The sequence below is a fragment of the Oncorhynchus mykiss genome, chromosome 14 (assembly GCF_013265735.2).
Source record: "Oncorhynchus mykiss isolate Arlee chromosome 14, USDA_OmykA_1.1, whole genome shotgun sequence".
NCBI lineage: Eukaryota > Metazoa > Chordata > Actinopteri > Salmoniformes > Salmonidae > Oncorhynchus > Oncorhynchus mykiss.
Window position 1 is genome coordinate 42015216 of NC_048578.1, and position 144179 is coordinate 42159394.

At 44.1% G+C, this 144179-nt stretch overlaps 3 protein-coding genes and 1 long non-coding RNA gene across 5 annotated transcripts; 1 reads left to right on the forward strand and 3 right to left on the reverse strand.

The window, feature by feature from the left end:
* Positions 1–25694: 25694 nt before the first annotated feature.
* Positions 25695–76627, reverse strand: LOC110533243 (ATP-binding cassette sub-family B member 7, mitochondrial). The gene is made up of 16 exons (XM_036943579.1): positions 76263–76627; positions 69535–69612; positions 69332–69406; positions 65679–65798; positions 55996–56128; positions 49338–49606; positions 44774–44862; positions 44503–44590; positions 41767–41941; positions 38586–38743; positions 38137–38300; positions 37156–37285; positions 36493–36664; positions 33365–33468; positions 30955–31062; positions 25695–28305 (listed from the first exon to the last, which is right to left on the reverse strand). Exons 1-16 carry the CDS (start codon positions 76455–76457, stop codon positions 28087–28089), a joined length of 2277 nt encoding a protein of 758 aa, XP_036799474.1. The 5' UTR covers positions 76458–76627; the 3' UTR covers positions 25695–28086.
* A 44-nt stretch (positions 76628–76671) lies between these two features.
* On the forward strand, positions 76672–90484 carry LOC110533244 (uracil phosphoribosyltransferase homolog). The gene is made up of 7 exons (XM_036943580.1): positions 76672–77075; positions 80263–80305; positions 80410–80479; positions 84942–85004; positions 85119–85280; positions 87423–87521; positions 90239–90484. Exons 1-7 carry the CDS (start codon positions 76804–76806, stop codon positions 90343–90345), a joined length of 816 nt encoding a protein of 271 aa, XP_036799475.1. The 5' UTR covers positions 76672–76803; the 3' UTR covers positions 90346–90484.
* On the reverse strand, positions 76922–77584 carry LOC118938742. The gene is made up of 2 exons (XR_005036007.1): positions 77551–77584; positions 76922–77178 (listed from the first exon to the last, which is right to left on the reverse strand). It is a non-coding gene; the product is annotated as an uncharacterized LOC118938742 (long non-coding RNA).
* Positions 90485–97025: 6541 nt separating the features above from the next.
* On the reverse strand, positions 97026–119121 carry zdhhc15b (zinc finger DHHC-type palmitoyltransferase 15b). 2 transcript variants are annotated; one of them, XM_036943581.1, is made up of 11 exons: positions 118922–119116; positions 118395–118421; positions 118178–118272; positions 112194–112314; positions 111617–111686; positions 111185–111217; positions 110110–110230; positions 109450–109582; positions 108875–109001; positions 99309–99421; positions 97026–97757 (listed from the first exon to the last, which is right to left on the reverse strand). In XM_036943581.1, the coding sequence occupies exons 1-11, from the start codon at positions 119037–119039 to the stop codon at positions 97708–97710; spliced, it is 1008 nt and encodes a 335-aa protein (XP_036799476.1). In that variant the 5' UTR covers positions 119040–119116; the 3' UTR covers positions 97026–97707. The 2 variants fall into 2 exon arrangements, with proteins under 2 accessions (XP_036799476.1, XP_036799477.1); XM_036943582.1 differs by lacking the exon at positions 99309–99421 and having other exon boundaries at positions 118922–119121.
* Between the last annotated feature and the right edge of the window lie 25058 nt (positions 119122–144179).

A 144179-nucleotide genomic window follows, 5' to 3' on the forward strand; every position in this document is an offset into this window, starting at 1 on the left:
ACCAGCTAGATCTACTGTCTCAATTATATAATGACAGACCAACTAGATCTACTGTGTCTATTATATTATGACAGAAAGCTAGATCTACCTTCTCTATTGTATTATGACAGACTAGCTAGATCTAATGACTCAATTATATTATGACAGACCAGCTACATCTACAGTATCTAATATATTATGATAGACATGCAATATCTACTGTCTCAATTATATTATGGCACACCAGCTAGATCTACTGTCTCTATTATATTATGACAGACCAGCTATATCTACTCTCTCAATTATATTACGACAGACCAGCTAGATCTACTGTCTCAATTATATTATGACAGACCAGCTAGATCTACTGTCTCTATTATATTATGACAGACCAGCTAGATCTACTGTCTCAATTATATTACGGCAGACCAGCTAGATCTACTGTCTCTATTATATTATGACAGACCAGCTAGATCTACTGTCTCTATTATATTATGACAGACCAGCTAGATCTACTGTCTCTATTATATTATGATAGACATGCAATATCTACTGTCTCAATTATATTATGGCACACCAGCTAGATCTACTGTTTCTATTATATTATGGCAAACCAGCTAGATCTACTGTCTCAATTATATTATTGCAGACCAGCTAGATCTACTGTCTCAATTATATTATGGCAGACCAGCTAGATCTACTGTCTCTATTATATTATGACAGACCAGCTAGATCTACTGTCTCTATTATATTATGACAGACCAGCTAGATCTACTGTCTCAATCATATTATGGCACACCAGCTAGATCTACTGTCTCTATTATATTATGACAGACCAGCTAGATCTACTGTCTCAATCATATTGTGGCACACCAGCTAGATCTACTGTCTCAATCATCTTATGGCACACCAGCTAGATCTACTGTCTCTGGTATATTATGACATACCAGCTAGATCTACTGTCTCTATTAAATTCTGACAGACCAGCTAGATCTACTGTCTCTATTATATTATGACAGACCAGCTAGATCTACTGTCTCTATTATATTATGACAGACCAGCTAGATCTACTGTCTCAATTATATTATGGCAAACCAGCTAGATCTACTGTCTCTATTATATTATGACAGACCAGCTAGATCTACTGACTCTTTTATATTATGACAGACCAGCTAGATCTACTCTCTCAATTATACTATGACAGACCAGCTAGATCTATTGTCTCTATTATATTATGACAGACCAGCTAGATCTACTGTCTCAATTATATTATGACAGACCAGCTACATTTAATGTCTCTACTATATTATGACAGACCAGCTACATCTACAGTCTCTAATATATTATGATAGACCTGCTAGGTCTACTTTCTAATTAATGTTATGACAGACCAGCTAGATCTACCTTCTCTATTGTATTATGACAGACTAGCTAGATCTAATGTCTCTACTATATTATGACAGACCAGCTACATCTACAGTCTCTAATATATTATGATAAACTTGCTAGATCTACATTCTAATTAATGTTATGACAGACCAGCTAGATCTACCTTCTCTATTGTATTATGACAGACTAGCTAGATCTACTGTCTCAATCATATTATGACAGAACAGCTACATCTACAGTCTCTAATATATTATGATAGACATGCAAGATCTACTGTCTCAATTATATTATGGCACACCAGCTAGATCTACTGTTTCTATTATATTATGACAGACCAGCTAGATCTACTGCCTCTATTAGATTATGACAGACCAGCTAGATCTACTGTCTCAATCATATTATGACAGAACAGCTACATCTACAGTCTCTAATATATTATGATAGACATGCAAGATCTAATGTCTCAATTATATTATGGCACACCAGCAAGATCTACTGTCTCTATTATATTATGACAGACCAGCAAGATCTACTGCCTCTTTTATATTATGACAGAGCAGCTAGATCTACTCTCTCAATCATATTATGGCACACCAGCTAGATCTACTGTCTCTATTATATTATGACAGACCAGCTAGATCTACTGTCTCTATTATATTATGACAGACCAGCTAGATCTACTGTCTCAATCATATTATGGCACACCAGCTAGATCTACTGTTTATATTATATTATGACAGACCAGCTAGATCTACTGTCTCTATTAAATTCTGACAGAACAGCTAGATCTACTGTCTCTATTATATTATGACAGACCATCTAGATCTACTGTCTCAATCATATTATGACACACCAGCTAGATCTACTGTCTCAATTATATTATGACAGACCAGCTACATCTACAGTCTCTAATATATTATGATAGACATGCAATATATACTATCTCAATTATATTATGGCACACCAGCTAGATCTACTGTTTCTATTATATTATGACAGAACAGCTAGATCTACTGTCTCAATTATATTATGGCACACCAGCTAGATCTACTGTCTCTATTATATTATGACAGACCAGCTAGATCTACTGTCTTAATCATATTATGGCACACCAGCTAGATCTACTGTCTCTATTATATTATGACAGAGCAGCTAGATCTACTGTCTCAATCATATTATGGCACACCAGCTAGATCTACTGTCTCTATTATATTATGACAGACCAGCTAGATCAACTGTCTCTATTAAATTCTGACAGACCAGCTAGATCTACTGTCTCTATTATATTATGGCACACCAGCTAGATCTACTGACTCTTTTCTATTATGACAGACCAGCTAGATCTACTGACTCTTTTCTATTATGACAGACCAGCTAGATCTACTCTATCAATTATATTATGACAGACCAGCTAGATCTACTGTCTCTATTATATTATGACAGACCAGCTAGATCTACTGTCTCAATTATATTATGACAGACCAGCTACATTTACTGTCTCTACTATATTATGACAGGCCAGCTACATCTACAGTCTCTAATATATTATGATAGACCTGCTAGGTCTACTTTCTCATTAATATTATGACGGACCAGCTAGATCTACTGCCTATTTTATATTATGACAGACCACCTAGAGCTACTGTCTCAATTATATTATGACAGACCAGCTAGATCTACTTTCTAAATTATATTATGACAGACCAGCTAGATCTTCTGCCTATTTTATATTATGACAGACCAACTAGATCTACTGTGTCTATTATATTACGACAGACAGCTAGATCTACCTTCTCTATTGTATTATGACAGTCTAGCTAGATTTAATGTCTCAATTATATTATGACAGAGCAGCTAGATCTTCTGCCTATGTTGTAATATGACAGACCAGCTAGATCTACTGTCTCAATTATATTATGACAGACCAGCTACATCTACAGTCTCTAATATATTATGATAGACATGCAAGATCTAATGTCTCAATTATATTATGGCACACCAGCAAGATCTACTGTCTCTATTATATTATGACAGACGAGCTAGATCTACTCTCTCAATTATATCATGGCAGACCAGCTAGAACTACTGTCTCTATTATGTTATGACAGACCAGCTAGATCTACTGTCTCAATTAAATTCTTCCAGACCAGCTAGATCTACTGTCTCTATTATATCATGGCAGACCAGCTAGAACTACTGTCTCTATTATATTATGACAGACCAGCAAGATCTACTGCCTCTATTATATTATGACAGACGAGCTAGATCTACTCTCTCAATCATATTATGGCACACCAGCTAGATCTACTGTCTCTATTATATTATGACAGACCAGCTAGATCTACTGTCTCTATTATATTATGACAGACCAGCTAGATCTACTGTCTCAATCATATTATGGCACACCAGCTAGATCTACTGTTTATATTATATTATGACAGACCAGCTAGATCTACTGTCTCTATTAAATTCTGACAGAACAGCTAGATCTACTGTCTCTATTATATTATGACAGACCATCTAGATCTACTGTCTCAATCATATTATGACACACCAGCTAGATCTACTGTCTCAATTATATTATGACAGACCAGCTACATCTACAGTCTCTAATATATTATGATAGACATGCAATATATACTATCTCAATTATATTATGGCACACCAGCTAGATCTACTGTTTCTATTATATTATGACAGAACAGCTAGATCTACTGTCTCAATTATATTATGGCACACCAGCTAGATCTACTGTCTCTATTATATTATGACAGACCAGCTAGATCTACTGTCTTAATCATATTATGGCACACCAGCTAGATCTACTGTCTCTATTATATTATGACAGAGCAGCTAGATCTACTGTCTCAATCATATTATGGCACACCAGCTAGATCTACTGTCTCTATTATATTATGACAGACCAGCTAGATCAACTGTCTCTATTAAATTCTGACAGACCAGCTAGATCTACTGTCTCTATTATATTATGGCACACCAGCTAGATCTACTGACTCTTTTCTATTATGACAGACCAGCTAGATCTACTGACTCTTTTCTATTATGACAGACCAGCTAGATCTACTCTATCAATTATATTATGACAGACCAGCTAGATCTACTGTCTCTATTATATTATGACAGACCAGCTAGATCTACTGTCTCAATTATATTATGACAGACCAGCTACATTTACTGTCTCTACTATATTATGACAGGCCAGCTACATCTACAGTCTCTAATATATTATGATAGACCTGCTAGGTCTACTTTCTCATTAATATTATGACGGACCAGCTAGATCTACTGCCTATTTTATATTATGACAGACCACCTAGAGCTACTGTCTCAATTATATTATGACAGACCAGCTAGATCTACTTTCTAAATTATATTATGACAGACCAGCTAGATCTTCTGCCTATTTTATATTATGACAGACCAACTAGATCTACTGTGTCTATTATATTACGACAGACAGCTAGATCTACCTTCTCTATTGTATTATGACAGTCTAGCTAGATTTAATGTCTCAATTATATTATGACAGAGCAGCTAGATCTTCTGCCTATGTTGTAATATGACAGACCAGCTAGATCTACTGTCTCAATTATATTATGACAGACCAGCTACATCTACAGTCTCTAATATATTATGATAGACATGCAAGATCTAATGTCTCAATTATATTATGGCACACCAGCAAGATCTACTGTCTCTATTATATTATGACAGACGAGCTAGATCTACTCTCTCAATTATATCATGGCAGACCAGCTAGAACTACTGTCTCTATTATGTTATGACAGACCAGCTAGATCTACTGTCTCAATTAAATTCTTCCAGACCAGCTAGATCTACTGTCTCTATTATATCATGGCAGACCAGCTAGAACTACTGTCTCTATTATATTATGACAGACCAGCAAGATCTACTGCCTCTTTTATATTATGACAGACGAGCTAGATCTACTCTCTCAATTATATCATGGCAGACCAGCTAGAACTACTGTCTCTATTATGTTATGACAGACCAGCTAGATCTACTGTCTCAATTAAATTCTTCCAGACCAGCTAGATCTACTGTCTCTATTATATTATGACAGAACAGCTAGAACTACTGTCTCTATTACATTTTGACAGACCAGCTAGATCTACTGTCTCTATTATATTATGACAGACCAGCTAGATCTACTGTCTCAATTATATTATGACAGACCAGCTACATCTACAGTCTCTAATATATTATGATAGACCAGCAAGATCTACTGCCTCTTTTATATAATGACAGACGAGCTAGATCTACTCTCTCAATTATATCATAACAGACCAGCTAGATCTACTGTCTCTATTATATTATCACAGAACAGCTAGAACTACTGTCTCTATTACATTTTGACAGACCAGCTAGATCTACTGTCTCAATTATATTATGACAGACCAGCTAGATCTACTGTCTCTATTATATTATGACAGACAGCAAGATCTACTGTCTCTATTATATTATGATAGACATGCAAGATCTAATGTCTCAATTATATTATGGCACACCAGCAAGATCTACTGTCTCTATTATATTATGACAGACCAGCTAGATCTACTGTCTCTATTATATTATGACAGACCAGCTAGATCTACTGTCTCTATTATATTATGACAGACCAGCAAGATCTACTGCCTCTTTTATATTATGACAGAGCAGCTAGATCTACTCTCTCAATCATATTATGGCACACCAGCTAGATCTACTGTCTCTATTATATTATGACAGACCAGCTAGATCTACTGTCTCTATTATATTATGACAGACCAGCTAGATCTACTGTCTCAATCATATTATGGCACACCAGCTAGATCTACTGTTTATATTATATTATGACAGACCAGCTAGATCTACTGTCTCTATTAAATTCTGACAGAACAGCTAGATCTACTGTCTCTATTATATTATGACAGACCATCTAGATCTACTGTCTTAATCATTTTATGACACACCAGCTAGATCTACTGTCTCAATTATATTATGACAGACCAGCTACATCTACAGTCTCTAATATATTATGATAGACATGCAATATATACTATCTCAATTATATTATGGCACACCAGCTAGATCTACTGTTTCTATTATATTATGACAGAACAGCTAGATCTACTGTCTCAATTATATTATGGCACACCAGCTAGATCTACTGTCTCTATTATATTATGACAGACCAGCTAGATCTACTGTCTTAATCATATAATGGCACACCAGCTAGATCTACTGTCTCTATTATATTATGACAGAGCAGCTAGATCTACTGTCTCAATCATATTATGGCACACCAGCTAGATCTACTGTCTCTATTATATTATGACAGACCAGCTAGATCAACTGTCTCTATTAAATTCTGACAGACCAGCTAGATCTACTGTCTCTATTATATTATGGCACACCAGCTAGATCTACTGACTCTTTTCTATTATGACAGACCAGCTAGATCTACTGACTCTTTTCTATTATGACAGACCAGCTAGATCTACTCTATCAATTATATTATGACAGACCAGCTAGATCTACTGTCTCTATTATATTATGACAGACCAGCTAGATCTACTGTCTCAATTATATTATGACAGACCAGCTACATTTACTGTCTCTACTATATTATGACAGGCCAGCTACATCTACAGTCTCTAATATATTATGATAGACCTGCTAGGTCTACTTTCTCATTAATATTATGACGGACCAGCTAGATCTACTGCCTATTTTATATTATGACAGACCACCTAGATCTACTGTCTCAATTATATTATGACAGACCAGCTAGATCTACTTTCTAAATTATATTATGACAGACCAGCTAGATCTTCTGCCTATTTTATATTATGACAGAACAACTAGATCTTCTGCCTATTTTATATTATGACAGACCAACTAGATCTACTGTGTCTATTATATTACGACAGACAGCTAGATCTACCTTCTCTATTGTATTATGACAGTCTAGCTAGATTTAATGTCTCAAGTATATTATGACAGAGCAGCTAGATCTTCTGCCTATGTTGTAATATGAATGACCAGCTAGATCTATTGTCTCAATTATATTATGACAGACCAGCTACATCTACAGTCTCTAATATATTATGATAGACATGCAAGATCTAATGTCTCAATTATATTATGGCACACCAGCTAGATCTACTGTCTCTATTATATTATGACAGACCAGCAAGATCTACTGTCTCTATTATATTATGACAGACTAGCAAGATCTACTGCCTCTATTAGATTATGACAGACCAGCTAGATCTACTGTCTCAATTATATTATGACAGACCAGCTAGAACTACTGTCTCTATTACATTTTGACAGACCAGCTAGATCTACTGTCTCAATTATATTATGACAGACCAGCTACATCTACAGTGTCTAATATTTTATGATAGACATGCAAGATCTACTGTCTCAATTATATTATGGCACACCAGCTAGATCTACTGTTTCTATTAGATTATGACAGACCAGCTAGATCTACTGCCTCTATTAGATTATGAGAGACCAGCTACATCTACAGTGTCTAATATATTATGATAGACATGCAAGATCTACTGCCTCTTTTATATTATGACAGACCAGCTAGATCTACTGTCTCAATCATATTATGGCACACCAGCTAGATCTACTGTTTATATTATATTATGACAGACCAGCTAGATCTACTGTCTCTATTAAATTCTGACAGAACAGCTAGATCTACTGTCTCTATTATATTATGACAGACCATCTAGATCTACTGTCTCAATCATATTATGACACACCAGCTAGATCTACTGTCTCAATTATATTATGACAGACCAGCTACATCTACAGTCTCTAATATATTATGATAGACATGCAATATATACTATCTCAATTATATTATGGCACACCAGCTAGATCTACTGTTTCTATTATATTATGACAGAACAGCTAGATCTACTGTCTCAATTATATTATGGCACACTAGCTAGATCTACTGTCTCTATTATATTATGACAGACCAGCTAGATCTACTGTCTTAATCATATTATGGCACACCAGCTAGATCTACTGTCTCTATTATATTATGACAGAGCAGCTAGATCTACTGTCTCAATCATATTATGGCACACCAGCTAGATCTACTGTCTCTATTATATTATGACAGACCAGCTAGATCAACTGTCTCTATTAAATTCTGACAGACCAGCTAGATCTACTCTCTCAATTATATCATGGCAGACCAGCTAGAACTACTGTCTCTATTGTGTTATGACAGACCAGCTAGATCTACTGTCTCAATTAAATTCTTCCAGACCAGCTAGATCTACTGTCTCTATTATATTATGACAGAACAGCTAGAACTACTGTCTCTATTACATTTTGACAGACCAGCTAGATCTACTGTCTCTATTATATTATGACAGACCAGCTAGATCTACTGTCTCAATTATGTTATGACAGACCAGCTACATCTACAGTGTCTAATATATTATGATAGACATGCAAGATCTACTGTCTCAATTATATTATGGCACACCAGCAAGATCTACTGTCTCTATTATATTATGACAGACCAGCAAGATCTACTGCCTCTTTTATATAATGACAGACGAGCTAGATCTACTCTCTCAATTATATCATAACAGACCAGCTAGATCTACTGTCTCTATTATATTATCACAGAACAGCTAGAACTACTGTCTCTATTACATTTTGACAGACCAGCTAGATCTACTGTCTCTATTATATTATGACAGAACAGCTAGAACTACTGTCTCTATTAAATTTTGACAGACCAGCTAGATCTACTGTCTCTATTATATTATGACAGAACAGCTCAAACTATTGTCTCTATTAAACTATGACAGACCAGCTAGATCTACTGTCTCTATTATATTTTCACAGACCAGCTACATCTACTTTCTCTGCTAATTTATGACAGACCAGCTAGATCTACTGCCTATTTTATATTATGACAGACCAGCTAGATCTACTGTCTCAATTATATTATGGCACACCAGCTAGATCTACTGTCTCTACTATATTATGACAGACCAGCTAGATCTACTGTCTCTATTAAATTCTGACAGACCAGCTAGATATACTGTCTCTAGTCTATTATATTATGACAGACCAGCTAGATCTACTGTCACAATTATATTATGACAAACCAGCACGATCTACTGCCTCTATTATATTATGACAGAACAGCTAGATCTACTGTCTCAATTATATTATGACAGACCAGCTACATTTACTGTCTCTACTATATTATGACAGGCCAGCTACATCTACAGTCTCTATTATATTATGATAGACCTGCTAGGTCTACTTTCTCATTAATATTATGACGGACCAGTTAGATCTACTGCCTCTTTTATATTATGACAGACCACCTAGATCTACTGTCTCAATTATATTATGACAGACCAGCTAGATCTACTTTCTAAATTATATTATGACAGACCAGCTAGATCTTCTGCCTATTTTATATTATGACAGACCAACTAGATCTACTGTGTCTATTATATTACGACAGACAGCTAGATCTACCTTCTCTATTGTATTATGACAGTCTAGCTAGATTTAATGTCTCAATTATATTATGACAGAGCAGCTAGATCTTCTGCCTATGTTGTAATATGACAGACCAGCTAGATCTACTGTCTCAATTATATTATGACAGACCAGCTACATCTACAGTCTCTAATATATTATGATAGACATGCAAGATCTAATGTCTCAATTATATTATGGCACACCAGCAGGATCTACTGTCTCTATTATATTATGACAGACCAGCAAGATCTACTGCCTCTTTTATATTATGACAGACGAGCTAGATCTACTCTCTCAATTATATCATGGCAGACCAGCTAGAACTACTGTCTCTATTATGTTATGACAGACCAGCTAGATCTACTGTCTCAATTAAATTCTTCCAGACCAGCTAGATCTACTGTCTCTATTATATTATGACAGAACAGCTAGAACTACTGTCTCTATTACATTTTGACAGACCAGCTAGATCTACTGTCTCTATTATATTATGACAGACCAGCTAGATCTACTGTCTCAATTATATTATGACAGACCAGCTACATTTACTGTCTCTACTATATTATGACAGGCCAGCTACATCTACAGTCTCTAATATATTATGATAGACCTGCTAGGTCTACTTTCTCATTAATATTATGACGGACCAGCTAGATCTACTGCCTCTTTTATATTATGACAGACCACCTAGATCTACTGTCTCAATTATATTATGACAGACCAGCTAGATCTACTTTCTAAATTATATTATGACAGACCAGCTAGATCTTCTGCCTATTTTATATTATGACAGACCAACTAGATCTACTGTGTCTATTATATTATGACAGACAGCTAGATCTACCTTCTCTATTGTATTATGACAGTCTAGCTAGATTTAATGTCTCAATTATATTATGACAGAGCAGCTAGATCTTCTGCCTATGTTATAATATGACAGACCAGCTAGATCTACTGTCTCAATTATATTATGACAGACCAGCTACATCTACAGTCTCTAATATATTATGATAGACATGCAAGATCTAATGTCTCAATTATATTATGGCACACCAGCAAGATCTACTGTCTCTATTATATTATGACAGACCAGCAAGATCTACTGCCTCTTTTATATAATGACAGACGAGCTAGATCTACTCTCTCAATTATATCATAACAGACCAGCTAGATCTACTGTCTCTATTAAATTCTTCCAGACCAGCTAGATCTACTGTCTCTATTATATTATCACAGAACAGCTAGAACTACTGTCTCTATTACATTTTGACAGACCAGCTAGATCTACTGTCTCTATTATATTATGACAGAACAGCTCAAACTATTGTCTCTATTAAACTATGACAGACCAGCTAGATCTACTGTCTCTATTATATTTTCACAGACCAGCTACATCTACTTTCTCTGCTAATTTATGACAGACCAGCTAGATCTACTGCCTATTTTATATTATGACAGACCAGCTAGATCTACTCTCTCAATTATATTATGGCACACCAGCTAGATCTACTGTCTCTATTATATGATGACAGACCAGCTAGATCTACTGTCTCTATTAAATTCTGACAGACCAGCTAGATATACTGTCTCTAGTCTATTATATTATGACAGACCAGCTAGATCTACTTTCTAAATTATATTATGACAGACCAGCTAGATCTTCTGCCTATTTTATATTATGACAGACCAACTAGATCTACTGTGTCTATTATATTATGACAGACAGCTAGATCTACCTTCTCTATTGTATTATGACAGTCTAGCTAGATTTAATGTCTCAATTATATTATGACAGAGCAGCTAGATCTTCTGCCTATGTTATAATATGACAGACCAGCTAGATCTACTGTCTCAATTATATTATGACAGACCAGCTACATCTACAGTGTCTAATATATTATGATAGACATGCAAGATCTACTGTCTCTATTATATTATGACAGACCAGCAAGATCTACTGCCTCTTTTATATAATGACAGACGAGCTAGATCTACTCTCTCAATTATATCATAACAGACCAGCTAGATCTACTGTCTCTATTAAATTCTTCCAGACCAGCTAGATCTACTGTCTCTATTATATTATCACAGAACAGCTAGAACTACTGTCTCTATTACATTTTGACAGACCAGCTAGATCTACTGTCTCTATTATATTATGACAGAACAGCTAGAACTACTGTCTCTATTAAATTTTGACAGACCAGCTAGATCTACTGTCTCTATTATATTATGACAGAACAGCTCAAACTATTGTCTCTATTAAACTATGACAGACCAGCTAGATCTACTGTCTCTATTATATTTTCACAGACCAGCTACATCTACTTTCTCTGCTAATTTATGACAGACCAGCTAGATCTACTGCCTATTTTATATTATGACAGACCAGCTAGATCTACTGTCTCAATTATATTATGGCACACCAGCTAGATCTACTGTCTCTATTATATGATGACAGACCAGCTAGATCTACTGTCTCTATTAAATTCTGACAGACCAGCTAGATATACTGTCTCTAGTCTATTATATTATGACAGACCAGCTAGATCTACTGTCACAATTATATTATGACAAACCAGCACGATCTACTGCCTCTATTATATTATGACAGAACAGCTAGATCTACTGTCTCAATTATATTATGACAGACCAGCTACATTTACTGTCTCTACTATATTATGAAAGGCCAGCTACATCTACAGTCTCTAATATATTATGATAGACCTGCTAGGTCTACTTTCTCATTAATATTATGACGGACCAGCTAGATCTACTGCCTCTTTTATATTATGACAGACCACCTAGATCTACTGTCTCAATTATATTATGACAGACCAGCTAGATCTACTTTCTAAATTATATTATGACAGACCAGCTAGATCTTCTGCCTATTTTATATTATGACAGACCAACTAGATCTACTGTGTCTATTATATTACGACAGACAGCTAGATCTACCTTCTCTATTGTATTATGACAGTCTAGCTAGATTTAATGTCTCAATTATATTATGACAGAGCAGCTAGATCTTCTGCCTATGTTGTAATATGACAGACCAGCTAGATCTACTGTCTCAATTATATTATGACAGACCAGCTACATCTACAGTCTCTAATATATTATGATAGACATGCAAGATCTAATGTCTCAATTATATTATGGCACACCAGCAGGATCTACTGTCTCTATTATATTATGACAGACCAGCAAGATCTACTGCCTCTTTTATATTATGACAGACGAGCTAGATCTACTCTCTCAATTATATCATGGCAGACCAGCTAGAACTACTGTCTCTATTATGTTATGACAGACCAGCTAGATCTACTGTCTCAATTAAATTCTTCCAGACCAGCTAGATCTACTGTCTCTATTATATTATGACAGAACAGCTAGAACTACTGTCTCTATTACATTTTGACAGACCAGCTAGATCTACTGTCTCTATTATATTATGACAGAACAGCTCAAACTATTGTCTCTATTAAACTATGACAGACCAGCTAGATCTACTGTCTCTATTATATGATGACAGACCAGCTAGATCTACTGTCTCTATTAAATTCTGACAGACCAGCTAGATATACTGTCTCTAGTCTATTATATTATGACAGACCAGCTAGATCTACTGTCACAATTTTATTATGACAAACCAGCACGATCTACTGCCTCTATTATATTATGACAGAACAGCTAGATCTACTGTCTCAATTATATTATGACAGACCAGCTACATTTACTGTCTCTACTATATTATGGCAGGCCAGCTACATCTACAGTCTCTAATATATTATGATAGACCTGCTAGGTCTACTTTCTCATTAATATTATGACGGACCAGCTAGATCTACTGCCTCTTTTATATTATGACAGACCACCTAGATCTACTGTCTCAATTATATTATGACAGACCAGCTAGATCTACTTTCTAAATTATATTATGACAGACCAGCTAGATCTTCTGCCTATTTTATATTATGACAGACCAACTAGATCTACTGTGTCTATTATATTACGACAGACAGCTAGATCTACCTTCTCTATTGTATTATGACAGTCTAGCTAGATTTAATGTCTCAATTATATTATGACAGAGCAGCTAGATCTTCTGCCTATGTTGTAATATGACAGACCAGCTAGATCTACTGTCTCAATTATATTATGACAGACCAGCTACATCTACAGTCTCTAATATATTATGATAGACATGCAAGATCTAATGTCTCAATTATATTATGGCACACCAGCAGGATCTACTGTCTCTATTATATTATGACAGACCAGCAAGATCTACTGCCTCTTTTATATTATGACAGACGAGCTAGATCTACTCTCTCAATTATATCATGGCAGACCAGCTAGAACTACTGTCTCTATTATGTTATGACAGACCAGCTAGATCTACTGTCTCAATTAAATTCTTCCAGACCAGCTAGATCTACTGTCTCTATTATATTATGACAGAACAGCTAGAACTACTGTCTCTATTACATTTTGACAGACCAGCTAGATCTACTGTCTCTATTATATTATGACAGACCAGCTAGATCTACTGTCTCAATTATATTATGACAGACCAGCTACATTTACTGTCTCTACTATATTATGACAGGCCAGCTACATCTACAGTCTCTAATATATTATGATAGACCTGCTAGGTCTACTTTCTCATTAATATTATGACGGACCAGCTAGATCTACTGCCTCTTTTATATTATGACAGACCACCTAGATCTACTGTCTCAATTATATTATGACAGACCAGCTAGATCTACTTTCTAAATTATATTATGACAGACCAGCTAGATCTTCTGCCTATTTTATATTATGACAGACCAACTAGATCTACTGTGTCTATTATATTATGACAGACAGCTAGATCTACCTTCTCTATTGTATTATGACAGACCAGCTAGATCTACTGTCTCTATTATATTATGACAGACCAGCAAGATCTACTGCCTCTTTTATATAATGACAGACGAGCTAGATCTACTCTCTCAATTATATCATAACAGACCAGCTAGATCTACTGTCTCTATTAAATTCTTCCAGACCAGCTAGATCTACTGTCTCTATTATATTATCACAGAACAGCTAGAACTACTGTCTCTATTACATTTTGACAGAACAGCTAGATCTACTGTCTCTATTATATTATGACAGAACAGCTAGAACTACTGTCTCTATTAAATTTTGACAGACCAGCTAGATCTACTGTCTCTATTATATTATGAAAGAACAGCTCAAACTATTGTCTCTATTAAACTATGACAGACCAGCTAGATCTACTGTCTCTATTATATTTTCACAGACCAGCTACATCTACTTTCTCTGCTAATTTATGACAGACCAGCTAGATCTACTGCCTCTTTTATATTATGACAGACCAGCTAGATCTACTGTCTCTATTAAATTCTGACAGACCAGCTAGATATACTGTCTCTATTAAATTCTTCCAGACCAGCTAGATCTACTGTCTCTATTAAATTCTTCCAGACCAGCTAGATCTACTGTCTCTATTATATTATGACAGACCAGCTAGATCTACTGTCTCTATTCAATTCTGACAGACCAGCTAGATATACTGTCTCTAGTCTATTATATTATGACAGACCAGCTAGATCTACTGTCACAATTATATTATGACAAACCAGCACGATCTACTGTCTCTATTATATTATGACAGAACAACTAGATCTGTTGCCTCAATTATATTATGAAAGACCAGCTAGATCTACTGTCTCTATTGTATTACGACAGACCAACTAGATCTACTGTCTATTATATTATGACAGACCAGCTAGATCTACTGTCTCTATTGTATTACGACAGACCAACTAGATCTACTGTCTATTATATTATGACAGACCAGCTAGATCTACTGTCTCTATTGTATTATGACAGACCAGCTACATCTACAGTCTCTAATACATTATGATAGACATGCAAGATCTACTGTCTAAATTATATTATGGCAGACCAGCTAGATCTATTGTCTCAATTATATTATGAAAGACCAGATAGAGCTACAGTCTCAATTACATTATGGCAGACCAGCTCGATCTACTCTCTCAATTATATTACGAAAGACCAGCTAGATCTACTGTATCAGTTATATTATGACAGACCAGCTAGAACTACTGTCTCTATTATATTGTGACAGACCAGCTAGATCTACTGCCCCTATTATATGACAGACCACCTAGATCTATTGTCTCAATTATATTATGAAAGACCAGCTAGATCTACTGTCTCTATTCAATTATGACAGACCATCTAGATCTAACGTCTCTATTACATTTTGACAGACCAGCTAGATCTACTACCTCTTTTATATTTTGACAGACCAGCTAGATCTACTGTCTCAATTATTTCATCGCAGACCAGCAAGATCTACTCTCTCAATTATATTACGAAAGACCAGATAGATCAACTGTCTCAATGATATGACAGACCAGCTAGATCTACTGTCTCTATTGTATTATGGCACACCAGCTAGATCTACTGCCCCTATTATATTATGACAGACCACCTAGATCTATTGTCTCAATTATATTATGACAGACCAGCTACATCTACAGTGTCTAATATATTATGATAGACATGCAAGATCTAATGTCTCAATTATATTATGGCACACCAGCAAGATCTACTGTCTCTATTATATTATGACAGACCAGCAAGATCTACTGTCTCTATTATATTATGACAGACCAGCAAGATCTACTGCCTCTTTTATATAATGACAGACGAGCTAGATCTACTCTCTCAATTATATCATAACAGACCAGCTAGATCTACTGTCTCTATTAAATTCTTCCAGACCAGCTAGATCTACTGTCTCTATTATATTATGACAGACCAGCTAGATCTACTGTCTCTATTAAATTCTGACAGACCAGCTAGATATACTGTCACAATTATATTATGACAAACCAGCACGATCTACTGTCTCTATTATATTATGACAGAACAACTAGATCTGTTGCCTCAATTATATTATGAAAGACCAGCTAGATCTACTGTCTCTATTGTATTACGACAGACCAACTAGATCTACTGTCTATTATATTATGACAGACCAGCTAGATCTACTGTCTCTATTGTATTACGACAGACCAACTAGATCTACTGTCTATTATATTATGACAGACCAGCTAGATCTACTGTCTCTATTGTATTATGACAGACCAGCTACATCTACAGTCTCTAATACATTATGATAGACATGCAAGATCTACTGTCTAAATTATATTATGGCAGACCAGCTAGATCTATTGTCTCAATTATATTATGAAAGACCAGATAGAGCTACAGTCTCAATTACATTATGGCAGACCAGCTCGATCTACTCTCTCAATTATATTACGAAAGACCAGCTAGATCTACTGTATCAGTTATATTATGACAGACCAGCTAGAACTACTGTCTCTACTATATTATGACAGACCAGCTACATCTACAGTCTCTATTGTATTATGACAGATCAGCTAGATCTGCTGTCTCAATTATGTTATGACAGACCATCTATATCTATCTAGACCAGATAGATCAACTGTCTCAATGATATGACAGACCAGCTAGATCTACTGTCTCTATTGTATTATGGCACACCAGCTAGATCTACTGCCCCTATTATATTATGACAGAACACCTAGATCTATTGTCTCAATTATATTATGAAAGACCAGCTAGATCTACTGTCTCTATTCAATTATGACAGACCATCTAGATCTAACGTCTCTATTAAATTATGACAGACCAGCTAGATCTACTGTCTCTATTATTTTATGACAGACCTACTAGATCTACTGTCTCTATTACATTTTGACAGACCAGCTAGATCTACTACCTCTTTTATATTTTGACAGACCAGCTAGATCTACTGTCTCAATTATTTCATCGCAGACCAGCTAGATCTACTCTCTCAATTATATTACGAAAGACCAGCTAGATTTACTGTCTCTACTATATTATGACAGACCAGCTACATCTACAGTCTCAATTATATTATCGCAGACGAGCTAGATCTACTGCCTCGTATATTATGACAAACCATTTTAGAACTACTGTCTCAATTATATTATGACAGACCAGCTAGATCTACTGTCTCAATTAAATTCTTCCAGACCAGCTAGATCTACTGTCTCTATTATATTATGACAGAACAGCTAGAACTACTGTCTCTATTACATTTTGACAGACCAGCTAGATCTACTGTCTCTATTATATATGACAGACCAGCTAGATCTACTGTCTCAATTATATTATGACAGACTAGCTACATTTACTGTCTCTACTATATTATGACAGGCCAGCTACATCTACAGTCTCTAATATATTATGATAGACCTGCTAGGTCTACTTTCTCATTAATATTATGACGGACCAGCTAGATCTACTGCCTCTTTTATATTATGACAGACCACCTAGATCTACTGTCTCAATTATATTATGACAGACCAGCTAGATCTACTTTCTAAATTATATTATGACAGACCAGCTAGATCTTCTGCCTATTTTATATTATGACAGACCAACTAGATCTACTGTGTCTATTATATTATGACAGACAGCTAGATCTACCTTCTCTATTGTATTATGACAGTCTAGCTAGATTTAATGTCTCAATTATATTATGACAGAGCAGCTAGATCTTCTGCCTATGTTATAATATGACAGACCAGCTAGATCTACTGTCTCAATTATATTATGACAGACCAGCTACATCTACAGTGTCTAATATATTATGATAGACATGCAAGATCTAATGTCTCAATTATATTATGGCACACCAGCAAGATCTACTGTCTCTATTATATTATGACAGACTAGCAAGATCTACTGCCTCTTTTATATAATGACAGACGAGCTAGATCTACTCTCTCAATTATATCATAACAGACCAGCTAGATCTACTGTCTCTATTATATTATCACAGAACAGCTAGAACTACTGTCTCTATTATATTATCACAGAACAGCTAGAACTACTGTCTCTATTACATTTTGACAGACCAGCTAGATCTACTGTCTCTATTAAATTCTTCCAGACCAGCTAGATCTACTGTCTCTATTATATTATCACAGAACAGCTAGAACTACTGTCTCTATTACATTTTGACAGACCAGCTAGATCTACTGTCTCTATTATATTATGACAGAACAGCTCAAACTATTGTCTCTATTAAACTATGACAGACCAGCTAGATCTACTGTCTCTATTATATTTTCACAGACCAGCTACATCTACTTTCTCTGCTAATTTATGACAGACCAGCTAGATCTACTGCCTATTTTATATTATGACAGACCAGCTGGATCTACTGTCTCAATTATATTATGGCACACCAGCTAGATCTACTGTCTCTATTATATTATGACAGACCAGCTAGATCTACTGTCTCTATTAAATTCTGACAGACCAGCTAGATATACTGTCTCTAGTCTATTATATTATGACAGACCAGCTAGATCTACTGCCTCTTTTATATTATGACAGACCACCTAGATCTACTGTCTCAATTATATTATGACAGACCAGCTAGATCTACTTTCTAAATTATATTATGCCAGACCAGCTAGATCTTCTGCCTATTTTATATTATGACAGACCAACTAGATCTACTGTGTCTATTATATTATGACAGAAAGCTAGATCTACCTTCTCTATTGTATTATGACAGTCTAGCTAGATTTAATGTCTCAATTATATTATGACAGACCAGCTACATCTACAGTGTCTAATATATTATGATAGACATGCAAGATCTAATGTCTCAATTATATTATGGCACACCAGCTAGATCTACTGTCTCTATTATATTATGACAGACCAGCAAGATCTACTGCCTCTATTATATAATGACAGACGAGCTAGATCTACTCTCTCAATTATATCATAACAGACCAGCTAGATCTACTGCCTCTTTTATATAATGACAGACGAGCTAGATCTACTCTCTCAATTATATCATAACAGACCAGCTAGATCTACTGTCTCTATTAAATTCTTCCAGACCAGCTAGATCTACTGTCTCTATTATATTATCACAGAACAGCTAGAACTACTGTCTCTATTACATTTTGACAGAACAGCTAGATCTACTGTCTCTATTATATTATGACAGAACAGCTAGAACTACTGTCTCTATTAAATTTTGACAGACCAGCTAGATCTACTGTCTCTATTATATTATGACAGAACAGCTCAAACTATTGTCTCTATTAAACTATGACAGACCAGCTGGATCTACTGTCTCTATTATATTTTCACAGACCAGCTACATCTACTTTCTCTGCTAATTTATGACAGACCAGCTAGATCTACTGCCTATTTTATATTATGACAGACCAGCTAGATCTACTGTCTCAATTATATTATGGCACACCAGCTAGATCTACTGTCTCTATTATATTATGACAGACCAGCTAGATCTACTGTCTCTATTAAATTCTGACAGACCAGCTAGATATACTGTCTCTAGTCTATTATAATATGACAGACCAGCTAGATCTACTGTCACAATTATATTATGACAAACCAGCACGATCTACTGCCTCTATTATATTATGACAGAACAGCTAGATCTACTGTCTCAATTATATTATGACAGACCAGCTACATTTACTGTCTCTACTATATTATGACAGGCCAGCTACATCTACAGTCTCTAATATATTATGATAGACCTGCTAGGTCTACTTTCTCATTAATATTATGACGGACCAGCTAGATCTACTGCCTCTTTTATATTATGACAGACCACCTAGATCTACTGTCTCTATTATATTATGACAGACCAGCAAGATCTACTGCCTCTATTATATAATGACAGACGAGCTAGATCTACTCTCTCAATTATATCATAACAGACCAGCTAGATCTACTGCCTCTTTTATATAATGACAGACGAGCTAGATCTACTCTCTCAATTATATCATAACAGACCAGCTAGATCTACTGTCTCTATTAAATTCTTCCAGACCAGCTAGATCTACTGTCTCTATTATATTATCACAGAACAGCTAGAACTACTGTCTCTATTACATTTTGACAGAACAGCTAGATCTACTGTCTCTAATATATTATGACAGAACAGCTAGAACTACTGTCTCTATTAAATTTTGACAGACCAGCTAGATCTACTGTCTCTATTATATTATGACAGAACAGCTCAAACTATTGTCTCTATTAAACTATGACAGACCAGCTAGATCTACTGTCTCTATTATATTTTCACAGACCAGCTACATCTACTTTCTCTGCTAATTTATGACAGACCAGCTAGATCTACTGCCTATTTTATATTATGACAGACCAGCTAGATCTACTGTCTCAATTATATTATGGCACACCAGCTAGATCTACTGTCTCTATTATATTATGACAGACCAGCTAGATCTACTGTCTCTATTAAATTCTGACAGACCAGCTAGATATACTGTCTCTAATCTATTATAATATGACAGACCAGCTAGATCTACTGTCACAATTATATTATGACAAACCAGCACGATCTACTGCCTCTATTATATTATGACAGAACAGCTAGATCTACTGTCTCAATTATATTATGACAGACCAGCTACATTTACTGTCTCTACTATATTATGACAGGCCAGCTACATCTACAGTCTCTAATATATTATGATAGACCTGCTAGGTCTACTTTCTCATTAATATTATGACGGACCAGCTAGATCTACTGCCTCTTTTATATTATGACAGACCACCTAGATCTACTGTCTCAATTATATTATGACAGACCAGCTAGATCTACTTTCTAAATTATATTATGACAGACCAGCTAGATCTTCTGCCTATTTTATATTATGACAGACCAACTAGATCTACTGTGTCTATTATATTATGACAGACAGCTAGATCTACCTTCTCTATTGTATTATGACAGTCTAGCTAGATTTAATGTCTCAATTATATTATGACAGAGCAGCTAGATCTTCTGCCTATGTTATAATATGACAGACCAGCTAGATCTACTGTCTCAATTATATTATGACAGACCAGCTACATCTACAGTGTCTAATATATTATGATAGACCAGCTAGATCTACTGTCTCTAATAAATTCTGACAGACCAGCTAGATCTACTGTCTCTATTATATTATGACAGACCAGCTAGATCTACTGTCTCTATTATATTATGACAGACCAGCTAGATCTACTGTCTCTATTAAATTCTTCCAGACCAGCTAGATCTACTGTCTCTATTATATTATGACAGACCAGCTAGATCTACTGTCTCTATTAAATTCTGACAGACCAGCTAGATATACTGTCTCTAGTCTATTATATTATGACAGACCAGCTAGATCTACTGTCACAATTATATTATGACAAACCAGCACGATCTACTGTCTCTATTATATTATGACAGAACAACTAGATCTGTTGCCTCAATTATATTATGAAAGACCAGCTAGATCTACTGTCTCTATTGTATTACGACAGACCAACTAGATCTACTGTCTATTATATTATGACAGACCAGCTAGATCTACTGTCTCTATTGTATTACGACAGACCAACTAGATCTACTGTCTATTATATTATGACAGACCAGCTAGATCTACTGTCTCTATTGTATTATGACAGACCAGCTACATCTACAGTCTCTAATACATTATGATAGACATGCAAGATCTACTGTCTAAATTATATTATGGCAGACCAGCTAGATCTATTGTCTCAATTATATTATGAAAGACCAGATAGAGCTACAGTCTCAATTACATTATGGCAGACCAGCTCGATCTACTCTCTCAATTATATTACGAAAGACCAGCTAGATCTACTGTATCAGTTATATTATGACAGACCAGCTAGAACTACTGTCTCTATTATATTGTGACAGACCAGCTAGATCTACTGCCCCTATTATATGACAGACCACCTAGATCTATTGTCTCAATTATATTATGAAAGACCAGCTAGATCTACTGTCTCTATTCAATTATGACAGACCATCTAGATCTAACGTCTCTATTACATTTTGACAGACCAGCTAGATCTACTACCTCTTTTATATTTTTACAGACCAGCTAGATCTACTGTCTCAATTATTTCATCGCAGACCAGCAAGATCTACTCTCTCAATTATATTACGAAAGACCAGATAGATCAACTGTCTCAATGATATGACAGACCAGCTAGATCTACTGTCTCTATTGTATTATGGCACACCAGCTAGATCTACTGCCCCTATTATATTATGACAGACCACCTAGATCTATTGTTTCAATTATATTATGACAGACCAGCAAGATCTACAGTGTCTAATATATTATGATAGACATGCAAGATCTAATGTCTCAATTACATTATGGCACACCAGCTAGATCTACTCTCTCAATTATATCATGGCAGACCAGCTAGATCTACTGTCTCTATTAAATTCTTCCAGACCAGCTAGATCTACTGTCTCTATTATATTATGACAGACCAGCTAGATCTACTGTCTCTATTAAATTCTGACAGACCAGCTAGATATACTGTCTCTAGTCTATTATATTATGACAGACCAGCTAGATCTACTGTCACAATTATATTATGACAAACCAGCACGATCTACTGTCTCTATTATATTATGACAGAACAACTAGATCTGTTGCCTCAATTATATTATGAAAGACCAGCTAGATCTACTGTCTCTATTGTATTACGACAGACCAACTAGATCTACTGTCTATTATATTATGACAGACCAGCTAGATCTACTGTCTCTATTGTATTACGACAGACCAACTAGATCTATTGTCTCAATTATATTATGAAAGACCAGATAGAGCTACAGTCTCAATTACATTATGGCAGACCAGCTCGATCTACTCTCTCAATTATATTACGAAAGACCAGCTAGATCTACTGTATCAGTTATATTGTGACAGACCAGCTAGAACTACTGTCTCTACTATATTATGACAGACCAGCTACATCTACAGTCTCTATTGTATTATGACAGATCAGCTAGATCTGCTGTCTCAATTATGTTATGACAGACCATCTATATCTATCTAGACCAGATAGATCAACTGTCTCAATGATATGACAGACCAGCTAGATCTACTGTCTCTATTGTATTATGGCACACCAGCTAGATCTACTGCCCCTATTATATTATGACAGACCACCTAGATCTATTGTCTCAATTATATTATGAAAGACCAGCTAGATCTACTGTCTCTATTCAATTATGACAGACCATCTAGATCTAACGTCTCTATTAAATTATGACAGACCAGCTAGATCTACTGTCTCTATTATTTTATGACAGACCTACTAGATCTACTGTCTCTATTACATTTTGACAGACCAGCTAGATCTACTGTCTCAATTATTTCATCGCAGACCAGCTAGATCTACTCTCTCAATTATATTACGAAAGACCAGCTAGATTTACTGTCTCTACTATATTATGACAGACCAGCTACATCTACAGTCTCAATTATATTATCGCAGACGAGCTAGATCTACTGCCTCGTATATTATGACAAACCATTTTAGAACTACTGTCTCAATTATATTATGACAGACCAGCTAGATCTACTGTCTCTTTTATATTTTTACAGACCAGCTAGATTTACTGTCTCAATTATATTATGGCAGACCAACTAGATCTACTCTCTCAATTATATAACGAAAGACCAGCTAGATTTACTGTCTCAATTATAGTATGAAAGACCAGCTAGATCTACTGTCTCTATTATATTATGACAGATCAGCTATATCTGCTGTCTCAATTATGTTATGACAGACCATCTATATCTATCTAGACCAGATAGATCAACTGTCTCAATGATATGACAGACCAGCTAGATCTACTGTCTCTATTGTATTATGACAGACCAGCTAGACATACTGTCTCTATTGTATTATGACAGACCAGCTAGACCTACTGTCTCTATTATATTATGACAGACCAGCTAGATCTACTGTCTATTAACTATAAAAACTGACGAGATGAACTATAAATTGAGAAGAATATTGGGAGACAACTATAAAACGTGGAGACTATGGAGACGAACATTTAACAAACAGAGCTATTACTGACTATCATATAGTAGACTATCAAATCAGGCGCATTGGAAGGGTTGAGCATCACCAAGTAAACTTGACTGGCAGAGAGGAGGAACCATGCAGGATGGCTGGTGTTATCAATAGAAAGACCCCTCAAACTTAAACTCTTGACCTCCAAACCAGTTCCATTGCTTTTTAAAAATTGTACCCTTCTAATCAGGGACTGAGTTAGACCCGGGACACCAGGTGGGCGATTCCCCTCTGATCAGGGACTGAGTTAGACCTGGGACACCAGGTAGGTGATTCCCCTCTGATCAGGGACTGAGTTAGACCTGGGACACCAGGTAGGTGATTCCCCTCTGATCAGGGCCTGATTTAGACCTAGGACACCAGGTGGGTGCAAATAATGATCAGGTAGAAAACCAGCAGCAGGCTCCGGACCACGTTGTCAGAGTTGAATATCCCTGCTCTATACGGTGATTAGCTAGATCCCCCAATTATCACTCAGCAGGGGACAGGGAGGGTTAGGTTTTATGTGAGTTACAAACCTCAGCCTGACCTTTCACCTCACAGTTAAGAGTTCATTCAGGGACAGAATGTTGGGGGCATGATGTCACCTGATCAAACAGATTAAAATAACAGCCGTTTCTTTCAAGGGAAATCCTACATGGACCCAAAATGTCTTGAATGATCGGTCACACACACACACAACATTAAGAAAGACATCCCCTTTATTGACTGACAGATCATAGGAACAATATACTATAGGCACAAGAACGTCACTGCTCTTTATTCAGGTTATCCAATGTCTTTCTCCAGTGCTTTTATAGAATGATACACATTACTGCTGTACAACAAGCCCAACTGGTTTTCTGTTCTAACAAACTGTACATGACGACATCATGCAACATGGGCACTGATCTGACCAACAAGCTCCCCTCAAATAACAAGGCAATAAAATACCTAACCCATGTGAATATCAGACCATTGTCAGACAATCTTTAATCTAGAACATAGTTGTTAGACAATCCAAAAGATACCATAAGTGCGCATTTAAGTAAAAGGTAGAAATTAATTGGTGAATAGAATGTCCTCAGTTTCTTCAGACTAGCTTTATTCAAAACTCAAAAGGCTGTGATCAATGTAGTGTAGTCAATACAACGGGTGGGTCTAATCCTAAATTAAAACCAGATTCCAGCTGGTGTCTATTCCAGAAGTTACCACCAGCTAAATCTATGACGTTAAAATGCTTATTTACTCTGTTCCATCTGACTGTGCAATCCACTGTCTCATCAGCCCAGCCAGGCAATTTATATACTTGATCTCCACTATAAAAATCATCTAGACATTCTAATTTCTTTTAGACTAAAATGTAGTTTTCAACAGTGGACATTTGTATAAAACTTTGTCTGTCCGACATTTTCAAGTGATTGTGTAAGCTGTGTTGTTGAGAGACCACATTTTCTATGCCAGGTGAAATCCCACCTCATTAGCTCATTGTTACAGCCTAAACAAATGCAGCTACAATTGTTATTCTGTCTGCTCTGTTTGACGTGACAGTAAGTTAGCCATAGTTGGCTAGCTAGCAAGAAATAAGAACCAATAGAACGAACGACCAGTCCGCTTGGGGTAGCAACCCGAGATGTGTGTCGGGACTTTATCTTACGGAAGTTTGAAATAGTATGAATGAATTCATCGAAATAACGTTTTTAATGAAAATATGTCAATCACTATTTCAATAGGTTGGTAACCCGTTGTATAAAAGTGATAATGCCCCGGAAGCCGGTGTTAAAAGAGATTGTATTGTCTATTGGCCTAACAACACGCGTACCAATATACCCTCCATTAAAAACAGATAGGACTCTTCAGTCAAAAACAAACTATAGCCAGCCAGTCTTCAACATACTTGATGCTCCTGACAAGTCACGTTCTCTGATAAAGATCTCTACTCAATAAAACAGGACTATTAATGATCAAGTCTAATATTCATTATTTGTAATAAATTATCTTTAGCTAGGCGTGTGTGTTTTCTGTTCTTGAACCACCCACCAAGTAAAGATAATTTTGAGAAAAGGTCATTTTTTATAGCGATAGATATACCTGGACAATGTGTGTCTAGTTTGAGTCAGAAGCCTTTTAACCCTGATATAGAGATATATACAAATCCTTAATATAAAACAACCACCTAGACTTCCCAACCATATGGAAGAACTAGTTAAAAATGTATTCAAATCAACGTCAAGGCCTCCATCTTCCTACAGGAGAACGCGGTCAGAAATACCTAATCCAAATACCTCCGGTTTCATCCCAAAAGGCACCCTTTTCCCTATATAGTGCACTACTTCAGACCAGGGCCTATAGGGCGTAGGGTGGCATTTGGTACAAATCTTCAGAATGAAACAGACTCCTCATGTTGATCAGTAATGTTCTTGCATGTCATCATCCTATACAGCACGATGTCATCATCCTATACAGCACGATGTCATCATCCTATACAGCACGATGTCATCATCCTATACAGCACGATGTCATCATCCTATACAGCACGATGTCATCATCCTATACAGCACGGTGTCATCATCCTATACAGCACAGTGTCATCATCCTATACAGCACGATGTCATCATCCTATACAGCACGATGTCATCATCCTATACAGCACGATGTCATCATCCTATACAGCACGATGTCATCATCCTATACAGCACGATGTCATCATCCTATACAGCACGATGTCATCATCCTATACAGCACGATGTCATCATCCTATACAGCACGGTGTCATCATCCTATACAGCACAGTGTCATCATCCTATACAGCACGATGTCATCATCCTATACAAGGTCTCTTATGCTTGGTTTGAGGAGAGGATTGGCAGACGAACGTTGCCTCTCTGCAGACATAAGCCAACGGCAGACAGCCTTGCTCCTCAAGTCTCCTCTTCGGGCACCAATCACCTTCCCGGGAGGAGCAGGGGGAGGGGCTTGGCGTGGCAGGGGTGAGATGGAGAGCGGTGTAACGTAAAGTACTGAGCGCAGGTTGTCACTGGACGGAGGAGGAAGGGAGGACAGGTATTGAGGGAGGTGGCACCTCCTGGTCTCTCCTCAACAGGAGCAGTTCCCACAGCCCTTGACACTGTTCATGATCTCCTCCTGTAGTTTCTTCCTCTCCTCCTCCTTCTGGCTGAGTCTCTCTGGCTGCAGTTCCACCGGGCTGTTCTTAATGTTCAGTATCTTACTGTTCTGAGTGTTCCACAGGTCAGCATACAGAGAGCCTGGAGTAGCCAGGAGAGAGTGGTGGTCCCCTCGCTCTGCTATCTTACCCTGGAGGAGGAGGGGAGACAGAGAGGATTAAACTATTATAAAATCTAGTCAGACTAAAGTCCCATGTAAAAAGGACTTTGACACAGAATTAAGTATTGAATGGGAGACATACAGAATGAATGTTAATATCAAGTCTAGAGTGAAGAACAGAGTCAACTCTCCCTCTCCTCGTAACTGTTTCTACAGACACTGTTTCTAACTCAGTGACTTAATGAGCCGAGACCACGGCGATGCGGCAAAACAGACCTCCTCCTCGCGACAACGACCTTCTGATCTCTCCATCTGACTGCCTCTGCTCCCGTAGGAACACAGGAAACATCAACAACAACTTTCAGAGCGCTACGACTCACCACACGACAAGCAAACCAAGCCTCAGTCCTCTCCAGACTCTCCAGTCCCCAGCCTCTCCCCTTTCCAGTCCCCAGCCTCTCCCCTTTCCAGTCCCCAGCCTCTCCCCTTTCCAGTCCCCAGCCTCTCCCCTTTCCAGTCCCCAGCCTCTCCCCTTTCCAGTCCCCAGCCTCTCCCCTTTCCAGTCCCCAGCCTCTCCCCTTTCCAGTCCCCAGCCTCTCCCCTTTCCAGTCCCCAGCCTCTCCCCTTTCCAGTCCCCAGCCTCTCCCCTTTCCAGTCCCCAGCCTCTCCCCTTTCCAGTCCCCAGCCTCTCCCCTTTCCAGTCCCCAGCCTCTCCCCTTTCCAGTCCCCAGCCTCTCCCCTTTCCAGTCCCCAGCCTCTCCTATAAGTAATATTGAGGCAGCTTATTGTAATGCTTGGCCTATCCTATAAGTACGCACTAAATCATTGCCCACGTTACACATGAAATATATTGAGGCAAAAATGACAGAAACTAGTCTACAATTAGCAAAATAGCGTGCGTGTGTCGCAGGTTGTTCTGGTGCGTGTGCCGCAGGTTGTTCTGGTGTGTGTGTCGCAGGTTGTTCTGGTGTGTGTGTCGCAGGTTGTTCTGGTGTGTGTGTCGCAGGTTGTTCTGGTGCGTGTGTCGCAGGTTGTTCTGGTGCGTGTGTCGCAGGTTGTTCTGGTGTGTGTGTCGCAGGTTGTTCTGGTGCGTGTGCCGCAGGTTGTTCTGGTGCGTGTGTCGCAGGTTGTTCTGGTGCGTGTGTCGCAGGTTGTTCTGGTGTGTGTGTTGCAGGTTGTTCTGGTGCGTGTGCCGCAGGTTGTTCTGGTGCGTGTGCCGCAGGTTGTTCTGGTGCGTGTGTCGCAGGTTGTTCTGGTGCGTGTGTCGCAGGTTGTTCTGGTGCGTGTGTGTGTCGCAGGTTGTTCTGGTGCGTGTGTGTGTCGCAGGTCGTTCTGGTGCGTGTGTCGCAGGTCGTTCTGGTGCGTGTGTCGCAGGTCGTTCTGGTGCGTGTGCCGCAGGTTGTTCTGGTGCGTGTGCCGCAGGTTGTTCTGGTGCGTGTGTCGCAGGTTGTTCTGGTGCGTGTGTGTGTCGCAGGTCGTTCTGGTGCGTGTGTCGCAGGTCGTTCTGGTGCGTGTGCCGCAGGTTGTTCTGGTGCGTGTGCCGCAGGTTGTTCTGGTGCGTGTGTCGCAGGTTGTTCTGGTGCGTGTGCCGCAGGTTGTTCTGGTGCGTGTGCCGCAGGTTGTTCTGGTGCGTGTGCCGCAGGTTGTTCTGGTGCGTGCGTGTGTCGCAGGTTGTTCTGGTGCGTGTGTCGCAGGGTGCGTGTGTCACAGGTTGTTCTGGTGCGTGTGTCGCAGGTTGTTCTGGTGCGTGTGTCGCAGGTTGTTCTGGTGCGTGTGTCGCAGGTTGTTCTGGTGCGTGTGTGTGTCGCAGGTTGTTCTGGTGCGTGTGTCGCAGGGTGCGTGTGTCGCAGGTTGTTCTGGTGCGTGTGTCGCAGGGTGCGTGTGTCGCAGGTTGTTCTGGTGCGTGTGTCGCAGGTTGTTCTGGTGCGTGCGTGTGTCGCAGGTTGTTCTGGTGCGTGTGTCGCAGGGTGCGTGTGTCGCAGGTTGTTCTGGTGCGTGTGTCGCAGGTTGTTCTGGTGCGTGTGTCGCAGGTTGTTCTGGTGCGTGTGTCGCAGGTTGTTCTGGTGTGTGTGTCGCAGGTTGTTCTGGTGCGTGTGTCGCAGGTTGTTCTGGTGCGTGTGTGTGTTGCAGGTTGTTCTGGTGCGTGTGTGTGTTGCAGGTTGTTCTGGTACGTGTGTCGCAGGTTGTTCTGGTGCGTGTGTCGCAGGTTGTTCTGGTGCGTGTGTCGCAGGTTGTTCTGGTGCGTGTGTGTGTTGCAGGTTGATGGAAATGTAGCTAGCTCACTAACCAAATGCACCAAGATAGGGAAATGCTGGCAGACGCCCAGATTTGGGACCTGAATGATATTTGAGGTAGAAGAAATCGTGGTTTACTAGCCAAAATCCTTAAACATGTCCTCCAGTGATTTCTTCACTTTTCCTGTCGATAAATTATATCCCAAGTACGGAATTACAGGAAAGTACTACTTCATAAAGTTCAGTTTATCTAAAAAAAAAATTTTAAAAAAAAATTGTTTTGTTTTATCCCTTCAAGGTGTGTACTTTACTGTATTTATACTTGGGATATCGCTTTTCAACAGGAAAAGTAATTTAGTATTTTTTTTAAAAGTAGAAGATCGCTGGAGAACGTCTTTAAGCTCCCTTTCTGGACGTATCACTATGAGAAAGAAGGTCTTCTTACCTTGTTGAGTACGATGATCTCGTCTGCGTCTACGATGGTGGACAGTCTGTGAGCGATGAACACCGACGTCCGGTTCTGGACCAGACCCTTCATGGAATTAAGAATGTTCTAGAAGAAGTACACAGAATCACCATGAAGTGTTAGAAATAGTTATAAAACAGCTTACAACATAGGGACATTAAGTGTTTGATCAGAAATAGTTCTAGAAGGTTCCAGAACAGAGGAACAAATATTATAAATGGTTGTAGAAGGTTCCAGAACAGAGGAACATCAAATATTAGAAATGGTTCTAGAAGGCTCCAGAACAGAGGAACATCAAATATTAGAAATGGTTCTAGAAGGTTCCAGAACAGAGGAACATCAAATATTACAAATGGTTCTAGAAGGTTCCAGAACAGAGGAACATCAAATATTACAAATGGTTCTAGAAGGTTCCAGAACAGAGGAACATAAAATATTACAAATGGTTCTAGAAGGTTCCAGAACAGAGGAACATCAAATATTACAAATGGTTCTAGAAGGTTCCAGAACAGAGGAACATCAAATATTACAAATGGTTCTAGAAGGTTCCAGAACAGAGGAACATCAAATATTACAAATGGTTCTAGAAGGTTCCAGAACAGAGGAACATGAAACGAAAGTCATTCAAGGGTTTTTCTTTATTTGTATCATGTTCTATATTGTAGAATAATAGTGAAGACAAACTATGGAATTACACATGGAATCATGTAGTAAAAAAATACAAATAAATACAAATAAAGTGTTAAAAAATAATCTAAATATTTTGTAGTATTTGAGATTCTTCAAAAGTTGCCACCCTTTGCCTTGACAGCTTTGCACACTCTTGGCATTATCTCAACCAGCTTCATGAGGTAGTCACCTGGAATCCATCAAGACCTATGATGCAACTGGCTCTCATGAGGACCGCCACAGGAAAGGAAGACCCAGAGTTACCTCTGCTGCAGAGGATACGTTCATTAGAGTTAACTGGCTCTCATGAGGACCGCCACAGGAAAGGAAGACCCAGAGTTACCTCTGTTGCAGAGGATACGTTCATTAGTTATCAGTCTCAGAAATTGCAGCCCAAATAAATGCTTCAGAGTTCAACAGACACGTCTCAACATCAACTGTTCAGAGGAGACTGTGTGAACCAGGCCTTCATGGTCAAATTGCTACAAAGAAACCACTACTACTACTACTACCACTACTAAAGGACACCAATAAGAAGAAGACACTACTTGGGCCAAGATAAACAAGCAATGGACAGACCGATGGACATTCTGTCCTTTGATTTTTGGTTCCAACCGCTGTGTCTTTGTGAGACGCATAGTAGGTGAACGGATGACCTCAGCATGTGTGGTTCCCACCGTGAAGCATGGAGGAGGAGGTGGTGTGTGGTTCCCACCGTGAAGCATGGAGGTGGTGGTGTGGGTGTGCTTTGCTGGTGACATGGGGGGGCATAATGAGACAGGGGGAGGGGGCATAATGAGACAGGGGGAGGGGGCATAATGAGACAGGGGGAGGGGGCATAATGAGACAGGGGGAGGGGGCATAATGAAGCTTGGGAGGGGCTGAGTGCAGGGAAAACAATCGCACGTGACAGTATTGAAAAGGGACTGATAAGGGGAGAAACCGTTGAAGGCTCATATCACTTAGTTCCCTGCTTAGCAAGAATGATGCAATGTTTAGAGATAAGGAGGAGACTCCACCCACAGTGGGGTATGAATACCACCATGGGGGAAGCCATGTCTTTGTTCTGAATTACAGCCGTAATGACCCTTTGGGAAGAATTAAACTTGGTTAAGCTTCTCTTGTGTCAGTGAGTTCTTTACTCTGAAAAATTAGAACCTAACAGTATAGAATACAGTAATATATATATACATACTTGAGTTGGAACGCAGAGTGAAGGAAAAGCAGCCAACAAGTTCTCAGCATATGTGGGATATCCTACAAGACTTTTGGAAAAGCATTCCAGGTGAAGCTGGTTGAGTGAAAGCTTTGCACACTGTTGGCAGTCATCAAGGTGAAGGGAGGCTTTTTGAAGAATCTCAAATATAAAATCTATTTTGATTTGTTTAACACTTTTTTTGGTTACTACATGATTCCATATGTGTTATTTCATAGTTTTGATGTCTTCACTTCCCCCCCCACACACACGTTTCCATGGCAATTCCATTGTTTTGGTCGAGTTCCATTGACCTCTTTACTGCATCTATTATAACTAGTTCTAGAATGTTGTAGAGAAACAGGAAGTAAAGAAAAGTACAGGTAATTCAGTATGAAACTATAACAGGACATGTGGCCTGTTCTCTCCAACTTCAGGGCACAGTGAACTCTATCCCCTAACATCTACACAGCTGATTGGTGAACAGAGTTGAGCTGATTCTGTGTGTGTGTGTGTGGGGGTTACCTCCTCAGTGATAGAGTCCAGTGAGGAGGTAGCTTCATCATACAGCAGGATAGGAGGGTTCTTCAGTATGGCCCTGGCTATGGCCACACGCTGCTTCTCCCCACCTGAAACACACACAGCAAGTCAATAATGCTGTCTTGACACACACGGCAACAGACAGGACAGAAAGCAAACACACACCTAGAACCAGGTGAGACTGGTAGATATAGAAAGCCCCAGTAGTAACTACCACAGTCAGACTGGTAGATATAGAAAGCCCCAGTAGTAACAACACCAGTCAGACTAGTAGATATAGAAAGCCCCAGTAGTAACTACCACAGTCAGACTGGTAGATATAGAAAGACCCAGTAGTAACTACACCAGTCAGACTGGTAGATATAGAAAGCCCCAGTAGTAACTACCACAGTCAGACTGGTAGATATAGAAAGCCCCAGTGGTAACAGTAAGAGAAGAGCACAGTAGAACAGCCTGGCTGTTAGGAGCCACAGAGCCTTGGACTCTGATGAACTCATGTTAACACTAGCTTCAGTCACATCCTCATCAACACTAGATACCAGACTGGAGGCCTCTCCTGGTCCCTCTACACTAGACAACTAGCTTCACAACACCAGATACCAGACTGGAGGCCTCTCCTGGTCCCTCTACACTAGACAACTAGCTTCACAACACTAGATACCAGACTGGAGGCCTCTCCTGGTCCCTCTACACTAGACAACTAGCTTCACAACACTAGATACCAGACTGGAGGCCTCTCCTGGTCCCTCTATACTAGACAACTAGCTTCACAACACCAGATACCAGACTGGAGTCCTCTCCTGGTCCCTCTATACTAGACAACTAGCTTCACAACACTAGATACCAGACTGGAGGCCTCTCCTGGTCCCTATATACTAGACAACTAGCTTCACAACACCAGATACCAGACTGGAGTCCTCTCCTGGTCCCTCTATACTAGACAACTAGCTTCACAACACTAGATACCAGACTGGAGGCCTCTCCTGGTCCCTCTATACTAGACAACTAGCTTCACAACACCAGATACCAGACTGGAGTCCTCTCCTGGTCCCTCTATACTAGACAACTAGCTTCACAACACTAGATACCAGACTGGAGGCCTCTCCTGGTCCCTCTACACTAGACAACTAGCTTCACAACACTAGTAGATACCAGACTGGAGGCCTCTCCTGGTCCCTCTATACTAGACAACTAGCTTCACAACACCAGATACCAGACTGGAGTCCTCTCCTGGTCCCTCTCTACTAGACAACTAGCTTCACAACACTAGATACCAGACTGGAGGCCTCTCCTGGTCCCTATATACTAGACAACTAGCTTCACAACACTAGTAGATACCAGACTGGAGGCCTCTCCTGGTCCCTCTATACTAGACAACTAGCTTCACAACACCAGATACCAGACTGGAGTCCTCTCCTGGTCCCTATCTACTAGACAACTAGCTTCACAACACTAGTAGATACCAGACTGGAGGCCTCTCCTGGTCCCTCTATACTAGACAACTAGCTTCACAACACCAGATACCAGACTGGAGGCCTCTCCTGGTCCCTCTACACTAGACAACTAGCTTCACAACACTAGATACCAGACTGGAGGCCTCTCCTGGTCCCTCTACACTAGACAACTAGCTTCACAACACTAGATACCAGACTGGAGGCCTCTCCTGGTCCCTCTATACTAGACAACTAGCTTCACAACACCAGATACCAGACTGGAGTCCTCTCCTGGTCCCTCTATACTAGACAACTAGCTTCACAACACTAGATACCAGACTGGAGGCCTCTCCTGGTCCCTATATACTAGACAACTAGCTTCACAACACTAGTAGATACCAGACTGGAGGCCTCTCCTGGTCCCTCTATACTAGACAACTAGCTTCACAACACCAGATACCAGACTGGAGTCCTCTCCTGGTCCCTCTATACTAGACAACTAGCTTCACAACACTAGATACCAGACTGGAGGCCTCTCCTGGTCCCTCTATACTAGACAACTAGCTTCACAACACCAGATACCAGACTGGAGTCCTCTCCTGGTCCCTCTATACTAGACAACTAGCTTCACAACACTAGATACCAGACTGGAGGCCTCTCCTGGTCCCTATATACTAGACAACTAGCTTCACAACACTAGTAGATACCAGACTGGAGGCCTCTCCTGGTCCCTCTATACTAGACAACTAGCTTCACAACACCAGATACCAGACTGGAGTCCTCTCCTGGTCCCTCTCTACTAGACAACTAGCTTCACAACACTAGATACCAGACTGGAGGCCTCTCCTGGTCCCTATATACTAGACAACTAGCTTCACAACACTAGTAGATACCAGACTGGAGGCCTCTCCTGGTCCCTCTATACTAGACAACTAGCTTCACAACACCAGATACCAGACTGGAGTCCTCTCCTGGTCCCTATCTACTAGACAACTAGCTTCACAACACTAGATACCAGACTGGAGGCCTCTCCTGGTCCCTCTCTACTAGACAACTAGCTTCACAACACTAGATACCAGACTGGAGGCCTCTCCTGGTCCCTCTATACTAGACAACTAGCTTCACAACACTAGTAGATACCAGACTGGAGGCCTCTCCTGGTCCCTCTCTACTAGACAACTAGCTTCACAACACTAGATACCAGACTGGAGGCCTCTCCTGGTCCCTCTCTACTAGACAACTAGCTTCACAACACTAGATACCAGACTGGAGGCCTTTCCTGGTCCCTCTATACTAGACAACTAGCTTCACAACACTAGATACCAGACTGGAGGCCTCTCCTGGTCCCTCTATACTAGACAACTAGCTTCACAACACTAGTAGATACCAGACTGGAGTCCTCTCCTGGTCCCTCTACACTAGACAACTAGCTTCAGTCACGTCCTCATCAACACTAGATACCAGGCTGGAGGCCTCTCCTGGTCCCTCTACACTAAACTAACTGACTTTTTGTCTTCTCTAAAGCACCGGCTGTAATTCGTTGTCTTTGAATGGTGTTTGGAAGATTATCAAGGTTAAAGTTGAATCATTTCAAACAAAGATGATTATGGCTTTACAAGCAGTCTATTACCATTTTATCTGTCCAAAGACAGCCGTGCCAAGCATCTCCCCCGTCCCTACCTGACAGTTTGAGTCCCCTCTCCCCGACCTGAGTGTCGTATCCGTGGGGCATCCTGAGGATGGCGTCGTGGATCCCTGCCAGCCGTGCCACCTGGTACACCTCCTCTGGCGTGGCGTTGATGTTCCCGTACTGAAGGTTGTAGAAGATGGTGTTGTGGAAGAGCACTGCATCCTGGGTAGGAAGGGAGGGGTAGAGAGAGCGACAGAGCGAGCGAGAAGAGGAAACAGTACAGTCAGCTCAACTTGAGGAGAAGACACATCGGGAGGAGACACATCGGGAGGAGACACATCGGGAGGAGACACAACGGGAGGAGACACAACGGGAGGAGACACAACGGGAGGAGACAACGGGAGAAGACACAACGGGAGAAGACACAACGGGAGAAGACACACCGGGAGAAGACACACCGGGAGAAGACACACCGGGAGAAGACACATCGGGAGAAGACACATCGGGAGGAGACACATCGGGAGGAGACACAACGGGAGAAGACACAACGGGAGAAGACACAACGGGAGGAGACAAAATAAAGTGATGAAACACACTGAACAAAGAAAACCTGTTCTTTCAACATCTGCCCCCTTGTTGAGTTTATTGTTGTCCGAGTTTGTTGTCCAACTTAATAAAGGATCAGTAAGTTCATCAAATCAAGGCAGTTTTACCTGTGGTACCACCCCTATGGCCCGTCGCAGGCTGTCCAGTCCAACGTCTCTGATGTTCTGTCCAGCGATGTAGATGTTTCCCTTCTGGGGCTCGTAAAACCGGAACAACATACGCATTATGGTGCTCTTCCTGAAACAACACAGAACCATGGTTACTATGGTGCTCTCTCTAATTCGCTCTCTTTCTTTCTTTCTCTCGGAGGACCTGAGCCCTAGGACCATGCCTCAGAACTACCTGGCATGATGACTCCTTGCTGTCCCCAGTCCACCTGGCCGTGCTGCTGTTCCAGTTTCAACTGTTCTGCCTGCGGCTATGGAACCCTGACCTGTTCACCAGACGTGCTTCCTGTCCCAGACCTGCTGTTTTTAACTCTCTAGAGACAGCAGGAGCGGTAAAGATACTCTGAATGATCAGCTATGAAAAGCCAACTGACATTTACTCCTGAGGTGCTGACTTGCTGCACCCTCGACACCCACTGTGATTATTATTATTTGACCATGCTGGTCATCTATGAACTTTGAACATTTTGGCCATGTTCTGTTATAATCTTCACCTGGCACAGCCAGAAGAGGACTGGTCATCCTTCATAGCCTGGTTCCACGTCCCAAGTTCTGACATTTGGTAAAGCCACGTTATAATTTCTGACATTTGGTAGGCCATTTGTTTGTCAACTGTAGTTAGATACATCCAGCTTCTCTCTGGTCATGCCCTATGACACCAGATGAAGTAGTGCTCACCAGAACAACATCTTAATTATATCAATGTAACACCGGTAAAGTTGTCGGTTTCATTTAGATGCCGAGAGAATACACAATAACTCCAAAAGAGTGGCAATATTGGTCCTGAGAAACATGTCCAATGTCATCGGTTTGACCAGTTTTAAGGAAATGAAAAGCTGAGATAACTATGAAATATTTCTGACCAATGCACTTCATACGACCATTTCAGACAGGTCAAGGCCTTTCTAAACGAGTACCTACCCTGATCCGCTCCCTCCTACGATGGCCACCTTCTTCCCAGCCGGCACCTGGAAGGAGACGCCCTCTAGAACCTTCTGTCCTTCCAGGTACTCAAAGTAGACATCCTCAAACCTGATGGTGGCTTCTTGAGGGGTGACGGAGAGAGAAGGGGCCAGATCTGTCTCCTAGAGTAGAGAAACAGAGAGAGACAAGAGTTAGGATAGACTACTTACTATAGACTAGGGGGGGAGTCACAAGGAGGACAGGGGCCAGCTCCTTCACCTGTAGACAGACACACGAGAGGAACTGGTACTGGACTATAAGTACAGAACCTATTAAGAATACTGTGTGCAGCTGGTCAGTAATTCCAGTGTTCTAGATAGATCTTAGCTCTAGCCCAGCACAAGGTGGGCTCTGAGTCAAAAGAAGTGCACTACATAGGGAATAAGGGTGCAATTGGTATGTGTTACCTTGATCTTGGTGTCAATACTGAGCAGTGTGAAGAGTGTATTCATGTCGATCAGGGCCTGGCGTGTCTCTCTGTACACGGTGCCCAGGAAGTTAAGAGGCAGAGAGAGCTGGAACAGCAGACCATTCACCATCACCAGGTCTCCTACTGTCATAGAGCCTGTCAACAACAACAGGAAGTTAAGAGACAGAGAGAGCTGGAACAGCAGACCATTCACCATCACCAGGTCTCCTACTGTCATAGAGCCTGTCAACAACAACAGGAAGTTAAGAGACAGAGAGAGCTGGAACAGCAGACCATTCACCATCACCAGGTCTCCTACTGTCATAGAGCCTGTCAACAACATCAACACACTGTCAAACTTCCACAGCTACTTAAAGGAGGAATCTGCAGGAATGGAATGTTGATTTTGTAATGTCAGTTGATTTGGATTCAAACCAGATCACAACACTGATTAAAGGGTTCTCTATCTTTCTATTAGGGTTAGTTAGTAGGGGTGAGACTATGCCTTTAAAAGAGCTTGGAAAATTTCAGAAAATTATGTCAATTAGCCTATCAGAAGCTTTTAAAGCCATGACATCATTTGAGTCAATTGGGGGTGTACCTGTGGATGTATTTCAAGGCCTACCTTCAAACTCAGTGCCTCTTTGCTTGACATCATAGGAAAATCAAAATAAATCAGCCAAGACCTCAGAACAAAAAATGATAGACCTCCACAAGTCTGGTTCATCCTTGGGAGCAATTTCCAAACGCCTGAAGGTACCACATTCATCTGTACAAACAATAGTGCGCAAGTATAAACACCATGGGAGCACGCAGCTGTCATACCACTCAGGAAGGAGAGGCGTTCTGTCTCTTAGAGATTAACATACTTTGGTGCGAAAAGTGCAAATCAATGCCAGAACAGCAGCAAAGGACCTTGTGAAGATGCTGGAGTAAAACGAGTTCTATATTGATGTCGACATAACCTGAAAGGCCGCTCAGCAAGGAAGAAGCCACTGCTCCAAAACCGCCATAAAAAAGCCAGACTAAACCCTGACCTCAATCCTTTAGAAAGTTTGTGGGCAGAACTGAAAAAGCATGTGCGAGCAAGGAGGCCTACAAACCTGACTCAGTTACACCAGCTCTGTCAGGAGGAATGGGCCAATGTTTACCCAACTTATTGTGGGAAGCTTGTGGAAGGCTACCTGAAACGTTTGACCCAAGTTAAACAAGTTAAAGGCAATGCTACCAAATAATAATTGAGTGTATGTAAACTTCTGACCCACTGGGAATGTGATAAAAGAAGTAAAAGCTGAAATAAATAATTATCTCTAATATTATTCGGACATTTCACATTCTTAAAATAAAGTGGAGATCCTAACTGAACAAAGACAGGGAATTTTTACTAGGATTAAATGTTAGGAATTGTGAAAAACTGAGTTTAAATGCATTTGGCTGAGGTGTATGTAAACTTCTGACTTCAACTGTATGTTGTAGGGGACAGTTAGGGTGTAGCGGGCAGTTAGGGGGGACAGTCAGGGTGTAGCGGGCAGTTAGGGGGGACAGTCAGGGGGGGCAGTTAGGGTGTAGCGGGCAGTTAGGGGGGACAGTCAGGGGGGGCAGTCAGGGTGTAGCGGGCAGTTAGAAACATCTGCCACGCTGATCCTCAACACTGGAGCTCCCCAGGGGTGTGTGTGCCCTCCTGTACTCCCTGTTCACACACACACGACTCCAACACCATCATTAAGTTTGTTAGTGGCGGTAGGTAGCCTTGTGGTAAGAGCGTTGGGACAGTAACCGAAAGGTTGCAAGATCGAATACCCGAGCTGACAAGGTAAAAATCTGTCGTTCTGCCCTTGAACATGGCACTGTTCCTAGGCCGTCATTGAAAATATGAATTTGTTCTTTAACTGACTTGCCTAGTTAAATAAAAGGTAAAAAAAAATAAAAAATTGCAGACAACACAACAGTAGACCTGATCACCAACAACGACGAGACAGCCTATAGGGAGGTCAGAGACCTGGCCGGGTGGTGCCAGAATAACAACCTATCCCTCAACGTAACCAAGACTAAGGAGATGATTGTGGACTACAGGAAAAGGAGGACTGAGCACGCCCCCATTCTCATCGACAGGGCTGTAGTAGAGCTGGTTGAGAGCTTCAAGTTCCTTGGTGTCCACATCACCAACAAACTAGAATGGTCCAAACACACCAAGACAGTCATGAAGAGGGCATGTCAAAGCCTATTCCCCCTCAGGAAATTAAAAAGATTTGGCATGGGTCCGGAGATCCCCAAAAGGTTCTACAGCTACAACATCGAGAGCATGGTTGCATCACTGCCTGGTACGGCAACTGCTCGGCCCCCCGACCGCAAGGCACTTCAGAGGGTATTGTGTACGGCCCAGTACATCACTGGGGCCAAGTCTAGGACAAAAAGGCTTCTCAACAGTTTTTACCCCCAAGCCATAAGACTCCTGAACAGGTAACCAATGTTTACCTGGACTATTTGCATTGTGCCTCCCCCCCAACCCCTCTTTTACGCTGCTGCTACTCTGTTCATCATATATGCATAGTCACTTTAACGATACATTCATGTACATACTATCTCAATTGGCCCGACCAACCAGTGCCCCCGCACATTGGCTAACCGGGCTATCTGCATTGCGTTAGGGTGTAGGGGTTAGGGTGTAGGGGTTCGGGTTAGTTAGGGTGTAGGGGTTAGTTAGGGTGTAGGGGTTAGTTAGGGTGTAGAGGTTCAGGTTAGTTAGGGTGTAGGGGTTAGTTAGGGTGTAGAGGTTCAGGTTCGTTAGGGTGTAGGGGTTCGTTAGGGTGTAGGGGTTCGTTAGGGTGTAGGGGTTCGTTAGGGTGTAGGGGTTCGTTAGGGTGTAGGGGTTCGTTAGGGTGTAGGGGTTCGTTAGGGTGTAGGGGTTCGTTAGGGTGTAGGGGTTCGTTAGGGTGTAGGGGTTCGTTAGGGTGTAGGGGTTCGTTAGGGTGTAGGGGTTCGTTAGGGTGTAGGGGTTCGTTAGGGTGTAGGGGTTCGTTAGGGTGTAGGGGTTCGTTAGGGTGTAGGGGTTCGTTAGGGTGTAGGGGTTCGTTAGGGTGTAGGGGTTCGTTAGGGTGTAGGGGTTCGTTAGAGTGTAGGGATTCGGGTTAGTTAGAGTGTAGGGATTCGGGTTAGTTAGGGTGTAGGGGTAGACTGACCTGCCATGATGCCCTTGCTGGCTAGCACCATGATACCAGTGAGGCCCACACTAAAGATGGCACTCTGTCCAAAGTTGAGCATGGCCAGGGTATAGGTGGTCTTCAGGGAGGAGGACTCGTAGCTCTTCAGATAACCATCGTACTTCTCTGCTTCATACGTCTCATTGTTGAAATACTGGAACAGAGAGAGAGGGAGGCAAGGTGAGGTCAGACAGTATTGTGTAGTAGAATACTGGAACAGAGAGAGAGGGAGGTAAGGTCAGACAGTATTGTGTAGTAGAATACTGGAACAGAGAGAGAGGGAGGTAAGGTGAGGTCAGACAGTATTGTGTAGTAGAATACTGGAACAGAGAGAGAGGGAGGTAAGGTCAGACAGTATTGTGTAGTAGAATACTGGAACAGAGAGAGAGGGAGGTAAGGTCAGACAGTATCGTGTAGTAGAATACTGGAACAGAGAGAGAGGGAGGTAAGGTCAGACAGTATCGTGTAGTAGAATACTGGAACAGAGAGAGAGGGAGGTGAGGTCAGACAGTATCGTGTAGTAGAATACTGGAACAGAGAGAGAGGGAGGTGAGGTCAGACAGTATTGTGTAGTAGAATACTGGAACAGAGAGAGAGGGAGGTGAGGTCAGACAGTATTGTGTAGTAGAATACTGGAACAGAGAGAGGGAGGTGAGGTCAGACAGTATTGTGTAGTAGAATACTGGAACAGAGAGAGGCGGGAGGTAAGGTCAGACAGTATTGTGTAGTAGAATACTGGAACAGAGAGAGGCGGGAATTCTGAAGTGCACTTTGAACATCGTACAACGTCAGAATAATTGTCCACATTTACTGTCCCTCAGCCAACAAGATGAGTAACGAACAGCTAGCCTATGTCAATCTACTATAGTAGAAAAGTTTAGGCCACCTATTGTATTGGTCAGCTTGTGGAGAAAGAAATATAGTCTGTTCCAAACAGACTCTGGGACAGTTGTGGGACGATAGACCCCAAGTTTAAACAACCAGTAGACTTAAATACATTATCATTTAAACATGGAGTTTGATGCAACAGATCAGAACGTTAAACTTAAAAATGTTGATCAACTAAAATTTATTCACATTATAAAGAAAACACCTTTGTCAAAAGCACACGGACACCTGCTCTTCCAACATCTCATTCCAAGATCAGGGGCATTAATATGGAGTTGGTCCCCCCCTTTGCTGCTATAACAGCCTCCACTCTTCTGGGAAGGCTTTCCACTAGATGTTGGAACATTGCTGCTATAACAGCCTCCACTCTTCTGGGAAGGCTTTCCACTAGATGTTGGAACATTGCTGCTATAACAGCCTCCACTCTTCTGGGAAGGCTTTCCACTAGATGTTGGAACATTGCTGCTATAACAGCCTCCACTCTTCTGGGAAGGCTTTCCACTAGATGTTGGAACATTGCTGCTATAACAGCCTCCATTCTTCTGGGAAGGCTTTCCACTAGATGTTGGAACATTGCTGCTATAACAGCCTCCACTCTTCTGGGAAGGCTTTCCACTAGATGTTGGAACATAGCTGCTATTACAGCCTCCACTCTTCTGGGAAGGCTTTCCACTAGATGTTGGAACATTGCTGCTATAACAGCCTCCGCTCTTCTGGGAAGGCTTTCCACTAGATGTTGGAACATTGCTGCTATAACAGCCTCCACTCTCCTGGGAAGGCTTTCCACTAGATGTTGGAACATTGCTGCTATAACAGCCTCCACTCTTCTGGGAAGGCTTTCCACTAGATGTTGGAACATTGCTGCTATAACAGCCTCCATTCTTCTGGGAAGGCTTTCCACTAGATGTTGGAACATTGCTGCAGGGACTTGCTTCCATTCAGCCACGAGCATTAGTGAGGTCGGTCACTGATGTTGGGGGTGATTAGGCCCGGCTCGCAGTCGGCGTTCCAATTCATCCCAAAGGTGTTTGATGGGGGTTGAGGTCAGGGCTCTGTCAAGGCCAGTCAAGTTCTTCCATAACAATCTCGACAAACCATCTCTTTATGGACCTGCACGGGGGCTCTCGAGTGGCGCAGCGGTCTAAGGCACTGCATCTCAATGCAAGAGGCATCACAGTGCCTGGTTCGAATCCAGGCTGTATCACATCGGTCGTGATTGGGAGTCCGATAGGGCGGTGCATAATTGGCCCAGCATCGTCCGGGTTTGGCCGTCATTGTAAATAAGAATTTGTTCTTAACTGACGTGCCTAGTTGAATAAAGGTTACATTTAAATAATAATTGTCATGCTGAAACTGTTGCTTCAAAGTTAGAAGCACAGAATCATCTAGAATGTCATTATATGCTATAGCGTTAAGATTTCCCTTCACAGGGAACTAAGGGGCCGAGCCATGATAAACAAGGCAAGGGGGCGGGGGTTATAGAACAGACATTTAAATGGAAACAATGCAGGGGGGGGGGGGGGGGGGGGTTTATAGAACAGACATTTAAATGGAAACAAGGCAGGGGGGGTTATAGAACAGACATTTAAATGGAAAACAAGGCAGGGGGGGTTATAGAACAGACATTTAAATGGAAACAAGGCAGGGGGGGTTATAGAACAGACATTTAAATGGAAAACAAGGCAGGGGGGGCTATAGAACAGACATTTAAATGGAAAACAATGGATGATGAATATCTATCCATGTCATTGAGCAGCAGACTATTAAGGAGGAGGAGAGGGAGAGAAAGACGGAGAAGGAGAGGTAGAGAAAGAGAAACTGTCTCACCTTAACGGTCTCATAGTTCAGTAAGGAGTCAATGGCAGCGTTTCCTGCCTCGTTGTCTGCATTGTTCATCTCTATCCTGAACTGAGTTCTAGAGAACAAGATGGACGCCAACGTTACACAGTTGGGAAGAATTCACAGGAAAAGGTAGCTTCAGCTTTTCTATACTGCTAGCTATAGCCAAGCCAACCACATATATGCCTAGAACAATGTAAATCTACAGGTAGCTAAGGTGAAGGCCATCTGTCAACAACAACAACCTAGTGGACTGTACCTCCACTGTGTGACAGCAATGGTGAAGGCTGTATACGCTCCCAGAGTACCCAGAGTCACCGCAGCAAATTCCACCCCGCATTTATAATACTGAGGAGAGAGAGAGACATTTTAATATTGTAGAAAGGAGGGAAACATAATGCTGAGAAACGAGGGAGAAAGCCGTCAAACTGGAGGTGGATAAAGACATTATCAAGGTATCACTTCAACAGACTAGCGGAGCTAGAACAGAAGTCAACCAACCACGTCTGAATAACCAGACTCATTATTAGACTCACCAGGTAGGTAAACACTATTATAATATATAGCACATTTCTGCCCATTTCAACATCAAATGGACTGCTGGAGAGGAAACTATTACTGTAAGACTGGTTCCTACTGCTAACGCTGCCCTTAGCTGTAAGGGCAACGGAGCCGGTCCGGCCTGGTTCAACGGTACTGGTCCAGCTTCCTTTCCATATGCTAAGATGGAGAACAGTCTCCTTGGCTGTGGAGTCTACACTATCTAATGCTAACATGGAGAACAGTCTCCATGGCTGTGGAGTCTACACTATCTAATGCTAACATGGAGAACAGTCTCCATGGCTGTGGAGTCTACACTATCTAATGCTAACATGGAGAACAGTCTCCATGGCTGTGGAGTCAACACTATCTAATGCTAACATGGAGAACAGTCTCCATGGCTGTGGAGTCTACATGCTGTAATGCTAACATGGAGAACACTCTCCATGGCTGTGGAGTCTACACTATCTAATGCTAACATGGAGAACAGTCTCCATGGCTGTGGAGTTTACATGCTGTAATGCTAACATGGAGAACAGTCTCCATGGCTGTGGAGTCTACACTATCTAATGCTAACATGGAGAACAGTCTCCATGGCTGTGGAGTCTACACTATCTAATGCTAACATGGAGAACAGTCTCCTTGGCTGTGGAGTCTACACTATCTAATGCTAACATGGAGAACAGTCTCCATGGCTGTGGAGTCTACATGCTGTAATGCTAACATGGAGAACAGTCTCCATGGCTGTGGAGTCTACATGCTGTAATGCTAACATGGAGAACAGTCTCCATGGCTGTGGAGTCAACACACTAATGCTAACATGGAGAACAGTCTCCTTGGCTGTGGAGTCTACACTATCTAATGCTAAGATGGAGAACAGTCTCCATGGCTGTGGAGTCTACACTATCTAATGCTAACATGGAGAACAGTCTCCTTGGCTGTGGAGTCAACACACTAATGCTAACATGGAGAACAGTCTCCATGGCTGTGGAGTCTACACTATCTAATGCTAACATGGAGAACAGTCTCCATGGCTGTGGAGTCTACACTATCTAATGCTAACATGGAGAACAGTCTCCATGGCTGTGGAGTCTACACTATCTAATGCTAACATGGAGAACAGTCTCCATGGCTGTGGAGTCTACACTATCTAATGCTAAGATGGAGAACAGTCTCCTTGGCTGTGGAGTCTACACTATCTAATGCTAAGATGGAGAACAGTCTCCATGGCTGTGGAGTCAACACTATCTAATGCTAACATGGAGAACAGTCTCCATGGCTGTGGAGTCTACACTATCTAATGCTAAGATGGAGAACATTCTCCATGGCTGTGGAGTCTACACTATCTAATGCTAACATGGAGAACAGTCTCCATGGCTGTGGAGTCAACACTATCTAATGCTAACATGGAGAACAGTCTCCATGGCTGTGGAGTCTACATGCTGTAATACTAACATGGAGAACAGTCTCCATGGCTGTGGAGTCTACACTATCTAATGCTAACATGGAGAACAGTCTCCATGGCTGTGGAGTCTACATGCTGTAATGCTAACATGGAGAACAGTCTCCATGGCTGTGGAGTCTACACTATCTAATGCTAACATGGAGAACAGTCTCCATGGCTGTGGAGTCTACATGCTGTAATGCTAACATGGAGAACAGTCTCCATGGCTGTGGAGTCTACATGCTGTAATGCTAACATGGAGAACAGTCTCCATGGCTGTGGAGTCAACACACTAATGCTAACATGGAGAACAGTCTCCTTGGCTGTGGAGTCTACACTATCTAATGCTAAGATGGAGAACAGTCTCCATGGCTGTGGAGTCTACACTATCTAATGCTAACATGGAGAACAGTCTCCTTGGCTGTGGAGTCAACACACTAATGCTAACATGGAGAACAGTCTCCATGGCTGTGGAGTCTACACTATCTAATGCTAACATGGAGAACAGTCTCCATGGCTGTGGAGTCTACACTATCTAATGCTAACATGGAGAACAGTCTCCATGGCTGTGGAGTCTACACTATCTAATGCTAACATGGAGAACAGTCTCCATGGCTGTGGAGTCTACACTATCTAATGCTAACATGGAGAACAGTCTCCATGGCTGTGGAGTCAACACACTAATGCTAACATGGAGAACAGTCTCCTTGGCTGTGGAGTCTACACTATCTAATGCTAACATGGAGAACAGTCTCCATGGCTGTGGAGTCTACACACTAATGCTAACATGGAGAACAGTCTCCATGGCTGTGGAGTCTACACTATCTAATGCTAACATGGAGAACAGTCTCCTTGGCTGTGGAGTCTACACTATCTAATGCTAACATGGAGAACAGTCTCCATGGCTGTGGAGTCTACACTATCTAATGCTAACATGGAGAACAGTCTCCTTGGCTGTGGAGTCTACACTATCTAATGCTAACATGGAGAACAGTCTCCTTGGCTGTGGAGTCTACATGCTGTAATGCTAACATGGAGAACAGTCTCCTTGGCTGTGGAGTCTATACTATCTAATGCTAACATGGAGAACAGTCTCCATGGCTGTGGAGTCAACACTATCTAATGCTAACATGGAGAACAGTCTCCTTGGCTGTGGAGTCTACACTATCTAATGCTAACATGGAGAACAGTCTCCATGGCTGTGGAGTCTACACTATCTAATGCTAACATGGAGAACAGTCTCCATGGCTGTGGAGTCTACACTATCTAATGCTAACATGGAGAACAGTCTCCTTGGCTGTGGAGTCTACACTATCTAATGCTAACATGGAGAACAGTCTCCATGGCTGTGGAGTCTACACTATCTAATGCTAACATGGAGAACAGTCTCCATGGCTGTGGAGTCTACATGCTGTAATGCTAACATGGAGAACAGTCTCCATGGCTGTGGAGTCTACACTATCTAATGCTAACATGGAGAACAGTCTCCTTGGCTGTGGAGTCTACACTATCTAATGCTAACATGGAGAACAGTCTCCATGGCTGTGGAGTCTACACTATCTAATGCTAACATGGAGAACAGTCTCCATGGCTCTCGAGTCAACACACTAATGCCGGGCATACACAACATGACTGTCTAAACGTTTTTGCAGACCCAGACAAATTTTCATGATCGGGGTGAAATCCTATAAACTTGGGCTACGATCAGTATGCCGGAACTAGCGTAGTTTGAGTGAACAAAAAGGAGTACAGCTCCATCGAGAGCATCTTGACAGGCTGCATCACCACTTGCTATAGAAATTACACCACCCTTAACCGCAAAGCACTACAAAGGGTGGTGTGGACATCCCAGTACATCACTGGGGCCCAGCTCCTTGCCATCCAGGACCTCTATACCAGGCGGTGTCAGAGGAAGGCCCGAAGAATTGCCAAAAACTCCAGCCACCCTAGTCATAGACTGTTCTCTCTGCTAACGTCCAGACCAACAGGCTCCGAGACCACTTGTTCCCCCAAGCCATGGGTTAGGGTTGGTACCGGGGCAGTGTTGGTACAGGGGCAGTGTTGGTACAGGGTTGGTACAGTGACATATCCTCCTACTCTACTGTCAAGCTGACATTCACCATGCATGATCATATATCCATACTGAGGCAGGGGGACTCTACCCACCAGGACAGCCCCATCTCCAGTGCAGTGGGTCCCAGGTTGAATAGCAGAGAGGACCCCTCACCCTCTACTTCCCCTGCCTCACCCTCTACTTCCCCTGCCTCACCCTCTACTTCCCCTGCCTCACCCTCTACTTCCCCTGCCTCACCCTCTACTTCCCCTGCCTCACCCTCTACTTCCCCTGCCTCACCCTCCACTTCCCCTGCCTCACCCTCCACTTCCCCTGCCTCACCCTCCACTTCCCCTGCCTCACCCTCCACTTCCCCTGCCTCACCCTCCACTTCCCCTGCCTCACCCTCCACTTCCCCTGCCTCACCCTCCACTTCCCCTGCCTCACCCTCCACTTCCCCTGCCTCACCCTCCACTTCCCCTGCCTCACCCTCCACTTCCCCTGCCTCACCCTCCACTTCCCCTGCCTCACCCTCCACTTCCCCTGCCTCACCCTCCACTTCCCCTGCCTCACCCTCCACTTCCCCTGCCTCACCCTCCACTTCCCCTGCCTCACCCTCCACTTCCCCTGCCTCACCCTCCACTTCCCCTGCCTCACCCTCCACTTCCCCTGCCTCACCCTCCACTTCCCCTGCCTCACCCTCCACTTCCCCTGCCTCACCCTCCACTTCCCCTGCCTCACCCTCCACTTCCCCTGCCTCACCCCTAGGGGTTAGGGGTTACCCACCAGGATACCAGAGACCAGCCCCATCTCCAGTGCAGTGGGTCCCAGGTTGAAGACAATGGCAGAGAGGACGAAGGAGATGCCCCTGGTGCCCCTATCAATGGCCTTTGACAGCGCCCCCGTCTGGCGGGACAGGTGGAAGCCCAGGTCCAGGCTGTGGAGATGCAGGAACACGTTCTTGGCAATACGCCGGATGGAACTCTGGGCCACCTTCCCAAAGACGGCGTTACGCAGCTCATTGAAGAGGGCCGAACCGGCACGGGACACACCGTCTGGGAGAAGAGAAAGAGGATTTCATCAGAGAGAACAGCACGCCAGCCTTTATACCAATCAGAGACAGACAAGAGGGATATAGAGATCAATTGATTTGGTTGTACTTGGCAAGTCACTTTCCAGTCCAGGCCAGGCTGTGTAGTAACAGAGACCGTCCCAGACCAGGCCAGGCTGTGTAGTAACAGAGACCGTCCCAGACCAGGCCAGGCTGTGTAGTAACAGAGACCGTCCCAGACCAGGCCAGACTGTGTAGTAACAGAGACCGTCCCAGACCAGGCCAGACTGTGTAGTAACAGAGACCGTCCCAGACCAGGCCAGGCTGTGTAGTAACAGAGACCGTCCCAGACCAGGCCAGGCTGTGTAGTAACAGAGACCGTCCCAGACCAGGCCAGGCTGTGTAGTAACAGAGACCGTCCCAGACCAGGCCAGGCTGTGTAGTAACAGAGACCGTCCCAGACCAGGCCAGGCTGTGTAGTAACAGAGAGCGTCCCAGACCAGGCCAGGCTGTGTAGTAACAGAGAGCGTCCCAGACCAGGCCAGGCTGTGTAGTAACAGAGACCGTCCCAGACCAGGCCAGGCTGTGTAGTAACAGAGAGCGTCCCAGACCAGGCCAGGCTGTGTAGTAACAGAGACCGTCCCAGACCAGGCCAGGCTGTGTAGTAACAGAGACCGTCCCAGACCAGGCCAGACTGTGTAGTAACAGAGACCGTCCCAGACCAGGCCAGACTGTGTAGTAACAGAGACCGTCCCAGACCAGGCCAGACTGTGTAGTAACAGAGACCGTCCCAGACCAGGCCAGGCTGTGTTTTAAACATTTTATTCCAACACTACACACACAGGGATGGACAGTTAGCTCGTCTGTTGTTGAATCCGACATCCAGCGATCTGCAGTTGTATTCTACAGGCCAATGAAACCAGCAGCAACATCAGTGAACAAGATGGGGCTTTCATCTCAAGGCCAGAGACAGCAGAGGCTAGTGTCAGGCTAGCTGTTCGTGTGTGTGTGTGTGTGTGTGTGTGTGTGTGTGAGAGAGAGAGACTAGCTATGGTTTGGGTTGGCTCAGTTCATTAGAGCTGACAGCAGCAGTCAGAGCGATGGTTTGGGTTGGCTCAGTTCATTAGAGCTGACAGCAGCAGTCAGAGCGATGGTTTGGGTTGGCTCAGTTCATTAGAGCTGACAGCAGCAGTCAGAGCGATGGTTTGGGTTGGCTCAGTTCATTAGAGCTGACAGCAGCAGTCAGAGCGATGGTTTGGGTTGGCTCAGTTCATTAGAGCTGACAGCAGCAGTCAGAGCGATGGTTTGGGTTGGCTCAGTTCATTAGAGCTGACAGCAGCAGTCAGAGCGATGGTTTGGGTTGGCTCAGTTCATTAGAGCTGACAGCAGCAGTCAGAGCGATGGTTTGGGTTGGCTCAGTTCATTAGAGCTGACAGCAGCAGTCAGAGTGATGGTTTGGGTTGGTTCAGTTCATTAGAGCTGACAGCAGCAGTCAGAGCGATGGTTTGGGTTGGCTCAGTTCATTAGAGCGGACTTCATCAAGGCCATCTCTACCTTCCCGGTCACACTAGACCCACTTCAATTTGCATACCGCCCCAATAGATCCACAGACAATGCAATCCCATCTGGATTGATGCCCAACCCCATCTGGACAAGAGGAATACCTGTTAGAGGTTGACCGATGAATTTGGGCCGATTTCAAGTTTTCATAACAAAAATCGGTAATGTAAATCGGTAAACGCCGATGACATTGCAATCCACGAGGAAAGTACGTGGCAGGCTGACCACCTGTTACTCCACGAGGAAAGTACGTGGCAGGCTGACCACCTGTTACTCGAGAGCAGCGTCAAAAGCGCCTTATGGCTGGCTGCAAGGAGGCAAGGTAAGTTGCATTAAACTTATCTTATAAAAGTCAATCAATCTTAAAATAATCACTAGTTAACTACACATGGTTGATGATATTACTAGGTTAACTAGCTTGTCCTGCATTGCATATAATCAAAGTGGTGCCTGTTAATTTATCATCGAATCACAGCCTTTTTCAACTTCGCCAAACAGGTGATGATTTAACAAAAGCTCATTCATTGCACAAATGTACCTGACCATAAACACCAATGCCTTTCTTAAAGTCAATACACAGAAGTATATATATTTTTTAAACCTGCATATTTAGTTAGAAATAAATGCATGTTAGCAGGCAATATTAACTAGGGAAATTGTGTCACTTCTCTTGCGTTCAGTGCAAGCAGAGTCTATGCAGTTTGGGCCGCCTGGCTCGTTGCGAATTGTGTGACTCCCTAACATACACCGCAATTAATTTGCCAGAATTGTACATAATTATGACATAACATTGAAGGTTCTACAATGTAACAGCAATATTTAGACTTAGGGAAGCCACCCGTTAGATAAAATACGTAACGGTTCCGTATACCACTGAAAGAATAAACGTTTTGTATTCCAAATGACAGGTTTACAGATTTGACCATATTAGTGACCTAAGGTTCGTATTTCTGTGTGTTTATTATATTATAACTAAGTCTATGGTTTGATAGAGCAGTCTGAGCGGTGGTAGGCAGCAGCAGGCTCGTAAGCATTCATTCAAACACCACTTTCCTGCGTTTACCAGCAGCTCTTCGCAATGCTTGAAGCACAGCGCTGTTTATGACTACAAGCCTATCAACTCCTGAGATTAGGCTGGCAATACTAAAGTGCCTATAAGAACATCCAATAGTTAAAGGTATAGGTTAATGAAATACAAATGAGGCAGAGGCAGAGCCAGAGGCAGAGGAGCCAGAGGCAGAGGAGCCAGAGCCAGAGGAGCCAGAGGCCAGAGGAGACAGAGGCCAGAGGAGACAGAGGCCAGAGGAGACAGAGGCCAGAGGAGACAGAGGCCAGAGGAGACAGAGGCCAGAGGAGACAGAGCCAGAGGAGGCAGAGCCAGAGGAGCCAGAGCCAGAGGAGCCAGAGCCAGAGGAGCCAGAGCCAGAGGAGCCAGAGGCAGAGGAGCCAGAGGCAGACGGAGCCAGAGGCAGACGGAGACAGAGGCCAGAGGAGACAGGGGCCAGAGGAGACAGGGGCAGAGGAGACAGGGGCAGAGGAGACAGGGGCAGAGGAGACAGGGGCAGAGGAGACAGGGGCAGAGGAGACAGGGGCAGAGGAGACAGGGGCAGAGGAGACAGGGGCAGAGGAGACAGGGGCAGAGGAGACAGAGCCAGAGGAGACAGAGCCAGAGGAGACAGAGCCAGAGGAGACAGAGCCAGAGGAGACAGAGCCAGAGGAGACAGAGCCAGAGGAGACAGAGCCAGAGGAGACAGAGCCAGAGGAGGCAGAGCCAGAGGAGGCAGAGCCAGAGGAGGCAGAGCCAGAGCCAGAGGAGGCAGAGCCAGAGCCAGAGGAGGCAGAGCCAGAGCCAGAGGAGCCAGAGGAGGCAGAGCCAGAGCCAGAGGAGCTAGAGGCAGAGGAGCCAGAGGCAGAGCCAGAGGCAGAGGAGCCAGAGGCAGAGCCAGAGGCAGAGGAGCCAGAGGCAGAGCCAGAGGCAGAGGAGCCAGAGGCAGAGCCAGAGGCAGAGGAGCCAGAGGCAGAGCCAGAGGCAGAGGAGCCAGAGGCAGAGCCAGAGGCAGAGGAGCCAGAGGCAGAGCCAGAGGCAGAGGAGCCAGAGGCAGAGCCAGAGGCAGAGGAGCCAGAGCCAGAGGCAGAGGAGCCAGAGGCAGAGCCAGAGCCAGAGGAGCCAGAGGCAGAGCCAGAGGCAGAGGAGCCAGAGCCAGAGGCAGAGGAGCCAGAGGCAGAGCCAGAGCCAGAGGAGCCAGAGCCAGAGGCAGAGCCAGAGCCAGAGCCAGAGGCAGAGCCAGAGGCAGAGCCAGAGCCAGAGGCAGAGCCAGAGCCAGAGGCAGAGCCAGAGCCAGAGGCAGAGCCAGAGAAGACAGAGCCAGAGGCGACAGAGCCAGAGGCAGAGCCAGAGAAGACAGAGCCAGAGGCGACAGAGCCAGAGGGAGCCAGAGCCAGAGGAGCCAGGGGCAGAGGAGACAGGGGCAGAGGAGACAGGGGCAGAGGAGACAGGGGCAGAGGAGACAGGGGCAGAGGAGACAGGGGCAGAGGAGACAGGGGCAGAGGAGACAGGGGCAGAGGAGACAGGGGCAGAGGAGACAGGGGCAGAGGAGACAGGGGCAGAGGAGACAGGGGCAGAGGAGACAGGGGCAGAGGAGACAGGGGCAGAGGAGACAGGGGCAGAGGAGACAGGGGCAGAGGAGACAGGGGCAGAGGAGACAGGGGCAGAGGAGACAGGGGCAGAGGAGACAGGGGCAGAGGAGACAGGGGCAGAGGAGACAGGGGCAGAGGAGACAGGGGCAGAGGAGACAGGGGCAGAGGAGACAGGGGCAGAGGAGACAGGGGCAGAGGAGACAGGGGCAGAGGAGACAGGGGCAGAGGAGACAGGGGCAGAGGAGACAGGGGCAGAGGAGACAGGGGCAGAGGAGACAGGGGCAGAGGAGACAGGGGCAGAGGAGACAGGGGCAGAGGAGACAGGGGCAGAGGAGACAGGGGCAGAGGAGACAGGGGCAGAGGAGACAGGGGCAGAGGAGACAGGGGCAGAGGAGACAGGGGCAGAGGAGACAGGGGCAGAGGAGACAGGGGCAGAGGAGACAGGGGCAGAGGAGACAGGGGCAGAGGAGACAGGGGCAGAGGAGACAGGGGCAGAGGAGACAGGGGCAGAGGAGACAGGGGCAGAGGAGACAGGGGCAGAGGAGACAGGGGCAGAGGAGACAGGGGCAGAGGAGACAGGGGCAGAGCCAGAGGAGGCAGAGGAGACAGGGGCAGAGCCAGAGGAGGCAGAGCCAGAGGAGCCAGGGGCAGAGCCAGAGGAGGCAGAGCCAGAGGAGCCAGAGGCAGAGCCAGAGGAGGCAGAGCCAGAGGAGACAGAGCCAGAGGAGACAGCGTCAGAGGGGACAGCGGCGGAGACAGAGCCAGAGGAGCCAGCGCCAGAGGAGACAGAGCCAGAGGCAGAGCCAGAGGAGCCAGAGGAGGCAGAGCCAAAGGAGACAGAGCCAGAGGAGACAGCGTCAGAGGGGACAGCGGCGGAGACAGAGCCAGAGGAGCCAGCGCCAGAGGAGCCAGCGCCAGAGGAGACAGCGCCAGAGGCAGAGCCAGAGGAGCCGGAGGCAGAGCCAAAGGAGCCAGAGCCAGAGGAGCCAGAACCAGAGGAGCCAGAGGAGGCAGAGCCAGAGGAGGCAGAGCCAGAGCCAGAGGACACAGCGGCAGAGGAGACAGAGGCAGAGGCAGAGGAGGCAGCGGCAGAGCCAGAGGAGACAGCGGCAGAGCCAGAGGAGACAGCGGCAGAGCCAGAGGAGACAGCGGCAGAGCCAGAGGAGACAGCGGCAGAGCCAGAGGAGACAGGGGCAGAGCCAGAGGAGACAGGGGCAGAGCCAGAGGAGACAGAGCCAGAGGAGGCAGAGCCAGAGGAGCCAGCGGCAGAGCCAGAGGAGCCAGCGGCAGAGCCAGAGGAGCCAGCGGCAGAGCCAGAGGAGCCAGCGGCAGAGCCAGAGGAGCCAGCGGCAGAGCCAGAGGAGCCAGCGGCAGAGCCAGAGGAGCCAGCGGCAGAGCCAGAGGAGCCAGCGGCAGAGCCAGAGGAGCCAGCGGCAGAAGAGACAGGGACAGAGGAGACAGGGACAGAGGAGACAGGGACAGCAGACCCAGAGGAGACAGAGGCAGAGGAGACAGAGGAGGCAGAGCCAGAGGAGACAGAGACAGAGGAGGCAGAGCCAGAGGAGACAGAAGCAGAGGAGACAGAGGAGGCAGAGACAGAGGAGGCAGAGACAGAGGAGGCAGAGCCAGAGGAGGCAGAGGAGGCAGAGGAGGCAGAGGAGGCAGAGGAGCCAGAGACCGAGGCAGAGACCGAGGCAGAGGAGCCAGAGACCGAGGCAGAGGAGCCAGAGACCGAGGCAGAGCCAGAGACCGAGGCAGAGCCAGAGACCGAGGCAGAGCCAGAGACCGAGGCAGAGCCAGAGACCGAGGCAGAGCCAGAGACCGAGGCAGAGCCAGAGACCGAGGCAGAGCCAGAGACCGAGGCAGAGCCAGAGACCGAGACCGAGGCAGAGGAGACCGAGGCAGAGGAGACCGAGGCAGAGGAGACCGAGGCAGAGGAGACAGAGGCAGAGGAGACAGAGGCAGAGGAGACAGAGGCAGAGGAGACAGAGGCAGAGGAGACAGAGGCAGAGGAGACAGAGGCAGAGGAGACCGAGGCAGAGCCAACACTAGGTTTGATATACTTATAGTTTAATGGTTCCCTATCCCAGATAATCTAGAATCTGACTCCTGGACTGTGATAACAATATTCTGTTCCAAGATATTCACTTTTTTTTGTGCCTTTCTGGTTTGTGAAGAAAAGTAGTTGGGACTTACAACCAATAAGAACAGCGGTTGCCATGGTAGCCACGGTGTTGGGGGCGTCGCTCAGGTTCAACATGTGTCCCGACAGTCCATTCAGCTCATCCACAGCATACTTAAACATGAAGGGTACCATCACGTTGGTCATCTAGAGAGAGTGAGAAACAGGAGTGGTGAAAACAGGAATGTCCACTCTTCTGATGGTAGAAGCTCGGTGCAGTAAGGCTGGCTGTGTGTGGGCTTGTATTACTATCCTGATGGGGAGAACCCTGAAATTCCAGACAGTGAAACAAGGAAAAGTAAACACTACACAGGTAAGTGAACAGTTCCAGAAATCAGGACTGCAGATAGGATCTATAGACCTCTATATCTACGTGGCATTCAGAAAGTAATCAGACCACTAGACTTTAGTTATATTTTTTTTACTCAATCTACACAATACCACATAATGACAAAGTGAAAGAGGAGGTTTAAACATTTTTGCGAATTTATTTACATAAGTATTCAAGACCTTTTGCTATGAGACTCAAATTAGCTAAAGGTACATCCTGTTTCCATTCATTATCCTTGAAATGTTTCTACAATTGTAAAAAAGAATTTGTAAAACCCCAAATAACTTCACAGATCTTCATCGTTTAAACAGTTTCCCATGCTTGACCCATGTCGGCGCCGACAGAGATGGCCGCCTCGCGTTCCAAGGAAACTATGCAGTATTTTGTTTTTTTTACGTGTTATTTCTTACCCCAGGTAATCGTAGGTTTCATTACATTCGGGAGGAACTAAGTTCCTCGGCGTACACATCACAGACAAACTGAATTGGTCCACCCACACAGACAGCGTTGTGAAGAAGGCGCAGCAGCGCCTCTTCAACCTCAGGAGGCTGAAGAAATTTGGCTTGTCACCAAAAGCACACAAACTTCTACAGATGCACAATCGAGAGCATCCTGTCGGGCCGTATCACCGCCTGGTATGGCAACTGCACCGCCCTCAACCGTAAGGCTCTCCAGAGGGTAGTGAGGTCTGCACAACGCATCACCGGGGGCAAACTACCTGCCCTCCAGGACACCTACACCACCCGATGTCACAGGAAGGCCATAAAGATCATCAAGGACAACAACCACCCGAGCTACTGCCTGTTCACCCCGCTATCATCCAGAAGGCGAGGTCAGTACAGGTGCATCAAAGCTGGGACCGAGAGACTGAAAAACAGCTTCTATCTCAAGGCCATCAGACTGTTAAACAGCCTCCACTAACATAGAGTGGCTGCTGCCAACACACTGACACTGACTCAACTCCAGCCACTTTAATAATGGGAATTGATGGAAATTGATGTAAAATATGTATCACAATGCCACTTAATGTTTAATACCCTACATTACTCATCTCATATGTATATACTCTATACCATCTACTGTGTGTACCATCACTCATTCATATATCTTTATGTACATATTCTTTATCCCCTTACACTGTGTATAAGACAGTAGTTTTGGAATTGTTAGTTAGATTACTTGTTGGTTATTACTGCATTGTCGGAACTAGAGGCACAAGCATTTCGCTACACTCGCATTAACATCTGCTAACCATGTGTATGTGGCAAATAAAATGATTTAATGATTTAATGAACATGCACCTGTGGAACAGTCGCTAAGACACTAACAGCTTACAGACGATAAGCAACTAAGGTCACAGTTATGAAAACTTAGGAAACTAAAAAGGCCTTTCTACTGACTCTGAAAAACACTAAAAGAAAGATGCCCAGGGTCCTGGTGATGCAGGTTGAATAATTTTGCACGCCCAATTTTTCAGTTTTTGATTTGTTAAAAAAAGTTTGAAATATCCAATAAATGTCGTTCCACTTCAGGATTGTGTCCCACTTGTTGTTGATTCTTCACAGAAAAATACAGTTGTATTTTATTTAGTGCCTTGTTATATACAAATCTATGTTTTATTCATTTAGGTCATTATTGTGGAATCACTACAATATTGTTGATCCATCCATCCTCAGTTCTCCCATTACAGTCATTTTAAACTCTGTAGCCATTTTAAAAATCACCAACGGCCTCATGGTGACATTCTTAAGCAGTTTCCTTCCTCTCCTGCAGCTCAGTTCAGAAGGTTGAGTGCATCTGATGTGTCTGGGTGGTTTACAGGGTTTTCCCTGTCGGCTATACTTATTTCAGCTGGGTACTAGCGCCACTAGTCAGAAAAGACAAAAAATAATCTGCCAAGCCCTCTCCTACTTGAATTAACTAAACATAGCAGGCGTAAAATAAACACCTGAGCAGAGATCCAACATCCGGGTGTCAGCGGAAAAAGGAAGCATCTGGTTGTGGGAAACTCCGATAAAGGTGAGCTAGAATGAATGATAAGCATTGATAGGACAGGAGCCTGTCAGTCACTAAGGTGACACAGAAACACTGCCAGTTTGACAGTCTGCTGTCTGTTGTGCGCGGTGGTTAAATTTGCATGTCCCATAGCCTATAATGTGTTAACGATGAGTCGAAATCTCACTTAGCCTATTGATTTCTGGCAGAGTCATTTATTTTCCTTCTCGCCCAGGGTCCGACATTAAAGCTTTTTCCTTTCCAGTTCAACATTTACCTGCTCTGTCGCAGTCTACCACTGAAAACCACTGAAAACCACTGAAAACCACTGAAAACCACTGAAAACCACTGAAAACCACTGAAAACCACACGCGTAAACATCAAGCTATTTGTATTTGAGCACAGTGTAGTCAAAACTAAGTATTTCATTTGTTTTCTATCGTAGTTTCATCAGCTGTTTTAAATTAACACGGTAAAAAGAGTGAACTTTCTGATAGTTGCTGGTTCCAAATACAGAGGCCACCAAAATAGAGCTCGTTTCCCAGGGGGAACCTGGCTGGCTACTTTTTCTATTTGGCAGGGTACTCCATGTGGAAAACCCTGTTTAATACATCGCCCACGGCGTCATTATTAACTTCACCATGATGCTTAAAGAGAGAAATAAAGGTCTGATTTGTTATTGTTACCCATTGACCAATCACTGCCCTTCTTTACGAGGCTTTTGAAAAGCTCCCTGGTCTTTGTAGTTGAATCTGTGGTTGAAATTCACTATTAGACTGAGGGACCTTCCAGATGTTGTATATATGGGGGACAGAGGAAGGGGTTAGTCATTCACTACTAGACTGAGGGGACAGAAGAAGGGGTTAGTCATTCACTACTAGACTGAGGGACAGAGGAAGGGGTTCGTCATTCACTACTAGACTGAGGGGACAGAAGAAGGGGGTAGTCATTCACTACTAGACTGAGGGGACAGAGGAAGGGTTAGTCATTCACTACTAGACTGAGGGGACAGAGGAAGGGGGTAGTCATTCACTACTAGACTGAGGGGACAGAGGAAGGGGGTAGTCATTCACTACTAGACTGAGGGGACAGAGGAAGGGGGTAGTCATTCACTACTAGACTGAGGGGACAGAGGAAGGGGTTAGTCATTCACTACTAGACTGAGGGGACAGAGGAAGGGGGACAGAGGAAGGGGTTAGTCATTCACTACTAGACTGAGGGGACAGAGGAAGGGGTTCGTCATTCACTACTAGACTGAGGGGACAGAGGAAGGGGTTCGTCATTCACTACTAGACTGAGGGACAGAGGAAGGGGGTAGTCATTCACTACTAGACTGAGGGGACAGAAGAAGGGGTTAGTCATTCACTACTAGACTGAGGGGACAGAAGAAGGGGGTAGTCATTCACTACTAGACTGAGGGGACAGAAGAAGGGGGTAGTCATTCACTACTAGACTGAGGGACAGAGGAAGGGGGTAGTCATTCACTACTAGACTGAGGGGACAGAGGAAGGGGGTAGTCATTCACTTCTAGACTGAGGGACAGAGGAAGGGGGTAGTCATTCACAACTAGACTGAGGGGACAGAGGAAGGGTTAGTCATTCACTACTAGACTGAGGGGACAGAGGAAGGGGGTAGTCATTCACTACTAGACTGAGGGGACAGAGGAAGGGGGTAGTCATTCACTACTAGACTGAGGGACAGAGGAAGGGTTAGTCATTCACTACTAGACTGAGGGGACAGAGGAAGGGGGTAGTCATTCACTACTAGACTGAGGGGACAGAGGAAGGGGGTAGTCATTCACTACTAGACTGAGGGACAGAGGAAGGGTTAGTCATTCACTACTAGACTGAGGGGACAGAGGAAGGGGGTAGTCATTCACTACTAGACTGAGGGGACAGAGGAAGGGGTTCGTCATTCACAACTAGACTGAGGGGACAGAGGAAGGGGTTCGTCATTCACTACTAGACTGAGGGACAGAGGAAGGGGTTCGTCATTCACTACTAGACTGAGGGACAGAGGAAGGGGTTCGTCATTCACTACTAGACTGAGGGGACAGAGGAAGGGGTTCGTCATTCACTACTAGACTGAGGGACAGAGGAAGGGGTTCGTCATTCACTACTAGACTGAGGGGACAGAGGAAGGGGGACAGAGGAAGGGGTTAGTCATTCACTACTAGACTGAGGGGACAGAGGAAGGGGGACAGAGGAAGGGGTTAGTCATTCACTACTAGACTGAGGGGACAGAGGAAGGGGTTCGTCATTCACTACTAGACTGAGGGACAGAGGAAGGGGGTAGTCATTCACTACTAGACTGAGGGACAGAGGAAGGGGGTAGTCATTCACTACTAGACTGAGGGGACAGAAGAAGGGGGTAGTCATTCACTACTAGACTGAGGGGACAGAAGAAGGGGGTAGTCATTCACTACTAGACTGAGGGGACAGAAGAAGGGGTTCGTCATTCACTACTAGACTGAGGGACAGAGGAAGGGGGTAGTCATTCACTACTAGACTGAGGGACAGAGGAAGGGGGTAGTCATTCACTACTAGACTGAGGGGACAGAAGAAGGGGGTAGTCATTCACTACTAGACTGAGGGGACAGAAGAAGGGGTTCGTCATTCACTACTAGACTGAGGGACAGAGGAAGGGGGTAGTCATTCACTACTAGACTGAGGGACAGAGGAAGGGTTAGTCATTCACTACTAGACTGAGGGACAGAGGAAGGGGGTAGTCATTCACTACTAGACTGAGGGACAGAGGAAGGGGTTCGTCATTCACTACTAGACTGAGGGGACAGAGGAAGGGGGACAGAGGAAGGGGTTAGTCATTCACTACTAGACTGAGGGGACAGAGGAAGGGGGACAGAGGAAGGGGTTAGTCATTCACTACTAGACTGAGGGGACAGAGGAAGGGGTTCGTCATTCACTACTAGACTGAGGGGACAGAGGAAGGGGTTCGTCATTCACTACTAGACTGAGGGACAGAGGAAGGGGGTAGTCATTCACTACTAGACTGAGGGGACAGAAGAAGGGGGTAGTCATTCACTACTAGACTGAGGGGACAGAAGGGGTTCGTCATTCACTACTAGACTGAGGGACAGAGGAAGGGGGTAGTCATTCACTACTAGACTGAGGGACAGAGGAAGGGGGTAGTCATTCACTACTAGACTGAGGGGACAGAAGAAGGGGGTAGTCATTCACTACTAGACTGAGGGGACAGAAGAAGGGGTTCGTCATTCACTACTAGACTGAGGGGACAGAGGAAGGGGTTCGTCATTCACTACTAGACTGAGGGACAGAGGAAGGGGTTCGTCATTCACTACTAGACTGAGGGGACAGAGGAAGGGGGACAGAGGAAGGGGTTAGTCATTCACTACTAGACTGAGGGGACAGAGGAAGGGGGACAGAGGAAGGGGTTAGTCATTCACTACTAGACGGAGGGGACAGAGGAAGGGGTTCGTCATTCACTACTAGACTGAGGGGACAGAGGAAGGGGTTCGTCATTCACTACTAGACTGAGGGGACAGAGGAAGGGGTTCGTCATTCACTACTAGACTGAGGGACAGAGGAAGGGGGTAGTCATTCACTACTAGACTGAGGGGACAGAAGAAGGGGGTAGTCATTCACTACTAGACTGAGGGGACAGAAGAAGGGGTTCGTCATTCACTACTAGACTGAGGGACAGAGGAAGGGGGTAGTCATTCACTACTAGACTGAGGGACAGAGGAAGGGGTTCGTCATTCACTACTAGACTGAGGGGACAGAGGAAGGGGGACAGAGGAAGGGGTTAGTCATTCACTACTAGACTGAGGGGACAGAGGAAGGGGGACAGAGGAAGGGGTTAGTCATTCACTACTAGACGGAGGGGACAGAGGAAGGGGTTCGTCATTCACTACTAGACTGAGGGGACAGAGGAAGGGGTTCGTCATTCACTACTAGACTGAGGGGACAGAGGAAGGGGTTCGTCATTCACTACTAGACTGAGGGACAGAGGAAGGGGGTAGTCATTCACTACTAGACTGAGGGGACAGAAGAAGGGGGTAGTCATTCACTACTAGACTGAGGGGACAGAAGAAGGGGTTCGTCATTCACTACTAGACTGAGGGACAGAGGAAGGGGGTAGTCATTCACTACTAGACTGAGGGACAGAGGAAGGGTTAGTCATTCACTACTAGACTGAGGGACAGAGGAAGGGGGTAGTCATTCACTACTAGACTGAGGGACAGAGGAAGGGGTTCGTCATTCACTACTAGACTGAGGGGACAGAGGAAGGGGGACAGAGGAAGGGGTTAGTCATTCACTACTAGACTGAGGGGACAGAGGAAGGGGGACAGAGGAAGGGGTTAGTCATTCACTACTAGACTGAGGGGACAGAGGAAGGGGTTCGTCATTCACTACTAGACTGAGGGGACAGAGGAAGGGGTTCGTCATTCACTACTAGACTGAGGGACAGAGGAAGGGGGTAGTCATTCACTACTAGACTGAGGGGACAGAAGAAGGGGGTAGTCATTCACTACTAGACTGAGGGGACAGAAGGGGTTCGTCATTCACTACTAGACTGAGGGACAGAGGAAGGGGGTAGTCATTCACTACTAGACTGAGGGACAGAGGAAGGGGGTAGTCATTCACTACTAGACTGAGGGGACAGAAGAAGGGGGTAGTCATTCACTACTAGACTGAGGGGACAGAAGAAGGGGTTCGTCATTCACTACTAGACTGAGGGGACAGAGGAAGGGGTTCGTCATTCACTACTAGACTGAGGGACAGAGGAAGGGGTTCGTCATTCACTACTAGACTGAGGGGACAGAGGAAGGGGGACAGAGGAAGGGGTTAGTCATTCACTACTAGACTGAGGGGACAGAGGAAGGGGGACAGAGGAAGGGGTTAGTCATTCACTACTAGACGGAGGGGACAGAGGAAGGGGTTCGTCATTCACTACTAGACTGAGGGGACAGAGGAAGGGGTTCGTCATTCACTACTAGACTGAGGGGACAGAGGAAGGGGTTCGTCATTCACTACTAGACTGAGGGACAGAGGAAGGGGGTAGTCATTCACTACTAGACTGAGGGGACAGAAGAAGGGGGTAGTCATTCACTACTAGACTGAGGGGACAGAAGAAGGGGTTCGTCATTCACTACTAGACTGAGGGACAGAGGAAGGGGGTAGTCATTCACTACTAGACTGAGGGACAGAGGAAGGGGGTAGTCATTCACTACTAGACTGAGGGGACAGAAGAAGGGGGTAGTCATTCACTACTAGACTGAGGGGACAGAAGAAGGGGTTCGTCATTCACTACTAGACTGAGGGACAGAGGAAGGGGGTAGTCATTCACTACTAGACTGAGGGACAGAGGAAGGGTTAGTCATTCACTACTAGACTGAGGGACAGAGGAAGGGGGTAGTCATTCACTACTAGACTGAGGGGACAGAGGAAGGGGGTAGTCATTCACTACTAGACTGAGGGACAGAGGAAGGGTTAGTCATTCACTACTAGACTGAGGGGACAGAGGAAGGGGGTAGTCATTCACTACTAGACTGAGGGGACAGAGGAAGGGGGTAGTCATTCACTACTAGACTGAGGGACAGAGGAAGGGTTAGTCATTCACTACTAGACTGAGGGGACAGAGGAAGGGGGTAGTCATTCACTACTAGACTGAGGGGACAGAGGAAGGGGGTAGTCATTCACTACTAGACTGAGGGACAGAGGAAGGGTTAGTCATTCACTACTAGACTCACTACTAGACTGAGGGGACAGAGGAAGGGGTTCGTCATTCACTACTAGACTGAGGGGACAGAGGAAGGGGGTAGTCATTCACTACTAGACTGAGGGGACAGAGGAAGGGTTAGTCATTCACTACTAGACTGAGGGGACAGAGGAAGGGGGTAGTCATTCACTACTAGACTGAGGGGACAGAGGAAGGGGTTCGTCATTCACTACTAGACTGAGGGGACAGAGGAAGGGGGTAGTCATTCACTACAAGACTGAGGGGACAGAGGAAGGGGGTAGTCATTCACTACTAGACTGAGGGGACAGAAGAAGGGGGCAGTCATTCACTACTAGACTGAGGGGACAGAGGAAGGGTTAGTCATTCACTACTAGACTGAGGGGACAGAGGAAGGGGGTAGTCATTCACTACTAGACTGAGGGGACAGAGGAAGGGGGTAGTCATTCACTACTAGACTGAGGGGACAGAGGAAGGGGGTAGTCATTCACTACTAGACTGAGGGGACAGAGGAAGGGGTTCGTCATTCACTACTAGACTGAGGGGACAGAGGAAGGGGGTAGTCATTCACTACTAGACTGAGGGGACAGAGGAAGGGGGTAGTCATTCACTACTAGACTGAGGGACAGAGGAAGGGTTAGTCATTCACTACTAGACTCACTACTAGACTGAGGGGACAGAGGAAGGGGTTCGTCATTCACTACTAGACTGAGGGGACAGAGGAAGGGGGTAGTCATTCACTACTAGACTGAGGGGACAGAAGAAGGGGTTCGTCATTCACTACTAGACTGAGGGACCTTACAGATGTTGTATATATGGGGGACAGAGGAAGGGTTAGTCATTCACTACTAGACTCACTACTAGACTGAGGGGACAGAGGAAGGGGTTCGTCATTCACTACTAGACTCACTACTAGACTGAGGGGACAGAGGAAGGGTTAGTCATTCACTACTAGACTCACTACTAGACTGAGGGGACAGAGGAAGGGGTTCGTCATTCACTACTAGACTGAGGGACCTTACAGATGTTGTATATATGGGGGACAGAGGAAGGGTTAGTCATTCAAAAATCATGTCAATCCCTATTATTTAACAGAGTGAGTCCATGTAACTTGCTAAGCCACATTTTAGTTATTAACTTGTAAAAATGTGTATTATTTTTTCACTTTGACATTATGGAGTATTATGTAAATCATTTATAAAAAAATGACAACTATATTTCAATCCCACATTTGAACAAAATGTGAAAAGGTTGAGATGTATACTTTCTATAAGCACTGTACCTCCAGCCAGCAGATGAGTCCCACCCGGCTACCTCCTCCACCCAGCTACCTCCTCCACCCGGCTACCTCCTCCACCCGGCTACCTCCTCCACCCGGCTACCTCCTCCACCCGGCTACCTCCTCCACCCGGCTACCTCCTCCACCCGGCTACCTCCTCCACCCGGCTACCTCCTCCACCCGGCTACCTCCTCCACCCGGCTACCTCCTCCACCCGGCTACCTCCTCCACCCGGCTACCTCCTCCACCCGGCTACCTCCTCCACCCGGCTACCTCCTCCACCCGGCTACCTCCTCCACCCGGCTACCTCATCTCCAGCCAGATGACGTGTGTGTGTGTGTGTGTGTGTGTGTGTGTGTGTCCCATCAGACTACCTTAGCTCCAGCCAGCAGTCCCAGGGCGATGGCAACTCTAGCCCGTAGATCAGGCCGGTCCTTGGGCCACACGTAGGACAGCATGTTAGACAGGATGGTCCGGGAATTCACCTCCTTCAACTGCCACCAACACAAGAAAAACACTGTTAGATGACATAACATTGCTTATTCACATGGCTCAGTTGGTAGAGCATGGAGGTTGCAAAGACCAGGATTGTGGGTTTGATTCCCGCTGGGGCCTCCCATACACAAAAAAGTCCCTTGGGATGAAAGCGTCTGCTTAATGTCATCCGTTATCATTTAAATGTGTTCCTCCTCACTGTGATCACAGAACAGGAAGGTAACACATGTAACGCCTCAAGGAAAAAGCTTCATTTGTCCAAAACAAATAATAATAAAGTGACAGAGCAGCTGAAGAGCAGCAACACCAAGCTGATTACAGTAATGTGTGTGTTGCACAGTATACTGAAACTTTGCTATTTTTAACTATACAACAAAAATAATAATAATGGTTTGATAGTAGAATTTTGGTTAGGTTCAGTACTTCTGTCCAATGCATCTTACACCTACTTGACCTTCTCAATCACGTATCAGATCAGCCCCTTTATAGCACGAAGAGCAGTGCTCCACTTCCTCATTCATTTCTAGAGCTCTCTGGGTTGCATTGTTAGCTCCCCCCTCATGCTGCACACAAGTATAATGTGACAGGGCATGTAGAAATGTTGAAACTGTTCATTATTGTTCGCAAAACAATGTCCTACAGGCAAGAACCCTTTACAATGCAAGAAGATACCGATATCTTCCATCTTTATAGGATAAATGTCCCAGCTAGCTGACAGCTGAAGCTAACATCAATTCACTACCCTGGTACATTGTTTATGATAATACGCAAACTAGAGGTATCATTATTCATTTGAGACTAAATAGAATTTATTTATGCATTATATTAAGTCAAAATAAAATGTTAATTGTTCATTCAGTATTGTTGTAACTGTCATTATTACAAATCTATATAAACCCCCCCCCCCCCCAAAAAAGTAGCCCGATTAATCGGCATCGGCTTTTTTTGGCCTTCCAATAAATCGGTATCGGCGGTAAAAAAATCGTAATCATGAAGCAACATATGCAACTTTCAAAGCTGATTGCCACCAAAACTTTATCAATTCACTTAATCTCCCTTGCCACCATAAACAAATGTACTCAGTCTCCCGTCGGGTTTCCACTAGAATAGTAACACAGCCACATTCTACCTCCAAATGATATCACTACTTTCTTAAAGAGACAGTGCGCAGACTTTTACAAAAGGGATCGCTTCTTCCATGCAAATGTTGATCAGTACAATAAAAAGAATATGATCTAGCAGTTGCCAATAAAATAAGTTCTAAATGGAAGGGAAATAGACTCATCTGTAGCCCCATAAAACCAGCTCAACTTAATGCATGACAGTCCTATTGAATACATACAATACATAGCATACAGTGGGGCAAAAAAGTATTTAGTCAGCCACCAATTGTGCAAGTTCTCCCACTAAAAAGATGAGGCCTGTAATTTCCATCATAGGTACACTTCAACTATGACGGACAAAATGAGAAAAAAAAAAATCCAGAAAATCACATTGTAGGATTTTTAATGAATTTATTTGCAAATTATGGTGGAAAATAAGTATTTGGTCACCTACAAACAAGCAAGATTTCTGTCTCTCACAGACCTGTAACCTCTTCTTTAAGAGGCTCCTCTGTCATCCACTCGTTACCTGTATTAATGGCACCTGTTTGAAATGATCACAAGAACGGTGAGCAAAAATCCCAGAACCACCTAGTGAATGACCTGCAGAGAGCTGGGACCAAAGTAACAAAGCCTACCATCAGTAACACACTACGCCGCCAGGGACTCAAATCCTGCAGTGCCAGACGTGTCCCCCTGCTTAAGCCAGTACATGTCTAGGCCCGTCTGAAGTTTGCTAGAGAGCATTTGGATGATCCAGAAGAAGATTGGGAGAATGTCATTGGGTCAGATGAAACCAAAATATAACTTTTTGGTAAAAACTCAACTCGTCGTGTTTGGAGGACAAAGAATGCTGAGTTGGATCCAAAGAACACCATACCTACTGTGAAGCATGGGGGTTGAAGAATCATGCTTTGGGGGTGGAAGAATCATGCTTTGGGGGTGTTTTTCTGGAAAGGGACCAGGACGACTGATCCGTGTAAAGGAAATAATTAATGGGGCCATGTATCGTGAGATTTTGAGTGAAAACGCAAGGGCATTGAAGATGAAACGTGGCTGGGTCTTTCAGCATGACAATGATCCCAAACACACCGCCCGGGCAACGAAGGAGTGGCTTCGTAAGAAGCATTTCAAGGTCCTGGAGTGGCCTAGCCAGTCTCCAGATCTCAACCCCATAGAAAATCTTTGGAGGGAGTTGAAAGTCTGTGTTGCCCAGCAACAGCCCCAAAACATCACTGCTCTAGAGGAGATCTGCATGGAGGAAGGGGTCAAAATACCAGGAACAGTGAATGAAAACCTTGTGAAGACTTACAGAAAGCGTTTGACCTCTGTCATTGCCAACAAAGGGCATATAACAAAGTATTGAGAAACTTTTGATATTGACCAAATACTTATTTTCCACCATATTTTGCAAATAAATTCATTAAAAATCGTACAATGTGATTTTCTGGATTTTTTCCCCTCATTTTGTCTGCCATAGTTGAAGTGTACCTATGATGAAAATTACAGGCCTCTCTCACCTTTTTAAGTGGGAGAACTTGCACAATTGGTGGCTGACAATACTTTTTTACCCCACTGTACATACCATACATACACACCTGTATTGTAACGAGACCTATTGAATAATATATATTACCTGTATTGTGACTACATGTAGACTACATCTTGATTCACTCAGTTTATCAAGAGATTTACCATTCAAATAAATGAATACCATTATGTTATGTAGTTATATTGGTAAAGTCAAATTGATTGCAAGATTGAATAATTGATTCATTAATGAATACATGGCTGAATAAAACATAAAACATTACAATGTTAAAATGTAATGATATTGAAAGATGCCCAATGATTGAACAGAGCTTTACTGGTCAGCATCAAGGGTCATTCTGGGACTGTGGTGTAAATAACTTTAGTAGATCAAAGTATTTTTACTTATGTAGTACATCAAAGTATTTTTACTTATGTAGTACATCAAAGTATTTTAACTTATGTAGTACATCAAAGTATTTTTATTATGTAGTACATCAAAGTATTTTTATTATGTAGTACATCAAAGTATTTTTATTATGTAGTACATCAAAGTATTTTAACTTATGTAGTACATCAAAGTATTTTTATTATGTAGTACATCAAAGTATTTTTACTTAAGTAGTACATCAAAGTATTTTAACTTATGTAGTACATCAAAGTATTTTTACTTATGTAGTACATCAAAGTATTTTTACTTATAACTGTCTTTGCTGGTCTACTGATGGAACTAATTAACACAAACAGTTGGCTATAAAAGTAGAGGTGACTCTTTCCCTGCAGAATTGAGTTAGGAACAAATGAATCATCACCTATTTTCTCTGTTTACATGCTGATCATGGAGCTAATAAAACAAGATGCTTCTGTTATTGAACATTTGGAAGTATTATTTTTCTTACCACATTTTTGGGGTCTGCGTTTAATCTTCCACCCGCATTTCCGTGCCAACATGTCCGATCTGTCACCTGCAAATGCTGTGAACAAGCACGCACACGCGCACACACACACAATATATTACAACTAGATTCTTCAGAGTTCATATTTAAACGTAATTGTTTCTGATACCGTAAATGGCATAAGCTCCAATAACAATCTAAAGTACCTTTGCAGCTTCCAGTAAACGTCTGCTGTTGTCACTCCTGTTGACTGTCCACGTGGCTGTCCTCAGGTTGGGGCTCAGCTACAGAATGGGAGAGACCAGAGGGGAGGAGACACCAGAGGGGAGGAGACACCAGAGGGGAGGAGACACCAGAGGGGAGGAGACACCAGAGGGGAGGAACCCGTTTCAGTAAAAATGTACAGATCCAGACAGAAGAGAAACAATTCCTTCTTGTTGACAGATACCCCCTCAGGGCTGTGAGATAAAACAGTGGCCAAAAAGCATGGAAGTTCAAACACAGCCGGTGTCAGTTGAGGTCACGGTGTACAGATAATATTTAACAGAGTGTATTTAGGAGACAAGAGGTTGTGAACATAACTAAGACTATAGAGTGGAGGTAACCCTTATTGATGACATGTGGGTCGATCCATTTCAACCATGACACCCAGCGTTTCAGAGAGTTCCGAAATATTTTCTGTAGTTAGGAATGCTGATTTATTTCTACAACATTATTTTGCTGAGATACAATTTGATTTCTGAGAAATTATACTAATTGGATTGCACCCATATTGGCCATTTTAATTTATAGGATCCAAATCATATTCAATAAATATAGTACCCGACATCCGATTTGGACCAAACGTTTTTCAAACAATGAGTAAGACATGAGGAATCCAAAGACATGGTCAAAAGCCCCTCATGGACCCGCCACACCATCCCACGACCAGTACACAGTATCAGTTCTGAGACAAGTAGTATGGAGCTACGGCTCTGAGTATTGTTTCTTCATATAATAATGTATTCAGTGAATTTGGTGAGGTTTGTTTGCCCTGTTCAGATAAACCTAAACTTAAATGTCTAATTTATGTCTCATTCTACATCCTGACATAAACAGATTCTGACCAGTAGATGGTGCTGTTCCTGCTATAAGGTGTGATTTGTTTTTAGGATGATGACTTATGTCCCCATGGGGAAATGTTGGTTGCAGATCTGTGCATACATGACACATAATAGAAGCTAACGTTTTCTGTAAGTCTTCACAAGGTTTTCACACACTGTTGCTGGTATTTTGGCCCATTCCTCCATGCAGATCTCCTCTAGAGCAGGGATGTTTTGGGGCTGTTGCTGGGCAACATGGACTTTCAACTCCTTCCAAAGATTTTCTATGGGGTTGAGATCTGGAGACTGGCTAGGCCACTCCAGGACCTTGAAATGCTTCTTACGAAGCCACTCCTTCAATGCCCGGGCGGTGTTTTTGGAATAATTGTCATGCTGAAAGACCCAGCCACGTTTCATCTTCAATGCCCTTGCTGATGGAAGGAGGTTTTCACTTCAAATCTCACGATACATGGTCCCATTCATTCTTTCTTTACACGGATCAGTCGTCCTGGTCCCTTTGCAGAAAAACAGCCCCAAAGCATGATGTTTCCACCCTATGCTTCACAGTAGGTATGGTGTTCTTTGGATGCAACTCAGCATTCTGTGTCCTCCAAAGACGACGAATTGAGTTACCAAAAAGTTATATTTTGGTTTCATCTGACCATATGACATTCTCCCAATCTTCTTCTGGATCATCCAAATGCTCTCTAGCAAACTTCAGACGGGCCTGGACATGTACTGGCTTAAGCAGGGAGATAAGTCTGGCACTGCAGGATTTGAGTCCCTGGCGGCGTAGTGTGTTACTGATGGTAGGCTTTGTTACTTTGGTCCCAGCTCTCTGCAGGTCATTCACTAGGTCCCCCCGTGTGGTTCTGGGATTTTTGCTCACTGTTCTTGTGATCATTTTGACCCCACGGGGTAAGATCTTGCGTGGAGCCCCAGATCGAGGGAGATTATCAGTGGTCTTGTATGTCTTCCATTTCCTAATAATTGCTCCCACAGTTGATTTCTTCAAACCAAGCTGCTTACCTATTGCAGATTCAGTCTTCCCAGCCTGGTGCAGGTCTACAATTTTGTTTCTGGTGTCCTTTGACAGCTCTTTGGTCTTGGCCATAGTGGAGTTTGGAATGTGACTGTTTGAGGTTGTGGACAGGTGTCTTTTATTCTGATAACAAGTTCAAACAGGTGCCATTGATACAGGTAACAAGTGGAGTACAGGGGAGCCTCTTAAAGAAGAAGTTACAGGTCTGTGAGAGCCAGAAATCTTGCTTGTTTGTAGGTGACCAAATACTCATTTTCCACCACAATATGCAAATAAGTTCATTAAAAATCCTGCAATTTGATTTTCTGGATTTTTTTTCTCATTTTATGTCATAGTTGAAGTGTACCTATGATGAAAATTACAGGCCTCATCTTTTTAAGTGGGAGAACTTGCACAATTGGTGGCTGACTAAATACTTTTTTGCCCCACTAAGTATTCAGACTCTTTACTCAGTACTTTGTTGAAGCACATTTAGCAGTGATTACAGCCTCAAGTCTTCTTGGGTACGACGCTACAAGCTTGGCATACCTGTATTTGGGGAGTTTCTCCCATTCTTCTTTGCAGATCCTCTCAAGCTCTGTGAGGTTGGATGGTGAGCGTCGCTGCATAGCTATTTTCAGGTCTCTCCAGAGATGTTTGATCGGGTTCAAGTCTGGGCTCTAGCTGGGCCACTCCAGGAAATTCAGACTTGTACCGAAGCCCCTCCTGCGATGACTTGGCTGTGTGCTTAGGGTCGTTGTCCTGTTGAAAGGTGAACCTTTAACTCAGTCTGAGGTCCTGAGTGCTCTGGAGCAGGTTTTCACCAAGAATCTCTGTAATTTGCTCTATTCATCTTTGCCCCGATCCTGACTAGTTTCCCAGTTCACGCCGCTGAAAAACATCCCCACAGCGTGATGCTGCCACTACCATGCTTCACCGTAGGGATGGTGTCCGGTTTCCTCCAGACTTGACGCTTGGCATTCAGGCCAAAGAGTTCAATATTGGTTTCATCAGAACAAACAGGATGCACCTGAGCTCAATTTCAAATCTCATAGCAAAGGGTCTGAATACTTAAGTAAATAAAGTATGTTTTAATTTTTTTTATAAATTTGCAATAATGTCTAAACACCTGTTTACCCTTTGTCTTTATAGGGTATTGTGTGTAGTGTGTAGAGTAAGGCCGTGTAGTGTGTAGAGTAAGGCCGTGTAGTGTGTAGAGTAAGGCCGTGTAGTGTGTAGAATGAGGCCGTGTAGTGTGTAGTGTGTAGAGTAAGGCCGTGTAGTGTGTAGAATGAGGCCGTGTAGTGTGTAGAGTAAGGCCGTGTAGTGTGTAGAATAAGGCCGTGTAGTGTGTAGAATAAGGCCGTGTAGTGTGTAGAGTAAGGCCGTGTAGTGTGTAGAGTAAGGCCGTGTAGTGTGTAGAGTAAGGCCGTGTTGTGTGTAGAATGAGGCCGTGTAGTGTGTAGAATGAGGCCGTGTAGTGTGTAGAATGAGGCCGTGTAGTGTGTAGAATGAGGCCGTGTAGTGTGTAGAATAAGGCCGTGTAGTGTGTAGAATGAGGCCGTGTAGTGTGTAGAATGAGGCCGTGTAGTGTGTAGAATGAGGCCGTGTAGTGTGTAGAATGAGGCCGTGTAGTGTGTAGAGTAAGGCCGTGTAGTGTGTAGAGTAAGGCCGTGTAGTGTGTAGAATGAGGCCGTGTAGTGTGTAGAATGAGGCCGTGTAGTGTGTAGAATGAGGCCGTGTAGTGTGTAGAATGAGGCCGTGTAGTGTGTAGAATGAGGCCGTGTAGTGTGTAGAATGAGGCCGTGTAGTGTGTAGAATGAGGCCGTGTAGTGTGTAGAATGAGGCCGTGTAGTGTGTAGAATGAGGCCGTGTAGTGTGTAGAATGAGGCCGTGTAGTGTGTAGAATGAGGCCGTGTAGTGTGTAGAATGAGGCCGTGTAGTGTGTAGAATGAGGCCGTGTAGTGTGTAGAATGAGGCCGTGTAGTGTGTAGAATGAGGCCGTGTAGTGTGTAGAATGAGGCCGTGTAGTGTGTAGAATAAGGCCGTGTAGTGTGTAGAATAAGGCAGTGTAGTGTGTAGAATAAGGCTGTGTAGTGTGTAGAATAAGGCTGTGTAGTGTGTAGAATAAGGCCGTGTAGTGTGTAGAATGAGGCCGTGTAGTGTGTAGAATGAGGAAGTGTAGTGTGTAGAATGAGGTCGTGTAGAATAAGGCTGTATAGTGTGTAGAATGAGGCCGCGTAGTGTGTAGAATAAGGAAGTGTAGTGTGTAGAATGAGGCCGTGTAGTGTGTAGAATGAGGTCGTGTAGAATAAGGCTGTGTAGTGTGTAGAATGAGGCCGTGTAGTGTGTAGAATGAGGCAGTGTAGTGTGTAGAATGAGGCAGTGTAGTGTGTAGAATAAGGCTGTGTAGTGTGTAGAATGAGGCAGTGTAGTGTGTAGTGTGTAGAATAAGGCTGTGTAGTGTGTAGAATAAGGCTGTAACAACTAAATGTGGAAAAAGTATAGGGGTCTTAATACACACGGAAGAGGACTATATTAGCACCCTCTAATTGGTTGTTGATCATTGCCAGACAGCCATCTTCAAGTCTTGCATTACATTTTCAAGTAGATTCACTATTCCATACTCAGTCGTCAGCAATACCTTCCATATATACATATAAAGAAAAGCAAAAAGTAGGCAGAAAAACATGTTGTTTGAAAGGTGTACAAGTAACATTGAGTTACACAATCAATTTGTTGATACTTTAGGATGATTTAGACATGCAAAATTCTAATATAGGTCCCTTGTCCATAGACTGCAAACACAGTGAGGAAACAAATGTAATTTTGGTGAACTATCCCTGTAGCATTGAGGGAGGAAGGGTCTTCAAACTTTTTTTTCAGCTAATAGCAGGAACTGCACTATCTAGGAGGTCAGAACCTGGTAATAAGAGGATGTTGGCTGGAACATACACCCAACAACTTCAATTAGTAATGGTCTCTGAACAGGGGAAACAAACATCAAATTCACTGAGTACATTACAGCTCTATACTATTTATCAGACAGAACTGATAATGTATACTGGTTAACAGTTTTCAAATTACAGACATGTTTGTACATAGTCCCCCCATTTTAGGGGTCCAAAAGCAATGGGACCAATTCACTTGTGTATTAAAGTAGTGAAAAGTTAAGTATTTGGTCCCATATTCATAGCATGCAATGACTACAAATTTGTTGATGCTTTTTAAGTTTGTTTTGGTTGTGTTTAGATTATTTTGTGCCCAATTGAACTGAATGGTAAATAATGTATTGAGTCACTTATTGTAAATAAGAATAGAATATATTTCTAAAACACTTCTACATTAATGTGGATGCTACTATGATTACGGTAATCCTGAAGGAATTGTAAATAATGATGATTGAGAAAGTTAAACGCACAAATATCTTACTGTAGAAGTTTAGCACAGATACATACAGCCATGTGCGCCTCCATCTGACATGTTCAGAGCCACGCTAGATAGCTAAGCAGCACAGCTGGTCGCCTCATATTCCATCTGTTATCCGTAAACAAGTGTTGTAACTTGGAGACACAGTCGTCTGGGAAGCATAACCCTAACAAGGCCGTTTAATCTTTAGTTTAAAAAAAACTATTTATCGCTAATAGTAAAGATAAGGTCATTATGCTTCCAAAACCGTACAGCAAGCATTTTTTTTTTGTATTTAACAAGCAATACATGTTAATGTTGAGACCGAACGTCAGGGATCTTAAAACTCCCCCCTACAGAAGACACCTTCGTCCAATGACTTATGGAACGGAGTGTCAGGAACAAACCCAGTGTGTCAGGAACAAATTGAGACAGTGCTCCTGGTGGAATACGTGTTTTACAACCTATAGAGATGATTTTAGACATCAAGAGCTAGCTATATGCCAGAACATGCAGGATCATCTTTCATATCCGTTTTGTAAAACCACCTTGACAGTGTTGTCCAACTACTATGTGTAAAGTCTGTCATAACTGTAGTACTAGCTGGCTTATACAACCTGGGGTGTAATAATTAGTCCAAACAGTTGCAAAACGGAACATTTCTAGAGTTTCTATTGGACAAATTCAGGTAGGTCCCTCCCAGTTTCGTTAGCTTCCGTTTAAGAAAGGTTTTGCAACACATTTGGCCTAATGAATACGCCAACGGTGTCTGCCAAGTTCAGGCAATATCAGTCGGTTCAAGGTTGGGATGCCCAGTCTTATCTCACGGGACATACTGTGCACGGACACTCTTTTACTCTGTCAGTTCCAAAGTAGGCAGACAGCCTAGCGGTTAAGAGCGTTGGGTCGAATCCCTGAACCGACTAGGTGAAAAATCTGTCGATGTGCCCTTCAGCAAGACACTTAACCCTAATTACTCCTGTAAATCGTGGAAGGATAAGAGCTTCTACCAAATGACAACTGTAAATGGTCAACACGTGACCCACTCACTGGAGCCCACAAACTATATACCTCAGCGACAAAAAATTAACCCAGCAAGCTACGTATGAGGTGTAACTTCAGTTAGTATTCAAAGTATATTTAGCTAGTTAGTCATGTGTCGAAATCACTTTCACCTCAACTTGCCGGATACGTCGAGTAGCAGGCAAGGCTACCAACCTAGCAAAACATTGACAGCCATGGCAATCTTGTGAAAACAGACACCACAAGCTTGGTTAGCTTAACTTTCTGGTAGCTGACACATATTACTATAATATCACTTATACGGTCATCCCAAAACCGGATAACGTTATAACATGTTGATGTGCCCTTGTCAGCTTGTGTCGAAAGTGTGACTCTCAGAACAGTGTCCTTCTCCCCTCACCAAATAAGTAGTCTGTTGTTTCCGTTGCTTCCCATTCGGTTTGTTACCTCCTCGCCAAGCATGATAAAAACTTGTCTGTTGAAGTAAAATAGCTAATTTTCTTCTCTGCAGGTGTAAAACGCATTCCAGTGGGACCAACAGCGGAGCCATCTTACCTAAGGAAAGCGGGGTCGATAACGAACAAACTTCCGTCATTTCCTATTAGAACGACCTTTGCACCTTTATCGTCTTTCATTATTATTTTTTGAAGAAATAAAATCATAATAGCTATCTATGTGGCTATTTCGAAACATGTGGTCCTTATATACCTAATTAAATTATATTTCGACGTTTTGCTTGTAATGTAGGTTTTTACTCCTCTGATTGATACGATTTGTAAACAATCACGTACTTGTGACCTTACTAAGTGTTGTGGGAATTGTCGTCATTTCCTGAAGCCAGGCGGATGTGTTGACGTCACCAACGTTGCGACACGTACGGCTCGTTGTCAGCAAATAGCGAACATTATTCGGTTTTAACATTATACAGTGAGTACAGCAACATGCCCTGCCACAACCAGTCGTTAAATAACGTTACTACCGGCCAAGAACATAACTTAACGAAGCATGTTCGGTTCGCCGCGAGCAGTAACAGCAGCAGCGTTCCGGTGGCGCCAAGCTCTGAGGCGGTGGATGACGTCAATAAACAGCGTTTGAACGGGAACTGTCCGAATGGTGGTGGGCTCGGCCCAGATGTGTTAAACCTTGGACCTCAACTGAAACTGCTTCCTCTTAACAGTCAGATACTAGAATTACAGACCATCATCAGAGACAAGTGAGTGTTTGACTTGGTGTAGTAGACCTCACAGTGAAATGCTGAATACAACAGGTGTAGTAGACCTCACAGTGAAATGCTGAATACAACAGGTGTAGTAGACCTTATGCTGAATACAACAGGTGTAGTAGACCTCACAGTGAAATGCTGAATACAACAGGTGTAGTAGACCTCACAGTGAAATGCTGAATACAACAGGTGTAGTAGACCTTACAGTGAAATGCTGAATACAACAGGTGTAGTAGACCTCACAGTGAAATGCTGAATACAACAGGTGTAGTAGACCTCACAGTGAAATGCTGAATACAACAGGTGTAGTAGACCTCACAGTGAAATGCTGAATACAACAGGTGTAGTAGACCTCACAGTGAAATGCTGAATACAACAGGTGTAGTAGACCTTACAGTGAAATGCTGAATACAACAGGTGTCGTAGACCTTACAGTGAAATGCTGAATACAACAGGTGTAGTAGACCTTACAGTGAAATGCTGAATACAACAGGTGTAGTAGACCTCACAGTGAAATGCTGAATACAACAGGTGTAGTAGACCTCACAGTGAAATGCTGAATACAACAGGTGTAGTAGACCTCACAGTGAAATGTTGAATACAACAGGTGTAGTAGACCTCACAGTGAAATGCTGAATACTACAGGTGTACAGTGAAATGCTGACTTACCAGCCCCTAACCAACAATGCAGTTTAAAAAATAAGAATAAGAAATAAAAGTAACGAGTAATTAAAGAGCAGCAGTAAAATAACAATAGCGAGACTACATACAGGGGGATAACGAGTCAATGTGCGGGGCACCGATTAGTCAAGGTAATTGAGGTAGTATGAACAAGTGGTAGTATGAACAAGTGGTAGTATGAACAAGTGGTAGTATGAACAAGTGGTAGTATGTACAAGTGGCTATGCATAGATAATAACAGTAGCAGCGGAGTAAAAGGAGGGGGGGGGTCAATGCAAATAGTCTGGGTAGACATTTGATTAGATGTTCAGGAGTCTTATGGCTTGGGTGTAGAAGCTGTTTAGAAGCCTCTTGGCCCTAGACTTGGCGCTCCGGTACCGCTTGCCGTGCGGTAGCAGAGAGAACAGTGTATGACTAGGGTGGCTGGAGTCTGAACATTTTTAGGGCCTCCCTCTGTCACTGCCTGGTATAGAGGTCCTGGATGGCAGGAAGTTTGGCCTCAGAGATGTACTGGGCCGTACGCACTACCCTCTGTCGTGCCTTGCGGTCGGAGGCCGAGCAGTTGCCATACCAGGCAGTGATACTCTCGATGGTGCAGCTGTTGAACCTTTTGAGGATCTGAGGATCCATGCCAAATCTTTTCAGTCTCCTGAGGGGAATAGGTTTTGTCGTGCCCTCTTCATGACTGTCTTGGTGTGCTTGAACCATGATAGTTTGTTGGTGATGTGGACACCAAGGAAATTGAAGCTCTCAACCTGCAGCCCTGTCGATGAGAATGGGGGTGTGCTTGGTCCTCCTTTTCCTGTAGTCTACAATCATCTCCTTTGTCTTGATCAGTTTGAGGGAGAGGTCCTGGCACCGCATGGCCAGGTCGCTGACCTCCCTATAGGCTGTCTCGTCATTGTCAGTGATCTACCACTGTTGTGTCATCGGCAAACTTAATGATGGTGTTGGAGTCGTGCCTGGCCGTGCAGTCATGAATGAACAGGGAGTACAGGAGGGGCCTGAGAACGCACCCCTGAGGGGCCTCTATGTTGAGGATCAGCTTGGCAGATGTGTTGCTACCTACCCTTCCCGTCTGGCGTCATTTAGGCAGGTTACCTTAGTGTTCTTGGGCACAGGGACTATGGTGGTCTGCTTGAAACATGTTGGTATCACAGGGACAGGTTGAAAATGTCAGTGAAGACACTTGCCAGTTGGTCAGCGCATGCTCGCAGTACACACCCTGGTAATCCATCTGGCCTTGTGAATGTTACTCACATTGGCTGCGGAGAGCATTTTTTTGCTTGTAAGCAGGAATCAGGAGGATAGAGTTATGGTGTGATTTTCCAAATGGAGGGCGAGGGAGAGCTTTGTACGCGTCTCTGTGTGGGGTTAAAGGTGGTCTAGAGTTAGTTTTTCCCCCCTCTGGTTGCACATTTAACATGAAGATAGAAATTTGCATTAAAGTCCCCGACCACTAGGAGTGCCGTCTCTGAGTGAGTGGTTTCCTGTTTGCTTATGGTGGTATACATTGAGTGCTGTCTTAGTGTCGGCATCAGTCTGGTGGTATGTAGACAGCTACGAAATACACATATAAACTCTCTAGGTAGATATTGTGGTCTACAGCTTATTTGATTTATTTATTTATTTAACTAGGCAAGTCAGTTAAGAACATTCTTATTTTCAATGACGGCCTAGGAACAGTGGGTTAACTGCCTGTTCTGGGGCAGAACGACAGATTGTCAGCTCGAGGGTTTGAACTTGCAACCTTCCGGTTACTAGTCCAACGCTCTAACCACTAGGCAACCCTGCCGCCCCTTATCATGAGATACTCTACCTCAGGCGAGCAAAACCTTGACACTTCCTTAGATATTGTGCACCAGCTGTTGTTTACATATAAGCATTAGTCCGCTGCCCCTTGTCTTACCAGACGTCGCTGTTCTATCCTGCTGGTACAGCGTATAACCAGCCAGCTGTATGTTGATAATGTCGTCGTTCAGCCACAACTCTGTGAAGCATAAGATATCACAGTTGGTAGTTTAATTTTCCTCGTAGGTCATTGATTTTATTTTCCAATGATTAGCTAGTAGGACAGAAGGCAAGGGGGGTTTATTCAATCGCCTACGAATTCTCAGAAGGCACCCCGACCTCCATCCTCTTTTCTTCACGCAAATGACGGGGATTTGGGTTTTGTTCCCGGGAAAGCAGTATGTCAGGCTCGTCTGACTCGTTAAGGGAAAAACAAAAGCTTCTTTCTGCCAGTTCGTGGTGAGTCATCGCTGTTCTGAAGTCCAGATTATTATTATTTTCGGTCATAAGAGACGGCAGCAGCAACATTATGTACACAATAAGTTACAAACAACGCAAAAAAAACGAACATAAAATGACAATCGGTTAGGAACATGTAAAAACATCAGCCATCTTCTCCGACGCCGTACTCAACTCAGACGTGGGAGCAAGGTAACAAGATGCTGTGGCCTCAGCAGGACAAATTATGTTTGTTTGTGTTTTGCAGGACAACCAGCAGAGGGGATTTTGTGTTCTGTGCAGACCGACTGGTAAGATTCCTTTTAAGAAGTCATCAGCTAGCTAGTAACTACAGTCGTTCATTTCATGGAAAAAAAGAGCATGAAGAGTTGAAACTGTTGATCTTCCTCCTCAGATCAGACTGGTGGTGGAAGAAGGACTGAACCAGCTGCCCTACTCAGAGTGCACGGTGACCACTCCTACAGGTACTGACTCTTACTCCCTAACCCCTACCCAGAGTGCACTGTGACCACTCCTACAGGTACTGACTCTTACTCCCTAACCCCTACTCAGAGTGCACTGTGACCACTCCTACAGGTACTGACTCTTACTCCCTAACCCCTACCCAGAGTGCACTGTGACCACTCCTACAGGTACTGACTCTTACTCCCTAACCCCTACTCAGAGTGCACTGTGACCACTCCTACAGGTACTGACTCTTACTCCCAAACCCCTACCCAGAGTGCACTGTGACCACTCCTACAGGTACTGACTCTTACTCCCTAACCCCTACCCAGAGTGCACTGTGACCACTCCTACAGGTACTGACTCTTACTCCCTAACCCCTACCCAGAGTGCACTGTGACCACTCCTACAGGTACTGACTCTTACTCCCTAACCCCTACTCAGAGTGCACTGTGACCACTCCTACAGGTACTGACTCTTACTCCCTAACCCCTACTCAGAGTGCACTGTGACCACTCCTACAGGTACTGACTCTTACTCCCTAACCCCTACCCAGAGTGCACTGTGACCACTCCTATAGCAGAGTTTCCGTTAGCTGTTTTTATATGAATGAAGTTGTCTGTGAGAAGAAGAAAATCCCATTGTGAAATAATGTTTTATAGCTTCTTCATTGATGGAAATACCAGATGACATGCTTATCGGTCTGCAGGGGCATTTGCATAATTTAGTGGAATTAAATTGGCACGTGTACAGTATATTTGTGACATGTTTTCGTTATGTATGCATCTTGTTTATCACACCGAACAGCATACAGAAACAGAGCCTTTGAGTGGAAAGTCGGTCAGACAGAGAGCTGCTGCAGCATCTGGTGGGAACTTGGACAAATCATGACGTCATTGATCTTCAGGTTGGAACGTCAGAGCTCTAGAAAGAGGGCGGCGTTCCCGTGTTGGAATTCCTAGCTGTCCATTCAAAAATAATTTTCTCCCCAGTTGTTTTGAACATGAAATGTCAACAGACGGAAATGTCAACATTCTTTTTCATCACTTCACAATGAGCTGGAGGCAGTAGGCATTTTGAAAAGCTTTTTGTTTTTGACCTTTATTTAACCAGGCAAGTCAGTTAAGAACAAATTCTTATTTTCAATGACAGGGTTAACTGCCTGTTCAGGGGCAGAACGACAGATTTGTACCTTGTCAGCTCGGGGATTTGAACTTGCAACCTTTCAGTTACTAGTCCAACGCTCTAACCACTAGGTTACCCTGCCGCCCCAATAATTGTTTGAAATGTGAACGTATTGAGGCATGTCTAACCTTTCTTCAAAGTAGCCTATTAGATCCACACTGCTCAAAAAAATACAGGGAACACTTAAACAACACAATGTAACTCCAAGTCAATCACACTTCTGTGAAATCAAACTGTCCACTTAGGAAGCAACACTGATTGACAATAAATGTCACATGCTGTTGTGCAAATGGAATAGACAACAGGTGGAAATTATAGGCAATTAGCAAGACACCCCCAATAAAGGAGTGGTTCTGCAGGTGGGGACCACAGACCACTTCTCAGTTCCTAACATCCTGGCTGATGTTTTGGTCACTTTTGAATGCTGGCGGTGCTTTCACTCTAGTGGTAGCATGAGACGGAGTCTACAACCCACACAAGTGGCTCAGGTAGTGCAGCTCATCCAGGATGGCACATCCATGCGAGCTGTGGCAAGAAGGTTTGCTGTGTCTGTCAGCGTAGTGTCCAGAGCATGGAGGCGCTACCAGGAGACAGGCCAGTACATCAGGAGACGTGGAGGAGGCCGTAGGAGGGCAACAACCCAGCAGCAGGACCGCTACCTCCGCCTTTGTGCAAGGAGGAGCACTGCCAGAGCCCTGCAAAATGACCTCCAGCAGGCCACAAATGTGCATGTGTCTGATCAAACGGTCAGAAACAGACGCCATGAGGGTGGTATGAGGGCCCGACGTCCACAGGTGGGGGTTGTGCTTACAGCCCAACACCGTGCGGGACGTTTGGCATTTGCCAGAGAACACCAAGATTGGCAAATTTGCGCCCTGTGCTCTTCACAGATGAAAACAGGTTCACACTGAGCACATGTGACAGACGTGACAGTCTGGAGACGCCGTGGAGAACGTTCTGCTGCCAACATCCTCCAGCATGACCGGTTTGGCGGTGGGTCAGTCATGGTGTGGGGTGGTATTTCTTTAGGGGGCCGCACAGCCCTCCATGTGCTCGCCAGAGGTAGCCTTACTGCCATTAGGTACCGAGATGAGATCCTCAGACCCCTTGTGAGACCATATGCTGGTGCGGTTGGCCCTGGGTTCCTCCTAATGCAAGACAATGCTAGACCTCATGTGGCTGGAGTGTGTCAGCAGTTCCTGCAAGAGGAAGGCATTGATGCTATGGACTGTCCCGCCCGTTCCCAGACCTGAATCCAATCGAGCACATCTGGGACATCATGTCTCGCTCCATCCACCAACACCACAGACTGTCCAGGAGTTGGCGGATGCTTTAGTCCAGGTCTGGGAGGAGATCCCTCAGGAGACCATCCGCTACCTCATCAGGAGCATGCCCAGGCGTTGTAGGGAGGTCATACAGGCATGTGGAGGCCACACACACTACTGAGCCTCATTTTGACTTGTTTTAAGGACATTACATCAAAGTTGGATTAGCCTGTAGTGTGGTTTTCCACTTTAATTTTGAGTGTGACTCCAAATCCAGACCTCCATGTGTTGATAAATTTGATTTCCATTGATAATTTTTGTTGTCAGCACATTCAACTATGTAAAGAAAAAAGTATTTAATAAGAATATTTCATTCATTCAGATCTAGGATGTGTTATTTTAGTGTTCCCTTTATTTTTTTGAGCAGTGTATTTTCTAAATATCTAAATTATTTTGTACATAATGTTTCTGCCACCGTCTCTTGTGACCGAAATGAGCTTCTAGATATCAGGACAGCGATTACTCACTCACCCTGGAATACGTTTTTTAACGAGTCGGGCGCAAAGGATTTACTCCAGACACCCGACAAGGCCCTCATCTCCGTCATTCACAGGAGAAAGACACGGATCCGATGGCGAGAGGGTAATAGGCCTTTTCCATCGGTTCTATTAGCCAACGTACAATCATTGGATAATAAAATAGACAAACTACGGGCACGTATATCCTACCAACGGGACAATAATAACTAATATCTTATGTTTCACTGAGTCGTGGCTGAACGACGACATGAATAACATACAGCTGGTGGTTTATACACTGTATCGGCAGGATAGAACAGCAGCCTCTGGTAAGACAAGGTGTGGTGGTCTATGTATATTTGTAAACAACAGCTGGTGCACGAAATCTAAGGAAGTCTTGAGGTTTTGCTCGCCTGAGGTAGAGTATCTCATGATAAGCTGTAGACCACACTATTTACCAAAAGAGTTCTCATCTATATTCTTCGTAGCTGTCTACCACCACAGACCGATGCTGGCACTAAGACTGCACTCAATGAGTTAGGAATTTTATGAATAATGACTAAACAGTATCCCCATTTTAAATAGAATTGTAACTAAGTAAACTTATACTCTGTTTTATTATATCTGATTAACAATATGAATTCATAAGTGAGAGATTGTGGAGCCTGATACAGGGGGTAATTAAATACCATTCCAGCCAGGTTGGAGAAGACTGGAAGTGTTTTCTTTTAAGTAAAGCAGAAAGGGTCATTAACCTATGGTTGAACCGACTCCACTTAGCTCTGGGATCTTTAGATAGGTTTTTTTTTTTCTTAGGTTTTCCATTAGCTGGAACTGTCTGCTGAATGGTGATGGATGAAGACTTCAGAAGGTTTATCTCGAATTAACTTTTGAACTGTTGGGAGAAAGAATATTTTATAACCTATGACGTCATATTTTGTATATAAACTGTTGTTCGTGGTTACATGGCAGCGCGCTCCGAGAATAAATACTAGTATCTAATTTTGATAAGACTGGTCTCTGTCTATTTTATGCAAATAAGAATCTTACAAATTCTCAGAAAATAGATTAAGTGAATTAAATTAAAGAAAACATATTGGAATTATGAAATTACAGTGACAATGAGCAAACGGGAAAACGCTCATTGAGGCGGCGCCCCTAGTGGCCGGGGACTTTAATGCAGGGAAACTGAAATCCGTTTTACCTCATTTCTACCGGCATGTTAAATGTGCAACCAGAGGGAAAATAACTCTAGACCACCTTTACTCCCTCGTCCTCCACTTGGCAAATCTGACCATAATTCTATCCTCCTGATTCCTGCTTACCTCACATCGTTGCATCCTCGACTTGCATGTTCTGTTCATTATGAATTACTATATTCTAAATGCGATTTCTGTCATTCTGAGCACTGTGGGTGGACGCCCTAATTACACGCTGACCCCTAACCTCTACACGCCGACCCCTTACACACTATCCACATGCTGCTGATAACATTCTGCTTCATCTCTCAACAGGACACATGTATGAAGGTGTAAAGTTTGAGAGAGGTAACTGTGGAGTCAGCATTATGAGAAGTGGTGAGTCTGGTATTTCCCCCCCCCCTCTACTGAAAAAAATTCCCTTTTTCTGCTTTTTTCATGTTATTTCACATACCTGACCTCTTTAGGGACCTGTGTCTGTCCATCCCCCAGGTGAGGCCATGGAGCAGGGTCTGAGGGACTGTTGTAGGTCCATTCGCATCGGGAAGATCCTGATCCAGAGTGATGAAGAGACCCAGGAGGCTAAGGTCTACTATGCTAAGTTCCCCCCAGACATAAACAGGAGGAAGGTGCTGCTCATGTACCCAATACTGAGTAAGTAAAAAAGATCGCTGGCAAAAGGGAAAGATATTACAGACGTCTTGAATGTTGGGTCATTTTTCCTAATCCTGGAGTTTTTTTCAGCCAGGCAAATAATGAAATGGTTGAAAAAGTTCCTGTTGTTAACATGTTGTCATTAACTATAGACAAATAAATTAGAACCAGCAGTTGATCAAATTCAACACAAAAAATAGACAACATAATGACCCGGTACCGCTGAGTAACATAATGACCCGGTACTGCTGAGTAACATAATGACCCGGTACCGCTGACTAACATAATGACCCGCTACCGCTGAGTAACATAATGACCCGCTACCGCTGAGTAACATAATGACCCGGTACCGCTGACTAACATAATGACCCGGTACCGCTGAGTAACATAATGACCCGGTACTGCTGACTAACATAATGACCCGGTACCGCTGAGTAACATAATGACCCGGTACCGCTGAGTAACATAATGACGCGGTACCGCTGAGTAACATAATGACCCGGTACCGCTGAGTAACATAATGACCCGGTACCGCTGAGTAACATAATGACCCGGTACCGCTGAGTAACATAATGACCCGGTACCGCTGAGTAACATAATGACCCGGTACCGCTGAGTAACATAATGACCCGGTACCGCTGAGTAACATAATGACCCGGTACCGCTGAGTAACATAATGACCCGGTACCGCTGAGTAACATAATGACCCGGTACCGCTGAGTAACATAATGACACGGTACCGCTGAGTAACATAATGACCCGGTACCGCTGAGTAACATAATGACACGGTACCGCTGAGTAACATAATGACACGGTACCGCTGACTAACATAATGACACGGTACCGCTGACTAACATAATGACACGGTACCGCTGACTAACATAATGACCCGCTACCGCTGAGTAACATAATGACGCGGTACCGCTGAGTAACATAATGACACGGTACCGCTGAGTAACATAATGACCCGGTACCGCTGAGTAACATAATGACCCGGTACCGCTGAGTAACATAATGACCCGCTACCGCTGAGTAACATAATGACCCGGTACCGCTGAGTAACATAATGACCCGGTACCGCTGAGTAACATAATGACCTGGTACCGCTGAGTAACATAATGACCCGGTACCGCTGAGTAACATAATGACCCGGTACCGCTGAGTAACATAATGACCCGGTACCGCTGAGTAACATAATGACCCGCTACCGCTGAGTAACATAATGACCCGCTACCGCTGAGTAACATAATGACCCGGTACCGCTGAGTAACATAATGACCCGCTACTGCTGAGTAACATAATGACCCGGTACCGCTGAGTAACATAATGACCCGGTACCGCTGAGTAACATAATGACCCGGTACCGCTGAGTAACATAATGACCCGGTACCGCTGAGTAACATAATGACCCGGTACTGCTGAGTAACATAATGACCCGGTACCGCTGAGTAACATAATGACCCGGTACCGCTGAGTAACATAATGACCCGGTACCGCTGAGTAACATAATGACCTGGTACCGCTGAGTAACATAATGACCCGCTACTGCTGAGTAACATAATGACCCGGTACCGCTGAGTAACATAATGACCCGGTACCGCTGAGTAACATAATGACCCGGTACCGCTGAGTAACATAATGACCCGGTACTGCTGAGTAACATAATGACCCGGTACCGCTGAGTAACATAATGACCCGGTACCGCTGAGTAACATAATGACCCGGTACCGCTGCACGGTATCTCCGGTATCTTATGAATGAAGTCTTCAGGTCTCAGACAAAATTACTCATCATGCACTTTAGCACTGAACTGTGTGTCTAGGTAACACAGTGTGTGTTGTGTGTGTGTGTGTCCCAGGTACAGGTAACACAGTGTGTGTTGTGTGTGTGTGTGTCCCAGGTACAGGTAACACAGTGTGTGTTGTGTGTGTGTGTCCCAGGTACAGGTAACACAGTGTGTGTTGTGTGTGTGTGTCCCAGGTACAGGTAACACAGTGTGTGTTGTGTGTGTGTGTGTCCCAGGTACAGGTAACACAGTGTGTGTTGTGTGTGTGTGTCCCAGGTACAGGTAACACAGTGTGTGTTGTGTGTGTGTGTCCCAGGTACAGGTAACACAGTGTGTGTTGTGTGTGTGTGTCCCAGGTACAGGTAACACAGTGATCGAGGCGGTGCAGGTGTTGATTGAGCATGGACTCCAACCCAAACACATCATCCTCCTCTCTCTCTTCTCCACCCCACACGGTAGGTAACACATCATCCTCATCTCTCTCTTCTCCACCCCACACGGTAGGTAACACATCATCCTCATCTCTCTCTTCTCCACCCCACACGGTAGGTAACACATCATCCTCATCTCTCTCTTCTCCACCCCACACGGTAGGTAACACATCATCCTCATCTCTCTCTTCTCCACCCCACACGGTAGGTAACACATCATCCTCATTTCTCTCTTCTCCACCCCACACGGTAGGTAACATATCCTCATCTCTCTCTTTCTCCACCCCACACGGTAGGTAACACATCATCCTCATCTCTCTTTCTCCACCCCACACGGTAGGTAACACATTATCCTCATCTCTCTCTTCTCCACCCCACACGGTAGGTAACGCATTATCCTCATCTCTCTCTCTTCTCCACCCCACACGGTAGGTAACACATTATCCTCATCTCTCTTTCTCCACCCCACACGGTAGGTAACACATTATCCTCATCTCTCTCTCTTCTCCACCCCACACGGTAGGTAACACATTATCCTCATCTCTCTCTCTTCTCCACCCCACACGGTAGGTAACACATTATCCTCATCTCTCTCTCTTCTCCACCCCACACGGTAGGTAACACATGATCCTCATCTCTCTCTCTTCTCCACCCCACACGGTAGGTAACACATTATCCTCATCTCTCTCTTCTCCACCCCACACGGTAGGTAACACATCATCCTCATCTCTCTTTTTCTCCACCCCACACGGTAGGTAACACATTATCCTCATCTCTCTCTCTTCTCCACCCCACACGGTAGGTAACACATGATCCTCATCTCTCTCTCTTCTCCACCCCACACGGTAGGTAACACATTATCCTCATCTCTCTCTTTTCTCCACCCCACACGGTAGGTAACACATGATCCTCATCTCTCTCTCTTCTCCACCCCACACGGTAGGTAACACATTATCCTCATCTCTCTCTTTTCTCCACCCCACACGGTAGGTAACACATCATCCTCATCTCTCTCTTTCTCCACCCCACACGGTAGGTAACACATCCTCATCTCTCTCTTTCTCCACCCCACACGGTAGGTAACACATGATCCTCATCTCTCTCTCTCTTCTCCACCCCACACGGTAGGTAACACATTACCCTCATCTCTCTCTCTTCTCCACCCCACACGGTAGGTAGCACATAATCCTCATCTCTCTCTCTTCTCCACCCCACACGGTAGGTAACACATTACCCTCATCTCTCTCTCTTCTCCACCCCACACGGTAGGTAGCACATAATCCTCATCTCTCTCTCTTCTCCACCCCACACGGTAGGTAACACATGATCCTCATCTCTCTCTCTTCTCCACCCCACACGGTAGGTAACACATTATCCTCATCTCTCTCTCTTCTCCACCCCACACGGTAGGTAACACATGATCCTCATCTCTCTCTCTTCTCCACCCCACACGGTAGGTAACACATTATCCTCATCTCTCTCTTTTCTCCACCCCACACGGTAGGTAACACATCATCCTCATCTCTCTCTTTCTCCACCCCACACGGTAGGTAACACATCCTCATCTCTCTCTTTCTCCACCCCACACGGTAGGTAACACATCCTCATCTCTCTCTTTCTCCACCCCACACGGTAGGTAACACATTATCCTCATCTCTCTCTCTTCTCCACCCCACACGGTAGGTAACACATTATCCTCATCTCTCTCTTTTCTCCACCCCACACGGTAGGTAACACATCATCCTCATCTCTCTCTTTCTCCACCCCACACGGTAGGTAACACATCCTCATCTCTCTCTTTCTCCACCCCACACGGTAGGTAACACATGATCCTCATCTCTCTCTCTCTTCTCCACCCCACACGGTAGGTAACACATCATCCTCATCTCTCTCTTTCTCCACCCCACATGGTAGGTAACACATCCTCATCTCTCTCTTTCTCCACCCCACACGGTAGGTAACACATGATCCTCATCTCTCTCTCTCTTCTCCACCCCACACGGTAGGTAACACATTACCCTCATCTCTCTCTCTTCTCCACCCCACACGGTAGGTAGCACATAATCCTCATCTCTCTCTCTTCTCCACCCCACACGGTAGGTAACACATTACCCTCATCTCTCTCTCTTCTCCACCCCACACGGTAGGTAACACATGATCCTCATCTCTCTCTCTTCTCCACCCCACACGGTAGGTAACACATGATCCTCATCTCTCTCTCTCTTCTCCACCCCACACGGTAGGTAACACATCATCCTCATCTCTCTCTTTCTCCACCCCACACGGTAGGTAACACATCCTCATCTCTCTCTTTCTCCACCCCACACGGTAGGTAACACATGATCCTCATCTCTCTCTCTCTTCTCCACCCCACACGGTAGGTAGCACATAATCCTCATCTCTCTCTCTTCTCCACCCCACACGGTAGGTAACACATTACCCTCATCTCTCTCTCTTCTCCACCCCACACGGTAGGTAGCACATAATCCTCATCTCTCTCTCTTCTCCACCCCACACGGTAGGTAACACATGATCCTCATCTCTCTCTCTTCTCCACCCCACACGGTAGGTAACACATTATCCTCATCTCTCTCTTCTCCACCCCACACGGTAGGTAACACATTATCCTCATCTCTCTCTCTTCTCCACCCCACACGGTAGGTAACACATTATCCTCTCTCTCTTCTCCACCTCACTGTAGGTAACACATTATCCTCCTCTCTCTCTCTTCATCTCTCCAGGAGCCAAGGCCATCCTCCAAGAGTTCCCAGAGATCACCCTGCTCACCACAGAGCTGCACCCGGTCGCCCCCACACACTTTGGACAGAAGTACTTTGGCACAGAATGACAAACGCGCACACCAGACCACACCACGCTAGACCACACCACGCTAGACCACACCACGCTAGACCACACCACGCTAGACCAGACCACACCACGCTAGACCACACCACGCTAGACCACACCAGACCACACCACATTAGACCAGACCACGCCAGACTGCACCAGACCACGCCACGCTAGACCACACCACACTAGACCACACCACGCTAGACCACACCACGCTAGACCACACCACGCTAGACCAGACCACACCACGCTAGACCACACCACGCTAGACCACACCAGACCACACCACATTAGACCAGACCACGCCAGACTGCACCAGACCACGCCACGCTAGACCACACCACACTAGACCACACCACACTAGACCACACCACACTAGACCACAACACGCTAGACCACAGCACACTAGACCACACCATGCTAGACCACGCCAGACCACACCACATTAGACCAGACCACACCACGCCAGACTGCACCAGACCACGCCACGCTAGACCACACCACACTAGACCACACCACACTAGACCACACCACACTAGACCACACCACACTAGACCACACCACACTAGACCACACCACACTAGACCACACCACGCTAGACCACACCAGACCACACCACATTAGACCAGACCACGCCAGACTGCACCAGACCACGCCACGCTAGACCACACCACACTAGACCACACCACACTAGACCACACCACACTAGACCACACCACACTAGACCACAACACGCTAGACCACACCACACTAGACCACTCCAGACCGAACTAGAGGTCGGCCGATTTCAAGTTTTCATAACAATTGGAAATCTGTATTTTTGGACACCGATTTGGCCGATTTTATTTTAACACCTTTTACTTAACCTTTATTTAACTAGGCAAGTCAGTTAAGAACACGTTCTTCTTTTCAATGACGGCCCAGGAACCGTGGTTAACTTCCTGTTCAGGGGAAGCTCGGGGGATCCACTCTTGCAACCTTACAGTTAACTAGTCCAACGCTCTAACCACCTGCCTCTCATTGCACTCCACGAGGAGACTGCCTGTTATACGAATGCAGTAAGCCAAGGTAAGTTGCTAGCTAGCATTAAACTTATCTTATAAAAAACAATCAAGCATAATCACTAGTTAACTACATATGGCTGATGATATTACTCGTTTATCTAGCGTGTCTTGCGTTGCATATAATCTGACTGAGCATACAAGTGTCTAAGTATATGACTGAGCGGTGGTAGGCAGCAGCAGGCTCGTAAGCATTCATTCAAACAGCACTTTCGTGCGTTTTGCCAGTAGCTCTTCGTTGTGTGTCAAGCATTGCGCTGTTTATGACTTCAAGCCTATCAACTCCCGAGATGAGGCTGGTGTAACGGCTAGCTAGTTAGCGGGGTGCGCGCTAATAGCGTTTCAAACGTCACTCGCTCGCCACTTGGAGTGGTTGTTCCCCTTGCTCTGCATGGGTAACGCTGCTTCGAGGGTGGCTGTTGTCGATGTGTTCCTGGTTCAAGCCCAGGGAGGAGCGAGGAGAGGGATCGAAGCTATACTGTTACACTGGCAATACTAAAGTGCTTATAAGAACATCCAATAGTCAAAGGTTAATGAAATACAAATGGTATAGAAGGAAATAGTCCTATAATTCCTATAATAACTACAACCTAAAACTTCTTAACTGGGAATATTGAAGACTCATGTTAAAAGGAACCACCAGCTTTCATATGTTCTCATGTTCTGAGCAAGGAACTGAAACGTTAGCTTTCTTACATGGAACATATTGCACTTTTACTTTCTTCTCCAACACTTTGTTTTTGCATTATTTAAACCAAATTGTTTCATTATTTATTTGAGGCATTATATTAAGTTAAAATAAGTGTTCATTCAGTATTGTTGTAATTGTCATTATTACAAATAAAATAAAAAATTAAATGGCCGATTAATCGCTATCGGCTGTTTTGGTCCTCCAATAATCGCTATCGGCTGTTTTGGTCCTCCAATAATCGCTATCGGCTGTTTTGGTCCTCCAATAATCGCTATCGGCTGTTTTGGTCCTCCAATAATCGCTATCGGCTGTTTTGGTCCTCCAATAATCGCTATCGGCTGTTTTGGTCCTCCAATAATCGCTATCGGCTGTTTTGGTCCTCCAATAATCGCTATCGGTATTGGCATTGAAAAATCATAATCGGTCGACCTCTAGACCGAACCAGACCAGACCGAACCACACCAGACCGAACCAGACCACACCGAACCAGACCGAACCACACCAGACTACTCATCCCTAAGATCAGTGTGAATAAAAAAAAAAATTTAAACTTTAGATGTGATGTTACTGAGTCCTAACTTCATTATCTACAGTATGTGTTCTTATCTGATGTGATGCTAGTGTACATCTACCTCTGTTCCTCCTCCTACTGCGGTTCCTACCCTCCTCCCACCGCGGTTCCTACCCTCCTACCGCAGTTCCTACCCTCCTCCCCCCTCCTACCGCAGTTCCTACCACCCTCCTACCGCAGTTCCTACCACCATCCTACCGCAGTTCCTACCCTCCTCCCCACTCCTACCGCAGTTCCTACCCTCCTCCCCCCTCCTACCGCAGTTCCTACCCTCCTCCCCCCTCCTACTGCAGTTCCTACCCTCCTTCCGCGGTTCCTACCCTCCTCCTCCCACCGTGGTTCCTACTGCGGTTCCTCCCCTCCTACCGCGGTTCCTCCCCTCCTACCGCGGTTCCTCCCCTCCTCCCCCTTCCTACCGCGGTTCCTACCCTCCTCCCCCCTCCTACCGCGGTTCCTACCCTCCTCGCCTCCCTCTCTGCCACTGTCCCTAATGCCCCCCTCTACAAAATGTCCTTCACATGGTCAAGAACTATTCTGACATAATGTCAAAATACTGCCACCATATTGCCTTAATGCTTCTGCAGAACAAACTTGACCTCAAACTGAATGTATTGACCCACTACTTACAGGGAAGGATTCGGGGCTCTATTCAGCCTGGGTCCTGAAATGTTACAATAGAAATGTAAAGGTCATTTCCCATTGGGCCGACGCGTGCGGTCTCCGCCAACGTGGATTAGGCATCAGTGCTGAACCTCTGCGATACGTATTGAATAGAGGAGTTCAGACATGAAACCACATCAGTTTGACAGATTTATCCAGTCGTGTGTGTAAGACTCAGGTAAACGGAGTGATTGTGTTGATCTCCTGTTGGAATGATGAATAAAACAGGAACCAGAAGTGATCAGGAGTAAAAGTTAATTTCAGTGTCAGTCAGTATGATGATCAGCAACATAGTACATGGAGTTAGAGCACCAGACCCAAACACCACCTCCTCTCAGTAATGGGAAGAGCACCAGTAAACTGCTGACCCAAACACCACCTCCTCTCAGTGATGGGAAGAGCACCAGTAAACTGCTGACCCAAACACCACCTCCTCTCAGTGATGAGAAGACCAGTAAACTGCTGACCCAAACACCACCTCCTCTCAGTGATGGGAAGAGCACCAGTAAACTGCTGACCCAAACACCACCTCTCAGTGATGAGAAGAGCACCAGTAAACTGCTGACCCAAACACCACCTCCTCTCAGTGATGGGAAGAGCACCAGTAAACTGCTGACCCAAACACCACCTCCTCTCAGTGATGAGAAGACCAGTAAACTGCTGACCCAAACACCACCTCCTCTCAGTGATGGGAAGAGCACCAGTAAACTGCTGACCCAAACACCACCTCTCAGTGATGAGAAGAGCACCAGTAAACTGCTGACCCAAACACCACCTCCTCTCAGTGATGGGAAGAAGACATACTCAACATCCATGAAGGTCCATCCTCTCTTCACTCTCTCCCACAGTCACATACACAGACAATCATTCACACAGTCACATACACAGACAATCATTCACACAGTCACATACACAGATATGATTGTAAATGAACATTGACACCATAAGGAACATTTTGCTGAATGGAAGAGATGAAATAATCAATAACTTGTTTATGTCTGTACAGAGCAGATGTCTTAGTTGTAACAACAGCCGTATTGCATTATTTGATCATGATGTTAAACCAATGTAAATACACACAAAGGGGCATATGTATCAAGCATCTGAGTAGGAGTGCTGACCTAGGGTCAGTTCTGCCTTCTACAACACATTACATGCACAGGAGCCTGATCCTAGATCGGCACTCTGAACCGCTTGAGACAGACAGCACTAGACCTACCTTGATAACAGCTTTGGCCCGGTCCAGACAAGGCCCTTAGCCCCTCCCCAAGTCTGTCTGCATCCCAAATGGCACCCTATTCCCTATACAGTGCACTAGTTTTGACCAGAGCCTTATGGGTAATAGGATGCCATTTAGGATGCAAACCAAGGACTGACTACCTAAGCTAAGGAGTAGGAACTAGGGTCTGCTTCTGTAGTGGAGCAGGTTGAGAGCTTCAGGTTCCTTGGTGTCCACATCACCAACAAACTATCATGGTCCAAGCACACCAAGACAGTTGTGAAGAGGGCACGACAAAACCTTTTCCCCCTCAGAAGACTGAAAAGATTTGGCATGGGTCCTCAGATCCTCAAAAGGTTCTACAGCTGCCCCATCCGGAGCATCTGTACCGTAACACCCTGTGTATATAGTCTCCACATTGACTCTGTACCGGTACCCCCTGTATGTAGTCTCCACATTGACTCTGTACCCCCTGTATATAGCCTCCACATTGACTCTGTACCCCCTGTATATAGCCTCCACATTGACTCTGTACCGGTACCCCCTGTATATAGCCTCCACATTGACTCTGTAACCCCTGTATATAGTCTCCACATTGACGCTGTACCCCCTGTATATAGCCTCCCCATTGACTCTGTACCAGTACCCCCTGTATATAGCCTCCACATTGACTCTGTACCAGTACCCCCTGTATATAGCCTCCACATTGACTCTGTACCGGTACCCCCTGTATATAGCCTCCACATTGACTCTGTACCGGTACCCCCTGTATATAGCCTCCACATTGACTCTGTACCGGTACCCCCTGTATATAGCCTCCACATTGACTCTGTACCGGTACCCCCTGTATATAGCCTCCACATTGACTCTGTACCGGTACCCCCTGTATATAGCCTCCACATTGACTCTGTACCGGTACCCCCTGTATATAGCCTCCACATTGACTCTGTACCGGTACCCCCTGTATATAGCCTCCACATTGACTCTGTACCGGTACCCCCTGTATATAGTCTCCACATTGACTCTGTACCGGTACCCCCTGTATATAGCCTCCACATTGACTCTGTACCCCCTGTATATAGCCTCCACATTGACTCTGTACTGGTACCCCCTGTATATAGCTTCCACATTGACTCTGTACCGGTACCCCCTGTATATAGCCTCCACATTGACTCTGTACCCCCTGTATATAGTCTCCACATTGATGCTGTACCCCCTGTATATAGCCTCCACATTGACTCTGTACCCCTGTATATAGTCTCCACATTGACGCTGTACCCCCTGTATATAGCCTCCACATTGACTCTGTACCGGTACCCCCTGTATATAGCCTCCACATTGACTCTGTACCGGTACCCCCTGTATATAGCCTCCACATTGACTCTGTACCGGTACCCCCTGTATATAGCCTCCACATTGACTCTGTACCGGTACCCCCTGTATATAGCCTCCACATTGACTCTGTACCGGTACCCCCTGTATATAGCCTCCACATTGACTCTGTACCGGTACCCCCTGTATATAGCCTCCACATTGACTCTGTACCGGTATCCCCTGTATATAGCCTTCACATTGACTCTGTACTGGTACCCCTGTATATAGCCTCCACATTGACTCTGTACCGGTACCCCCTGTATATTGCCTCCACATTGACTCTGTACTGGTACCCCCTGTATATAGCCTCCACATTGACTCTGTACTGGTACCCCTGTATATAGCCTCCACATTGACTCTGTACCGTAATACCCTGTATATAGCCTCCACATTGACTCTGTACCGTAATACCCTGTATATAGCCTCCACATTGACTCTGTACCGGTACCCCCTGTATATAGCCTCCACATTGACTCTGTACCGGTACCCCCTGTATATAGCCTCCACATTGACTCTGTACTGGTACCCCCTGTATATAGCCTCCACATTGACTCTGTACCGGTACCCCCTGTATATAGCCTCCACATTGACTCTGTACCGGTACCCCCTGTATATAGCCTTTACATTGACTCTGTACCGTAATACCCTGTATATAGCCTCCACATTGACTCTGTACCGGTACCCCCTGTATATAGCCTTCACATTGACTCTGTACCGTAATACCCTGTATATAGCCTCCACATTGACTCTGTACCGGTACCCCCTGTATATAGCCTTCACATTGACTCTGTACCGGTACCCCCTGTATATAGCCTCCACATTGACTCTGTACCGTAATACCCTGTATATAGCCTCCACATTGACTCTGTACCGTAATACCCTGTATATAGCCTCCACATTGTTGCTCATTTATTTATTTTAAATATTTTGTTTATTTTAGTAAATACTTTAACACTTATTTTCATTAAAACTGCACTGTTGGTTAAGGGCTTGTAAGGTCTACCTACACCTGTTGTATTCGGCGCATGTGACAGATAACATTTGATTTGGGCAGGGCAGCATCTTTACAATACAAAGGAACGACAGGCGCATGGCCCTAAGATGACAACAAATACATGTGGTTTTAATGGGCTTTCTCCATTCTGATTGGGCCTTAAGGGCCCTGCAAATGGAATAATGATAATACATTACATTTATAGAGCTCTTTTCATTTAAAGATGTAAATCACAAAGCTATTTACATTAACAAAATACGGGCAAAAAAACAGACGAGAAATGAAAAGCTAGCTAGTAGCCTAGTACTATATAAGACACAATAAGACAACAGAAGTAAGGAGACAGAGAGAGACAACATAAGTAAGGAGACAGAGAGAGACAACAGAAGTAAGGAGACAGAGAGAGACAACAGAAGTAAGGAGACAGAGAGAGACAACAGAAGTAGAGAGACAGAGAGAGACAACAGAAGTAGAGAGACAGAGAGAGACAACAGAAGTAGAGAGACAACAGAAGTAAGGAGACAGTGCTAGACATGGTCTTTCTCTTAAAACAATTGTGTACTGTGACATAATATTAGTTGACTTCTGTTCCCCTAACATTGTCCTTCCTCCACGGTGAACTGAAAACTCTTCCTGATGTTGAGAAGGTGACGTCTAAGAACGTTTTGGCTGCACGCCGAGGTCTTCCTGTGTCCGATGGTCCCACAACGTCTGTCTGCCTCCTCAGGGTCTGTCTGCCTCCTCAGGGTACAACACCCACTGCACCGTTTATAAAGTCCATAAAGTGATCCTACTCCTCTTCGTCCATCTCTACGGTAACAGAGGGATCCCTGTCACCACCTGGAAAATACAGATTCATACAGGAACATTGTTTAATTCAAAGTTCACCCACCCCCCCACCACACACAAAAAAAAACACAACATGCAACAATTTCTAAGATTTGACTGAGTTACAGTCCATATGAGGAAATCAGTCAATTTAAATAAATATCAGGCCCTATACTATGGATTTCACATGGCTGGGAATACAGGTATGCATCTGTTGGTCACAGATACCTTTAAAAATAGAATACAGGTATGCATCTGTTGGTCACAGATACCTTTAAAAAGAGAATACAGATATGGGCGTGGCTCAGAAAACCAGTCAGTATTTGGTGTGACCACCCCATACAGTGCCACATCTCCTTCACAGAGTGTTGATCCGGATCCCACTCCTCTTTAATGGCTGTGAGAAGTTGCTGGATATCGGCGGGAACTGGAAAAGAGCATCCCAAACATGCTCAACGGGTGACACGGCTGGCAAGTACGTAGGCCATGAAACTGGGACATTTTCAGCTTCCACAAATTGTGTACAGATCCTTGCGACATGGAGAAATGGGTTGTAAACAAATTTGTGCACAGAATTTTAGAGAAATAAGCTTGGTGTGTATGGAACATCTATTTGATTTCAGCTCCTGAAACATGGGACCAACACGTCACATGTTTCCTTTATATTCCTGTTCAGTGTGGCTTCCCCTGACAGACAGTATTATATCGTTCACAGATTGGGGGTTGACCATTTCATTTAGTACACAGAACATCAATATAAAATGCCCACATGCCACAATCTCAACAATTTAGTTACAGGTACAGTTCATTCTAGGAAATCAGTCAATTGAAAAACTCATTAGGCCCTAATCTATGGATTTTACATGACTGGGCAGGGGTGCAACCATGGGTGGGCCTGGGAGGACATAGGCCAACCCACTGGGGAGCCAGGCCAACCCACTGGGGAGCCAGGCCCACCCACTGGGGAGCCAGGCCCACCCACTGGGGAGCCAGGCCAACCCACTGGGGAGCCAGGCCAACCCACTGGGGAGCCAGGCCAACCCACTGGGGAGCCAGGCCCAGCCACTGGGGAGCCAGGCCAATCACAATTCGTTTTTCCCCACAAAAGGACTTTATTACAGACAGAAATACTCCTCAGTTTCATCAGCTGTCCGGGTGTCTGGTGACCGACGACCCCGCAGGTAAAGAAGCCGGATGTGGAGGTCCGGGGCTGGCGTGGTTACACGTGGTCTGCGGTTTTGAGACTGGTTGGACGTACTGTCAAATTCTCTAAAATGACGTTGGAGGCACCTTATGGTAGAGAAATTAACATTAAATTCTCCGGCAACAGCTCTGGTGGACATTCCTGTAGTCACCATGCCAATTGCACGCTCCTTCAAAACTTGAGACATCTGTGGCATTGTGTTGTCTGACAAAATTGCACATTTGAGTGGCCTTTTATTGTCCACAGCACAAGGTTGAACCACCATGCAACCTAGCAGTAAATTAGGGACACCACCACCACATCATATATTCTTCCCTGATAGATATTCGTCTAAGAATCGGTCCTATTGGCCCCCTTACTTATGTTGTCGTCCTCTGACTCCTCTTCCTCATCCCATTTCTCCTCATTGGCTAATAGAGAGGTTGAGGATTCACTCAGACTCTTCAGAGGGAAGTAGTGGCCATCTCCTTGGCTGGGCAAAACAGAAACACAGACATGATGGGGTTAAATATCCATAGTCGGGGAAGTAGAGGCTCCTGGGAAACACATTAAAACAAATCAAATCGTATTGTTCCATACACATATTTAACAGCTGTTATTGGTCCACAGAGTCTCCTGACCCCTCCCGTCTCAGCCTCCAGTATTTATGCTGCAGTAGTTTGTGTCGGGGGGCTAGGGTCTGTCTGTTATATCTGGAGTACTTCTCCTGTCTTATCCAGTGTCCTGTGAATTTAAGTATGCTCTCTCTAATTCTCTTTCTCTCGGAGGACCTGAGCCCTAGGACCATGCCTCAGGACTACCTGGCATGATGACTCCTTGCTGTCCCCAGTCCACCTGGCCGTGCTGCTGCTCCAGTTTCAACTGTTCTGCCTGCGGCTATGGAACCCTGACCTGTTCACCGGACGTGCTACCTGTCCCAGACCTGCTGTTTTCAACTCTCTAGAGACAGCAGGAGCGGTAGAGATACTCTGAATGATCGGCTATGAAAAGCCAACTGACATTTACTCCTGAGGTGCTGACTTGCTGCACCCTCGACAACCACTATGATTATTATTATTTGACCATGCTGGTCATTTATGAACATTTGAACATCTTGGCCATGTTCTGTTATAATCTCCACCTGGCACAGCCAGAAGAGGACTGGCCACCCCTCAGAGCCTGGTTCCTCTCTAGGTTTCTTCCTAGGTTTTGGCCTTTCTAGGGAGTTTTTCCTAGCCACCGTGCTTCTAACCTGCATTGCTTGCTGTTTGGGGTTTTAGGCTGGGTTTCTGTACAGCACTTTGAGATATCAGCTGATGTAAGAAGGGCTTTATAAATACATGTGATTATTGGTCCGGTCACATACAGTTGAAGTCAGAAGTTTACATACACTGAGGTTGGAGTCATTAAAACTGTTTTTTCAACCACTCCACAAATCTCTTGTTAACAAACTATAGTTTTGGCAAGTCGGTTAGGACATCTACTTGGTACACAAGTCATTTTTCCAATAATTGTTTTCAGATTATTTATCTTATAATTCACAGTATCACAATTCCAGTGGGTCAGAAGTTTATATACACTAAGTTGACTGTGCCCTTACACAGCTTGGAAATTCTAGAAAATGATGTCATGGCTTTAAAAGCTTCTGATAGGCTAATTGACATCATTTGAGTCAATTGGAGGTGTACCTGTGGATGCATTTCAAGGCCTACCTTCAAACTCAGTGGCCTCATGGGAAAATCAAAAGAAATCAGCCAAGACCTCAGAAATTGTAGACCTCCACAAGTCCGGTTCATCCTTGGGAGCAATTTCCAAATGCCTGAAGGCACCACGTTCATCTGTACAAACAATAGTACGCAAGTATAAACACCATGGGACCACGCAGCGTTCATACCACTCAGAAAGGAGACGCATTCTGTCTCCTAGAGATGAACGTACTTTGGTGTGAAAAGTGCAAATCAATCCCAGAACAATAGCAAAGGACCTTGTGAAGATGCTGGAGGAAACAGGTACAAAAGTATCTATATCCACAGTAAAACGAGTCCTATATCGACATAACCTGAAAGGCCGCTCAGCAAGGAAGAAGCCACTGCTCCAAAACTGCCATAAAAAAGCCAGACTACGGTTTGCAACTGAACATGGGGACAAAGATCATACTTTTTGGAGAAATGTCCTCTGGTCTGATGAAACAAAAATAGAACTGTTTGGCCATAATGACCATCGTTATGTTTGGAGGAAAAAGGGGGATGCTTGCAAGCCGAAGAACACCATCCCAACCGTGAAGCACGGGGGTGGCAGCATGAAGTTGTGGGGGTGCTTTGCTGCAGGAAGAACTGGTGCACTTCACAAAATAGATGGCATCATGAGGGAGGAAATTATGTGGATATTTTGAAGCTACATCAGTCAGCAAGTTAAAGTTTGGTCGCAAATGGGTCTTCTGAATGGACAATGACCCCAAGCATACTTCCAAAGTTGTGGCAAAATGGCTTGAGGACAACAAAGTCAAGGTATTGGAGTGGCCATCACAAACCCTGACCTCAATCCGATATAAAGTTTGTTGGCAGAACTGAAAAAGCGTGCGAGAGCAAGGAGGCCTTCAAACCTGACTCAGTTACACCAGCTCTGTCAGGAGGAATGGCCAGGAGGAATGGCCACCCATCTTATTTTGGGAAGCTTGTGGAAGGCTACCCGAAACTTTTGACCCAAGTTAAACAATTTAAAGGCAATTCTACCAAATAATAATTGAGTGTATGTAAACTTCTGACCCACTGGGAATGTGTAATAAAAGCTGAAATTAATAATTATCTCACAATTATTCTGACATTTCACATTCTTAAAATAAAGTGGTGATCCTAACTGAACAAAGACAGGGAATCTTTACTAGGATTAAATGTCAGGAATTGTGAAAAACTGAGTTTAAATGTCTTTGGCTGAGGTGTATGTAAACTTCTGACTTCAACTGTATTTAACACATGTTACTGGTCACATATTTAACACATGTTACTGGTCACATATTTAACACATGTTACTGGTCACATATTTAACACATGTTACTGGTCACATATTTAACACATGTTACTGGTCACATATTTAACACATGTTACTGGTCACATATTTAACACATGTTACTGGTCACATATTTAACACATGTTACTGGTCACATATTTAACACATGTTATTGGTCACGTATTTAACACGTTACTGGTCACATATTTAACACATGTTACTGGTCCATATTTAACAGGTGTTATTGGTCCATACTCATATTTAGCAGATGTTATTGAGGTGTAGTGAAATTCTTGTGTTTCTAGCTCTAACAGTGCAGTAATATCTAACAATTCACAACAATATACACAAATCTAAATGTAAAAGAAGAGAATGAAGAAAAACATGAATACGAGGACAAGCAATGTTGGAATGGCATAGACAAACAAACAGAATACAGTTTATACATATGAGAGGAATAAAGCTGTATGTGAAAATTATTAAAGTGACCAGTGTTCCATTATCAAAGTGACCAGTGTTCCATTATCAGAGTGACCAGTGTTCCATTATCAAAGTGACCAGTGTTCCATTATCAAAGGGACCAGTGTTCCATTATCAAAGTGACCAGTGTTCCATTATCAAAGGGACCAGTGTTCCATTATCAAATGGACCAGTGTTCCATTATCAAAGTGACCAGTGTTCCATTATCAGAGTGACCAGTGTTCCATTATCAAAGGGACCAGTGTTCCATTATCAAAGTGACCAGTGTTCCATTATCAAAGGGACCAGTGTTCCATTATCAAAGGGACCAGTGTTCCATTATCAAAGGGACCAGTGTTCCATTATCAAAGTGACCAGTGTTCCATTATCAGAGTGACCAGTGTTCCATTATCAAAGGGACCAGTGTTCCATTATCAAAGTGACCAGTGTTCCATTATCAAAGGGACCAGTGTTCCATTATCAAAGGGACCAGTGTTCCATTATCAAAGGGACCAGTGTTCCATTATCAAAGGGACCAGTGTTCCATTATTAAAGTGACCAGTGTTCCATTATCAAAGGGACCAGTGTTCCATTATCAAAGGGACCAGTGTTCCATTATCAAAGTGACCAGTGTTCCATTATCAAAGTGACCAGTGTTCCATTATCAGAGTGACCAGTGTTCCATTATCAAAGGGACCAGTGTTCCATTATCAAAGTGACCAGTGTTCCATTATCAAAGGGACCAGTGTTCCATTATCAAAGGGACCAGTGTTCCATTATCAAAGGGACCAGTGTTCCATTATCAAAGGGACCAGTGTTCCATTATCAAAGGGACCAGTGTTCCATTATTAAAGTGACCAGTGTTCCATTATCAAAGTGACCAGTGTTCCATTATCAAAGGGACCAGTGTTCCATTATCAAAGTGACCAGTGTTCCATTATCAAAGTGACCAGTGTTCCATTATCAAAGGGACCAGTGTTCCATTATCAAAGGGACCAGTGTTCCATTATCAAATGGACCAGTGTTCCATTATCAAAGTGACCAGTGTTCCATTATCAGAGTGACCAGTGTTCCATTATCAAAGGGACCAGTGTTCCATTATCAAAGGGACCAGTGTTCCATTATCAAAGGGACCAGTGTTCCATTATCAAAGGGACCAGTGTTCCATTATCAAAGTGACCAGTGTTCCATTATCAAAGTGACCAGTGTTCCATTATCAGAGTGACCAGTGTTCCATTATCAAAGGGACCAGTGTTCCATTATCAAAGTGACCAGTGTTCCATTATCAAAGGGACCAGTGTTCCATTATCAAAGGGACCAGTGTTCCATTATCAAAGGGACCAGTGTTCCATTATCAAAGGGACCAGTGTTCCATTATTAAAGTGACCAGTGTTCCATTATCAAAGGGACCAGTGTTCCATTATCAAAGGGACCAGTGTTCCATTATCAAAGTGACCAGTGTTCCATTATCAAAGTGACCAGTGTTCCATTATCAGAGTGACCAGTGTTCCATTATCAAAGGGACCAGTGTTCCATTATCAAAGTGACCAGTGTTCCATTATCAAAGGGACCAGTGTTCCATTATCAAAGGGACCAGTGTTCCATTATCAAAGGGACCAGTGTTCCATTATCAAAGGGACCAGTGTTCCATTATTAAAGTGACCAGTGTTCCATTATCAAAGGGACCAGTGTTCCATTATCAAAGGGACCAGTGTTCCATTATCAAAGTGACCAGTGTTCCATTATCAAAGTGACCAGTGTTCCATTATCAAAGGGACCAGTGTTCCATTATCAAAGTGACCAGTGTTCCATTATCAAAGGGAACAGTGCAGTAATATCTAACAATTCACAACAATATACACAAATCTAAATGTAAAAGAAGAGAATGAAGAAAAACATGAATACGAGGACAAGCAATGTTGGAATGGCATAGACAAACAAACAGAATACAGTTTATACATATGAGAGGAATAAAGCTGTATGTGAAAATTATTAAAGTGACCAGTGTTCCATTATCAAAGTGACCAGTGTTCCATTATCAGAGTGACCAGTGTTCCATTATCAAAGTGACCAGTGTTCCATTATCAAAGGGACCAGTGTTCCATTATCAAAGGGACCAGTGTTCCATTATCAAAGTGACCAGTGTTCCATTATCAGAGTGACCAGTGTTCCATTATCAAAGGGACCAGTGTTCCATTATCAAAGTGACCAGTGTTCCATTATCAAAGGGACCAGTGTTCCATTATCAAAGGGACCAGTGTTCCATTATCAAAGGGACCAGTGTTCCATTATCAGAGTGACCAGTGTTCCATTATCAGAGTGACCAGTGTTCCATTATCAAAGGGACCAGTGTTCCATTATCAAAGGGACCAGTGTTCCATTATCAAAGTGACCAGTGTTCCATTATCAAAGGGACCAGTGTTCCATTATCAAAGGGACCAGTGTTCCATTATCAAAGGGACCAGTGTTCCATTATCAAAGGGACCAGTGTTCCATTATTAAAGGGACCAGTGTTCCATTATCAAAGGGACCAGTGTTCCATTATCAAAGGGACCAGTGTTCCATTATCAAAGTGACCAGTGTTCCATTATCAAAGTGACCAGTGTTCCATTATCAGAGTGACCAGTGTTCCATTATCAAAGGGACCAGTGTTCCATTATCAAAGTGACCAGTGTTCCATTATCAAAGGGACCAGTGTTCCATTATCAAAGGGACCAGTGTTCCATTATCAAAGGGACCAGTGTTCCATTATCAAAGGGACCAGTGTTCCATTATTAAAGTGACCAGTGTTCCATTATCAAAGGGACCAGTGTTCCATTATCAAAGTGACCAGTGTTCCATTATCAAAGTGACCAGTGTTCCATTATCAAAGGGACCAGTGTTCCATTATCAAAGTGACCAGTGTTCCATTATCAAAGGGACCAGTGTTCCATTATCAAAGGGACCAGTGTTCCATTATCAAAGGGACCAGTGTTCCATTATCAAAGGGACCAGTGTTCCATTATCAAAGTGACCAGTGTTCCATTATCAGAGTGACCAGTGTTCCATTATTAAAAAGTGGCCGGTGTTCCATTATCAAAGTGGCCGGTGTTCCATTATCAAAGTGACCGGTGTTCCATTATCAAAGTGACCGGTGTTCCATTATTAAAGTGACCAAAGTGTCCCAGCCTCCAGTATTTATGCTGCAGTAGTTTATGTGTCGGGGGGCTAGGGTCAGTTTGTTATATTTGGAGTACTTCTCCTGTCCTATTCGGTGTCCTGTGTGAATTTAAGTGTGCTTTCTCTAATTCTCTCTTTCTTTCTCTCTCTCTCTCTCGGAGAACCTGAGTCCTAGGACCATGCCTCAGGACTACCTGGCATGATGACTCCTTGCTGTCCCCAGTTCACCTGACTGTGCTGCTGCTCCAGTTTCAACTGTTCTGCCTTATTATTATTCGACCATGCTGGTCATTTATGAACATTTGAACATCTTGGCCATGTTCTGTTATAATCTCCACCCGGCACAGCCAGAAGAGGACTGGCCACCCCACATAGCCTGGTTCCTCTCTAGGTTTCTTCCTAGGTTTTGGCCTTTCTAGGGAGTTTTTCCTAGCCACTGTGCTTCTACACCTGCATTGCTTGCTGTTTGGGGTTTTAGGCTGGGTTTCTGTACAGCACTTTGAGATATCAGCTGATGTACGAAGGGATATATAAATAAATTTGATTTGACCAGTGTTCCATTATCAAAGTGGCCAGTGTTCCATTATTAAAGTGGCCAGTGTTCCATTATCAGAATGACCAGTGTTCCATTATCAGAATGACCAGTGATTCCATTATCAAAGTGGCCAGTGTTCCATTATCAGAGTGACCGGTGTTCCACTATCAAAGTGACCAGTGTTCCATTATCAAAGTAGCCGGTGTTACATTATCAAAGTGGCCAGTGTTCCATTATCAAAGTGACCGGTGTTCCATTTTCAAAGTGGCCGGTGTTCCATTATCAGAGTGGCCGGTGTTCCATTATCAGAGTGGCCGGTGTTCCATTATCAGAGTGGCCGGTGTTCCATTATCAGAGTGGCCGGTGTTCCATTATCAGAGTGGCCGGTGTTCCATTATCAGAGTGGCCGGTGTTCCATTATCAAAGTTGCCGGTGTTCCATTATCAAAGTGGCCGGTGTTCCATTATCAAAGTAGCCGGTGTTCCATTATCAAAGTGGCCGGTGTTCCATTATCAAAGTGGCCGGTGTTCCATTATCAAAGTGGCCGGTGTTCCATTATCAAAGTGGCCGGTGTTCCATTATCAAAGTGGCCGGTGTTCCATTATTAAAGTGGCCGGTGTTCCATTATCAAAGTGGCCAGTGTTCCATTATCAAAGTGGCCAGTGTTCCATTATTAAAGTGGCCGGTGTTCCATTATCAAAGTGGCCAGTGTTCCATTATCAAAGTGACCGGTGTTCCATTATCAAAGTGGCCGGTGTTCCATTATCAGAGTGACCGGTGTTCCATTATCAGAGTGACCGGTGTTCCATTATCAGAGTGACCGGTGTTCCATTATCAAAGTGGCCGGTGTTCCATTATCAGAGTGACCGGTGTTCCATTATCAAAGTGGCCGGTGTTCCATTATCAGAGTGACCGGTGTTCCATTATCAAAGTGGCCGGTGTTCCATTATCAAAGTGGCCGGTGTTCCATTATCAAAGTGGCCGGTGTTCCATTATCAAAGTGGCCGGTGTTCCATTATTAAAGTGGCCGATGTTCCATTATCAAAGTGGCGGTGTTCCATTATCAAAGTGACCAGTGTTCCATTATCAAAGTGGCCAGTGTTCCATTATTAAAGTGACCAGTGTTCCATTATTAAAGTGACCAGTGTTCCATTATTATAGTGACCAGTGTTCCATTATTAAAGTGACCAGTGTTCCATTATTAAAGTGACCAGTGTTCCATTATTAAAGTGACCAGTGTTCCATTATTAAAGGGACCAGTGTTCCATTATTAAAGGGACCAGTGTTCCATTATTAAAGGGACCAGTGTTCCATTATTAAAGGGACCAGTGTTCCATTATTAAAGTGACCAGTGTTCCATTATCAAAGTGACCAGTGTTCCATTATTAAAGTGACCAGTGATTCCATGTCTATGTATATAGGGCAGCAGCCTCTAAGGTGCAGGGTTGAGTAACCGGGTGGTAGCCGGCTAGTGATGGCTATTTTAACAGTCTTATGGCCTTGACATTGAAAAACAGCTTCTGTCTCTCGGTCCCTGCTTTGATGCACCTGTACTGACCTCGCCTTCTGGATGATAGCGGGGTGAACAGGGAGTGGCTCGGGGTGGTTGTTGTCCTTGATGATCTTTTAGGCCTTCCTGTGACATCGGGTGCTGAAGGTGTCCTGGAGGGTAGGTAGTTTTCCCAACACATCGCCGGGGGCAGATCGTACCACCCTCTGGAGAGCCCTGCGGTTGCCGGCAGTGCAGTTGCCGTACCAGGATGTAATTGTGCATCTGTAAAAGTTTGTGAGGGTCTTAGGAGACAAGCCAAATTTATTCAGCCTCCTGAGGTTGAAGAGGCGCTGTTGAGCCTTCATCACCACACTGTCTGTGTGGGTGGACCATTACAGGTTGTTAGTGATGTGTATGTCGAGGAGCTTTTCCACCTTCTCCACTGCGGTTCCGTCGATGTGGATAGAGGCATGCTCCCTCAGCTCCTTCGTTCTGTTGACGTTGAGGTTATTTCCCTGGCACCACTCCATCAGAGCTCTCACCTCCTCCCTGTAGGCCGTTTCGTCGTTGTTGGTAATCAAGCCCACTACTGTTGTGTCATCTACAAACTTGATGATTGAGTTGAGGCGTGCGTGGCCACGCAGTCATGGGTGAACAGGGAGTACAGGAGGGGGCAGAGCACATACCCTCCACAAGGGTATCTCTCCAGGAACAGGGTTGGAGTTAAAACCTACAGGAGGGTATCTCTCCAGGAACAGGGTTGGAGAGCCCTGGGGTAGGAGCCCTCAAACTCATCTCTGGACTTTGAAGCCAGTTCCACAGCGTGTTTTAATATAGACCTGGGACACCAGATGGGGGATTCCCCTCGAATCAGGGACTGATGTAGACCTGGGACACCAGATGGGGGATTCCCCTCGAATCAGGGACTGATGTAGACCTGGGACACCAGATGGGTGACTCCCCTATAATCAGGGACTGATTTAGACCTGGGACACCATGTGGGTGTAATTAATGATCAGGTAGAACAGAAAACAAGCAGTACTCTGGACCTCGTAGGGTCAGAGTTGAATTACCCCTGGTCTAGAGGATAGGATGTAAGGGTTAAGGGTCTAGGGGTTAAGGGTGTAGAGGATACGATGTAAGGGTTAAGGCCTAGGGGTTAAAGGTCAGGTTAGATGAGGTAGAGGTTAGGGTTAATTGGTAGAGGATGAAGGTTAGGGGGTAGAGGTTAGAGGTTAGAAACTAGAAGTTAGAAACTAGAGGTTAGGGGGTAGAGGTTAGGGTTAGAGTCTCACCTGGTGCAGATAGGCAGGAACCAGAGTCTCTTATTGTCTCCAAACACCTGCTGCAGGTTCCTCCTGATCCCCACGTTGAAACCATTACGGTCTGGTCCTGTCGTGAAGACTGGAGCAGAGAACGCCTCTGGATGAGAGGAGGAGGGGGAGTAGAGGGAGGGAGGGGAGGAGGGGGAGTAGAGGGAGGGGAGGATGGGGGGGAGTCAGAGGAGGAGGGGGAGTAGAGGGAGGGGGAGGAGGGGGAGTAGAGGGAGGATGAGTCAGAGGAGTAGAGGGAGGGGGAGGAGGGGGAGTAGAGGGAGGGGGAGTCAGAGGAGGAGTAGAGGGAGGGTGAGTCAGAGGAGGAGTAGAGGGAGGGGGAGGAGGGGGAGTAGAGGGAGGGGGAGTCAGAGGGAGGGGGAGGAGGGGGAGTAGAGGGAGGGGGAGTCAGAGGAGGAGGGGGAGTAGAGGGAGGGGGAGTCAGAGGAGGAGGGGGAGTAGAGGGAGGGGGAGTCAGAGAAGGAAAGAGGAATAGATTTCAGTGGCTGTGTTTCTCCATGAAATTATTGCCTCAAAATGGCAGCTGTGTGTATTACCTAGTGTGGACCGGTTCTGGACGACCAGCCAGCAGTGGTAACCCAACAGGAACATGAGACTGACCAAGAACATCAAAGCCACAAACATCAGGAAGAGAACGTGGAACTTAGCGGGTCCATTTGGCAGGTCCCCCTGTAGGAGAACACACACAACACGGAGAACTACAACCGTGTAGGAGAACCTCTGCCGTTCCACAACAAACAATGTGCCTTGTGCTGAGTCAGCTTACATCAATATGTTACTATGGTTACACCAGCAGTAGGTCATGTGATCTGACTGTTGACACAGCTTATGTCAATATGTTACCATGGTTACACCAGCAGTAGGTCATGTGATCTGACTGTTGACACAGCTTATGTCAATATGTTACCATGGTTACACCAGCAGTAGGTCATGTGATCTGACTGTTGACACAGCTTATGTCAATATGTTACCATGGTTACACCAGCAGTAGGTCATGTGATCTGACTAGCTCTGGAATGCAGTGGATAGGAGTGTCTGATAAATGACTAAGGGGGTGGAAATGGCGCCCTGTTCTCTGTGCTTCACTGTTGACCAGAGCTCTGTGGGCCCTGGACAGAGGTAGGTACTCTATAGGGAATAGGGGAGCTTTTGAGACTCAGACTAAGCTGGGATGTAAAACATCCATCACCACTCACCACCCAGAAGTTGATGAAGAATCTGAAGACTGAGGCAGAGATGAACACACAGTAGACCATGGAGTAGGACAGGAAGAGGAGGAAGAACTTGTAGTTGGAGAACCCCACACAGTTATTCACCCTGGAGAGAGAGAGAGAGACAGTTATTCACCCTAGAGAGAGCGAGAGAGAGAGAGACAGTTATTCACCCTGGAGAGAGACAGTTATTCACCCTGGAGAGAGAGAGAGACAGTTTTTCACCCTGGAGAGAGAGAGAGAGACAGTTATTCACCCTGGAGAGAGAGAGAGAGAGACAGTTATTTACCATGGAGAGAGAGGGAGAGAGACAGTTATTTACCATGGAGAGAGAGAGAGAGAGAGACAGTTATTTACCATGGAGAGAGAGAGAGAGAGAGACAGTTATTTACCATGGAGAGAGAGAGAGAGAGACAGTTATTTACCATGGAGAGAGAGAGAGAGAGAGACAGTTATTTACCATGGAGAGAGAGACAGTTATTTACCATGGAGAGAGAGACAACAGACAGACCATATTAACCACCCACCATATTAAACCACCCGCCACGGACAGACCATATTAAACCAACCACCACGGACAGACCATATTAAACCACCCACCACGGACAGACCATATTAAACCAACCACCACGGACAGACCATATTAAACCACCCACCACGGACAGACCATATTAAACCACCCACCATGGACAGACCATATTAAACCACCCACCATATTAAACCACCCACCACGGACAGACCATATTAAACCACCCACCACGGACAGACCATATTAAACCACCCACCATATTAAACCACCCACCACGGACAGACCATATTAAACCACCCACCACGGACAGACCATATTAAACCACCCACCACGGACAGACCATATTAAACCACCCACCACGGACAGACCATATTAAACCACCCACCATGGACAGACCATATTAAACCACCCACCATATTAAACCAACCACCACAGACAGACCATATTAAACCACCCACCATGGACAGACCATATTAAACCACCCACCATATTAAACCACCCACCACGGACAGACCATATTAAACCACCCACCACGGACAGTGATGATCCATCTTCAGAACACACCTGCAACAGACAACACATGTTACTGGACAGGGTTAAAGTAAACAACTACCATTAGAAGATGCAGCATTCAATCAACATAAAAAGGTTTGCAAGGTTTTTTTCTTTGCTTTGAGAAAACTGTCAAGAGATTCATTTTGGGGATTCAAATGTCTGTCTATAGACAACAGCAGTAAACAGGTCAGATTTCAGTATATACACAGCCCATTTATCAATCAGGCCCCAAGGGAAAGAAGATTCTAGTAGCTGGCCAAAGTGTTCAGTCATCATCATTAACAGGACAGGTGTTGTTCTCCAGGTGTACAAGAGACACTAATGCTGTCCAATCAGATCATTGTTATCTGTACACAGACAGGGAGACGGGTATGGGTCTGTGTGTATAATGACAGCAGGGAGACTTACGTTTCACATACAGAGCAATGGTGACTGCGGTCAGGCTTCAGCACCTGGCACCGGTCACAGAACCTGATAGCTGAGGGGAGTCAGAGACAGAGAGACAGAGAGAGAGAACGAGAGTGAGAGAGAGAGTGAGATACAGAGAGAGAGAGAATGAGAGAGAAACACACACAGAGAGAGAGAGAATGAGATACAGAGAGAGAGAGAATGAGAGAGAAACAGAGAGAGAATGAGATACAGAGAGAGAGAGAGAGAGAATGAGATACAGAGAGAGAGAGAATGAGATACAGAGAGAGAGAATGAGATACAGAGAGAGAGAATGAGATACAGAGAGAGAGAGAATGAGAGAGAAACACAGACAGAGAGAGAGACAGAGAGACAGAGGTCATATGATCCTTCCTTATCTTCCAGACACTAACTGATCAGTACAGTCAGCTGCATGTTGTAAATGTTTGATAGGAGGTTTACTAACAGGACTGGAAAAGCTTGGTTGCGTCCCAAATGGAACCATGTTCCCTGTATAGTGCACTACAAAGGGAATAGGGAGCCATTTGGGTCGCTGCTTTAGATATGAGTGGGTCACCTCCAGACGTAGCTCTAGTGAAGATGGGGAGACTCTTAGCGATGTCCACCAGAATCTGTTTCTGAGCATCAGGCCTCTCCTCCCTCTCATAACGGTCCTTGTCGGAGTACGACAGCTGGAACTGGAATCAACAACCAGGTTATAATGCTCTACTAATATGAGCCTTGATGAAGCATGTGTTGTCAAATCTGTGAATGTATTGTAATGTTTTAAACATTTTATAAACTGCATTAATTTTGATGGATCACAGGAAGAGTAGCTGCTGCCTTGGCAGGAACTAATGGGGATCCATAATAAACCCCAGGAAGAGTAGCTGCTGCCTTGGCAGGAACTAATGGGGATCCATAATAAACCCCAGGAAGAGTAGCTTCTGCCTTGACAGGAACTAATGGGGATCCATAATAAACCCCAGGAAGAGTAGCTGCTGCCTTGGCAGGAACTAATGGGGATCCATAATAAACCCCAGGAAGAGTAGCTGCTGCCTTGACAGGAACTAATGGGGATCCATAATAAACCCCAGGAAGAGTAGCTTCTGCCTTGGCAGGAACTAATGGGGATCCATAATAAACCCCAGGAAGAGTAGCGGCTGCCTTGACAGGAACTAATGGGGATCCATAATAAACCCCAGGAAGAGTAGCTGCTGCCTTGGCAGGAACTAACGGGGATCCATAATAAACCCCTAGGAAGAGTAGCTGCTGCCTTGACAGGAACTAATGGGGATCCATAATAAACCCCAGGAAGAGTAGCTGCTGCCTTGGTAGGAACTAATGGGGATCCATAATAAACCCCAGGAAGAGTAGCTGCTGCCTTGGCAGGAACTAATGGGGATCCATAATAAAACCCTAGGAAGAGTAGCTGCTGCCTTGACAGGAACTAATGGGGATCCATAATAAACCCCAGGAAGAGTAGCTGCTGCCTTGGCAGGAACTAATGGGGATCCATAATAAACCCCAGGAAGAGTAGCTGCTGCCTTGGCAGAACTAATGGGGATCCATATAAACCCCAGGAAGAGTAGCTGCTGCCTTGGCAGAACTAAAGGGGATCCATAATAAACCCCAGGAAGAGTAGCTGCTGCCTTGGCAGAACTAATGGGGATCCATAATAAACCCCAGGAAGAGTAGCTGCTGCCTTGGCAGGAACTAATGGGGATCCATAATAAACCCATAGGAAGAGTAGCTGCTGCCTTGACAGGAACTAATGGGGATCCATAATAAACCCCAGGAAGAGTAGCTGCTGCCTTGACAGGAACTAATGGGGATCCATAATAAACCCCAGGAAGAGTAGCTGCTGCCTTGGCAGAACTAATGGGGATCCATAATAAACCCCAGGAAGAGTAGCTGCTGCCTTGGCAGGAACTAATGGGGATCCATAATAAACCCTCAGGAAGAGTAGCTGCTGCCTTGGCAGGAACTAATGGGGATCCATAATAAACCCCCAGGAAGATTAGCTGCTGCTTTGGCAGGAACTAATGTGGATCCATAATAAACCCCAGGAAGAGTAGCTGCTGCCTTGGCAGGAACTAATGGGGATCCATAATGAACCCCAGGAAGAGTAGCTGCTGCCTTGGCAGGAACTAACAGGGATCCATAATAAAGCCCCAGGAAGAGTAGCTTCTGCCTTGGCAGGAACTAATGGGGATCCATAGTAAACCCCAGGAAGAGTAGCTGCTGCCTTGGCAGGAACTAATGGGGATCCATAATAAACCCATAGGAAGAGTAGCTGCTGCCTTGACAGGAACTAATGGGGATCCATAATAAACCCCAGGAAGAGTAGCTGCTGCCTTGGCAGAACTAAATGGGGATCCATAATAAACCCCAGGAAGAGTAGCTGCTGCCTTGGCAGAACTAAAGAGGATCCATAATAAACCCCAGGAAGAGTAGCTGCTGCCTTGGCAGAACTAATGGGGATCCATAATAAACCTCAGGAAGAGTAGCTGCTGCCTTGGCAGGAACTAATGGGGATCCATAATAAACCCATAGGAAGAGTAGCTGCTGCTTTGGCAGGAACTAATGTGGATCCATAATAAACCCCAGGAAGAGTAGCTGCTGCCTTGGCAGGAACTAATGGGGATCCATAATGAACCCCAGGAAGAGTAGCTGCTGCCTTGACAGGAACTAATGGGGATCCATAATAAACCCCAGGAAGAGTAGCTGCTGCCTTGACAGGAACTAATGGGGATCCATAATAAACCCCAGGAAGAGTAGCTGCTGCCTTGACAGGAACTAATGGGGATCCATAATAAACCCCAGGAAGAGTAGCTGCTGCCTTGGCAGGAACTAATGGGGATCCATAATAAACCCCAGGAAGAGTAGCTGCTGCCTTGGCAGGAACTAACAAGGATCCATAATAAACCCCAGGAAGAGTAGCTGCTGCCTTGGCAGGAACTAATGGGGATCCATAATGAAACCCAGGAAGAGTAGCTGCTGCCTTGGCAGGAACTAATGGGGATCCATAATGAAACCCAGGAAGAGTAGCTGCTGCCTTGGCAGGAACTACTGGGGATCCATAATAAACCCCAGGAAGAGTAGCTGCTGCCTTGGCAGGAACTAATGGGGTTCCATAATAAACCCCAGGAAGAGTAGCTGCTGCCTTGGCAGGAACTAACAAGGATCCATAATAAACCCCAGGAAGAGTAGCTGCTGCCTTGGCAGGAACTAATGGGGATCCATAATGAACCCCAGGAAGAGTAGCTGCTGCCTTAGCAGGAACTAATGGGGATCCATAATAAACCCCCAGGAAGAGTAGCTTCTGCCTTGGCAGGAACTACTGGGGATCCATAATAAACCCCAGGAAGAGTAGCTGCTGCCTTGGCAGGAACTACTGGGGATCCATAATAAACCCCAGGAAGAGTAGCTGCTGCCTTGGCAGGAACTAATGGGGTTCCATAATAAACCCCAGGAAGAGTAGCTGCTGCCTTGGCAGGAACTAATGGGGATCCATAATAAACCCCAGGTAGAGTAGCTGCTGCCTTGTCAGAACTAATGGGGATCCATAATAAACCCCCAGGAAGAGTAGCTGCTGCTTTGGCAGGAACTAATGGGGATCCATAATAAACCCCAGGAAGAGTAGCTGCTGCCTTGACAGGAAGTAATGGGGATCCATAATAAACCCCAGGAAGAGTAGCTGCTGCCTTGTCAGGAACTAATGGGGATCCATAATAAACCCCAGGAAGAGTAGCTGCTGCCTTGGCAGGAACTAACAAGGATCCATAATAAACCCCAGGAAGAGTAGCTGCTGCCTTGGCAGGAACTAATGGGGATCCATAATGAACCCCAGGAAGAGTAGCTGCTGCCTTGGCAGGAACTAATGGGGATCCATAATAAACCCCCAGGAAGAGTAGCTTCTGCCTTGGCAGGAACTACTGGGGATCCATAATAAACTCCAGGAAGAGTAGCTGCTGCCTTGGCAGGAACTAATGGGGTTCCATAATAAACCCCAGGAAGAGTAGCTGCTGCCTTGGCAGGAACTAACAAGGATCCATAATAAACCCCAGGAAGAGTAGCTGCTGCCTTGGCAGGAACTAATGGGGATCCATAATGAACCCCAGGAAGAGTAGCTGCTGCCTTGGCAGGAACTAATGGGGATCCATAATAAACCCCCAGGAAGAGTAGCTTCTGCCTTGGCAGGAACTACTGGGGATCCATAATAAACCCCAGGAAGAGTAGCTGCTGCCTTGGCAGGAACTACTGGGGATCCATAATAAACCCCAGGAAGAGTAGCTGCTGCCTTGGCAGGAACTAATGGGGTTCCATAATAAACCCCAGGAAGAGTAGCTGCTGCCTTGGCAGGAACTAATGGGGATCCATAATAAACCCCAGGTAGAGTAGCTGCTGCCTTGTCAGAACTAATGGGGATCCATAATAAACCCCCAGGTAGAGTAGCTGCTGCTTTGGCAGGAACTAATGGGGATCCATAATAAACCCCAGGAAGAGTAGCTGCTGCCTTGACAGGAAGTAATGGGGATCCATAATAAACCCCAGGAAGAGTAGCTGCTGCCTTGTCAGGAACTAATGGGGATCCATAATAAACCCCAGGAAGAGTAGCTGCTGCCTTGGCAGGAACTAATGGGGATCCATAATAAACCCCAGGAAGAGTAGCTGCTGCCTTGGTAGGAACTAATAGGGATCCATAATAAACCCCAGGAAGAGTAGCTGCTGCCTTGGCAGGAACTAATGGGGATCCATAATAAACCCCAGGAAGAGTAGCTGCTGCCTTGACAGGAACTAATGGGGATCCATAATAAACCCCAGGAAGAGTAGCTGCTTTCTTGGCAGGAACTAATGGGGATCCATAATGAACCCCAGGAAGAGTAGCTGCTGCCTTGGCAGGAACTAATGGGGATCCATAATAAACCCCAGGAAGAGTAGCTGCTGCCTTGACAGGAACTAATGGGGATCCATAATAAACCCCAGGAAGAGTAGCTGCTGCCTTGGCAGGAACTAATGGGGATCCATAACGAATACAAATAAATACACAGGCTTTGAATCATCTTCTGATTATAACAGCAACATTCTATGGCTGTTATAGACAACATTATATTCAAAAGCTTGCAGCAACATAAAACGTTACATTAGTCAACAGGGATCATGCTTTATTAGGCTACTTGTCATAGGCTACGCATGTATATAGCCTTATTCACACAGGCAGTTTGAAGTGACACAGATCCACTTTTTTTGCATATCCGATTAAAATCTATACTTTTTCCTGAAGTCTGAACAGCCAAAAAGCACATGGAATCGAATATTTAAAGCCTAATTTCACCTTTGTAGGTGGTTTGAAATCAGATACAAATCTGATTCCTGGCCATGTGTCAAATCTGATGTTGTTGCCCTCAAGGTGGTTTTTAGACTTATTTGGCATATCTTGTTGCTTGCTACTCTGCTTTTTGAGGTTTAGCAAAACAAATACCTCCCGTATTATTGGCCACCTTAATATTTTGTTTAATTACAAGATATATTTGTTTAATTTTGTTCAACAAAGAGACACCAACCTCGTATCCGAAGTGTTTACTAGTTAGTTGACTAGTTGACTAGTCTTCCAGTAACAAATACAAAAGGACTTGTCTGTCTTTCCATTGAATGTGCCCCCTCCTGTTGACTGTTAAAAATGGTTCTTCACCAACATCTTCTTCAGTGTTGTAACCAAATAATGTCTCATTATTTATTTTACAGATTTAATCTTATGTTTTGAGAAAGTAGATCAGTTTAATACTAACATATAAATGAGTATGAATAATTTAGGTAAAAAATTGCATATTAAATGTGTAGTCTGTCGCGCATTTGAATTTGACAATTTACAGCGTGTCCCACAAAATGTATATTACTTTTTTGAAAACTCTCAAAACCTAACTTACATAAACTGCAATGAAAATCGGTGGTCAGCTAGCTAGAAGGCTGTCTTTAGTGGCAAAATGTACCGTTATTTTCCAGTCCATTTAAAATGTTGAGCTCGAGGTGATTTAATCCTCCAACTGCTAGTGTCCTAAATTAGGGGGTGTCCGATGTTGGGGGAAAATTAGCTAGCTAGCTAGTTGACTGTTGTGTCTAGCCAAAAAAGGACTCGTTTTGAAAGTTGGATCATCTTATCCTTTGAGGCTTGATAATTTTGAACATTCAAAGCAACTGGGAAATTTCCATGGCGAGGCATCGTTGTAATCTTAGCTTGTTACATAACTTCTGAGTGATAGGATGCAGAGCCCACGAGCACCACCACCAATCAGCCTACACCACTGCACACACGCCAGTCGTTACTATGACTTAGCATAGCCAAGTCAGCAAATGACTGTTTTCTGAACACATTAATCTGATTTGGTCACTTTGTAACTTTCTGTCTGAACAGTCAGTATTCCAAAACAGATATGAAAAAAAAGAATAATAATTTAAGCATTACAGCTTGCAGTGTGAACAAGACAAGTCTTGATGATGTCTGGCTTGGCCATGTAGGCCTACTCCAGACGGGACAAACCACCAACAATGAACTCCTACCTTCTTGCAGGGTGTGGCAGGAGGAGTGAAGATGGCCTTCCAATAGGTCCAGGAGAACATCACAAAACACACATGGAACACCAGTAGGTAGGCCACTGGAAACACAGACAGATACAACACTTAGGAAACCATCAAGATGATATTCAAGTGTCTACAAGGTGTCAGATGACTATTCTGACCATTGATTAGGCCTATATGTTTTTTAAAAAAAACTCACCCTTCTCCAATGTGTTGCTGATAGTGACTGTGAAGAGCACACATTGGACAATTCTGAATTATTGACATGCAAACAGCTGTACAGCAGTACTCCAACAGATACTTGGTAGCTGAAGCTGCTAACACTTGGGTTGTGACGACAGCAAAACAACATGTTACAGTCTGACGGTGATTACTTCACACCTGTCCTTACAGTAGCTCACTAACATACTGTCTTATCACAACATAGTTAGCTACATTCCGTAACGTTAATGGCCTTTAAATATATAGCTAGCTATTTATTTCCTAGATATGGTAGGTCAATGTAACAACAGTATAATTCGTTCACGAATGGAATTATAAACAACAAAAAAACAGTACAATATGGTCACTATTTAGATTTATAAAGACAATTATTACGAGAAAAAAGACGCTTCCTGCTTAGCATAATGCTAGGTTTGGCTAGCAGGTTTAAAGAGCTGTTTGTGTTAGCTAGCTAGCATCGCCGACAAAAACATAACAGACAACAGTCATAATCCCCATACTTACATACACATAGCTCAAACACATAGGCGTAGTAGGACCACAGCACCACGGAGGTGATTATGAGGACAGGTATCCAGGAAAACACCCGGGCACAGCATCTCAGACCTCGGGAAAGAGCCATTGTCCATCTCCGACCAAACTGGCTCTACAATCATATTCACAGCACTCCGCTCCATTCCAGTCCGCTCCACCCCACTGCACTCCATTCCATTACACTGCACTCTACTCCACTCCACTGCTTCTTTCTTTCTTCCTTCCTCCTCCTCCTCCTTCTTCTTCTTCTATGGAAACGTGGCGGTCCGCAAACAATCGTGTAAATGCATTCCCCACGCACTATGCTTGAATGTATGATCAATCATTAGCTGCCCAATTCTGTACTACCATGAAAATAACATTCTAAACCAAATAAATCCCTAACTTCTACCTCCCCCTCATCCATAACCCATTCAACTGTATCTATACCATGCCTAAACACTCCCTTAGGATTGTTCAGCATGTCAACAGTAACATCTGTTACCCCCAATATCTCTTCTGCCGTCTCCACAATAACCTTCAACCTGGCATTTCTAGTTTCCACAACCCGAGTCGTATTGATAACCTTACCAATAAAAGCTATGAAGTCAACTGTGTTCATTATCAAAGGGTCCTTTGACGCCACACATTCATGAGCACCAGATTTCTGAACAGGCCTTGAAACCATGCCAGGACCAGCAGAAACACCAGCCCTGACAGTAGGTCCACTTACTACAGGTACATCCATGTCAGCTCCATCAGTCTGACAGCAGGGCCACTTACTACAGGTACATCCATGTCAGCTCCATCAGTCTGACAGCAGGGCCACTTACTACAGGTACATCCATGTCAGCTCCATCAGTCTGACAGTAGGTCCACTTACTACAGGTACATCCATCTCAGCTCCATCAGTCTGACAGTAGTTCTACCAATCTGTTTTACAGGCTCTGCGTATGATACATCATGACGGATCCTGTATCCCTGAGCCTCTCTTGCCTCTCTCTGAACCTGGCATCCACCAAATGCTAGCTCTGTGTTCTCCCCTACAATTACAACACTCAAGAGAGGAGAGGAGTCATCGTTCACCATAATCATGTTCCCCTCCACGCTTGGCTCATCTTTTATTTCCTTTACACTGAGCAGCTCCCATTCTTTGGTATTTAATGGGACAAATTCTCAAACATTGAATCTAAGGATTCTTATGTGTACTTTTCCCAGCAAAACTTTCTCCAACCTCATCATCACTGAAAAGCTTTCATTTCTTCAACCCTCTTTCCAACTGATCAACCTTTTGGCCTCAATCCCTCTGCCTGCCATTTTCTTTAATGTCATCTGTGGACATAAATATTGGGACATATGATGATGACTCCTCTCCACCTAGCATAATCCCTAGGGACATGACTTTTCATCTTCTTCCCATGAAGCTTTTCCATTTTCAGAATCTTCTCTTGCTGAGCCTGGCTACCACACAATATTAACAATCTACCATTTCCAATTATCCAAGCTAATTTGACGTCACCTACTTCTTTATCTACTGCGTTAGTTAGTTGGGTAGAGTGTAAATGAGGCCCTGTGGTCTCATCAAACACACTCTCACCACTTTCCACTCCAACACATCACCACTCCTGCTTCCTACCTGGGTCCTCTTTATGCTTTCTTTACTAGACGCTCCACTGTTTTCTATATCATGATCTCTCTTCTTCCTGTGTCTTTCTGTATCATGATCTCTCTTCTTCCTGTGTCTTTCTGTATCATGATCTCTCTTCTTCCTGTGTCTTTCAGTATCATGATCTCTCTTCTTCCTGTGTCTTTCAGTATCATGATCTCTCTTCTTCCTGTGTCTTTCTGTATCATGATCTCTCTTCTTCCTGTGTCTTTCTGTATCATGATCTCTCTTCTTCCTGTGTCTTTCAGTATCATGATCTCTCTTCTTCCTGTGTCTTTCAGTATCATGATCTCTCTTCTTCCTGTGTCTTTCTGTATCATGATCTCTCTTCTTCCTGTGTCTTTCAGTATGATGATCTCTCTTCTTCCTGTGTTTCAGTATCATGATCTCTCTTCTTCCTGTGTCTTTCTGTATCATGATCTCTCTTCTTCCTGTTTCTTTCAGTATCATGATCTCTCTTCTTCCTGTGTCTTTCTATATCATGATCTCTCTTCTTCCTGTGTCTTTCAGTATCATGATCTCTCTTCTTCCTGTGTCTTTCTATATCATGATCTCTCTTCTTCCTGTGTCTTTCAGTATCATGATCTCTCTTCTTCCTGTGTCTTTCAGTATCATGATCTCTCTTCTTCCTGTGTCTTTCTGTATCATGATCTCTCTTCTTCCTGTGTCTTTCTATATCATGATCTCTCTTCTTCCTGTGTCTTTCAGTATCATGATCTCTCTTCTTCCTGTGTCTTTCAGTATCATGATCTCTCTTCTTCCTGTGTCTTTCTATATCATGATCTCTCTTCTTCCTGTGTCTTTTAGTATCATGATCTCTCTTCTTCCTGTGTCTTTCTATATCATGATCTCTCTTCTTCCTGTGTCTTTCTATATCATGATCTCTCTTCTTCCTGTGTCTTTCTATATCATGATCTCTCTTCTTCCTGTGTCTTTCTATATCATGATCTCTCTTCTTCCTGTGTCTTTCAGTATCATGATCTCTCTTCTTCCTGTGTCTTTCTATATCATGATCTCTCTTCTTCCTGTGTCTTTCAGTATCATGATCTCTCTTCTTCCTGTGTCTTTCTGTATCATGATCTCTCTTCTTCCTGTGTCTTTCTATATCACGATCTCTCTTCTTCCTGTGTCTTTCTATATCATGATCTCTCTTCTTCCTGTGTCTTTCAGTATCATGATCTCTCTTCTTCCTGTGTCTTTCTATATCATGATCTCTCTTCTTCCTGTGTATTTCAGTATCATGATCTCTCTTCTTCCTGTGTCTTTCTATATCATGATCTCTCTTCTTCCTGTGTCTTTCTATATCATGATCTCTCTTCTTCCTGTGTCTTTCAGTATCATGATCTCTCTTCATCCTGTGTCTTTCTATATCATGATCTCTCTTCTTCCTGTTTCTTTCTATATCATGATCTCTCTTCTTCCTGTGTCTTTCTATATCATGATCTCTCTTCTTCCTGTGTCTTTCAGTATCATGATCTCTCTTCTTCCTGTGTCTTTCTATATCATGATCTCTCTTCTTCCTGTGTCTTTCAGTATCATGATCTCTCTTCTTCCTGTGTCTTTCTATATCATGATCTCTCTTCTTCCTGTGTCTTTCTATATCATGATCTCTCTTCTTCCTGTGTCTTTCTATATAATGATCTCTCTTCTTCCTGTGTCTTTCGATATCATGATCTCTCTTCTTCCTGTGTCTTTCAGTATCATGATCTCTCTTCTTCCTGTGTCTTTCTATATCATGATCTCTCTTCTTCCTGTGTCTTTCTATATCATGATCTCTCTTCTTCCTGTGTCTTTCAGTATCATGATCTCTCTTCTTCCTGTGTCTTTCTATATCATGATCTCTCTTCTTCCTGTGTCTTTCTGTATCATGATCTCTCTTCTTCCTGTGTCTTTCTATATCATGATCTCTCTTCTTCCTGTGTCTTTCTATATCATGATCTCTCTTCTTCCTGTGTCTTTCTATATCATGATCTCTCTTCTTCCTGTGTCTTTCTATATCATGATCTCTCTTCTTCCTACGTCTTTCCACTACCCACCATCCCGGCCCTTGACCCCTTGACCCCTTGACTCCTCCCACTCCATACCATCAGGACTGACACCCTATTTGTTCACATTCCAGTACAGCTGTTTCTTCACCAACCTACTTCTTTATCTACTGCGTTAGTTAGTTGGGTAGAGTGTAAATGAGGCCCTGTGGTCTCATCAAACACACTCTCACCACTTTCCACTCCAACACATCACCACTCCTGCTTCCTACCTGGGTCCTCTTTATGCTTTCTTTACTAGACGCTCCACTGTTTTCGGTATCATGATCTCTCTTCTTCCTGTGTCTTTCTGTATCATGATCTCTCTTCTTCCTGTGTCTTTCTGTATCATGATCTCTCTTCTTCCTGTGTCTTTCAGTATCATGATCTCTCTTCTTCCTGTGTCTTTCAGTATCATGATCTCTCTTCTTCCTGTGTCTTTCTGTATCATGATCTCTCTTCTTCCTGTGTCTTTCTGTATCATGATCTCTCTTCTTCCTGTGTCTTTCAGTATCATGATCTCTCTTCTTCCTGTGTCTTTCAGTATCATGATCTCTCTTCTTCCTGTGTCTTTCTGTATCATGATCTCTCTTCTTCCTGTGTCTTTCAGTATGATGATCTCTCTTCTTCCTGTGTTTCAGTATCATGATCTCTCTTCTTCCTGTGTCTTTCAGTATCATGATCTCTCTTCTTCCTGTGTCTTTCAGTATCATGCTCTCTCTTCTTCCTGTGTCTTTCAGTATCATGATCTCTCTTGTTCCTGTGTCTTTCAGTATCATGATCTCTCTTCTTCCTGTGTCTTTCTATATCATGATCTCTCTTCTTCCTGTGTCTTTCTATATCATGATCTCTCTTCTTCCTGTGTCTTTCAGTATCATGATCTCTCTTCTTCCTGTGTCTTTCTATATCATGATATCTCTTCTTCCTGTGTCTTTCAGTATCACGATCTCTCTTCTTCCTGTGTCTTTCTATATCATGATCTCTCTTCTTCCTGTGTCTTTCTATATCATGATCTCTCTTCTTCCTGTGTCTTTCAGTATCATGATCTCTCTTCTTCCTGTGTCTTTCTATATCATGATCTCTCTTCTTCCTGTGTCTTTCAGTATCATGATCTCTCTTCTTCCTGTGTCTTTCTATATCATGATCTCTCTTCTTCCTGTGTCTTTCAGTATCATGATCTCTCTTCTTCCTGTGTCTTTCTATATCATGATCTCTCTTCTTCCTGTGTATTTCAGTATCATGATCTCTCTTCTTCCTGTGTCTTTCTATATCATGATCTCTCTTCTTCCTGTGTCTTTCTATATCATGATCTCTCTTCTTCCTGTGTCTTTCAGTATCATGATCTCTCTTCATCCTGTGTCTTTCTATATCATGATCTCTCTTCTTCCTGTGTCTTTCTATATCATGATCTCTCTTCTTCCTGTGTCTTTCAGTATCATGATCTCTCTTCTTCCTGTGTCTTTCTATATCATGATCTCTCTTCTTCCTGTGTCTTTCAGTATCATGATCTCTCTTCTTCCTGTGTCTTTCTATATCATGATCTCTCTTCTTCCTGTGTCTTTCTATATCATGATCTCTCTTCTTCCTGTGTCTTTCTATATCATGATCTCTCTTCTTCCTGTGTCTTTCGATATCATGATCTCTCTTCTTCCTGTGTCTTTCAGTATCATGATCTCTCTTCTTCCTGTGTCTTTCTATATCATGATCTCTCTTCTTCCTGTGTCTTTCTATATCATGATCTCTCTTCTTCCTGTGTCTTTCAGTATCATGATCTCTCTTCTTCCTGTGTCTTTCTATATCATGATCTCTCTTCTTCCTGTGTCTTTCTGTATCATGATCTCTCTTCTTCCTGTGTCTTTCTATATCATGATCTCTCTTCTTCCTGTGTCTTTCTATATCATGATCTCTCTTCTTCCTGTGTCTTTCTATATCATGATCTCTCTTCTTCCTGTGTCTTTCTATATCATGATCTCTCTTCTTCCTACGTCTTTCCACTACCCACCATCCCGGCCCTTGACCCCTTGACCCCTTGACTCCTCCCACTCCATACCATCAGGACTGACACCCTATTTGTTCACATTCCAGTACAGCTGTTTCTTCACCAACCTACTTCTTTATCTACTGCGTTAGTTAGTTGGGTAGAGTGTAAATGAGGCCCTGTGGTCTCATCAAACACACTCTCACCACTTTCCACTCCAACACATCACCACTCCTGCTTCCTACCTGGGTCCTCTTTATGCTTTCTTTACTAGACGCTCCACTGTTTTCGGTATCATGATCTCTCTTCTTCCTGTGTCTTTCTGTATCATGATCTCTCTTCTTCCTGTGTCTTTCTGTATCATGATCTCTCTTCTTCCTGTGTCTTTCAGTATCATGATCTCTCTTCTTCCTGTGTCTTTCAGTATCATGATCTCTCTTCTTCCTGTGTCTTTCTGTATCATGATCTCTCTTCTTCCTGTGTCTTTCTGTATCATGATCTCTCTTCTTCCTGTGTCTTTCAGTATCATGATCTCTCTTCTTCCTGTGTCTTTCAGTATCATGATCTCTCTTCTTCCTGTGTCTTTCAGTATGATGATCTCTCTTCTTCCTGTGTTTCAGTATCATGATCTCTCTTCTTCCTGTGTCTTTCAGTATCATGATCTCTCTTCTTCCTGTGTCTTTCAGTATCATGCTCTCTCTTCTTCCTGTGTCTTTCAGTATCATGATCTCTCTTGTTCCTGTGTCTTTCAGTATCATGATCTCTCTTCTTCCTGTGTCTTTCTATATCATGATCTCTCTTCTTCCTGTGTCTTTCTATATCATGATCTCTCTTCTTCCTGTGTCTTTCAGTATCATGATCTCTCTTCTTCCTGTGTCTTTCTATATCATGATCTCTCTTCTTCCTGTGTCTTTCAGTATCACGATCTCTCTTCTTCCTGTGTCTTTCTATATCATGATCTCTCTTCTTCCTGTGTCTTTCTATATCATGATCTCTCTTCTTCCTGTGTCTTTCAGTATCATGATCTCTCTTCTTCCTGTGTCTTTCTATATCATGATCTCTCTTCTTCCTGTGTCTTTCAGTATCATGATCTCTCTTCTTCCTGTGTCTTTCTATATCATGATCTCTCTTCTTCCTGTGTCTTTCGATTTCATGATCTCTCTTCTTCCTGTGTCTTTCTGTATCATGATCTCTCTTCTTCCTGTGTCTTTCTATATCATGATCTCTCTTCTTCCTGTGTCTTTCTATATCATGATCTCTCTTCTTCCTGTGTCTTTCAGTATCATGATCTCTCTTCTTCCTGTGTCTTTCTATATCATGATCTCTCTTCTTCCTGTGTCTTTCTATATCATGATCTCTCTTCTTCCTGTGTCTTTCTATATCATGATCTCTCTTCTTCCTGTGTCTTTCTATATCATGATCTCTCTTCTTCCTGTGTCTTTCTATATCATGATCTCTCTTCTTCCTGTGTCTTTCTATATCATGATCTCTCTTCTTCCTGTGTCTTTCTATATCATGATCTCTCTTCTTCCTACGTCTTTCCACTACCCACCATCCCGGCCCTTGACCCCTTGACCCCTTGACTCCTCCCACTCCATACCATCAGGACTGACACCCTATTTGTTCACATTCCAGTACAGCTGTTTCTTCACCAACCTTTTCTCCATTTCCTTCATATCGTCCACACTACTCGCCTCCATTTCCCATTCCCCGAACTCTGGGTCAACTCTACACGCTACACCAATCAAGAAACCTCATGAAAACAACTCGACCACAACTCGACCTCCCACGGGACAATGCTGCCCTTCCATCTGCCCAGCAGCCACAGCCTCTTCTTCTTAGAGGGGTTAAATGCGGAAGACACGTTTCTGTTGAAGGTATTCAGTTGTACCACTGACTAGGTATCCCCCTTTCCCTTCTTCTTCTTCTTTTTCTTCTTCCTGGTTTACAACATTTCTAAATCCTCCTAATGTTGTAACTTTAATGGGTTACAGAGTTAATGTTTACAGTTAATTCATTGAGCTGTATCTAAAGACATTTTCTTCACAGTTATTTACATATGTAATTGTCAAATCAAATCAAATCAAATCTTATTTGTCACATACACATGGTTAGCAGATGTTAATGGTCACATACACATGTTTAGCAGATGTTAATGCGAGTGTAGCGAAATGCTTATGCTTCTAGTTCCGACAATGCAGTAATAACCAACAAGTAATCTAGCTAACAATTCCAAAACTACTACCTTATAGACACAAGTTTAAGGGGATAAAGAATATGTACATAAAGATATATGAATGAGTGATGGTACAGAGCGGCATAGGCAAGATACAGTAGATGGTATTGAGTGCAGTATATACATATGAGATGAGTATGTAAACAAAGTGGCATAGTTAAAGTTGCTAGTGATACATGTATTACATAAAGATGCAGTAGATGATATAGAGTACAGTATGTACATATACATATGAGATGAGTAATGTAGGGTATGTAAACATTATATTAGGTAGCATTGTTTAAAGTGGCTAGTGATATGTTTTACATAATTTCCCATCAATTCCCATTATTAAAGTGGCTGGAGTTGAGTCAGTGTGTTGGCAGCAGCCACTCAATGTTAGTGGTGGCTGTTTAGCAGTCTGATGGCCTTGAGATAGAAGCTGTTTTTCAGTCTCTCGGTCCCAGCTTTGATGCACCTGTACTGACCTCGCCTTCTGGATGATAGCGGGGTGAACAGGCAGTGGCTCGGGTGGTTGCTGTCCTTGATGATCTTTATGGCCTTCCTGTGACATCGGGTGGTGTAGGTGTCCTGGAGGGCAGGTAGTTTGCCCCCGGTGATGCGTAGTGCAGACCTCACTACCCTCTGGAGAGCCTTACGGTTGTGGGCGGAGCAGTTGCCGTACCAGGCGGTGATACAGCCCGACAGGATGCTCTCGATTGTGCATCTGTAGAAGTTTGTGAGTGCTTTTGGTGACAAGCCGAATTTCTTCAGCCTCCTGAGGTTGAAGAGGCGGCGCTGCGTCTTCTTCACGATGCTGTCTGTGTGGGTGGACCAATTCAGTTTGTCTGTGATGTGTACGCCGAGGAACTTAAAACGTACTACCCTCTCCACTACTGTTCCATTGATGTGGATAGGGGGGTGTTCCCTCTGCTGTTTCCTGAAGTCCACAATCATCTCCTTAGTTTTGTTGACGTTGAGTGTGAGGTTATTTTCCTGACACCACACTCCGAGGGCCCTCACCTCCTCCCTGTAGGCCGTCTCATCGTTGTTGGTAATCAAGCCTACCACTGTTGTGTCGTCCGCAAACTTGATGATTGAGTTGGAGGCGTGCGTGGCCACACAGTCGTGGGTGAACAGGGAGTACAGGAGAGGGCTCAGAACGCACCCTTGTGGGGCCCCAGTGTTGAGGATCAGCGGGGTGGAAATGTTGTTGCCTACCCTCACCACCTGGGGGCGGCCCGTCAGGAAGTCCAGTACCCAGTTGCACAGGGCGGGGTCGAGACCCAGGGTCTCGAGCTTGATGACGAGCTTGGAGGGCACTATGGTGTTAAATGCCGAGCTGTAGTCGATGAACAGCATTCTCACATAGGTATTCCTCTTGTCCAGATGGGTTAGGGCAGTGTGCAGTGTGGTTGAGATTGCATCGTCTGTGGACCTATTTGGGCGGTAAGCAAATTGGAGTGGGTCTAGGGTGTCAGGTAGGGTGGAGGTGATATGGTCCTTGACTAGTCTCTCAAAGCACTTCATGATGACGGATGTGAGTGCTACGGGGCGGTAGTCGTTCAGCTCAGATACCTTAGCTTTCTTGGGAACAGGAACAATGGTGGCCCTCTTGAAGCATGTGGGAACAATTGTGTTAGGATTTGTGTGTTGGAGATTGAGAGAACTACATACATATTTATGTTGTATTGGTTCGAATTAGATTACGCTATTGACTGCAAGTTCCAGAATGCCTTGCGACAGGAAGTAGATAGAGAGAGAACGCGCCAGTTATGTACAAGGGACAAGTGATTATCCTGACTTTCACTAGCAACTTTCTTTTCATGTTTTGTAGAATCTAAAGCTGTTAAATGTGCTTATAACCTCCCACCAATTGATCCTATTTTAACTCAAAAAGAGTGATTAAATAAGAAGGCCAAACCCCAGTTATATACAGTTATATAACCTCCCACCAATACCAAGTCTATTCATCTTAATCAGAGACCCTCTCTCTGCATAGCGTCATAAGCCTTTTCAATGTCAAAAGACAGTCACTACTTCTTTCATGATTATAGTTTCCACTTCGACATTGTCTCAATAAACCTCTATGTTCCAGGAAATATGACCATCTGTTGTCTACCATCTTTTCCATCAGTTAGAGGTCAGTGCTATTGGTCTATAATTATCAGCACATGAAGTGTCGTTACCAGGCTTCACTAAAGGTAATGTCACTGCACGTTTCCAACCAGAAGGTATAACCTCCTTACTCAAACTGTTATTAAATAATCCCAGGAGAACATGTATGACCTCATCAGGTAGATGAAACATGACATAGCACAACTGATCATGACCTGGGGCTGTATATAAAAATTATATATATATATATATATATATATATATATATATATATATATATATATATATATATATAATCTTTCACATTTATTTTTCACCTTTATTTAACCAGGTAGGCCAGGATAAAGCGACCTGGCCAAGATAAAGCAAAGCAGTGCGACAAAAACAACAACACAGATTTACACATTTACAAATGTACAGTCAATAACACAATAGAAAAATCTATGTACAGTGTGCAAATGTAGAAGAGTAGGGAGGTAAGGCAATAAATAAGCCATAGAGGTGATATTATTAATTTAATTTAATTTAGCATCAACACTGGAATGATAGATGTGCAGATTGTGATGCGCAAGTAGGGATACTGAGGTGCAAAAGAGCAAGAGGGTAAGTGATAATATGGGGATGAGGTAGTTGGGTGTGCTATTTACAGATTGGCTGTGTACAGGTACAGTAAGCTGCTCTGACAACTGGTGCTTAAAGTTAGAGACGGAAATATAAGTCTCCAGCTTCAGAGATTTTTGCAATTCGTTCCAGTCATTGGCAGCAGAGAACTGGACGGAAAGGCGGCCGAAGGAGGAATTGGCTTTGGGGGTGACCAGTGAAATATACCTGCAAGAGCGCATGCTGCGGGTGGGTGTTGCTATGGTGACCAGTGAGCTGAGATAAGGCGGGGCTTTACCTAGCAAAGACTTATAGATGACCTGGAGCCAGTGGATTTGGTGATGAATATCAAGCGAGGGCCAGCCAACGAGAGCATACAGGTCGCAGTGGTGGGTAGTATATGGGGCTTTGGTGACAAAACGGATGGTAATGTGATAGATTACATCCAATTTGCTGAGTAGAGTGTTGGAGGCTATTTTGTAAATAAAATTGCCCAAGTCAAGGATCAGTAGGATCGTCAGTTTTATGAGGGTATGTTTGGCAGCAGGAGTGAAGGAGGCTTTGTTGCGAAAAAGGAAGCCGATTCCAGATTTAATTTTTGATTGGAGATGCTTAATGTGAGTCTGGAAGGAGAGTTTACAGTTTAACCAGACACCTAGGTATTTGTAGTTGTCCACATATTCTAGGTCAGAACCGTCCAGAGTAGTGATGCTAGTCGGGCGGGATTGTAATCAATCGGCAGCAATCGGTTGAAGAGCATGCACTTAGTTTTACTAGCATTTAAAAGCAGTTGGAGGCCACGGAAGGAGTGTTGTATGGCATTGAAGCTCGTTTGGAGGTTTGTTAGCAGTGTCCTATGAAGGGCCAGATGTATACAGAATGTGTCGTCTGCGTAGAGGTGGATCAGAGAATCACCAGCAGCAAGAGCGACATCATTGATATATACAGAGAAAAGAGTCGTCCCGAGAATTTAACCCTGTGGCACCCCCATAGAGACTGGCAGAGGACCGGACAGAATGCCCTCCGATTTGACACACTGAACTCTGTCTGAGAAGTTGTTAGTGAACCAGGAGAGGCAATCAATTGAGAAGCCAAGGCTATTGCGTCTGCCAATAAGAATGTGGTGATTGACAGAGTTGAAAGCCTTGGCCAGGTCAATGAAGACGGCTGCACAGTACTGTCTTTTATCGATGGCGGTTATGATATTGTTAAGGATCTTGAGCGTGGCTGAGGTGCACCCATGACCAGCTCGGAAACCAGATTGCATAGTGGAGAAGGTACAGTGGGATTCGAAATGGTTGGTGTACTGTTTGTTAACTTGACTTTCAAAGATTTTAGAAATGCAGGTTAGGATAGATATAGATCTATAACAGTTTGGGTCTAGAGTGTCACCCCCTTGAAGAGGGGCATGACTGCGGCAGCTTTCCAATCTTTGGGGATCTCAGACAATGCTATAGGTTGAATAGGCTAGTAATAGTGGTTGCAACAATTTCGCCATATAATTTTAGAAAGAGAGTTTCCAGATTGTCAGTCCAGCTGATTTGTAGGGGTCCAGATTTTGCAGCTCTTTCAGAACATCAGCTGTCTGGATTTGGGTGAAGGAGAAATGGGGGAGGTTTGGGCAAGTTGCTGCAGAGAGTGCAGAGATGTTGGCCGGGGTAGGGGTAGCCAGGTGAAAAGCATGGCCAGCCGTAGAAAAATGCTTATTATCATAGATTTATCGGTGGTGACAGTGTTTCCTATCCTCAGTGCAGTGGGAAGCTGGGAGAGGTGCTCTTATTCTCCATGAACTTTTTGGAATTAGTGCTACAGGAAGCAAATTTCTGTTTGAAAAAGCTAGCCTTAGCTTTCCTAACTGACTGAGTATATTGGTTCCTGACTTCCCTGAAAAGTTGCACATCGCAGGGGTTATTCGATGCTAATGTAGAATGCCACAGGATGTTTTTATGCTGGTTAAGGGCAGTCAAGTCTCGAGTGAACCAAGGGCTATATCTGTTCCTCGTTCTAAATGTTTTGAATGGGGCATGCTTATTTAAGATGGTGAGGAAAGCACTTTTAAAGAGCAACCAGGTATCCTCTGCTGATGTAATGAGGTCAATATCCTTCCAGGATACCCGGGCCAGGTCGATTTGAAAGGCCTGCTCGCTGAAGTGTTTTAGGGAGCGTTTCACAGCGATGAGGGGTGGTCATTTGACCACGGATCCAGTACGCACGCAGGCAATGAGGCAGTGATGGCTGAGATCCTGGTTGAAGACAGCAGAGGTGTATTTAGAGGGCAAGTTGGTCAGGATGATATCTAAGAGGGTGCCCATGGTTACGGATTTAGGGTTGTACCTGGTAGGTTCCTTGATAATTTGTGTGAGATTGAGGGTACCTAGTTTAGATTGTTGGGCGGCCAGGGTGTTAAGCATGTCCCAGTTTAGGTCACTTAACAGTATGAACTCTGGAGATGGGGAGCAATCAATTCACATATGGTGTCCAGGGCACAGCTCGGGGCTGAGGGGGGTCTATAACAAGCGGCAACGGTGAGAGACTTGTTCCTGGAAGGGTGGATTTTTAAAAGAAGACCTGGATAGCTTGACATAACTCTGCAGGCTATCTCTGCAGTAGATTGCAACTCCACCCCCTTTGGCAGTTCTATCTGGTTGGAAAATGTTATAGTTAGGCATGGAAATTTCAGGATTTTTGGTGTCCTTCCAAAGCCAGAATTCAGACACGGCTAGGACATCCGGGTTGGCAGAGTGTGCTAAAGCAGTGAATAAAACAAACTTAGGGAGGAGGCTTCTAATGTTAACATGCATGATGAATCCAAGGCTTTTACAGTTACAGAAGTCAACAAATGAGAGCACCTGGGGAATGGGAGTGATGCTGGGGATGCAGGGGTTAACCTCTACATTACCAGAGGAACAGAGGAGGAGTAGGATAAGAGTACGGCTAAAGGCTAAAATAACTGGTTGTCTAGTGCGTTGGGGAAAGAGTGTAAATGGAGCAGGTTTCTGGCCGCGGAAGATTAGATTCAAGGCATAATGTACAGACAAGGTTATGGTAGGATGTGAGTACAGTGGAGGTAAACCTAGGCATTGAGTGACGATGAGAGGTTTTGGACCATTCCTAATAGTTCTACCATTCTGCCCAATTGTTCCTCCATTCTGCCTAATAATTCCTCCATTCTGCCTAATAGTTCCACCATTCTGCCTAATAATTCCTCCATTCTGCCTAATAGTTCCACCATTCTGCCTAATAATTCCTCCATTCTGCCTAGTAGTTCCACCAATCTGCCTTGCAGCCTCTGCATAAGAGACAATATGAGTGATTTTATTTGGGCCTCTCTGGCCTCTTGGCTTCACCCACTACGCCCCCCTCCACATTTAATTTTATATCACCTATGGACATAGATAGTGGAACCCAAGAAATGACCCTCCTCAGCTTAGCCGAAGCTCCTGTGACATGCCTTGTTGTTTTCTTCACGACAGTACACACGACGACTACAGTACACTACACACGACTACACTATACGACACTACACTACACACGACTACAGTACACTACACTACACCACAATACACTACACTACAGTACACTACAGTACACTACAGTACACAACAATACACTATAATACACTACACTATAATACACTATACTACAATACACTACAATAACCCACACTACACTACAATACAATACACTACACTACAATAGACAACAATACACTACACTACACCACAATACACTACACTATAATACCCAACAATACAAGTACACTACAGTACACTTTAATACACTTTAATACACTACAATACACCACACTACAATACACTACACTACACTACACTACACCACAATACACTACACTACAGTACACTACAGTACACAACAATACACTATAATACACTACACTATAATACACTACACTACAAGTACACTACAGTACACTACAGTACACAACAATACACTATAATACACTACACTACAATACATTACACTACAGTACACTACAGTACACTTTAATACACAACAATAAACTACAATACACCACACTACAATAGACAGCAATACACTACAATACACCGCAATACACTACACTACAATACACAACAATACACTGCACTACACGACACTACACTACAATAACCTACACTACAATACACTACAATACAATACACTACACTACAATAGACAACAATACACTACACTACACCACAATGCACTACACTACAATACACAACAATACACTACACTACAGTACACTACAGTACACTTTAATACACAACAATACACTACAATACACCACACTACAATACACTACAATACACTACACTACAATAGACAACAATACACTACACTACACTACAATAGACAACAATACACTACACTACACTACACCACAATAAACTACACTACAATACACAGCAATACACCACACTACAATACACTACACTACACAACACTACACTACACTACAATACACTACAATACACTACAATAGACACTACATTACACTACACTACACTCCACTACACCGTACTACACTACACTACACTACAGTACACTACACTACACTACACAACAATACACTACAATACACTACACTAAAATACACTACACTACACTACAATAGACAACAATACACTACACTTCAAATCACTACACCACAATACACAACAATACAATACACTACAATACACTACACTAAAATACACTACAATACACTACACTGCAATACACTACACTACAATACACTACACTACAATACGCTCAATTACACTACAATACAATACACTACAACACACGACACTACAACACACTACACTACACTGAACTACAATACACTGCAATACACTACACTACAATACACTACACTAAATACACTACAATACACTACACCACACTACAATACACTACACTTCACTAAAATACACTACAGTACAATACACTACACTACAATACACAACAATACAATACAATACGCTAAATTACACTACAACACACTACACTACACTACACTACACTGCACTACAATACACTGCACTGCACTACACTACACTACACAACACTACACTACATACGACTACGGTACACTACACTACACTACACCTGGCCTGTCTCCCCCTGTCTGGTACAGGTACTCAACACCACACTCCTGCCTCTCTCACAAGCTTTTGCTTGCCTCCAGAACACATGCACTGTTGGGGCAAGTGACTCTGAACTTATAATGGCTAGCCCCAAGTTGTTAAATATGATTTTTTTTCTGTTTTTATTTTCTTATTTTGGTATTTGCCTCATGACTCCTGCATGCTTTGTTGACTATGAACGTCCTTGTTTTCCCAGCCATGGGACAGACTATGTTTGTTCCCACACTCGGGACTCTGACTCTCTATTGGTTACACAGACTTTTGGCCTCCCATCCTATTCTAATCACCTCTTTGTATTCATGTTACCTGATAAAATTACTGATCTTGTTGCTATTTAATGCACATTCAAATGTCAGAAATCAACACCGCAGAGCTCTCCCTGTCCTCTGCCGTGCCTTGATTGTGTTACTGTTGATGATATCTGGAAATGTGCATGTACACCCTGGCCCATCTACTGTTGCTAGCCCCAAATCTGACTTCACTGGTTTCTGCTCTCGTAAAAGCCTGGGTTTCCTGCACGTTAACACTAGAAGCGTATTACCTAAAATGGATCAATTGAAAGTGTGGGTTCACAGCTCCATTCCAGATGTGTTGGTCATTACTGAGACGTGAGTGTTTTGAATACTGATGTTAACCTTTCTGGTTATAACCTTTTTCAAAAAGACAGATCTTCCAAAGGTGGGAGAGTGGCAATCTTTACCAAGGATCACCTCCAGTGCTCGGTCGTCTCCACCAAGTCTGTCCCCAAACAATTTGATTTGCTGGTTTTAAGCATTAAACTTTCAAATAGCTCTTTGTTGACTGTTGCTGGGTGCTATCGTCCTCCATCAGAACTGGCCTGTACCCTACCTGCCCTATGCTCTCTCCTGGCCCCTCCCTGCCCTAAGCTCTCTCCTGGCCCCTCCCTGCCCTAAGCTCTCTCCTGGCCCCTCCCTGCCCTAAGCTCTCTCCTGTACCCTACCTGCCCTAAGCTCTCTCCTGTACCCTACCTGCCCTAACTCTCTCCTGGCCCCTACCTGCCCTAACTCTCTCCTGTACCCTACCTGCCCTAACTCTCTCCTGGCCCCTACCTGTCCTAACTCTCTCCTGTACCCTACCTGCCCTAACTCTCTCCTGGCCCCTACCTGCCCTAAGCTCTCTCCTGTACCCTCCCTGCCCTAAGCTCTCTCCTGTACCCTCCCTGCCCTAAACTCTCTCCTGTACCCTCCCTGCCCGATGCTCTCTCCTGGCCCCTACCTGCCCTAACTCTCTCCTGGCCCCTACCTGCCCTAAGCTCTCTCTTGTACCCTACCTGCCCTAAGCTCCCTCCTGTACCCTCCCTGCCCTAAACTCTCTCCTGTACCCTCCCTGCCCTAAGCTCTCTCCTGGCCCCTTACACTGAGTCTGAATTTGTTCTGCTAGGTGACCAAAAACTGGGACATGCTTAAACCACCTGACCAAGTCCTAAAGCAATGGGACTCCCTAAATCTTTCGCAGATTCAAATCAAATCAAATCTAATCAAATTTATTTATATAGCCCTTCGTACATCAGCTGATATCTGAAAGTGCTGTACAGAAACCCAGCCTAAAACCCCAAACAGCAAGCAATGCAGGTGTAGAAGCACGGTGGCTAGGAAAAACTACCTAGAAAGTCCAAAACCTAGGAAGAAACCTAGAGATGAACCAGGCTATGTGGGGTAGCCAGTCCTCTTCTGGCTGTGCCGGGTGGAGATTATAACAGAACATGGCCAAGATGTTCAAATGTTCATAAATGACCAGCATGGTCCAATAATAATAAGGCAGAACAGTTGAAACTGGAGCAGCAGCACGGCCAGGTGGACTGGGGACAGCAAGGAGTCATCATGTCAGGTAGTCCTGAGGCATGGTCCTAGGGCTCAGGTCCTCCGAGAGAGAGAAAGAAAGAAAGAGAGAAAGAGAGAATTAGCGAGAGCACACTTAAATTCACACAGGACAGGAGAAGTACTCCAGATATAACAAACTGACCCCCCGACACATAAACTACTGCAGCATAAATACTGGAGGCTGAGACAGGAGGGGTCAGGAGACACTGTGGTCCCATCCGAGGACACCCCCGGACAGGGCCAAACAGGAAGGATATAACCCCACCCACTTTGCCAAAGCACAGCCCCCACACCACTAGAGGGATATCTTCAACTACCAACTTACCATCCTGAGACAAGGCCGAGTATAGCCCACAGAGATCTCCGCCACGGCACAACCCAAGGGGGGGGGGGGGCGCCAACCCAGACAGGAAGATCACATCAGTGACTCAACCCACTCAGGAACGCACCCCTCCCAGGGACGGTATGAAAGAGCCCCAGTAAGCCAGTGACTCAGCCCCTGTAATAGGGTTAGAGGCAGAGAATCCCAGTGGAAAGAGGGGACTCAATCATATGACCCACTGAAGAGATGAGTCTTCTCTTACATGGGTAGGCAGACCGTTCCATAAAAATGGAGCTCTATAGGAGAAAGCCCTGCCTCCAGCTGTTTGCTTAGAAATTCTAGGGACAATTAGGAGGCCTGCGTCTTGTGACCGTAGCGTACTTGTAGGTATGTACGGCAGGACCAAATCAGAGAGATATGTAGGAGCACGCCCATGTAATGCTTTGTAGGTTAGCAGTAAAACCTTGAAATCAGCCCTTGCCTTGACAGGAAGCCAGTGTAGGGAGGCTAGCACTGGAGTAATGTGATCACATTTTTTGGTTCTAGTCAGGATTCTAGCAGCCGTATTTAGCACTAACTGAAGTTTATTTAGTGCTTTATCTGGGTAGCCGGAAAGTAAAGCATTGCAGTAGTCTAACCTAGAAGTGACAAAAGCATGGATTCATTTTTCTGCATCATTTTTTAACAGAAAGTTTCTGATTTTTGCAATGTTACGTAGATGGAAAAAAGCTGTCCTTGAAATGGTCTTGATATGTTCTTCAAAAGAGAGATCAGGGTCCAGAGTAACGCCGAGGTCCTTCACAGTTTTATTTGAGACGACTGTACAACCATTAAAGTAACTAACTTTGGCCTTCCGGATAGCCTGAGTGCACTTATTTCTCATTTGCCTGAACGAGAGCCAGTCAGCCTGAGTATGTGTGTGCCGAGCCTTTCGCCAAATGCAATTCTTGAGGTGGAGTAACTCTGCAAGATCACGGTCAAACCAGGGGCTGAACATGTTTTTAATTCTCATTTTCTTTATGGGGGCGTGTTTGTTAACAATACCACTGAAAATATCAAAAAAGAAGGTCCAAGCGTCTTCGATAGAGCGGATCAAGCTGATTCTATACCATTTTACAGAGGCCAGTTCATGAAGGAAGGCTTGCTCATTAAAGTTGTTTAGCAAGCGTCTATGACAAATCAGGACAGGTCGTTTCATTGAGCAGCCATTATGAACATAGGCTGTAAAACAGTGATCACTAAGGTCATTACAGAAAACACCAGACTGATACCTATCAGGATTATTTGTGAAGATATCATCAAGGAGAGTAGCCTTTTCTGGGTGTTTGGAGTCAAACCTTATGGGATTGGTTATAATCTGCTATGCGGATGACACACAGCTGTACATTTCAATGAAACATGGTGAAGCCCCAAAATTGCCATCGCTAGAAGCATGTGTTTCAGACATAGGGAAGTGGATGGCTGCAAACTTTCTACTTTTAAACTCGGACAAAACAGAGATGCTTGTTCTAGGTCCCAAGAAACAAAGAGATCTTCTGTTGAATCTGACAATTAATCTTAAGGTTGCTGCCCCTATCATCACCAAGCCTGTCTCTGACCTTTTTAACCTGTCTCTCCTTTCTGGGGAGGTTCCCATTGCTTGGAAGGCAGCCACGGTTCGTCCTTTATTTAAAGGGGGAGATCAAGCTGATCCTAACTGTTATAGGCCTATTTCTATTTTGCCCTGTTTATCAAAAGTGTTGGAAAAACTTGTCAATAATCAACTGACTGGCTTTCTTGATGTCTATAGTATTCTCTCTGGTATGCAATCTGGTTTCCGCTCTGGTTATGGATGTGTCACTGCAACCTTACAGGTCCTGAATGATGTCACCATTACCCTTGATTCTAAGCAATGTTGTGCTTCTATTTTTATTGATATGGCCAAATCTTTTGATACGGTAGACCATTCCATTATTGTGGACCGGCTGAGGAGCATCGGTGTCTCTGAGGGGTCTTTGGCCTGGTTTGCTAACTACTTCCCTCAAACAGTGCAGTGTATAAAGTCAGAACATCTGCTGTCTTATCAACTGCCTGTCACCAAGGGTGTACCCCAAGGCTCAATCCTAGGCCCCACGCTCTTCTCAATTTACATCAACAACATAGCTCAGGCAGTAGGAAGCTCTCTCATCCATTTATATGAAGATGATACAGTCTTATACTCAGCTGGCCCCTCCCCTGATTTTGTGTTTAACGCTCTACAACAAAGCTTTCTTAGTGTCCAACAAGCTTTCTCTGCCTTAACGTTGTTCAGAACACCTCCAAAACAAAGGTCCTGTGGTTTGGTTAGAAGAATGCCCCTCTCCCCACAGGTCTGATTACTACCTCTGAGGGTTTAGGGCTTGAGGTAGTCACCTCATACCAGTACTTGGGAGTATGGCTAGATGATACACTGTCTTTCTCTCAGCACATATCAAAGCTGCAGGCTAAGGTTAAATCTAGACTTGGTTTCCTCTATCGTAGTCGCTTCTCTTTCACCCCAGCTGCCAAATTAACCCTGATTCAGATGACCATCCTACCCATGCTAGATTAAAGAGACATAATTTATAGATCGGCAGATAAGGGTGCTCTCGAGTGGCTAGATATCTCTTCACCATTCAGCCATCAGATTTGCCACCAATGCAACTTATAGGATACATCACTGCACTATACTCCTCTGTAAACTGGTCGTCTCTGTATACCTGTCACAAGACCCACTGGTTGATGCTTATTTATAAAACCCTCTTAGGCCTTACTCCCCCCATCTGCGATATCTACTGCAGCCCTCATCCTCCACATAGATCGCCCATTCTGCCAGTCACATTCTGTTAACCTCTTATGGATCCCTTAAGCGTGAATCCCGCTTGAATCTCGTTAGCGGGATTGATTTGACAACATCCAGTGAAATTGTAGCGTGCTAAATTCCAACTACAGGAACATCAATATTCAACCTTCACGAAAATATAAGTGTAATACATCTTCTTGTTAATCCAGCCGCTGTGTCAGATTTCAAAAAGGCTTTAAGGCGAAAGCAGACCATTCGATTTTCTGAGGACAGCCGCCCCACATACAAACACATGAAAATAATTTTTCAACCAGGCAGGTGCGACACAAAAGTCAAAAAATAAAATAAATGCCTTACCTTTGAAGATCTTCTTCTTTTTGCAATCTCAAATGTCTCAGTGACACAATGAATGGTCGTTTTGTTCGATAAATTCCTTCTTTATATCCCCAAAATGTCCATTTATTTGGCGCGTTTGATTCAGAAATACACCGGTCCCAACATGACTACAAAGTATCTAATAAGTTACCTGTAAACTTGGTCCAAACATTTCAAACAACGTTCCTAATCCAACCTCAGGTACCCTGAAACGTAAATAAATCGATAACATTTATGACGGAATAAACTGTTTCTAATACCGGATAAAAACAACTTGAAGTTTGCTCCAGTTCATGCACATCAAAACAGTAGAGTCCAGCTGGAGTGACACCTATAAAGAACAGCCCTACTTCTTAATTTCTCAAAAGAAAAACATCGAACAATTCCTAAAGACTGTTGACATCTAGTGGAAGCCATAGGAACTGCAATCTGGGCCCTAATAAATCAGGTCTCCCATAGAAAACCATTGGAAAACACAGTGACCTCGAAATTGATTTTCCCTGGACGGATTGTGCTCGGGGTTTCACCTGCCAAATCAGTTCTGTTATACTCACAGACATTATTCTAACAGTTTTAGAATCTTCAGAGTGTTTTCTATCCAAATGACTAATTACTACTAATTATATGCATATCCTGTGGGCCTGAGTAGCAGGCAGTTTACTTTGGGCATGCTTTTCATCTGGATGTGAAAATACTGCCCACTATCCCAGAGAGGTTTTAAAGGTCCCTAAAGCACACACCTCCCTGGGTCGCTCGTCTTTTCAGCTCGCTGCAGCTAGCGACTGGAACGAGCTGCTACCAACACTCAAACTGGAAAGTTTTCTCAATCCCTTCATTCAAAGACTCAATCATGGACACTCTTACTGACAGTTGTGGCTGCTTTGCGTGATTTATTGTTGTCTCTACCTTCTTGCCCTTTGTGCTGTTGTCTGTGCCCAGTAATGTTTGTACCCTATGTTGTGCTGCTACCAAGTTGTGTTGCTGCCATGTTGTGCTGCTACCAAGTTGTGTTGCTGCCATGTTGTGCTGCTACCAAGTTGTGTTTCTGCCATGTTGTTGGCAAGTTGTGTTGCTACCATGTTGTTGGCATGTTGTGTTGCTACCATGTTGTTGGCATGTTGTGTTGCTACCATGTTGTGCTGCTACCATGTTGTGTTGCTACTATGTTGTTGGCATGTTGTGTTGCTACCATGTTGTGTTGCTACTATGTTGTTGGCATGTTGTTTTGCTACCATGTTGTGTTGCTACTATGTTGTTGGCATGTTGTGTTGCTACCATGTTGTTGTTATGTTGTGTTGCTACCATGTTGTTGGCATGTTGTGTTGCTACCATGTTGTTGGCATGTTGTGTTGCTACCATGTTGTTGGCATGTTGTGTTGCTACCATGTTGTTGGCATGTTGTGTTGCTACCATGTTGTGCTGCTACCATGTTGTGTTGCTACTATGTTGTTGGCATGTTGTGTTGCTACCATGTTGTGTTGCTACTATGTTGTTGGCATGTTGTGTTGCTACCATGTTGTGTTGCTACTATGTTGTTGGCATGTTGTGTTGCTACCATGTTGTTGTTATGTTGTGTTGCTACCATGTTGTTGGCATGTTGTGTTGCTACCATGTTGTTGGCATGTTGTGTTGCTACCATGTTGTTGGCATGTTGTGTTTCTACAATGTTGTGCTGCTACCATGTTGTGTTGCTACTATGTTGTTGGCATGTTGTGTTGCTACCATGTTGTGTTGCTACTATGTTGTTGGCATGTTGTGTTGCTACCATGTTGTGTTGCTACTATGTTGTTGGCATGTTGTGTTGCTACCATGTTGTTGTTATGTTGTGTTGCTACCATGTTGTGTTGCTACTATGTTGTTGGCATGTTGTGTTGCTACCATGTTGTTGTTATGTTGTGTTGCTACTATGTTGTTGGCATGTTGTGTTGCTACCATGTTGTTGGCATGTTGTGTTGCTACCATGTTGTTGGCATGTTGTGTTGCTACCATGTTGTTGGCATGTTGTGTTGCTACCATGTTGTTGGCATGTTGTGTTTCTACCATGTTGTGCTGCTACCATGTTGTGTTGCTACTATGTTGTTGGCATGTTGTGTTGCTACCATGTTGTGTTGCTACTATGTTGTTGGCATGTTGTGTTGCTACCATGTTGTGTTGCTACTATGTTGTTGGCATGTTGTGTTGCTACCATGTTGTTGTTATGTTGTGTTGCTACCATGTTGTGTTGCTACTATGTTGTTGGCATGTTGTGTTGCTACCATGTTGTTGTTATGTTGTGTTGCTACTATGTTGTTGGCATGTTGTGTTGCTACCATGTTGTTGGCATGTTGTGTTGCTACCATGTTGTTGGCATGTTGTGTTGCTACCATACTGTGTTGTCGTGTGTTGCTGTCATGTTATGTTGTTGTCTTAGGTCTCTCTTTATGTATTGTTGCATTGTCTCTCATATCGTGATGTGTGTTTTGTCAGGGGGCCTTTTACCTTTTGGTAGGGCGTCATTGTAAATAAGAATTTGTTCTTAACTGACTTAAGTAGTTAATAAAGGTTCAATATTTAAAAACTTTTAAAAAATGTGTTTGACATCTAGCTCTCTGTTCTGTTCATATGTTACTGTTGGACAGCTAGGGCTCTGTTCTGTTCTGTTCTGTTCATATGTTACTGTTGGACAGCCAGGGCTCTGTTCTGTTCTGTTCATATGTTACTGTTGGACAGCCAGGGCTCTGTTCTGTTCTGTTCATATGTTACTGTTGGACAGTCAGGGCTCTGTTCTGTTCTTTTCATATGTTACTGTTGGACAGCTAGAGCTCTGTTCTGTTCTGTTCATATGTTACATGTTACTGTTGAACAGCTAGGGAGGGCTCTGTTCTGTTCTGTTCATACGTTACATGATTACTCATGGAAACAGTTATGGCTCTCCTCCAGAATGCATGGGCCAGTCCCAAATGGCACCCTATTCCATATGTAGTGCACAACCTTTGACCAGAATGGCACCCTATTCCCTATGTAGTGCACAACCTTTGACCAGAATGGCACACTATTCCCTATGTAGTGCACAACCTTTGACCAGAATGGCACCATATTCCCTATGTAGTGCACAACCTTTGACCAGAATGGCACCCTATTCCCTATGTAGTGCACAACCTTTGACCAGAGCTCATAGGGCCCATAGTGGTCAAAAGTAGTGCACTGTAAAGGGAATAGGGTGCTATTTGGGAGGTGACCATTCTTTCCTGGCCTGGGCTGGGGCATGGTTATGTCACCATAGCTCTGTGATCACTTAAAACCAAGCTGAGCTGAGCCCACATTTGTTGAACAACAGTAAAAAAACAACAACAACACTAGCCTATCGTATCCACCATGTGTAGATGTTGCACATGGTCACCAGCAGTGGGCGCTGCAGGACCAAATTGAACCCAAATACCCGAGCCGCTGAACTCCCCTTATCACTGACCACGTTTACATGCACACCAATATATCCCATTATTACTTGTGATGCTCAAGTGTTCTGTTTTTGAGTTGACGCTTATAAACATCATATCCCGTTTACAATAACCCAAATAAGCTCCTTTCAGAGTTTTAAGAAACCCGAATAAGATGCTTAGGATATGCTGATATTAGACTGGATACTGTGGCATGTAAATGTCTTTACAGTCATTTACCGTGTTCTGCCGGGTTCAGTTTCGCATATTATCACCATAGTATCACGACAGTATCACCATATTATCACCATAGTATCACGACAGTATCACCATATTATCACCACAGTATCACCATATTATCACCATAGTATCACCATATTATCACCATAGTATCACCATAGTATCACCATAGTATCACGACAGTATCACCATATTATCACCATAGTATCACCATATTATCACCATAGTATCACCATATTATCACCATATTATCACCATATTATCACCATAGTATCACCATAGTATCACCATAGTATCACCATAGTATCACCATATTATCACCATAGTATCACCATAGTATCACCATAGTATCACCATAGTATCACCATATTATCATCATAGTATCACCATAGTATCATGACAGTATCACCATAGTATCACCATATTATCACCATATTATCATCATAGTATCACCATAGTATCACCATAGTATCACGACAGTATCACCATAATATAATAATAATAAGTTTGGACACAGCTACT

Coding starts and splice junctions, on each gene's coding strand:
- LOC110533243 (XM_036943579.1), bottom strand. CDS start 76,457: ATGACGGAAGTTTGTTCGTTATCGACCCCGCTTTCCTTAGGTAAGATG. Junction 65,799..69,331: donor ACGCAGACCCCAAAAATGTG/GTAAGAAAAATA, acceptor TGTTGGTGGCAG/TTGAAGGAGGTGAATTCCCG. Junction 49,607..55,995: donor AACCGCTGTTCTTATTGGTT/GTAAGTCCCAAC, acceptor CTCTTCTCCCAG/ACGGTGTGTCCCGTGCCGGT.
- LOC110533244 (XM_036943580.1), top strand. CDS start 76,804: ATGCCCTGCCACAACCAGTCGTTAAATAACGTTACTACCGGCCAAGAA. Junction 77,076..80,262: donor CAGACCATCATCAGAGACAA/GTGAGTGTTTGA, acceptor TGTGTTTTGCAG/GACAACCAGCAGAGGGGATT. Junction 80,306..80,409: donor TGTTCTGTGCAGACCGACTG/GTAAGATTCCTT, acceptor CTTCCTCCTCAG/ATCAGACTGGTGGTGGAAGA.
- zdhhc15b (XM_036943581.1), bottom strand. CDS start 119,039: ATGGCTCTTTCCCGAGGTCTGAGATGCTGTGCCCGGGTGTTTTCCTGG. Junction 110,231..111,184: donor ATGGATCATCACTGTCCGTG/GTGGGTGGTTTA, acceptor CTCTCTCTCCAG/GGTGAATAACTGTGTGGGGT. Junction 97,758..99,308: donor GTCAGAGGACGACAACATAA/GTAAGGGGGCCA, acceptor TGTATTTTCCAG/GTGGTGACAGGGATCCCTCT.